This window comes from Panthera tigris, chromosome C1 (assembly GCF_018350195.1).
Source record: "Panthera tigris isolate Pti1 chromosome C1, P.tigris_Pti1_mat1.1, whole genome shotgun sequence".
In the NCBI taxonomy this organism is placed as follows: Eukaryota; Metazoa; Chordata; class Mammalia; order Carnivora; family Felidae; genus Panthera; species Panthera tigris.
Window position 1 is genome coordinate 218841907 of NC_056667.1, and position 121896 is coordinate 218963802.

At 62.8% G+C, this 121896-nt stretch overlaps 2 protein-coding genes across 8 annotated transcripts; both read right to left on the reverse strand.

Annotated features, from left to right (window-relative positions):
- Positions 1 to 16106: 16106 nt before the first annotated feature.
- LOC107179926 (aquaporin-12B-like) lies at positions 16107 to 20098 on the reverse strand. 2 transcript variants are annotated; one of them, XM_042997826.1, is made up of 4 exons: positions 19976 to 20098; positions 19492 to 19939; positions 17789 to 17905; positions 16107 to 16494 (listed from the first exon to the last, which is right to left on the reverse strand). In XM_042997826.1, exons 1-4 carry the CDS (start codon positions 20096 to 20098, stop codon positions 16289 to 16291), a joined length of 894 nt encoding a protein of 297 aa, XP_042853760.1. In that variant the 3' UTR covers positions 16107 to 16288. The 2 variants fall into 2 exon arrangements, with proteins under 2 accessions (XP_042853760.1, XP_042853759.1); XM_042997825.1 differs by having other exon boundaries at positions 19492 to 20098.
- A 6239-nt stretch (positions 20099 to 26337) lies between these two features.
- Positions 26338 to 121355, reverse strand: KIF1A (kinesin family member 1A). Of its 6 annotated transcripts, XM_042995912.1 has the most exons (49): positions 121276 to 121355; positions 96345 to 96511; positions 87414 to 87490; positions 86597 to 86776; positions 85755 to 85820; positions 85097 to 85275; positions 83945 to 84056; positions 82606 to 82683; positions 81839 to 81904; positions 81298 to 81315; positions 77941 to 78016; positions 76359 to 76437; positions 75855 to 75997; positions 73838 to 73971; positions 72419 to 72498; positions 72047 to 72122; positions 69990 to 70069; positions 69637 to 69743; positions 68823 to 68906; positions 67752 to 67932; positions 67562 to 67634; positions 67296 to 67389; positions 66150 to 66298; positions 65722 to 65900; positions 63957 to 64094; positions 63054 to 63323; positions 56578 to 56696; positions 54397 to 54482; positions 53453 to 53591; positions 53105 to 53276; positions 52880 to 52970; positions 51369 to 51487; positions 50290 to 50345; positions 50021 to 50129; positions 49762 to 49828; positions 49577 to 49661; positions 47147 to 47252; positions 44724 to 44750; positions 34541 to 34655; positions 33442 to 33575; positions 32399 to 32460; positions 31927 to 32072; positions 31455 to 31655; positions 30940 to 31017; positions 30270 to 30394; positions 29334 to 29486; positions 28583 to 28775; positions 27628 to 27746; positions 26338 to 27275 (listed from the first exon to the last, which is right to left on the reverse strand). In XM_042995912.1, the coding sequence occupies exons 2-49, from the start codon at positions 96448 to 96450 to the stop codon at positions 27233 to 27235; spliced, it is 5370 nt and encodes a 1789-aa protein (XP_042851846.1). In that variant the 5' UTR covers positions 96451 to 96511; positions 121276 to 121355; the 3' UTR covers positions 26338 to 27232. The 6 variants fall into 6 exon arrangements, with proteins under 6 accessions (XP_042851846.1, XP_042851841.1, XP_042851842.1 ...); XM_042995907.1 differs by lacking the exon at positions 63054 to 63323; XM_042995908.1 differs by lacking the exons at positions 44724 to 44750; positions 63054 to 63323.
- Positions 121356 to 121896: the final 541 nt, after the last annotated feature.

Below are 121896 nucleotides of genomic sequence, written 5' to 3' on the forward strand. Positions count from 1 at the left end.
TGCCTGGCGCTCAGTTGGCATCGCAGTGTTGGCTTTCGCTTAGGGAATTCCACGCCCTCCCAGACAAGGTCCACTTGGGTAGTGAGGTGCCCGCCCCTGCCATTTCCCGGCGAGAAGCAAAACTGAAACCCAGGGTGCCCGCCCTCTGCCCGATTCCCGCCCAGCACACACCCGGGAGCGCCGCGGCCGCTGTTAACCTGAAAACTACAACTGCAGTTATTTTACCAGCCAGAAATGGTTACTTTGGGAAGAGCAGAGAATTGCAACCCAGGACCAGCGAGCTACAGCAAAACCATAGGCAAGTCCAGAAAACCAGCTGCACCCACCGCCCCCCCAGGCAGATCTTTTCTAAGGAAAGGGACTGTTATAAACCAAAAGCCCATTGGAGTAAACTAGGAGCTGGTAGTGGCTTCTTATTGGCTGGGCTGTCTTTGGCTGTGACTGCCTCTCATTGGCTGGGCTGTTGCCAGGGGAGGAGAAAACCTTCCTTCCTCCTGCGGGCAGAGTAAAGTGGTGGCCAGCCACCTGCAAGGTCCCTCTCTTCCTCTGGTGAGAGAAAAACTCTCTCAAGCGCTGCTATATGAGGGAAGCCATTTTAGATTTCTTTCTAAGGCAGCATGAATCTATATTAACTTTATATTTAAACCAAAAGCCCGATTTATGGCCCACCCACTGTGCATATCTTACACACCTGCTTTGTAAATGAGTAGCTTAAAGGAAAACCATCTTGTCCTGCACGTATGGATCGATGCTGCTACTCCTTTGCATTAATTATACTCATGGCATTAATACTCATGATCCTGCCTACGCGCTAATCTATCATCTTTTTGAACTTTAACAAGAATATACCTCTGACATATTGATTTGTGGCTCTTTATGCAAAAGGTATAGAACCCTGTAAAAACTGTTCACTCTCTGAAGCACTTTCTTCCCTGAGAAGTTCGTGTTTCCTGGGCAGCTGTCTTAATCTGGGTTTGAACAAAATCCTCTATTTTCCTCTTATATTAGTGTTCTTTCTGGTCAGCTTGCCTAGTCACCGGCTGGGTCTGCAATTGACAAACAGTGCTGGGCAGGAGAGCTCCCCCTGCTGGCCTCCAGACTCCACGCTAAACAAGGTTTCCTTCTACTTCCACACCCATCCCACCTCTTCCCATTTTTACCCCACAGCAGCTCCCTCCTTATTCCTTCCCCCGCCCCCCAGCCTCTGGAACCTGCCTACCACTGCCCTGTTGGGCTCTGCCCAGGAGTCCAGGGTGCTGGGGCCCTCAGACACACTGAGCTTGCACAGGATGGCCCATGGTCCAGCAGTTAAGAATATGGTCCTTGAGGGTCACCTGCGTGGATCAGTCAGTTAAACGTCTGACTTCAGCTCAGGTCATGATCTCCCGGTTTGTGGGTTCGAGCCCTGCATCGGGCTCTGTGCCGACAGCTTGGAGCCTGGAGCCTGCTTCGGATTCTGTGTCTCCTTCTCTCTCTGCCCCTCCCCTGCTCACGCTGTCTCTCTCTCAAAAATAAACGTTAAAAAAAAAAAAAAAAAGAATGTGGTCCTTGACCCTGGCTGCATGAGTGCAAATGCAGGGGGCATGCTTACCGGCCTGCTGCCCCTCTACCTCGGTGCTCTCCCATGTGGCCTGAGGACCCTCGGATCCAGGGGGGTCCCCCCTAACATTCGTGAGGTCCAGGACATGACTACCGGTGGAGACCCACATGCTAGTCTAAATATTTAAAGCTTACGTCTGTGCCTTTGGAGCCTGACCTTAGCTCCCACCTCCAGTGCCCCCACCCCACCCCTGGCTGTAGGTCACAGGGCCGAGGAGCTGCCCTCTCTCCGGCCCGGACCTGGGAACCTGAGCCATAGCACCATCTGTGGGACCAGGGCAGGACTCCTGGGGTGACTCCGGAGCGAGGGATAATGGAAGGCCTGCACGGCATTCCCTCAGCCACTGCAGAACCTCTAGGACCGCCCCAAACAGCTAGCAAGTGAGCAGACGGTGCTCTGAGAAACAGCCCCGGCCCTTGCTGGGACGCCCTGTGGGTCCGGCCACTGCAGGCTTTGGTCCCACTGTTTGTGCCATCGGGGTCAGTCCAAGAGGCTGGCCAGCTGGTCACCATCTCTCTGCCAAGATACTGGGGTGGCCCTGCCTCAGACTTGGGGAAGCGTGGTCTGGCCTGGAGAGCCCCGGCGATGGCGCCGGCTTTGGGCTAGAAATGAGAGGCCGAATATGAGGGCGGGACGGCCACCCGTGACACGCAGTCAGGATTGCTTTGGTAACACATCCACCTGTATCAAGGCCGCACCCAGAGACCAGGAAGATGCCATCAACATCCTGCGTCGGTTTATCGCTTTCTGCAGTGAGGGCAGGGGGCCGCATCTCCAGAAAACGCGGGGCGAACAGAGGCCTCGCGTTTGCAGGAGCTGAGGACTCGTTATAGGATTTGGGCCTGTGGGAGTGACTGGACATCAAGAAGTGGTCCTCCACGGGGCCGGGCGGGTGATACTGGGTCACGTTTGCAGGGGCCAGATATGTCTTTCTGTCTTGTTTTCATCCCAGAGACCCTCCTCGAATGCCGACCTTCTGTGGGACCACCCACGGTGGCTGGGGACCACGACGGCTCAGCAGTGAAGCGGCTGCAGGGGAGAGCAGAGGTCTGTGACGTCACAGCTGCCCTTTGTCGGAATCTGCTTTTGCGGGAGGCCGCCCGGAGGCGGCATCCTCAGCGGGCCCAGAGCAGCCACGGCAGAGCCCTTGAACCAGAGAGCCGCCCTGCAGGCAGCCGTCAGAAATGAAGCGCCCCTTCGTCCCGGCGTGGGCCGCAAAGCTGGTCCCGACCGGCCGTCAGCATGCTTGTCTGCAAAGGCTCGGAGAATTGATATTTTCAGTCTGCTGTGGGGCTCGCCAGCGGTGCCCGCGGGGGAGAGCAGCACACGACGCCGTGCGGGCAAGGCAAGCGGGCAAGGTCACGTTCCAACAAAACTTTATTTACGAAAAGAGGCAGCAGGCTGCTTTCAGCTGGTTAGCCCGCCCCCGGTGTGCGTGCCCACAGCCAGGGCGGTGGGCGTGGGCAGAGACGTGGGCGGCTTCGTCTGTCGCCCGTGCACCGGCCGTTCTCCTTGATCTGTGCGCCGTGGGCTCTGCTGTAGCCCGGACCCCCCTGGGCTCACGAAGAAAAGGCAGGGGCTCCGCGTTTGCTCAGGCAGCCCTGGAACAGAAGAAGCCCGCGGGGCTCAGGTGCCCGGGAGCAGTGGCCCCCTGTATGGCAGCACTGTGGGGCACGGAGCCACGGGTCCCAGGGGCATCGAGAGGCCGCCCGCTGGTGCCTGAGGGCGGCAGGTGTCCGGGGCCGGCGGGGGGGACAGTTTGCAGGTCCTGGTCTCAGGTGCCAGTGGTCTCTTATGTGCCGCGCAGTCCCTCCTCTCTCCCACCACAGGGAATATTGTAGCCGAGAGCCCACCCGAGTTTCCTTTCCCGATGGGCTGGGTTTGTTGACAGAGTTAGAAGCAGCTCAGTAGGAGTCTTTGATTCATTTAAGGTCCAGTCCGGTTTTCCAAAATTGAAGGTTGAGATAAAAAATTGAGGGAAATTTCAGTGTCAAAGGTGACCTTGGGGGTGGAAATCTACCTTCGGAAGTATTTAAAGGAACAGCTGCTACGTGTGGGTCCGCGGGTTCCAAGCGCCATCACGGGGAAGGATGGGTCACGAAGCAGCGGGAAAGACCAGCGTCCAGCTACAGGAAGGTAAGCTGGTCTGCCGTCCCAGGGAGCCGCCCCGGAGGGGGCAGCAGGGGTTGATGGGATGAACTGGGAGGTGGTGAGGGTTCTGTGACCTCTCTGCTTTGGGGGTCGTGGTCTCACACATATTACAGCTACTCCGACCGGGGGAGGAGCTAATGGCTAAGGGCTTGTGAGACCACGGCAGCTGGGAGTTCAGATCTGAGGGTCTGAGTGACACAGAAGCTCTCGGCAGTGGGACCTTACCGTGTCGTTCGTGGCTTAGGAGGTTAGTCTGGCCATACGGCTGTAAGGTGAGACGGGCAGGCAGGCGGAGCCCGGCGGATGTCCCAAGGTGCCCGAAGCAGCCGGACACGGGTAGAGTGCGGCCCCAGCGCTGCCGGCTTCCAGCTCTGGATTTCAGGCCCAGCACGAGGCGCCTGTGCCCCCATCCCCTGGCGACACCCTGGCGCACTTTGGTCATGTGTGGGGCAGGAGAAAAGGAGGAAGCAGGTGCGGGGAGGTGGGGGCAAATGAGTGGCAGCGGGAATAGGACGACCAGAAAGAGCCAGCAGGGACCTCCCCCCAGGTCCGGTGCCGTGGCCTCGGCAGGTGTTGGGAGCGTCCTCCGTGGCCAGATTTCATGGCCTTTTCCAGTGCCTTTTGTTCCTTGAACACCCGGGCAGCAGCCCACACAGCACACAGGTGGGGGTCCCCGCCTCGCAGCGTCTCCCGGGACGGGCACCTCCCGTCACATGACCGATTGCGGTGGGCCTCCTTCCAGGGGACCCGACTGCACAGGAATTCAGCCTGCTGGGCAGAAACCGGCAGGTGAGTCCAGGTTTCCAAGGGAAATGAAGACTGAGCCTGAACATAGTCCCCGTCGAGGGCAGGAGGGGCCTCCGCTGGCCCCTGAGTGGGCTGCCGAGACTCGGTTGAGCTCGGCAGCTGCTCGAGCCCCGAAGTGGCAGGGTGACCACTGGACTCGGGGAGCAAGTCCCCCCGGGTTTGTTCTGGGAGCAGAGGATCCAAGCAAGGCCTTCTCCGCTTCTGGTCACAAGGCCCACTGAGGGCGGCCACAGGCAGAGCACCACGCATCACAGGCCCGGACGAGTCTGGTTCTGATCAGCCCAACGGGTTCAGCAGAGGGGGCCCTGTGGTTCCTGGAGGGGCCAGAGTCATTCCCTGTCACGCGCAGGCTCGAGGCGGGCCTCCGTGTGACATTGCGACCAGGGAGGAGATCGGAGACCCGTCCCCCTCAGGCCCGTCCAGCTCAGCCGACTGGGGCTCTAGCTGGACCACCTCAGTGACCCACATGGGTGGTTCCTGGGCACCGTCCAGGGCTGGACACAGCTCCGCGCCCTCTGCGTGGACAAGCCCGCTCACCGCTTCCGTGGGCCGTGGGTTCCAGGTGGACGAAGTCCCCAAAACCCCCACGCGCACCTCATTCAGGGGCAGCCGTCCGCGTAGAGCTGGGAAGGAGGCCCACCATCCCTCCAGGTGGTGTGGACGTTTGTCCCTGGCAGTGACGTGCTCTGACAGCGCTTTGAGGATTGAAGGACAGCTGGACGCCCACGGCCGGGTCCCACAGCAGCTGTCCCCAGCCTGACCACAGGGTGGTGGGGAGCTGAGGCCAGCACGATGGCCCAAGGCCAACCGTGCTTGTGTCCCCAGGCCCCACCCTGCCGAGTTCCAAACTGACCACGTTCTGTTCCAACTGTCACTGGGGGTGGCCAGGCCATGGCTGAGGTCAGAGGGGGCCGGGGAGGGGGCGAAAGTGCCATTTGACCTCTTAGGTCTTTTCCAAACCAAACACCAGACCTGAGAGCAGGGAAGGGGGTCGGGGATTCCTGGAAAATCCTTGTCACCTTCATAATCTGCCTGGGGCAGGCCCGGCTAAAGGGTGGCAGGTCTGACCTGTGACCTCTGCTCAGGGTCACCTGGGACACTTGCCCTGGTGAGGTTCGGGCTGTCTCCCTGAAGGAGGCCCGGGGCGGTTGGCTGCGGGAGATCGAGCCCCACCCCGTGCCCTCGGGGTCACTGCTGGGCTCAGGTCCCCATCGGATGTGCCCATGGGCCCATCTCGTCTGTGGGAACCCCCAAAGTGAGCTCTGGGGAGCCGGGTCCTGAGACGCTGACCGGGGTCAGAGTGGGGCAGGGGGACCCTGGGTGAGGACGGGCTGCCCGTGGAGGAAAACTCACACGCGAGCAGGAGATCCTTGTCGGGACCTGGTTCCCGGGGCGGAGGTGGGGAGGCAGCCGCGTCCACAGGGCCGGCCTCCCGGAGCCGACACGCTCACACCGTGAGTGTTGAAGGAAACCACGACCTGTCGTCACGGTGTTCCCCAAACTTTTTTAACTTAAATTTAGTGAGTTGAACCTATTGGTCTCCTAACTAGAGCGAATCCATCTGTCCGTCCACACCCAAGTTCCTGTTCGGGGCCCTGAGAGCCGGCCGCACCCACACCCCGTCCTCCGGTCCAGGACCCGGGAAGGGACAGGGCGCTCGGAAATTCTCTGCCACGGAAGCTCCGCGTACACATCGCTGTCCCAGGGATGTCAGTCCTGTCCAGCGTCAACCTGAGCGATGGTCCCCCAACCGCAGCAGTGACACCAAACGGGAGGAAATTGCTTTCTGCGAGAGAGCCCAAATATCGCAGTTTCTGGATCAATAGAAGAGACGTGTTGAATAGAGTGACAGGAACGTTCGATTCGCTCCGTCTAGAAATCACATGAGATGGGAGCCATTTACTAATAAGATTCACATGTGTGGAACGAACACATAAAACACTACCCTGAAATTATAATCTTACCAGTTCTCCACTTGAGGTGTTGGGTAATCACTTGATAATAACTATGAAAACAAAAGAGAAAAAATTGCATTTATTTTAGAAGACCAAATCTGGCCGTGTCTGGGTTATTGCATTCGTTAGCAACAACGAAATACTGTAATGACACTTCCCACAGAGAGAATAACACTGAAGCACTTGTAAGAATTGTCTAAGCCACCTGAAGCTGTAGAACATCGTCTGAGAATTATAATCTGAGAGGTTCCCACGTGAGCCATGAATGACCACTTAACAGCAGTAAAACCGAAAGAGAAAATCAAAACTATTTCAGCAAAAAGAAAAGCGTCTTCCTGTAGCCCTGCATCCTCAGAAGCAGGCTCACTGGAGGGTGGGGGCGATTCGGAGGGACTCCCTTCGGGGACCCCTTGGCGTGGGAGCCCCGTGCGCCGATTCCAGAACCTCCTGGAAGCAGGCCGGGAAGATCAGGGAGTGCAAGGTGGTTGCACTATAAGGTGAAGGTTTGGATGAAAACTGGAAAGTGTCCGTGAGGGATTCGCATCTCACATCCGCTGTACCTGACCGCGTTGTGGGGACAGACGCTGTGCTGGCCGAGGGGCTGCTTCCCCACCTGCTGCAGTCAGCCAGAAGGCATGTCAACGCCCCCTTCAGCCGGCATTGAAATGGGGGCCAGTAAGTTGGCCCAAGCCCGAAGAGGCTAATATTTCGAAAGAGGATGGGACACCTGGTGGGAGAAAGGGATGGCCACCGGACGGATGTGCCGTCAGAAGCTGGAGTGCGGGAGGACAGGTGCTCCCTGTGCTATAGCTCTGTGTGGAGCACAGACAGACTATGGCAAAGGCCAGTGAGTGCCCCCCCGGGGCGACCACCGGGATACTGGACCCGAAAATACCCAATTCGCGGGCTGTTTGGTTTTGACTGACATCGCTTATGGCCAAATGACCTGATCCTGAAACCCTAAATACTCGTAGCGCCCTGAGTGATGCCCGAGAAATCCTGCAGTGGGAGTTCAGTGACCAGAAGAGGCCTGGGACAGGGGGACATTTTATTATGTATTTTGCAGGTGCACGTGCCACTATGGGGGTGCAAAGAGGTACTCACGTCTGTGAGCAGGGAGCCCCCCGAGGAGCTGCCAGGTTCCACCGCCGCGTGCACAGTCCCCGACGTGCAGCTCTCGGCTGGCCCACAGAGGGCTGCCTGGCTTGTTGCTGGCTCGTTCCAAGGGGAACGGGCCGCGTCCTAGGCCACCGCTCTGATCAAAGGCGGCACAAGTGAATCCGTCAGGGAACTGAACCGCGTGCCGTCGGCCCCTCTGTTGGGTTTTTACTGATGTACGGGTGGTGGCCGACGGGCTGGCTGTGTGATCGGGTGGACGGGAGATGGAAACCCAGTCTGGGACAGAGATGGCCCCGTGCAAACCCCTGTGCATATTTAAGGGGTGTGTTTGAGCAGGACGTGTTGATTTCACAGGAAGAACTCCCTTCCGGGGTCAGAAGTGACCGGGATTGGCAGGTGAGTGTCTCAGCGCAGCTGCCTGTCGAGGCCACCGCGTCCGCGAGATGGGTTGAAGGGGGGCACGTGGAGCCGGGCCGGGTCTGCCCATGCCCCTTCCGGCACCCTGGAGCCAGGCGTGCCCACACGAGCTGCTCTGTCCGCAGGAAGAGCGGGTCCGCACTCAGCTGTGGGGCAGGCTCCCCGGCGGTGGCTCCGGAAGTGGGCGCGCAGCCGACGAGCTGGACCGACGCCCGGTGGCCCCAGGGGGCCCGGTGGGTCCTGACCGAGTGGGCGCCGACTCTGGACAGGGCTTTACTTACCTGGTGCCCTGGGGGCGCAGTGCTCAGAGCGCCGGGGGACAGGAGCAGAGGGCGTCACCCCCACCGGGACCGTGGAGTTCACCGCTTCAGGCCAAAGAGCATACTCCTATCTTCCGAGTGGCGGTTTGACAGAGGCCTGGGACGGGCGGCTGAGACCCGGGTGGCGTGCATTGTGCGAGCGCACACCAGGCCCCCCAGGCCGGAGGGACGCTCCGGTTCTCTGGCAGATCGGGAGAAGGAGGCAGAGAAGCGCACACGCGTCCTTCCGCAGGGGGTGGACTCTCGTGTCCCTGGAGGCCTGGTGCGCACGCGCTGGCCTGGTTTTCTTGCCCGGAAGTGTGTATCTGACACCGCGTAGCCGCGCCTCCTTCACCAGGGCCGGTGTTGGCGTGCTGGGTCTCCCCCCGTCCTCTTACCCTCCACCTGCCCGTGTGGTTACAGTTGATCTGAGTTTCTTAAAGACCGTGTGGATTAGAGCCAGGTTTTTATAGCCATTCTGCCAAGATCTTTCCATTGTGTATTTGATCCACTCACATTTTCTGTAGGTGTTGATGTTATAGGGCTTAATCCTGCCGCATAAAAAACTGTATTGTTCGTTCTCTCTGGTTTTTGTCTTTTTTTTCTCCCCACAGAATTTGTTTTTTAGAGTAGTTTTAGATTTATAGAAAGATCGAGAAGTGCAAATACTCCCCATATACTCCGCATCTACGATCTCCTTTGGCTAACGCCTCACCTCAGTACAGTCTGTTTGTTACAACCCACGAACCCATGTCAATTGTGTTCATTCATATAGTTTAGGTTTCTCTGATGTATGTTTCAGTTTGTATGTGTTTCTCTTCGTTTTGCTTTAAGTTTGTTGGTTTATTGGAGTGAAAGAGAGAAAGCACGAGCAGGGGAAGGGCAGAGAGAGAGAGAGAGAGAGAGAGAGAGAGAGAATCCCAAGCAGGCTCTGAGCTGCCAGGGCAGAGCCTGACACAGAACTTGATCCCATAAACCATGAGATCGTGACCTGAGCTGAAATCCAGGGTCAGATGCTCAACCGACTGAGCCCCCCCGACCCCAGTATGTGGCTTTTGTCTAATGTACTTTCTCCGTTGCAGTGCACCAGGCCAGAGATGACACTGTGTTTGATTGTCACGACTCCTCGGTACTCTTGGCTGGACGGCCTCTCAGACTTCCCTTGTTTTTGATGACCTTGATCATTTTGAGGAGGACTGGCCAGACATTTCGTAGGATGTCCCTCTATTAGAATTTACCTGACGTTTTTCCCTGTTAGATTGTGGGATTATGGGTTTGGGGAGGAAGACCAAGAGGTCAAGGCCATTCTCATCACGCCCTACCGAGCACGCATACTGTCGATGTGACACGTCACAGCTGATGTTGACCTTGGCCACCTGCTTCAGGGGGTGGGTGTCAGGCTTCTCTACCCCAATCTTTTCCGTTTCCATCCTGCCGTCTTCGGAAGGAAGTCGTTATGAGCAACCCACCCTGCGGGAGTGAGGAGATAGGATCCCTCCTGGAGAGCAGAGTATCCATGTCAAATAATAAAATATCTGGAATTCTCCTACACAGGAGTTGTCTCCTTCTACCTCATTGATTCGCCGGGCTCAGCGCATCGGGTCCCACCCAATAATTTATGTATAATTTATGTATATCGGCATGGATTCATGGGCACTTGCTTTATAGTTTGGGTCAGTAATTCAATATTATTATTATTTTTTGCTCAGATGGTCTTGGTGATGGGGGGGGCTCTTTGAGTTGGCCTCTGTATCCCTTTGACATGCTCCCATCCATGTGGGTGTTTGGGGGGCGCTCTCTAACTTCCTGGTGCTACCAGGCGCTCTGGGCTCACTCGGGCATGTCCTGTCCCCGTTCCAGATTCAGCCACGTCTCCACAGAGCCCTGGTCCCATCACTCTACCCGCTATAGCGGGCCCTGAGTAGAGCCCCCACCCCGCAGCTTGCCCCTGGCTGGGGGGGCTCCCCCAATAGAAGCAGGGCCCCCCAGGGCCTTCCTCTGCTGCCCACTGGACCCTCCGGTCCACCCCAAATCTCTTTCCTGTGGCCCTGCCTCCCTAGAGGGTCCAAGGCAGAGGCGGGCACCACGTGATCAGAGTCAACGGGCAGTTGGTGCGCACAGGGGCTGTGAGGGCTCAGCCAGGGACGGAGGAAAGACCCCTCAGCACGTTAGTGGCCTTTTCCCTAAGTGGCCGGCACAGGGACAGGAGCAGGTGCCCAGGCTGCTTCGTTAGAGCCAGTGCCTGCCAGGGGCCAGAGGAGCCCGGGGGCACAGGCCCTGAGGGACTCACCCACATAGGCCAGCTGCTAGGGGGCCTTCCGGGCCCCTGCCCTGAACGTGCACATTTAAGTGAGCACGTCCACACACACAGACACAAACACGCAGAAACACATACATGTTCCATTATGCACTCAAGGCGATTTCCTGCAGTGGCCACAGGTGGGGTGGGACACGGGGGCCCCTTCGGGTGAGCCAGCCCGGGCTGGGTGAGAAAACGTTTCACTTAGGAGAGCGTGGTCGGGCGAGGGGCCCCGGGGGATGGTGGGACAGGGACCCGATGCGCTGAGCCCCGCGAAGCGGCTGGCTCTGTGCTGGTCCTGCTGCGGAGGGCCTGGAGTCTCCGCACATGCCTCCAATTTGCAGAAGAGGAAATGAGTCAGCAGGGTGTAGCCAGTGCTCCCCGTGGGCTGACCACACTCAGCTCCCCGGAGTGGCCGTTGGCATTTCTTTTAGTCAAAACGATTGCTATCACCGAAGCTTCACACGAGCAGGCAGGGTCTCCCCTGGGCCTGCCGGACGCACGGCCCAGAAACGCTCGTCCGTGTTGCCGATATTCGCCGGGGTCAGCCATGTGCCTGTGACCTCTTCTTGCTTTTCCACCTCACAGCCTGGGCTGCCGACTTCATGAGCCGGAGGGGCTGCGGGCCTCTGACCGGCACCCCGAGCACTCTTATCCCCCGGGAGGCTAGCCCTGGCCCAGGAGGCACTTGCTCTCCAAATCTCTCTCCACTCACCCACCGTTCCACCGTTCAGGATTCACTCCTTTGACTAGATCGCAGTCTCTCCACTGGCTCTAGAAAAGGTTACACTTTCAGGCACTGACACCGGACAGGTGTGGGCCCTGCTGGGAAGGACAGTCTGCTCAGGTGAAGCGGATACGAGGCTCCAGGCTTGGTGCCCGGGCTGAATCTAACCCCCTCGAGTGGGCAACTTCCTTGCCACCTGCATGGCTGGCATAACAGGTGAGTGGGCTCTGTCCCTCTGAGAACCCGGGTTATTTCGGCCACGAGCAGTGACGCCCAGAAGCGCCGAACCCCTGCAGAGCCAGCCCCAAGGCCAGGTGCACCGAGAGTCAAGTGCCAGTGCGCCCGCCCCACGGGGCCATCAAGCCACACGACAAGGGCGGACAGACCCTCCCCTGCTGCTCTTCACTGCACGCGCACACCAGCCTCCTGGACCCCCGCCGGAGCTCATCTTTGCGGCCCGCCCAGGGCGCACCCAGCAGGGTCCCCCTGGAGGCGGAGCCCCGTGGCACCGGTGGCATGGCAGAGGTGGAGTGGGGGGGTCCTTACCCCCGGAGCAGGGTCCCCATGGCCCCTGCCTTCCCTGCTCTCCATCGTGTGCCCTCAGCGCTAACCTAGAAGATGAGTGAGGCCGGCCAGCCCGCGGGCACACGCCAGGACCCCCCCCTCCTCCAGCTAACAGCTTCCAGAGGCGGGAAGGGGCTGGGGCTCCTGCCCGTGTAGAAGGCAGACGACCCTGGACCACGGCCCCCGGGCACGGGCAGTTCCTTCTGGCAGGTGGCCAGCGCCGGTCTGGGGAGGCAGGGGCCGGAAGAGAGCCCCAGGCCCGGGGGACTCCCACACTCCCGAGGCCTGGTCCTCACCCGTGGGCGAGGAAAGGTCTCAGAGGCAGGGGACTCGGCGGGCACTCAGCACGAGGTGCCAGCTCTGCGGGACACCCTCTAGGTGTGACCCTTGGGTACTATGGTGCCCCCAGGCGAGAGCTGGATGCCTGGCTGTCCCCCTGAGCAGGTCCGGGGTAGCCCTTCCTCCCCGCACCCCGCCTCCCCCCCCCCCCCACACACACCCGGTGCCCTGCGGGCCCAGCCCAGAGCTGCACACACGGCTTGGGGCAGCAGCCGCCTGGGGGCCTGTGTGAAAGTCCCAGCCCTGCAGGGTCCGTGGGAGAGAGTGCAGGCTCTGGGGGGCTGGGGCCCGGACGGTGACCCAGCTGGGGCCAGGAGGAGCTGAGGGCCACCTGGGCCGTGGTTTGTCCCCTTGAAGGATGTGATGGATGCTCGGGAGCCCGCTCAGCCCAGCTGACGGGGACCGGCTTCCACCAGAGGGAGGCGGTCTGTCCCTTCCCTCGACAGCCCAGGCCTGTTCCCGGCCCTGCACTGCGGGAGGCGGGGTCAGGGTGTAGTGTCCTGTCCTAAGGCTCCGGAGTGATGGCCGGGCCCGGAGCAGGGTTTCGTCTGAATTCAGGGGCCCCGTCTTGGGGCCAGGCTCCTGTGGCTCAGCAGGAGCTGTCTGCCCTGCAAGCTCTCGGAGGCCTGGCTTTGTGCAGAGAAGCTGTGGTTTTTTTGGTTTTTTGTGTTTTTTTTTTTTACCACTGTGGGGAGGAACACTGGTACCTGATACGATTTGCGGTCCTCTTATGGGCGCGAGCCTGTCGCTGTGCACTGCGGTCCATTTCTCTTCACGGTTTGCTTTTTTCCCCTGTTTTTTGAAAATAAAAAAAAAAATTTAATGTTCATTTAATTTTTTTAGAGAGACACAGAGACAGAGTGCCAGCAGGGGAGGGGCAGAGAGAGAGGGAGACACAGAATCCCAAGCAGGCTCCAGGTTCCCAGCTGTCCCAGCCCGACACGGGGCTCGAACTCACGAACCTCGAGATCGTGAGCGACTGAGCCGCCCGGGCACCGCTAAAACTATTTTTTTAAAGAGTTCTTTGCACATTAGTCTTCACCCTTCGTGACAAAGGTTGCCAACTCTTTTTCCCTGGTTTGCTATTTGTTATAGGTATCGATGCTCTTTATTGCTTCTGGATTTTCCGTCATGGTTAGAGAGATCTCCCCTGCTCCCAAGTGTAGAAAGAACGTCACCCCCGCTTTCACGTGTTTACAGTTAGGTCTCTGACGGCTTCGAGTCCCTTCTGGGACTTCACTCCGGTGCGAGGCACAGAGTCAACCCTCCCCCACACGGCCCGGGCACCACTTACCGCGATGTCTGCTTTCTACCCAGTGACGCCGGGGCCGCGCCCGTCAGATACTGAGTGTCCTTTGTACTTGGGCCTGGTTGTGGCCAGTCATCTTTGTCCACTCGCCCGGAGCACGTGCTGTGACTGCGGAGGGTTTGAGCTGTGTTTGGTGACCCGACCACAGTGCCACCGCCCGCGCGTGTCTCCTGCAGCGTTTGCTTGGCTTTCTTGCTGGCTGTTTTCATACTGATCTGGGAATCTGGCATCCAGCCTCAAAGCACTTTGGCGTTATTATTTGTTATTTTTATCACTATTATATATTTACGATTCTATATTATGTAATTTTATGCTAATGACTTTATTATTATTATTGTATCATCAACACGTATGTGTTAACTTGGGGGGAACTGACATCCTTAGGATGTTGGGATATCGTTTCTAAGAGCAAGGAATGACTTTCCATGTTTTCCAGTCTTTCGGGAATTTAAAAAATTTTCACCGGAACCAGGATTTACGCATTCCTTGTTAGATTTATTTCTAAGCTCTTTATAGCTCTGCTGTTACTCATATTTTTCTTCTCATTGTTTGCTATGTGAAGCCTGTTGGATGCCTTTTTTTTTAAATTTTTTAAATGTTTATTTATTTTTGAGAGAGAGAGAGAGAGAGTGTGCATGAGCGGGGGAGGGGCAGAGAGAGGGAGACACAGAATCCGAAGCAGGCTCCAAACTCTGAGCCGTCAGCACAGAGCCCGATGCGGGGCTCGAGCTCGCGAACCGTGAGACCACGACCTGTGCCGAAGTCGGACGCTCAACCGACTGAGCCTCCCGGGCGGCCCTGGTGCCTGTTAATGTTACATTCCGCCACCGTCCTGAGGCTCTCAGTGCGTGTGATTGGCTTTGTGGTGTCTATTTCTTCCAGCGTCACCGTCACGCTGCAGATAGGAACTGGTTTTCCCCTGACTGTTCCCTCCTGTCCGGTTTCATCCGCTCGTATCTTAGCAGGAGCCGCGACTCCTCACTGTCTTTCTGACCCGGCCAGACGTGGTCTGTTCCCACCGAGCGGGGCGTCGGGGTGTGGGCGCGCCCTGTGCGCACGTCGGCGTGTACGCATGATTGAGAAATGACCCACCGCTTCCTAATGCGCTAGCATCTTTTAGAACAGGAAACAGATGTTATGTTTTCTCAGAGGCCTTTTAAGTGTCGGTGGAGATAATCGTATGATTTTATTCCTAGATTGATTAACAAGGGGGGGTTATATTAAACAGTGGCCCAGTATGGAACCATTTTGCATTCTTCGTGTTAAACTCATCAACTTTTTGTGGTAATTTTTAAGTTGCCTCCCATGTTAGTAATCAGTTCATCAGAGCTTCGTATGGAAATTATGAAAATTGTGTTCTTTCCATCAAGTGCAGTGTTCCTTAAATTTAAGTTACGCTTTTCTAAGCATGTGGGTGTTGCTTTATGACGTTGAAGTTTTCCAAAACAAAGACCCTAAACTCCTCAGGGAATTCTGATAATTTGCTGATATTATTTATTGCAATGTGCACAGGTTTGCTTTTCCTGTACGAACTCACTGGTTACATTTACTACAAGAGTGGGGCGCCTGGGTGGTTCAATCGATTGAGTGCCCTACTCTTGAGCTCATCTCAGGTCTTGATCTCAGGGTTGTGAGTTCAAGCCCCGCATTGGACTCCTTGCCGGATGTGGAGCCTACTTTAAAAAAAAAAATTCACTAAGTGAGCACCAGAAGCTTCTGTCCTGGAAGTATTTGTGCAGAGGCCACGTTCTATGGGGACAGACGTGCCAGCCAGCCTCTAACCTTGGGCCCCCCGAGGACCCTCTCCTCCTTCCTGGGGCTACAACCTCTGCTATCACCTCCAGCCCCCCGGCCCACAAAGACTCCCTTCAAAGGGAGCTGGATGGCCCCCCATCCTGGCACCAACCCTGTGTGCACATGGTCCTCCTTCTGGAAGCTTCCGTGTAGCCCCATCAAGCCTTCCAGAAGGCACACAGGGCTGGCCTCAGAGACCTGGGCCTGCTCACCCCCCCCTCCCCCCGGAGCAGCCCCTCCGAGGAGGGGAGAGGGAGCCGGGGCCCAGAGGGAGCAGCCTCACTGCCAGGCCAGGTGGAGAGCGGATGAAAAAGGGGCGAAGGGGCAGCCACGGGAAGTGGGGGGGGGGGGGCGGAATTCTCCTTTCACTCCTGCCCGGCCACGAGGACCCGGGGGCGTGCCGCCCTGAGGGTCGGATGCTGGCGGATGGTGGGACCCGGACCCTGTGTCCAGCCCGCTCCCCTGCAGCCTCAGGCTCCGGCCGCCTTCCCCCACGTGGCCAGCAGGTGTCAGGGCGAGGAGGCTGCTCGGGCCTCCCGGGCGGTGGGCTCTGGGCAGCCAGGCACCACCTGTGGAATCTCTACCCCAGCGTCTTCTCAGGACCCCGTGACCCACCCTGGACCTCTTGCCTTTCCTCCTCGGTCTTCCCTTTGATCCTAATTCTGTAAAGAGGCAAGAGACGCCCCGTGGGAAGATGGGGGTGACACAGACCAGCCTCCATGGCGTATGCCCTTCCTTGCCTGCCCTTCCAGAAGCCTCTGTCAGGCCAGGGAGACGGGCAGGTCTTAGGAATGGTTTATTGACGAAAGGTTTGTGGGGAGAAAGGGCTGCGGGTCCGGTCCCCCCTCGGCTCAGGGAGGCCCCAGAGTCCAGCCAGAGCCCCGGCCCTCCCCCCAGACCGTGCTGGCTCAGCGGGAGCCCGGCAGCGGCTGCCCCGCCCCACCCCGCCCAGGCTCCCGGCTTCTGCACCCCTCTGCAGGCGTCTGGGTGTCTCTAGGCCCCGGGGCCGGCTTCCCTCTAGGAGTTCGGTACTTGTTCTTCTGGCTGTACAACAGGTTCCTCTGGAACAGGCGAGGAAGGCGGCCATGATACAGCAGGACGGCCAGGACCATCCCTGCAAGAAACCAGGCGTCAGACCACAGGGCCCAGTCGGCTCGCTGCAGCAGGAGGCAGCCCGGGTGCTCACGCCGGGACCGTCAGTGCGACGGGGGCCCCACAGGCCTGGACCTGGGGGAGCCTGCGCACCTCCGTCAGGGAGCCAGCGCCCGGACCCTGGTCTGGCCCTTCCCACGCCTCCCTCCCCTCCCCGCCCCCTGCGCCTACCCCTGGGAGACGCGCATGACCCATCAGGAGCCGGGCCCACTTCTCGGCCAGGCTCCGGGGACCTGGGCCTGGTGTCGCCGGCACAAATGTCGTGGGCCGCGTGCACGGCCTCTTTCTTCCCAGGGCTGCCTCCCAAGTGACCTGTCATCCCCGTGCATGGCTGTGTTGGGCGTGTCGGCAAGAGTGGAGGTGACAGCGAGGGAGGAGACGGGTGTGGGTGGGGCCGGGGCTGGGAAGTGCAGGGTGTGCTGAGGGCAGGGCCCGGCCCCTGGTTCCCAGGTTCTTCCCGGAACCTGTGGAGCCGAGAATCCTAAATTCTCACGCGGCCGCTAGGGTCACTGGGAAGGTAAGTGGGCCACAGCGGGACAGGAGAGCACATTTTCTTCAAGTGTACGTGAATCTTGTAAGGACTTACACAGGGAAGCCCCCTTGAGCCCGAGGGCTGTTCTCAGGTGCACAAGGCCCGTCCCCCGGGAGGCGGCGGGGGAGGAAGTCACAGGGAGGGCGGAGAGTTAGTGCCCTGACTGAAAACCCGGAAGTGGCTCTGCGAGCCCCCCCCCCCCAGCCCGTTATGTAGAGAAGGGGGAGGGGATAAGGAGACCCTCGCTGCCTCTGGAGGGGGGCGGGGATGCGGGCAGGGACTGCTCCTCTTCCCGGCACCCGAGGCCGCGGTCAAGTGGAAAGTGAAGTCAGAAATAGGAACGATGGGATTCCTCATGGCTCCTCTAGCTGCCTGGGAGCCCCGGGGAGGCCGAGGCCGTGCTCCCCGAGAACACGCCCACCGCGTAGACAGAGAGAAGGGGAGGAAGCTTCCACAGCTCCACCGGACCCCGCTCACCCGCCGGACAAGGTGTGGAGAGTGCGGCGAGGCCGAGGGGCCAAGGCCAGGTGCTGGAGAAGTGGCCCCTGCCTGAGCCCCGGGCTCAGGGTCTGTGAGGGCGCCCTGCAGGCGTGGGTGCGTCCCTCCTGCCCGCCCAGCACCCACGTCCACCACAAATGCTTTGCGTGGCAATCCCCAAGCCACTGTCCAGGCCTGGCCTTGCCTGCTGCCCACGGAGCCTCCCAGGTGACCCCTCTGCCCTTACCTGTCAGAGGACCCAGCCAGTACACCTGCATGTACTCCAGCAGGGTGTGGTCCGAGCAGTGGAAGGTGGCCCAGGTGGCCAGGGCCGGGTTGAAGAAGGCGGACGTGAAGGGCCCAGCTGTGGGAGGAGGCACAGACCGTCCGCGTGGGGCCCTGCCTGCGGCCGCCTCTCCGGCCAGGAGAGGAGCCACCCCGGAAATCCCCACCGTGGTTCCCGGCACACAGGCTGGGGCTCAGCCTATCCTCGCCCCGCTGTACTGATGGGGACGTGGGCGGGAGGGCTACTCGGCCAAAGCCAAAGGTCCCCGGATCAGGGAGCAGCTGGGACAAGAGTCCGTCCGCAAACCTCCCCCACCCTACCCACCGCTCATCTCCCCGAGCTCTTTTCTCCTCTGTCCACCTGGGGGCACTTGTCCTTGAGAGAAAGGGAGACAGAGGCAGAGAGATGGAGAGAGAGACAGAGACGGTGAGACAGGGAGACAGGCAGAGACAGACAGAGACAGATGGTGGAGAAGGGTTGAGCCCAGTGAAGAAACAAGAGAAAGGGGAAGGGGCAGGGCAGATGAGGAGGGGCTGGAGAAAAAGCCAGCGTCCTTCAACCCCGGCCACGTCCACCGCTGCCAAAGAGCTCCGGCCTCGTCCGGGCAGACCAGAGTGGGAAGCACTCTGCAGACCAGGATCTCCGGGAGGCGCCCTGGGTGGCGGCAGGGCTGACACAGGAGCTCCCGGCATCTCCCCAGGCGGGACCCCAGGCAGTCCGGACGCACAGCCCTGCTCCCGGCGAGTCTCTGCTCACCCGTGCCTCAGTTTCCCCGCCTGTGCGCGGGCTCTCGCGGCGCCTTCCCGGGCACGTGACGTCTGTTCTGTACCAGACCCTGGACGGCATCTCGGAAAGTCAGCCCTCTGGTTCTGTCCCTACCGGGCCCCGCCCGCCCCCGAAAGCAGACTTGGGGGAGCTGGGCCCTCAGGCCCTTTCAGGTGTAGCCGTAGCGCCCTGAGCAGGAGTGAGCCGCCGGCCACATGACCTGCACCCCACCCCCACAGCTCTGTTCCCCTGCCCGGGACAGCTGCCCTGGGAGGTCAGCAGTCCGGACATCCCACAGCTGACCTCAGCTCTCTGCTTGCACCACTGGTGGGAAGGGTGGCTGCGTGGGGGCCGGGAGAGGGGGGCGGTGCCAGGGAGCTTGGTCAGGAGGCCCGGGCCCGAGGCGCGGCCGAGGACGGGACGGGGGAGGTGCTGCCCTCCCTGGAGACATCTGGGGCCAAGTGGGAGGGGGAGGGGGCTGGGGCAGACACGGCGGGACCTGGTGCTCTTGGACGGGGCAGCAGAGGACGCGCAGGGGCCTCCAGAGCGGGGCCCGGCCTGGGCCCTGAAGAGACCGCACTGGCTGCCCCCCCACCGCCCCAACCTGTCCCGGGAGCCGGCCTCCTGAGATGGCCAGGAGCAGCTGGGATGCGGAAGATCCAGCCAGAACGACGGTCCCGACGGGGGCCCAGGTCCACCCTGCCGCACCGGGTCCTGTCCAGCCGGCCGCCGTGCCGCCGCTGGGTTCCCGGGAAAGGGCGGTCGGCAGCTTCCGTGGGCCGGCGGCCCCCCTTGGCTGGCGGCCTCGCCCCCGGGTGTCCGCAGGTGCGGGTGGGCGGGGCGGCCACGCGGGTGCAGAGGCTCTGACGTGGCCCAGGGGAGAGGCAGCCCCGTCTCACCTGTGTGGGTCATGACGGTGGCCAGCAGGGCCACGGCCGGCACCCGGTAGGCGGGCAGGCTGTTCCGGAGGCGGAGGAGGGTCAGGTGCAAGAAGAAGGCGCCGGCGCCTTCCACGAGCGCGCCGTGGGACACGGGCGTGCGCAGGGGGGAGCTGCAGTGCGGGTCCAGGAGGTTCTGGAGGACGTGCAGGTCACAGAGCTCCCAGGCCCAGTACAGCCGGGTCAGGGCACAGGCCGCCCGCACACCCAGCCCCTGGGCCGCCAGCTTCAGCAGCGTGCGGGGCGCGGAGGCCTCGGCCAGGAGGAAGTCCTGCAGGGACACGGTGGGGTTGGCCGCGGCGCCGTCGCAGGTCGCCCCGTGAACCAGGAGGAGCAGGGTGAGCAGGGTGAGCAGCAGGTCGGGGCCGAAGCCCCCCGCCCAGGGGCCGAGCTCCGCCAACATCCGCATCTCCAGACAGCAGGCCCCCAGCTGGGCCGCGCCCACCGCCTCCCGGGCGAAGCTGGCGTAGGCGCCCGCCGGGAGCAGGGCCTTGCACGCCCTCCTGGCCGCCTGGCAGAGGACGAAGGTGGCGAAGAAGAAGGAGAGGGACACGTTCAGACCGGCCATCGGCCTGGGGGCCCCTAGAGGAGCAGGCCGAGCGGGGGACCCGAGCTGACGTGTCAGGGCTGCCGCGCCCTGAGCCCTGAGCCCCGAGGATGGGGCCGCTGTGGGAGAGTCCACCTGGGCGGGCTGTCCCTGCGAACGCCACACCTGTGCCCTCACCCCCTCACCCCCGCCAACCCCCCCCCCCCACCTGCTGCCGGCCCGGGAGCAGAACCACAGCGGACGCCCATAGGTCAGGCGTCCTCCCTGGGGCCTGAGGCACGCCTGGCCCCCTGCCCCCACTCGGCCAGCCGCGGGTGCTGGACGCAGCTTCAAAGCCTCCGTCGGAGCTCCGTGACTCACGGCCCGGGCCCTTGGCTCCGTGGGCACGGCCTGGCAGCTCCCTGCCCCTGTGCTGCGTCCCACCTGGGTGAGGGGCCTTGGCTCTGCCTGCACTGTGGGTCCCCTGGCCCCAGGTCCCCCTGCGAAGGCAGCTGCGTGCCGGGCCAGGTGTCCCCACACAAGCGAGGGAGGGAGCCGTGGGCGCTCCGGCCTGGCCGCTCCGGACTCCTCAGGAAGCTGACCCTGCAGAAGTCTGCCCGGCCCACCATGCGCTTTGCTTTTCCTGCCTAGCAGCATAGACTCATAAAGATGCATTTCCAAGAAAGCCTGGCTGGCTGAGACGTTCAGGTGCTTCCTTCCGGACCCAAGATCACAATGACCTTGGAAGACTAGACCCGTTCCCCCTCGGTAAGCAGAGACTGCCTGTGAACGGCCCTCCTGGGGACAGGCTGTGGGGCCTGGCTCTCAAGCCCAGAGCAACCGGGGACTTTGGGACACTGGCCAGGCTTCAGAGACACGAGCTCGGAGGTCGTAGTCTCAGGGGCTTGAGGTCACCGACACGTCACAGTGACTGTAGTATGCCATCGACCTTGGGGAAGAGCAGACATTAAGCAGTTGCGTTGGGTCACTGACGGCGGCTGGATTCAGCGGCCAACCCCTGGTGGAGGGGTCATTCCAGGCAGAAGGAGATGGCCTGGCACAGTGCAGAGGCCGCTGGATGGGGAGCTCGCCGGGGGAGGGGTCTGCCAGGCTGGGGAGGGGCCTCTGGCCCTGAGCTCCTCCCTCAGGACTGGGAGGGGAGGGGGACAGAGGCTGGGAGGGGCGTGGCACTGGGGAGGGAGGAGCTTCGGGGGAAGGCCCAGGTCAAGGTCTCCTGGACATACCAGGCCCAAGGCAGTGGGCACAGTGGGGCGGGGAGATCAGCGGGGCGGGTGGGCCAGTGGGAGATGGGCACCTCGTCCCCTTACCCCATGTCCCAACCCCCGTGCCCCGCAGATGGACAGACAGAGCCATGGAGATGGGCTCTGAGCACAGCAGGTGGGCTTTCCGCAACGCAAAGGCCCCACCGTCCAGACACCGCTGGGGGTACGGGTGACGCCTCTGCCCCTCCTACCCTCACCCTGTGCCCACCTGGGGGTCCCCAAGGCCTGCAGCAGCACCCGACCCCTCTCTCTCACAAGCCTTCCCTATCCTGCTTCCCCCCTGCCCCTCAAGAGAAGGCCGGCCACCCACTTCCTTCCAAGGAGTTCAGCTGAGCAAGACTACTGGAGAAAGGGCTGGGTATGACGTCACCAGGAGGGGGCCCCTGAGAGCGCCTGACTCCCGGGGGACCGTGACTAAAGTCCTGGACGTGTCCCAAATGGCCCTGTCACCTGCAGCACTGCAGGGTTGCTCAGCAGGGCCCAGCTCTGGACCGCGGCCCCCTCTGGAGCAGGTGCACACATTCACAAGGGGGCCCAGCGGTAGCTCCGCCTCCTTGAGAGCCAGGCTTCCTGCGGGGGTGGGAGGGGGGCTCACCTCTGGCCCAGCCTCCGCCCCCCTGACCCTCCTTTTGTTTGTGTGGCTCCAGTCCAAGGGCTCCCCCCGCCCCCTGGCAGCCTCCCTTTGCGTGGACGCAGGGGAGACTGACAGCTAGGAGGGGGGTCCAGAGCATGGGCGACAGATGCCGCCTTTCCTCCGGTTGTCCCAGTAGAGGATTTTGAGGTCCAGAACTTTCCTGGAGGTGGGGAAGGGGCCTGGGCCCCAGGGGGCAGGGGTGAGGTTAACCCCACAGGAGCTCTGCCTGCTGCTCCCCCTGGAAGGCAGACAACCGTCCAGACCCCAGCCCCAGGAAGGGGTGTGGGGGGCAAGGGGCCTGTTCTTTCCTTTAAGGTCCCGCCCTGTCGGAGGAGCGGGGAACCGGTGGAGCCCTGGAGTCCGTGAGCGGAGAAGCCAGGGCTCCCTCAGCGATCACGCAGACGCCCTTCCACCCTCCAACCCCCTGCTCCAACTGGGGTGGGGGTGGGCCTGGCCCAGTCAGAACTCACAGAAAGTGGTTTCAGACCCAGGAAGCACATCACCGAGAGCACAAGCCTGGCTAATGCTCAGTGGCTATTCATGCTGAGCGATCAGCGTGAGTTCAATCTTTATTTTTGCCTAAGTTTAACTTTTATTTACTTATTTATTTATATTTGTTTTTGAGAGACAGGGAGAGAGAAAAAGCGCGTACACGCATGCTCGCACAAGCACGCACAGGGGAGGGACGGAGAGAGACAGAGAGGGAGAGAGAGAGAAAATCCCAAGCGGGCCCTGCTCTGTCAGCACAGAGCCCGACATGGGGCTCGATCCCAGGAACCGTGAGATCATATGATCATGTGAGCCGAGATGCTTAACCGCCTGAGCCACCCGGGCGCCCCATCATTTTAACGTTTAGATAAAACTTAAATAGAGCAAAGCACACGGTCTCGGGGCCAACTTGCACGCCGTGGGGGCAGAGGGATAAAGCCAGGGGACGGGCGGCCATCACAGGTGCTCACTCCTCCGTTGTCACCGCGTTCTCTAGGACGACGGCGCGCGACTGCAGCGGTGGCCACACTGCTGAGCCTGGCGGCCTCCCGAGGGGGGTGTCGGGGGAGCTCGGACCCTGTTGTGTCCGAGTCTGCTTCCTTTCAACTGCTGCTGACAGAGGACGTCCTGTCTCGCTCCCGGTCCTGAGGGTTCCCACTCCCACTCTGCCCTTAAGGATGGTGTTAGCCGTGGGCTGCTGAGAGACGTGCCTTGTCAGGCTGAGGACGTGATCGTCCACGTAAAGGCTCAGTTAGCAACGGACGTTAAATTTGGTCAAATGCTTTTTCTGTGTCTGTAGCGATTTTTCTCATTTTCTGATTTTCCTGATTTTCAACCAGATTTTTGTTGGCTTAACATGGTGAATCACACTGATGGGTTTTTGAGCCAACCCCACATTCCCGAGGTTCGCCCCACCCGATCACGAGGGATTATCCTTCTAGTTAGTAGATTCGGTTTGGCAAAACGTTACCGAAGATACTCGTTTTCTGTGTCGCTGAAGGACACTGGTTTGCATTTCATTTTCTTGCAATATCGTCGTGTGGTTTTGGTACCGGGTGAAGCTGACCGTACAGAAAAGCTGAGGCTGCCTGGGCACGTAGCTTACGCAGCCAGGTGCGGCCGGGTGCCGAGGGAAGCAGGTGGGTGCTCCCGTGACCATCGCCCCTCACACCCCTCCAGGCTCTCTTCCCCCCTGCCTCACCGGTGTGGGAAGTGGGTGCTCTCTGGACAGTGCTGGACCTCTGACCCCAGGGGCCATTCTTGGTCGCATCGAACAGACTTAACACACAAGGCCACAGTGGACACCCGCGGGTCTGATGTTGCATAAGGAGCCACATTTATTTCTTAATTGGACAGATTCTTAAGTGCACACACACAGTACAGGAGCCTAGAGCCTAACACTCAGGTTTAGGACGTCAGGGAACTCGAGTCGTTACGTCAGGATGGTGGTTACAGTGCAGGGGCCAGGGTGTGCCACACAACCACATATGTACAAGCTACGGGGGGACGCGGGGGACGGCCAGCTGCGGGAAGCACCGGCCTGGAAGAAGCCATAGACTCTGTTGATCCCTGGGGGCACTTCCCTGGTCCCCGGGGTAAAAGGAGGGCGCCTTCCGGGGTCCCGCACCGGAGGGGGCGGACGGAGGACCAGCACTGCGATCCGCTGACGCCCGAACCACTGGCGACATTCAGGAACTCTCCCCGAGTGCTTCGCCACGCCCGCCCGGCAGGTGCGGAGGGGGAACCGGGACGGAGGGGGAGGCTGCCTCCTTGCAACCACCCGGGGCGTGTGTGTGCGTGTGTGTGATCGGTGACCGAAACGTTGGCATCTTAGGAGTGATTACTCGGAACACGGAAGCCTTGGAACTTGGGAACGTGTCAACACCCCTGGGCACCAGCTGGGTCACACTGGAGCCTGGAGCCCAGCGCCCCCTTCCTGGGACCACAGCGGATCAGCGGGAGGACTCCCCCTCTCCCTGGAGGAGACAGAGAGCTTCTCTGGGTGAGGACGGCTATCCCTCAAAGCAAAACGAGTGCCATCAGGTGTTAAAAAAAAAAACTCCCAGAGAGATGGCTTTCTGGATCTTTCTTCCCTCCCCACTTGGTGAGAAATCACAGCCACAGCCAGGCCTGACCTTCCTCTGGGAAACAGCAGCCTCCCTCATCACAGATGTGAAGACTGGCCCAGTTTGCTAAGTGCCGTCCCCTCTGACGTGACACGTTGGGTAGCTTCTGGCAGGACAGACAAGGGACCAGGTGTTCTGACTCGGATCTCTCTCCCCACCAACTCCGAGGGTCTGGCAGGGGACAGGGGGTCCACGTGGCCCACACCTGGCTCGCGGGCACGGGCACCAGGGCCAGAATCAAACGGTCCTGGGGGCACCTCCATGGCTGTGGAGGCTCCCGCGTATGGGGCGCGTCCCCCTTCCCTCAGCCCCACGAGGCAGGTGCTCTGCAGGCTGGCTGGCCTCAGACCCCTGCGCCCCGGGTGCGGGGGCCTCGGAGCCTCCCCAGGCCGCGGCTCCAGGCTGGCTGACCTGGGTGGCCTGCGGCCCGGGCCCTGCACCTCCAGTCTCCCCGCGGGAAGGGGGGCTGTCGGGAACCAACTCATCTAGGAACCACGTCCTCCTTCCCTGGTCCCCTCCCTGCCCTCAAGGCCATCACAGGAGCCAGAATAAATGCTTGCTCTGGACTGTGCCATACCCCTGCCCTCTGCGTCTCGGCCCGGGAGCGTCCGGTCTCCGGACGTTTGCTCTCTGTCCAGGATGCGAGGCCTCCTCTGGGGGTCCCCAAAGAAGGCCGCTGGGTCCCCGCGTCCCACAGATGTGGTCTCCTCGGACGCGTTTTCTGCCGATGGAGCGATGCCATCAGTGGTGCCTTCCGAGCACCGGGACGAGGGGAGCAGCGGGTGGAAGTGACCGCTGATGCACTGCCCAGACCAGCCACGGGAAAGGCGCGCTCACAGCCTCCAAGCGGCCCGGCGCGGCCGGCGGAGCCAGACGCGGCTGCCAGACGGCGCTCAGATGGGGGAGCCCGTCCGCCTGGTCCCACGTCTGGGGCGAAGCTCAAGTTATCGGGGGGATAACTTTCCCAAAGGGAAGCCTCCAACCGAAACCTGGTCGCTTAGTGTGGGAGCCACGCCCGCGCACCCCTAGAGGAAAGAGGCCGCGCACACCTCGGGCCTCAGGGCGCGGAACCCGTACAATATCCACAGGCCTCGTCAGTGCCGCTTGGGGACAGCCAGGCTGAGGGGGCCCCAGACCACTGGCCGGGGTGCGACAAGGTGATCTGAACCAAGTGGGAAAGTGGGGGGTCACTGGGGTGCCCTGCAGGGTCTGGCGAAGGCAACGGAAGGCACCAGAGAACGGCATGGACGCCCAGGTTCCGAGCGGAACCTGCTCGTGGCGGGACAGGGGTTTATGGATCGGTTGCTGTTTTGACCGGAGTTAGAAAGAGGCCACGTGCGGCTGCGGGCAAGGGAACAGGTCACCGAAGACCCCCCAGGCCCCGGGGTTTCTCTGATGTGTCTGTGGCCCGGGTGTGGTGCCTGGCCAGACTCCCAGCCCGGGGCAGGCTCTTGCCCCGGCGGCCGGGCCTGGGCCGTGCAGTCCCTGGGGGCACGAATCGGACACTGCAGCAACACAAGGGCAGCGCCCTCAGGTGCAGGAGAGGGGAGCCTCCTTGGTGACGGGGGCCCCATTGCTGGCTGCCCTCCCCTGACCCCGTGGAATCTTCTCACTGGGACTCACAGACACTCCTCTCTCGGGGCAAAGAGGGGAAGCCACACACCTTCTTCCCGGGAACCATCTGGAGCTTGAGAAGCTGCACCCCCAGCCCCCCACCGCCCGGACCCCCCCCCGCCCCCGCCACCTGCACCCTGCCGGCCTGGACACACCACCCCTGCTGTCCCTGCCGGGAGAGCCCCACAGCCCAGGGGCCCATCTGCCTGGTCCCCCTCATGCCCGCACGCTCCTGGGGAGAAGCTGCCGGCACTGCCCGCGGGGTCGCGTCTCAGAGGCTGCTGTCCGGGTGAGACGCAGATTCTACCTCCGGCTGGGAGGGTGCACGCCACCCCCCTCGCGGCCTGGACCTCGGGCGCCGGGTCCCCTGATGCTCACACACACACACACACACACACACACACGCACCCCGGGTGGAAGGCCTCCCCCATGAGCTTGAGCTCGGTCCTGGGTGGACGCGCCCCCGTGGTGCCAACCAGGTGGTGCCCCGGCCTGTGCAGACGCCTCTTCACCGTGGTCTTCCCTATGAGGCTTGGGGATGAGAGAGGGAACAAGCAGGGGACGGGGTCCATCCGAATCCTACGGGTCTATGTGAAGGCATTAGAAATAAATACTTATAAATAGAACACAGTCTTATAGTTAATTTCTGAGTGGCCTGTTTCGGTGTCACTAAACTAATGTATATTAATTATAAGTCTGTCTATGCTTAAAAAAATATCAGAACGGCAGCGACGCCCCTGACTTGTGCCCTCCGGCCTCTCTGGCACCTCCCAGCCGCTCCCACCCGGGGACCGCTCCGAAAGAAGACAGAACGTGGCCTCTGCTCGGGGCAGGATAGGTCTTGCGGTGCAGGCGCCCGGGCCAGAGGTGGCGCTCTGTGGGGCCCCGCGCAGCGTCCCCAACAGGAGACCGGCTGGCTGGCTGGCTGGCTGGTGGGGGCAGGCTGGGCGCGTGTGACATGACGGATGGTGACGAGGACTGGGGGCGGGGCTGGCCTGCTGGCTGTCGTGGGGGCGCGGGGGGCTCCGGCTCAGACCCTCATCTGGGCAGACCGCCGTCTGGACAGCTTGGACCTGCGGGAGGTGGAGACAAGCGGGGGTCGGGATGCTGGCCTCTCGGCGGCGGACGCCCCCCCTCCTTCCCTGCTCACTCGGAGACCCGGGCTCAGGAGTCGCCCACCTGCCTTCTGCAAGTCAGCGGTGCAGGAGGGGCGGGGGTCCCACTGCCAGGGCTCGCTGTGCCCAGGCCTGACCGTGAGTTGTGTTTGCAACCGCGTGAGGGCCTGCCCCCAGGAGCGAGTACGTTTTGAACATCTCAGGGGCTCACACGCTTTACCAGCAGCAACGACACAAATTAGGCATTAACGTCCTCAAGAACGCGCCCGGGGGCGGTGCCCTCCCACCACCTGCAGGGGGAGCCGCGTACCGTATGGTCCCGGCCAGGAGGGGGTTGAATGCGTACAGCCAGTCGTGCATGTCCTTGTCGCTGTTGGCCTGCAGCAGGATGCCGCGGTGCTCCGTGCACACGGCAAACGTGTTGGGTGTCTGCAAAGGCAGGGCTGCCGTGAGACGGCGCGAGGCCTCCGCCAGGCTGGCACGCGGTGGTCACCGTGGGGCATGGGTGGGGGCAGGGGAGGGGCGCCACCGGGACATCCCAGGGGCGAGGGGGCAGGAAAGAAAAACCCGCAGGAGACAGCCGCAGCGCACACGGCCCGGTCTGACCCACACGGGGGCGGCCCCCTCGCGGAAGGCTCTGCGGTGGGGACACCCTGTGTCTTTTCCTGCCCCAGGTCTCCCTTGTGGCCTGCTCTGCGTGGTCCCCTGGGATGCATCTACCCCTCCCGGGCCGAGGTTCCTTCCCCCGCGATTCTGGCTCCGCTGCCGTGCCGGCCTCTCCTGCTGAGCCTGAGCCCTGGGTGGGGCAGGCGTGGGCGGCACGCCGAGTTCGTGCCCACCCCCCACCACAGGGCATCAGAAATCGGCCAGCGGGTGCTGTAGGGGTCTGGCAAAGCCAGGGTCACTGCTGGCTCGGAGAGGGGCAGGGCAAAGCCAGGGGACAGGAAGGCCGTGTTCCCAGGCCCCCGACATGGCCGGCCCCGTGGGGCTCAGAGCCCCCGACCCAGGGTGTCCCTGGGGAATGGGTCAGTGCTCGCCCCATCTGTGGACCACAGCCATGGCTGGCCGTCACCAGGACTAGGTGCCCCGTGGGAGGGCCGAAGGGGGACCCTGTGAGAGACAGGACGTGGGGACCTCGGTCTGGCAGCGAGTAGGAAACGGGCCTACGGGGGACGGGGCCCGGCTCCCACGTCCCGCAGCCCTGCCGGGGGTTCGCCGGGCCTTGGCCAACCCGGGACCCGCCCATCCCATTTCCAAGGCTGTACCTTGAGCATGGCCTGCTGGTCCTCGCTGTACTCCACCTGGGCGGTGGACAGGTTGAGCACGAACCTCTCCACAGAGTCCTTGTCACTGTTGTACATGTAGGCATACGGCCGCCGTACCACCACGAAGCGCTTGGCCCAGCCGGCCGTGTGCGGCTCCAGGAAGTGTAGGTAGCCCTTCTTGGAGACGATGGGGCTGCAGGAGGGACGCCTGCTGGCTCATGTGCTCCTGGCGGTCAGTGGGGGTCTCACGGTGGGGCCCACCACCCTCCACCAGGCCCGTGGCGGTACCGGCCGGGGCTCAGGGGCTATGGGGTACCCGGTAGAACCCCAGCTTGGGAGGTCAGAGACCAGAACCACCAACCTATTTCTGGGCCTCAGTTTCTCCAGCTGTGAAAAGGAGAAACTTTAAAAAAAAAGCTGCAGCCGCCTTCGCTGTCACATGGGGTTCCGTGACCACAACCCGTGGAGGGTGGCCTTCTTGGGCCACAAGGGCCAGGCAGGCATCTGGCACAGAGGCCAAACTGATAACTCGCAGATGCATTAAACCATCTTTCCGCAGAGGTGCCCGCGAGGTCCCCGGCCCCCTCCTGCCCTTTTGCTGTCTGCTCCTTCTCTGCTCCTGCCCCAGGTCAGGGGTGGCCTGCCTGCCTGCCTCCCTAGTGTGGCGCTGTCCCCGGGCCTGGGTCAGGGACAGAGCTGGCCGGGTGGTTTTAGAAGAGCCCCGGTTTGGGGCAGGGCACCCCGCACACACCTGACCCGGATCTCCTGGATGTCAGGAACCAGCAGGCGCGGGGGCTCTTTGTCTGCCTCCACGGCCCGAGCAGGGGATGGAAGCTTCTTCGAATCTGCCTCGGGCACAGGCTCAGGTTCTGGGCTGGCCGGCCGGGAGCAGGGCTGCGGGGTCCTGGGGAAGCAAAGCGAAGCCTCTGCACCCCTGCAGGGAGAGTCCCCGCTGGGCCGGGGAGCCACGTGGGACCGGGCTTCCTCCCACACCCAGCCGGCCCCATGGGCACCTCCCAGGGTCTGCCCGGCCACAGCCACAGCTGGAGCTCGGGGAGGGTCCGGCGTGGCCGCCAGACCCACCGCCCTTCTCCTGGCACTTTCTGCTCCCCGCCCCTGTGAGAGCGGACCCCTGTCTCTTCAGCTCCCCGGCTGAGCCCAGGCCCGTCTCAGATGAGGCCCAGAGGGCTGGATGCCTTTTTATTTTAAGAAGAAAACGTGGATGCCTTGAGGGATTTGAAGTCTAAGGGACCGGGCGTAAGAGGTGCTGGTAAAGCTGAGCAGACACCAGCCATCAGCACGACGGCAGGCCCGTGGGTCTCCAAGCTACTTCACTGCCGGTTTTCCTACTGACTATTATACCAGCACTTGCCCCCGAAAAGGGTTTGGCTTTTGTGCCGGTTTGACCCGTTCCCGGTTTTCGTCCCCAGTGCATTTTAAATCTACCCTTCAGCAGAAACTGGCCTCGGAAAAGTAACACAACCGGAGATGGGCGGGGCCCGCGCCAGCCAGGGCAGGGCGCGGGGCAGATCCCTTCCAGCTGGCCCTGCGCTAGACGCCTGTGGCCGTCCCTCGTGCCCGGCCACGCGCGCGCCACGTTCCCTGCACTGTGCGCCTGAGTCACGGCCGAGGTCATCGGTCGGTTCTCGGCCCTGGAAGCTGCTCCCGGAGCCTGGAGCTCACTCACCTCAGATCAGCTGCTCCGTACCGCCCCTCCACCAGAGAGGGGCAGGTGGAGGAGGGTGTGAGCGTGGCTGCCCCCAGAGGGGACGTGGATGGGTCCCGAAGCAGGGTGACAGACATCTCGGAGAGCTGTGGAGGACAGTGGGCCTTCGGCGTGGGGCTCGCGGAGTGGGGACGCCCCTGCGGTGGCTAATTCCTATGCCCCTGCTCACCTTTTACCTCCATTTGGGGCACCCCCCATTCCAACTGCAGGCCAGACCCTCTTCCCAGCCCCCCTCGACCTGCCCCTGGCCCCTTCACGCCCCTACACACGTCAAAGGTGGCGACCGGCGATGGGCCAGAGACTGAGCAGAGACCGCGCACGGCAGGCCCCGGATCGAGGGGGGTGGGGCAGCACGGGGACCACGCTGGCTCTGGGGACCGGGATCCGGCCCCTGGTAGAGGAAGGATGGCCACGGGGACGGGGCCTGACCAGCCCAGGACAGAGGCAGCTGGGTGAGGGCCAGGCCGGGAGGCCCCTGTGCTCCACAGACCCCAGGCACAGGGAGACGGGGCCCTTGGCTACGACAGTATGCTTCTGGGAAAACCCCTGTCTCCTTCTCCGGGCACGACTGTGAGTTCCTCTTGGTGACAACAGCCCCGTGATGACCTGGGGGTGGCCCCTCTCTGCCCACCTTGCTCTCACTGGCGCTGACGCACACGTGGCCGTGGGCGTACTCTCGGTTGAACGTGTGCGTGAGGAGGCGTAAGCACTGCAAGAGGAGCAAATGCCCGGGGTCAGGAGGCCCCCGGACCCGGCGCCGCCCCAGGCGCGGCCCCTGACGTGGGTGACCGTCCGGGGGCCCAGGCACCTCCACCCTCCGAGGTGACGGCTGAGCCGGGGAGGCCCCTCAGAGCAGGCTGGGGGCCGAGGGCAAAGACGGGGGGTGGGCAGCGCTGCCCGCCGTCAGCCAAGCGGCAGAAAGAGCCAGCTCCGGGCCGAGGGGGTAGGCTCCCGCCGGTCAGCGTAGGCATTCAGGGAAGCAGGTCACTGCTCGGGGGAGGCTGACACATTCCAGTGTGGGCGGCCGAGGGGTAGGCGAGGGGACTCCCGGGACCCCTCGTTCTCCCCGCCCCTGCTCCGACGGGACGGGGCGGAGTCACCCCCGGGGGGGGGGGGCCGGGGTCACAGCAGCGCCGCCTGAGCCACCTTGACGGCCAGCTCCCGCTGTCTCTCGTTGGGAGCCTCCAGGGGGGCCGGCCGGCCCTCGGCCGAGAGCGGGGACGAGGGGCCGGACGGGCCGTGGGAGCCGGAGTCCTCGCTGCAGGCGGGGGACGGCGCCTCGGGGCCGGGCCGCTGCGTGGTCTCCAGCTTCTCCCGCAGCAGCAGGTAGTGCCTGGTCTTCTCCACCTGCGCGAGAGCCGGAGCGCAGCTCAGCCCCGGGGGCGACCGGGCCCACAGCGCCCGCCGTTTCCCTGGGGCGCGGCCGGCACTCGGCCTCGAGCCCCAGCCCCGCAGCCGCCCTTCGAAGCAGCCAGCGCGCTGCCCTCCCCTCCCCCCGCAGGTGCGCGGCTGCCCTGGGGTCGGCGGGGGGTGGAACTGACGGACACCCGAGCCCCCCCCCCCACGCCGCCCGTGCGCCCTGCGGCCCGCAGTCCGCGCCCGGCGAGCACGAGCGCACCTCCTGCAGGAGACTCAGCTTCTCCAGCTCCCACTGGTGGTCCAGGATGAGGCTGTCGCTCCGGGGCCTCCAGCCCGCCAGGTTCTCCTCGCCGCGGACGTAGGCCACGGACGTATCGAGCACGCGCCTCCGCCGCCGCTGCATCCCTGGAAAGGGGGTGCCGGTCTGGCCACATCCGCGCCCTGGCGCCAGGCCTCGGGCCCCCCCGTGGGGACTTGTCCACGGAGGGAGGCCGGCCCCCCGGGAAAGCCTCGGCCACAGGAAGTCATCCGGCACGGCGGCCGCCGGGCCCGCCCCCCGCGCGGCCTCTCCCCTCACGGTCCTCCGGCCTCTCAGAACAACTCCCGAAGCGCAAAGGTGAGCACGTGAGTCTCGAAAGTGAGGGCCCCCCAAAACGGCGGCTTAGCTGAGGGACCCCGGGGAACCCTGACTCCTAACCAAGCGCCCCCCCCCCCCCCCACCAGGCGCCTACCTGGGCTGCCGGCATCGGCCACATGGCACAGGCTGAGCTCGTACACGCCTGTCACGCGGTTGCTGCGGGGAGAGGGGAGGCGGGTGGGCACCGGGCATGGCCAGGGCCGATCAAATGCGAAGCTGGCACCGGTCCTGCTGCGAGCCCATGCTGGGTGGCCCTGCGCGGGGCCGCGGGGGCCCTGAGCTGCAGCCACGTGTGGGCGGTCCCCTTCCCAGACCCCTCCGGGCCCCCTCTTGCCAGGGACCGCGATTTCGCCAAGTGCGCGCCACGAACCTTTGCACAGGGGGGAGCCAGGCTCGCAGGCGGTATCCCGTGCTCACTAGGTGACCCTGCGTGGCCGGGTTACAGCCAGCCCAAGGCCACTAAGTCCTGAGCCCCAGACTCTGTCCTCCTGGCTGTGCCCAGGTGTCCCGCACACTGGGGTCCATGAGACAGCGTGGGGAGCCTCACCGAAGGTGAGCACAGGTGGCCTGGTGGTCTCTCCTCACTGCCGTGACACTCTCGTTCACCACCCCTCCCCGCCCCAGGAATGCAGGGACAGGTCAGAGAGCAAGAAGGGAGGGCCGGGCCTGGGCCTGACACTCTCCTCCCTCGGGCACTGCCAGCCTCCAATGGCAAGAGGCCCTGTCCAGAATGCCCTCTCTCCAGTCGCAGCCCCCAGGCCTGATGGCACGGCCCTGAGGTCCTACGGGGAAGCGGGCCCAGGACCACCCACAGGAGGGCCGAAGGGCAAACCCCCCAGGCCTTCTCCCGCATGCCTGTGGGCAGACTCGGGCTCTCTCACGCCCCTCAATGTGCCATCTGTGTCCCATGGCCTCCACTGACCCCAACATCAGGGGCAGGTGAGAGGCTCTGAATGCAGGGGACTGGCTGGGACAGTGGCCACTCTGCCTTCTGGTCTGGGCCCGCCTGAAGCCGGCGTGTCACTCGAGCCTCTGCCAGACACGCCAGCCGCTCCCCGTGCAGAGTCTGGTCTGTCCTCACTGGGGCCAGAGTGCCGGACAGCAGACCCCTGGGCCACCCCCCGAGGGCAGGCTCACCTCTCCGAGGCCCGCAGGCTCCCGCTGCCAAACAGGTTGCGGATGGAGCGCGAGGCGGGCAGCTTGGCATCCCGAGAGTAGAAGACCATGCAGAAGTCCTTGGTGATGACGGCTGGCTGGGTGCAGTTCTCCATCTGCAGTGGGGGGCAGGGGGGCTCAGGCGCAGGAGCACCCCGCGGCACCCGGGCCCCAGGCCCCCTTCTAACCTCCCGGGGCGCACAAGCCACTGACTGACAGCCCCAGACCTTCGTGGGTCTCTGCCCTGGCCCCCCACCCAGGTGCGAGCTCCCTGCCCCCCCCCCCCCCAGGAGACCGCCGGGAGAGAGCCAGGGCCCCGCCTCCCTGGGCCGCAGAGGGCTGGCGTGGGTGCCGGGGACCCCGAAGGTCCCAGACACAGGCCTCACCCTGTCAGGCCCCCGCCACCTTGCCACGGGATGGGGCAACACGCTCCCAAAAACACCTGTGAAGAGCAAACCAGATCCTGGCTTCCCACCCACATTTTAACTCTAGATGACTTCCCGGGGCCCTGACACGCCGTTTCTCACACCGCTGCTTCTCTTGTTTTCCTGCAGCTCAACAGCAGGTGCCGGCAGGGCCGCTGTGGGCCGGGACTCACGGCGGCAGGGCCCAGCCAGTGCTTCCCCAGCAAACCGCCACCCCGAGAGGCAGTCGGGACGCTCCCTTCCCACAGCCGGAGCAATCGGGCTGGGAGGGGAGGTGGGGTGCCACCGTGCCACCAGCCGCCACCCTCCGGGCTGCTGGGTCCTCGCTGTTGCACCCAGCTGGCAACGCCCATGCTCCGGGCCACCCGCTGTGCTTGGCAGGGAAGGCACAGCGCAAGACCCCGGGGACGGGGTTGGGCAGGCTCTTGGTTCAGGCTGCCCGGAACATGGACGCAGGCCTCCCGCAACCCCGAGGTCAAAGCCTCACTGAACGTAGTGCCGGGAGGGGGAACGGCGCCATTAGGAGTACGTGGATTGAATAAGAACTTGACAAGTCCTCTGTCCGGGGCTACCCAGGGCCCCCACTGCCCCTTGGCAAGCATCTCAGACTTGGGGGGCAGCGATTTGGGGGTGCACCCTTGGCACAGATTTCTCACCTCAATGTAAGCCGAGAGGGTCATGTAGATTTTCTCTCGGTACGGGGTGACCCGGTTCAGCAGCAGAGAGTTGTGCATGGAGCTGTCCCACGCGGCCTCAAACTGGTAAAAGGTCCTGGAAGGAAGCAGAGACAAGGTCAAATGTGGCAGCACACGGGCCGCGCTTGTGGGCTGGGGACATGCAGACGGACAGACACAGACAGAGAGACCTATGGGCCACCGGTCAGGAAGCCCGGGCGGCGGGTGGAGGAGAACAGTAGGTTCCTCCTTACTGGGGACCGGGCTGGGTGGGGGACTCCCCTGCGGATGGACGGACGGACGGGGCAGCCGCAGCGCAGACGCTGAGGCGGGGGCAGAGGGGGCAGGGAAGGGAGGGCAGGAGGCAAGCGGGCTGGGACACAGCAACAAAGGGAAAGAGGGAGGGAGAGGAGGGGAGGTGGGGGCAGACAGGGGTGAGAGACGCGGAGAGGGCAGAAGGGGGCCGCCCCTTCCTGCCCCGTCTGAGTAAGGAGGTCCCGACCTGCCCAGGTTTGCCAAAACCTTGTGTGGCCCATCTCCTCCCTTGGGGGAGGACACTTGGAGTGGAAGCGGGGTGGCCCGGGGCAGATGGCCTCGCCCCCGCCCCCCCGCGGCCAGGCTCCTCTCGGTTTAGCACGGAGCAGGTGGTGGGCCCTGCTCCCTGTCCCCATCTCGAACCCAGAAAGACTGTGAGCAGAGCCGGAGGCCCGTGGCCCCTCTGAGGGCAGCCTAAGCCGCCCCTGGGAGGCGGGACATCACACCCTTCAGCGGCCTCCGCTCCGGGGCAGGGTTTCCTATTACAGGATAGCTCCTGTTTTCAACCACCCGGCAGAGCTCCTAAACTCTTGTCCGAGGCCCGGTGGGCATTCGAGGATCCTATCTGAGGTGGTAAATTTGCCTCAGTCCACAGTGTGGCCGCTCAGCCCCCAGCCTTGCCCCGTTTCCATCCAAGCATCCTCAAAGACACAGACCGCGGGCAGCGGCTCACGCCCTGGCCCCACCGGGCCCCCCCCACCCCCACCCCACGAGGAGCCGGCCCGGCCCAGGGGCGCGGAGGGCGGCCAGGAGGAGCGAGGCCACGCCGAGGCGCGGACGGGCTCCCCGTGACACGCTCAGGGGCGCGGGGCGAAGCAGTGGGACGGGGCAGGGCCGCTGTCACACACACGTCACCGAGGACAAAGACCCAGGGGAAGGGACGTGAGGACAGCGGGGTGACCGGAGAACTGGCAGAGAGCGCAGGGGAGACGTCGCAGGAGAAAGGGGACTGAAAAGCGGAAGAGGGACGGACCAAGCCAGCGCGGAAGAGAAAAGAGAGCTGTACCTAGTGTCATTTCCGAACGAAACGCTAAAGGTGGAGGCAGCCAGGACACACACGTACACACAGAAGAGATGGACAAGTCAGAACGAGCACGGTCACACGGCCGGGTACAAGCTAACCGACAGCGAGCGGGCGTGTGTGCTGTCCCGCCGGCCGCCGAAGCGCCTCACGGGGCGGCGGGCGGGGCCCTCTCCGACCCCGGCCCCCCGCGTCTGCGCTGAGAGCTTTGGGTCCACCCCAGCAGGACCAGGCGGGTACCCGTGGACCCGTGACCCAGACCTAAAGGGACACCCTCGGTCCCGGGGGCCCCCAGACGCCGCAGGCCCGCAGGCACGGCCGGTGGTCCACGGCAGCCTGGCCCAAACGCCCTCCGGACCACCGGGCTCCGAATGCTCCCGCACAGCCGCTCGACCCCGGGCCTTCGCCAGACATCTCTGTACCCTGCTTCCTGGACGGACCACCGGCAGGCACTGGGGCCCCATGGAGACGTGCTGCGGGCTGAACGAGCCAGTACAAGGTGCCGAGGGCGGGGCCCGGGGGTCATCATCCTTAGTCCTCGCCTCCTAGAGGCCCCGATGACACACCGGGGACGGCTAGCCTGGGGCCCCCGCCCAAGTAGGCCAGCCAGCCCCAAACCCTCCAGCTGGGCCCACGGCCTCAGCTCGGTGCGGTCCCCTCTGTCCACCCGCCTCAAAAGTCGCTAAAGAACACCGCCGGCTTCCGTTCCGCTGCAAGCGCTCCGGCCGTGTGGACCCAGCCTGCCCCCACCGCTGGCCCGAGATCGGGGACCAGCACGGTTCTACACCAGCGTGCACTCTCTGTGTGCCCCTCCCAGGGCAGGCTCCTACTCGGGCATCAGGAGCTGGGTCCCCGCCTCGTCTGGAGCCCCTCAGCCTCGGGCGGGACACTCCAGAGGAGCCAGAGCCAGCCCGGTCTGGCCAGCCAGAGACCCAGGGCTCAGCCAGGGGCCTCGGCCCAGGACCAGGTGGGCCGTTCCAGAACTGGCTGGAGCCGCACGGAGAGACGGCACACCTCCCACAAGGCTCACCGAGGCCCCTTGGAGGTGCTCTTGGCCGGGAGGCCCTCCGTCAGGCTTTCGCCCCGATGAGACTCCAGTGACCAAGAATCTCTCCGAAAACCTGAACCTGTGGGTCTCACGTATGAGGTGACGGGGGGTGGGGACCCTCTTGGGCCCACGTCCACAGCCTAGGATGGCACCTTTCACCGCACCGCTCCCCAGGTGCCAAGATGGCCGGGGTCTGACCTGGCATAGCCAAGCTGCTGCCCATAGCTGGCTCCAAACCACTGGTCAGCCCCCAGCCAGCCGTGGGTGCCAGACCCCGGAGCCCCAGGCAGGAAGGGTCCCCAACAACACTCCCGAGCCCCTGAAGCCTCTGCAGAGGGAGGTCCCGCCCAGATGACGGCAGGTGTGCTTGGGGTGCAGAGGGCGGTGGCCCCCCCCCCCCGATGTGGGACCTAGACAGCCACGTAGGACACCAAGCCTGCAGGACGCAGCATGGGAACCGCTGATTGGTGCCCCCTTGATCAGGAAGCAGGAAACTAAGACCCAGAGAGCCAGAGAGGGAGCCGTAGTGAGCCAGGATGCCATGGGAGGCCGTGGGTACCATACCGGACCCCCACTTGTGAACAGGCGCAGGGCTCTGGAGATCTCTCTGGGCATCAGGTCACCCCCAGAAGAGAGCCCCATTCCCCACAGCACCCCTCACACTGCCCCACCCGACACCCAGCCAGTCCCTCAGACACAACTCCTCGGGGAACCGTGCGGCCCGGACGTGGGGTCCCCGGACCCGAAGCGGCAGCACCACTCGGGACGCCGCGCTGTTAGCAGTGCGGATTCTCAGGCCCCACCCCCAACCCCCTGACCCACTGAGGCAGAAACACTGGGATGCGGCCACCTCGCGAGTGGAGCACCCGAGCCCACTCCGGCGCCTCCCCTTGGGCTTGGCCCACCCCACCAGCCCGCGGGCCCTCGGGATCCAGCCCATCTGGGGAAACAGGCCAGAGCACGTGTCCCTCCTCCAGTGAGGTCCCACCCACGGCCCCGGTCCTCAGCCCTTCTCCGGGCCACCCTTGTGTAGGAAGAGCAGCGGGCAGGGCAAGGCTTGTCCCACGGCAGAGCCCTAGGGGTTCCCACGGGGCCCTCCCTCTGGAAGGAAAACGCCGCCCTGCACGGATCCTTCTGCAGCCGACTGCGGGGCTCGGGATCAAGGCGCCCCCTCCTCTGAGACATCCCTGGTCCAGTCCAGCAGCCTCCGGCCATATCTCAACACAGAGCCGCTCACGCCGGGTGGGGCGGGGTCCCAGGCTGGGAGGTCTCTCGGCCGGCTCTCCTCTAGCCACGCACGAGGGTGGGGCCGCAGGGGCCCAGAAACGGGACCACCCCCAATTCAGTGATGGGACGTGGAGCTTGATGCTCAAACAAAGGAGGACCCATGTGGGGAAAACCAAAAAGTCACTTAAAAAGTTTGTCGACAGAGAAAACGTCATACGCTCTCCAATGTTTTGTCCGTGTCGACTCTTGCTCAGAAAGTTTCAGCGGCTACACCGGCCAGGACAGGGGCAGGCGTCTCATGTCCCCTCGGATGCCCTGCCTAACCCAACGGGCTGTGCGCCCGCGCGCGTCCCCGCGGGGCTCAGGTGGGGCCGGGCTGCCAGGGTAGGGTAATCGGGAGGTCGGGGCTCCCAGCACACAGGGCCTGGGCATTCCCGATGGGACTCTCGCATGCCGGCTGCACGTGGCCTGTTTAGACAACTGTGTTGTGACTTGCACCTGGCGCCTGTGACCAGTGTCTCAGCTGTGGTAGGTTAGTGGGCAGGCCAGCTGGGCATCCTGATGCGAACGGGTTTGTTGAGAATCTGAAAATCAAACCCCGTGCTCAAAGTTTCAACAAGAAACTCATAACGCTCTAGGAAGTACGTTTCTAGAAGAGAATTACTCTCAAGAGTGGCCCTGGGGAAGGCGAACTGACAGGCAGACTTCCAGGACGGAGCCCCCTGGACTGCAGCCGGGACAGCCCTCGTGTCCAGTGAGGAGGGTGACCCCAGCACGGTCACACAGCTGGGAGCAGGGCAATGGGCTCGAACCCCAGCCTTGGGGATCCTGCTGCACCTGATGCGACACATGGAGGGCTCAGCGGCCTCCCCCACCGTGCCGTGCGAGAGTCCTTGGACCAGAAGGAAAAGGAGAAATGAGACGATTGAGGGACTGAGGGGACGAGGAAGTGGGGAGGTGAGGGGGTGAGGGGGTGAAGGGATGAAAGGATGAAGGCAGGGGTGAGGGGGTGAAGGGGTGAGGGGATAAGAGGTGAGGGGTGAGGAGATAGGAGAGTGAGGGGCGAGGAAGGGAAGGGATGAAGGGGTGAGAGGATAAATGGTGAGGGGTGAGGGAGTAAGGGATGAGGCAATGAGAGGGTGAAGGGTGAGGAGGTGAGGGAATAAGAGGGTAAGGAGTGAGGAGGTAAGGAGATGAAGGAGTGAGAGGATAAGAGGGTGAGGGGCGAGGAGATAAGTGCTGAGGGGTGAGGGGATGATGGGAGAGGGGTAAGAGTGTAGGAGGTGAGGAGGTGAGGGAATAAGTGGTTGGGGGTGAGGGGTGAAGGGTGGGGGGAGAGGAGGTGAGGGGATGAGGGGTGAGGGGACGAGAGGTGAGGGGTGAGGGGGTGAGGGGGTGAGGGGTAAGTGGTCGGGGGTGAGGGGTGAGGGGTGAGGGGACGAGAGGTGAGGGGTGAGGGGATGACAGGTGAGAGATAAGTGGTCGGGCTGAGGGGTGAGGGGGTGAGTGGATGAGGGGATGAGGGGTGAGGGTAAGTGGTCAGGGTGAGGGGGTGAGGGGATGAGGGGTGAGGGGTAAGTGGCTGGGGGTGAGGGGTGAAGGGTGAGTGTAAGTGGTGAGGGGTGAGGGGACGAGAGGTGAGGGGTAAGTGGTTGGGGGTGACGGGTGAGGAGTGAGGGGATGAGGGGTGAGGGATAAGTGGTCAGGGGTGAGGGGTAAGGGGATGAGAGGTGAGGGGTGAGGGGTTGAGGGGTGAGGGGTAAGTGGTTGGGGGTGACGGGTGAGTAGTGAAGGGATGAGGGGTGAGGGATAAGTGGTCAGGGGTGAAGGGTGAGGGGACGAGAGGATGAGGGGTGAGGGATAAGTGGTCAGGGGTGGGGGGTGAGGGGTGAGGGGATGAGAGGTGAGGGGTGAGGGGATGACGGGTGAGGGATAAGTGGTCAGGGGTGGGGGGTGGGGGGTGAGGGGTGAGTGGGTGAGGGGATGAGAGGTGAGGGGTGAGGGGATGACAGGTGAGAGATAAGTGGTCGGGCTGAGGGGTGAGGGGTGAGGGGGTGAGTGGATGAGGGGATGAGGGGTGAAGGTAAGTGGTCAGGGTGAGGGGTGAGGGGATGAGGGGTGAGGGGTAAGTGGCTGGGGGTGAGGGGTGAAGGGTGAGTGTAAGTGGTGAGGGGTGAGGGGACGAGAGGTGAGGGGTGAGGGGATGAGAGGTGAGGGGTAAGTGGTTGGGGGTGACGGGTGAGGAGTGAGGGGATGAGGGGTGAGGGATAAGTGGTCAGGGGTGAAGGGTGAGGGGACGAGAGGATGAGGGGTGAGGGATAAGTGGTCAGGGGTGGGGGGTGAGGGGGTGAGGGGATGAGAGGTGAGGGGTGAGAGGATGACGGGTGAGGGATAAGTGGTCAGGGGTGGGGGGTGGGGGGTGAGGGGTGAGGGGATGAGAGGTGAGGGGTGAGGGGATGACGGGTGAGGGATAAGTGGTCAGGGGTGGGGGTGAGGGGTGAGGGGGTGAGGGGATGAGAGGTGAGGGGTGAGGGGATGACGGGTGAGGGATAAGTGGTCAGGGGTGGGGGTGAGGGGTGAGGGGGTGAGGGGATGAGAGGTGAGGGGTGACGGGATGACAGGTGAGAGATAAGTGGTTGGGTTGTGGGGTGAGGGGGTGAGTGGATGAGGGGATGAAGGGTGAGTGTAAGTGGTCAGGGGTGAGGGGTGAGGGGATGAGGGTGAGGGGTGAGGGGTAAGCGGTCGGGGGTGCGGGGTCGGGGGTGAGGGGATGAGGGCATGACAGGTGAGAGATAAGTGGTCGGGGTGAGGGGTGAGGGGATGAGGGTGAGGGGTGAGGGGATAAGGGGTGAGGGGTAAGTGGTTGGGGGTGACGGGTTAGGAGTGAGGGGATGAGGGGTGAGGGATAAGTGGTTGCAGGCGAGGGGTGAGGGGATGAGGGGTGAGTTTAAGTGGTCGGGGTGAGGGGTGTGGGGGTGAGGGGATGAGGGGATGAAGGTGAGGGTAAGTGGCCAGGGGTGAGGGGTGAGGGGATGAGAGGTGAGGGGATGAGAGGTGAGGGATAAGTGGTTGGGTTGTGGGGTGAGGGGGTGAGTGGATGAAGGGTGAGTGTAACTGGTCAGGGTCAGGGGTGAGGGGATGAGGGTGAGGGGTGAGGGGATGAGGGGTGAGTATAAGTGGTCGGGGTGTGGGGTGATGGGGTGAGTGGATAAGGGGATGAAGGGTGATGTAAGTGGTCAGGGGTGAGGGGTGAGGGAATGAGGGTGAGGGGTGAGGGGATGAGGGGTGAGTATAAGTGGTCGGGGTGTGGGGTGATGGGGTGAGTGGATGAGGGGATGAAGGGTGATGTAAGTGGTCAGGGGTGAGGGGTGAGGGGATGACAGGTGAGGGGTGAGGGGATGAGGGGTGAGGGATAAGTGGTCGGGGGTGGGGGGTGAGTGGGTGAGGGGATGAGGGGATGACGGGTGAGGGTAAGTGGTCAGGGGTGAGGGGTGAGGGGATGAGGGTGAGGGTTAAGGGGATGAGGGGTGAGGGATAAGTGGTTGGGTTGTGGGGTGAGGGGGTGAGTGGATGAAGGGTGAGTGTAACTGGTCAGGGTCAGGGGTGAGGGGATGAGGGTGAGGGGTGAGGGGATGAGGGGTGAGTATAAGTGGTCGGGGTGTGGGGTGATGGGGTGAGTGGATGAGGGGATGAAGGGTGATGTAAGTGGTCAGGGGTGAGGGGTGAGGGGATGACAGGTGAGGGGTGAGGGGATGAGGGGTGAGGGATTAGTGGTCGGGGGTGGGGGGTGAGTGGGTGAGGGGATGAGGGGATGACGGGTGAGGGTAAGTGGTCAGGGGTGAGGGGTGAGGGGATGAGGGTGAGGGTTAAGGGGATGAGGGGTGAGGGGTAAGCGGTCGGGGGTGAGGGGTGAGGGGATGAGGGTGAGGGTTGAGGGGATGAGGAGTGAGGGATAAGTGGTTGGGGGTGGGGGTGAGGGGATGAGAGGTGAGGGGTGAGGGGATGAGGGGTGAGAGATAAGTGGTCAGGGGTGAGGGGATGAGAGGTGAGGGGTGAGGGAATAAGGGGTGAGGGGTAAGTGGTTGGGGTGACGGGTTAGGAGTGAGGGGATGAGGGGTGAGGGATAAGTGGTTGCAGGCGAGGGGTGAGGGGATGAGGGGTGAGTTTAAGTGGTCGGGGTGAGGGGTGTGGGGGTGAGGGGATGAGGGGATGAAGGTGAGGGTAAGTGGCCAGGGGTGAGGGGTGAGGGGATGAGAGGTGAGGGGTGAGGGGATGAGAGGTGAGGGATAAGTGGTTGGGTTGTGGGGTGAGGGGGTGAGTGGATGAAGGGTGAGTGTAACTGGTCAGGGTCAGGGGTGAGGGGATGAGGGTGAGGGGTGAGGGGATGAGGGGTGAGTATAAGTGGTCGGGGTGTGGGGTGATGGGGTGAGTGGATGAGGGGATGAAGGGTGATGTAAGTGGTCAGGGGTGAGGGGTGAGGGGATGAGGGTGAGGGGTGAGGGGTGGTCAGGGGTGAGGGGTGAGGCCGTGTGTGTCTCGGCCATTCAGGCAGCGGCGAAATTATCCCCTTTCTAAGGGGAAGGAGACAAGGTTCCCGAAGGCTCTGCCACCTGTCCACACTCACTGGGCCAGAGGAGGGCACTGCCAGGCTGTCCGCACTCGTGGGACAAGACCCTCCCTCCGCCACCTCCCACGGTCCCGCCAGTCCCCGGTCCCGCCGCCACGGTGGCTCCCTGCCCCGTAGAGCCGGGCCCTGTGGGGAAGCGCAAGCCCGAGTCTTGGGGCTCTGACCCCCATTTCGCTCTCAGTGCCCTAGGCCTCCTCTTACTGGCCAAGCCCACTGGGGCCAGTGAGCCCTCTTCTGGAACTGGGGGGACGGTGCTCCCCGCTCAGGTGCAGGGGTGAGGGCCTCATGACGTTGGGGGGCTGGCAAAGAAAGCCCTGCCAGAAAGGAAAACTGGTTCCCTTTCCTGGTGCCACACCTCCCCCTGGCCACAGGGCATTGTCTCCCCCTAGAACCTTCCGGGAGGTCTGTGTCTGGGGGGCGGGTTGAGGACCGGCAAGCGCCCCTCTATCCCCCTGCGCTGGCTGTGGCAGCTCAAACGTGGACAAAACAGTCACGCCCCCTCGAGCCCTCACACCGACCCGCCTGGAGGTCTCCACTCGTCGAGGAAACAGCCCTTAACTTGGGTCCCTCCCAGGGGATGAACCCGAGCCAGGGGCTCCCAGCCCAGAGCCTTCTGAGAGCAGCGACACGGCCTTAACCAGCCCGGCTCCCCGCCCGACCTCCTCCAGCGCATGGCCCGGAGAGACGGGTCCCTTCCGGCCGGCACGGCCGTGCCCCCTTTTCTGGGGCAGCCACTGCCACCCTAGTTCTCCCCTGACAGGGTCCCCAGAGGGCCCGCAGCAGGCTCTGGAAAAGATGGGTTCACCCAACAGGTGTGATGTTCGAGTGCGTCCCGAGGGTCACACCGGCGGGACCACAGCCTGCCGCCCTCCCTGGGGCCTAGGCTCCAAGTGCCCGGGTCACACTCACAGTGACCCTCACGGCCATGACTCAGTCCTGCCGTGCCCCCTGCCCCACCCTGGGGCTCTTTCCAGAAGAGGAGCAGGCACCACCCCTACCCGGCTCAAGCTACCATGCAGCCTCAAGGCTCAAACGTTTGCCGGAAGCCTTCCAACCGCTCACTTCGCCTTTCAAAACGGCTGTCCTGCGAGACCACCAGCACGGAGCTCTGACCACAATCCACAGGACCCAGAGGGAGACGACCTTGACCCTCTGCCCAGAACAGACTTGGGTCTCAGGGACGGTCCTGATTAGGAACCCTGAGGCTGTCCGTGCCCAGGGCCTCACTGACCCTTGCACCCGGTGGGCACTGGCAGGGGTCCCGCTCAACTCAGAGAGGGCATCCCCTGCCCGGGAACCCCTGCCTCCGGGGGGTTTGGACCTGGGGCCACCCGGGTGAGTCCCGAGACCTACTGGGCCCCTCCCAACTTCACCGCCCACCTACTTGCAAACAGGGTGTGTGGTGGCCAGCCTGGCCGGGCAACCGCCCAGCAGCGGAGGGTATGGTGCAGAGGTCCCTTGCAGGGCCGGTACCCGTCTGCCCTCCCGTCCCGGGCCCAGCGCCGGCCCCTCCTCCCCCTTTTCTCTTTCACCTTGCAGGGAGTGGGGCTGGTGTGGCCAGCCTGCATGCGGGGGGCACCGGCTCCTGCTCCGGCAGGGGTGGGTCAGTGCGGGGCGGGCAAGGCTCAGGGGCGGGAGGAGCAGGAGGCCAGCCAGTGTCTACGGAGGGGCGGGCGGGAAACTACGGATGCAGCCAAAATCAAGAGTACGGGAAGGAGCTCAGCCAAGAGGGAGGGAGGGGGTGGGAAGAGGAAGCAACAGAGAAAATCAAAAAAGTATTCCGAGGAAAGAAAACGAAAGAAAACGGAGAAACAGGAGGGAAAGGGGAGCGAGTGTAGAAGGGATCAAAAAGCCGAAATTAAAAGTCAGGGCTGTGGGTCTGGGGAAGGAGAGAGGCTGGAATAAAACCAAGGGGCACAAATGATACCTAGGCATGTCCGAATCAAGAAACTGCCTGCAAAACACAAACAATCAGAGGTTAGTGAGGGCGGCGGGGCAGGGCGGCGGGACAGCGGGCAGCGGGGCAGCAGGGCAGCGGCAGCGAGGGGAGGGGCAGCGGGGAGAGCAGCCGTCTGCGGCAACAGGCCCACTCTGAGCAAAGCGTGGGGCCTTGCAGCGGAGGAGGCCGAGGTCGTGGCAAAGCATGAGGACAGCCCGAGCCCCTCGGCCCAAGCCAGGCCTGGGGTCTCTGAGCCCCAGCGTCTCCAGGGGGAGCAGGGCGCACCCAAGCGGCCCATCACGGGGCTCTGAGGGCATCAGCCAGGGTTGGGGAAGAGGAAGATTCTCGGGAAGGGGCCCTCTGGCTTGGCCAGCGGAGCCTCGGGACGGCACCCGCCTTGGGCCGCCAGGTGAGGAGGGTCCCCAGGACTTTGCTGGGGGCAAAGCTGGGGGGTCAGAGCAGTCCTGGGGCTATACTGGCGTGGGCAGGAGCCAAGCCTGAGGCCCAAGCAGCTCTGGCAAGGTCTATGGGCCTGCCCCGTGGACGGGCCTTCCTCTACCCTTGGACCAGGGCCTTGACCTAAGACACAGGGCCAGTGGACCCCAGAGCTGCCCCGAGGCCAGCCTCACTTGCCACAGCTCCCAGGAAGCGGAACCAAAGCCCCATCAGTGACGGGTCCTCGGGCCTCTAGGGACAGGGGTGGACCTATTTAGCTACAGCCCTGCTGACCCGAGGTCCAGCCAGGAGCCACAGCCTCCTAAGCTACCCCGGGACGTAGCCCAGAGCCAAGGGCCCCTCGGCCAGGCTGGCGGGACGATGGAAAGACCCAGAAACACGGTCCTCAGTGTAGAGAGACCGCGCAGGGAGGGAGGCCCAGAGGGAACGTACCCACCCCCACTCGCTTGTTTTTGCCCCCACTCCATTTCTGCCCCCAAAATCTAGAAGTTGCCTGGGCAAAGGAAGGGTCAGAGGCCAGGGGGATGCTGAGGTCACTCAGCATGGCAGACAGACCCCTCCCCAATGGCACAGGCGGTCCCGGGGCCACCCTCCCCTCTGGGGTCCCGGTCCCCACATCCCTGCAGGCAGCCCCGTGTGGCTGGGGATCAGGCCTCCTCTGACGCATTCTCACGGCCTCAGAGGGGCCCCCCAGCCTGCACATCATGAGAACCCCCTCGGCACTCTGCATCCCACTCCTCCCTCCCCTGGATGTTGAGGGCAGCGGAGTTTCTTCTGGGAGGCTCCTGGGCAGGGCTAGAACGAGTCACAGCTGCCCCTCTGGGGGTCTCGGACTCCTGGCCCCCCAACTGCCCACACTGAGGGTGCTTCCCTTACAACCCACTCCTTGGGGCGTCCATGATGAACCCAGGCTCCATCTGGACCCAGGAGTCAGGACAGGACGACTCCCTTGGGTCTTTTTACGTTTACGGACCCCAGCCTTCGTTGCAAGTGTGGGGTCCCCTGTCCCCTCCGAGCACGCCCAGCCCTCAAAGAAGTTTTTCCTGCAGACGCTGTCGCAGGAACCCGTGAGGACACCCGGAGTGTGAACTCCAAGGGTCAACTCTCAGCTTCTGCTTCTGGGCCAGGTCTAGCCCTCCGCAGCAGCCATCCAGCACTCTGGAACACCTCATCCTTCCCCCAAGTCCCTAGAAAGCAGCATCTCAGACACAGCCAAGCCCACGTCCCCACCAACAGGGCAGCTCTCGGCAGTTAGGAGCTGCCCTCCCCCCGCCCCCCGCCCCGTCAGTCCTCAGATACCACCCCTCACCTCCCGCCCCCTCGCCTCCGGCAAGCCTCAACAAGGCTGGCTTGTCGGGGGCTGCTAAGGGTGTCCCTGGGGGCTTGCATACCCCGACCATTGTCCCAGATGTGGCGGGGCTGGGGCTGCCCGGGCTGCAGAGTCTTGGCCATTAACCACAAGCTCGGAAAGGAATAGCCCAGCGACAAGGAGCGCGTGCCAAATGGTGCCTGGCGGATCCAGGACCCCCAGCCCGAGGGACCCCGGCCAGAGCCCCGGACTCACCCACAGCAGTGTGGTCGGGGAGATTCAGGACCGCCTGTCTGCGCACCACCCCGTGTTGCCCCCCCAAAACTCCTGAGGAGAGAACCCAGCTCATCAACCCCCGAGTCCCGCTGCCCCTCCACCAGGTCACCGAATGGACAGGCCGGACGAATGTGAGAGCCAGTGATGGGACAATGTGTAGACAAACACACCAAAGGACCTGGAGGCCACGAGCCTGCCCGTCCCGCACCTGTTCTGGAGGTGTCGGAAAGGAAGGCCCAAAAGTTTCGGGGCTGGACACGTACCTGACCCTACAAAGCCAGGTCGGCTGAGGGCACGCCCTGGGTCTCGACCTGGACCCTGTCTCCAGGGAGCTGGGAACAGAACCCATTGTCACCCCAAGGGGACTCACCGGTCGTCCTGGGCCGGGTGGATGTAGCCGGAGGAGAGGATGTTGAGAGACAAGATGTTGGGGTCGATCAGGGACTCGTCAGTTTCTGGTGTGTTTCGAATCCGACCTACGGGAAAGGCCATGGGCTCAGTCACCTCTCAGGACAACGGAAGGGGGTGCTGGGTCCCTGCCTGGGCGGGGGCTCCGGAACCGTGACACCGCATCAGGGAGCGGGTTCCCCACGTGCCCACAAGAGCGCCGGACAGGGAGCCCATGGCAAGGTCTGCTACCAGGCGGGCGTGAGCGCCCTTGGCTCACTCCACCGTCGTTCCTCCCGTAATTGGAGTTTTTCAGCTCAGACACTCTCAAGGTCTGTCTCTCTTGCACCCAACTGATAGATTCCAAACACTCGGCCTAGAATGTACAGGCTCTCGTTGGAAAAGAAAATCTTAGCAAGATAAGGAGAGATTTTCCCTTCAAGAAAGAAAGAAAGAGAAAGAGAGAAAGAGAGAAAGAGAGGAAGGAAGGAAGGAAGGAAGGAAGGAAGGAAGGAAGGAAGGGAAGAAGGAAGGAAGGAAGGAAGGGAGGGAGGGACGGAGGGACGGAGGGAGGACACTATCTGGGCCACAGATCTCTCCCTGCAGGGCACATTTCCAACAGAAGCCTCTAAGCCGCCCACACTGGGGTGGTGGTCCTATCCACTGCGAGTCAGGAATCCCGCTGGCGACCCCGTTAGTAATTTCCTGCCCTGGTAGCATTAGCTTGAATACTCTGATTCTTCAGGGGACACACACGCACTACATTTTCTCCTTAAGCCCTGTGTGCCGCCCCCCACACAGAGGTGAGGCAGAGCCCGGGACCCGGCCAGGATTCTGTGTCTGTACACGGGGCAGCTGCTGGCCCCACTTCCTGGAACCTTCTTGCAACTGTTGGGCTCTGGGAGAAGGCAGGTGTGGGCTCCCCGAGAAGTGCTCTCCAGCATGTGTCCCCGTGGCTGGAGGCGGAGTGCCCCACGGCTCGGCTGCCGGAAGAAAGCTCGCCACAGTGCCAGCCTCATCCCTGCTCGGCCCCTGGAGCGCGTGCTTCCGCAGAGGTTCTCTGCCCCTTCGAGCCTGGCCAGGTGCTCCGCCTGCGAGAGCGACGCCCCGGAGCCCATTCGCTCCCAGCCCGCTCGCTGGTCCGTGTGGTTTATGAAGCCCAGAGAGGCACAGCCCAAACACCCCAACGTGGAGCGGGGGCCTTGGCGTTCACACCAGCATCTCCCCAAATCCTTTCACCAGCTCCCCTTCTCTGCCCACACACGGGACACACACTCCTGCCTGCATCCGGTCCACGTGCTGGCCGGGTGTCTGCTAACTCTTTAAGTCGATTCACTGTCCACGCCGGCCCTAAACGACATCTGAGATGAGGATTGGCTCGCCTGCTCCAGCCTTTCACCGTGTGAGTGAAAAAAGATACGAGATGTCTAAAACGAAAGCATCTGTCCTGGGCCCCCAGAACCTCCTTGTCCACAGCTCTGCGCTTTTGGGCATAGCACGATGGGTCTCACGGTCATGTCCCCGCTCCTGCACCCTCGGAACCCCCTCTCCAAGCCCCAGGGACGGCACCCTGCAGCTGCTGCCCTTCTGGCCACAGAAATGCCCAGGATGGGGTTTCCAGAGGGATCCATCAGTCCAGGAAGGGCAGGAGCGGACAGGTGTCCGTGTCCTTGAATGAAAACTGGAAAAAGTCTATAGCTCAGCCAAGAAATTCTTCTAGTAGACCAAAGAATTCACAGCGTGAAGTCGTGGAAGAAAACCGTCTAAGAGCCGTGGTGACCGCCAGGAGTTGAACTGTGTCCTCCCCCCAAAACGGCTGTGTTGAAGTCCTAACCTGCAGGACCTCAGAACGTGACTTTACTTGGTGACAGGGTCTCGGCAGGTATAATCAGTTGAGATGGGGTCACAATGGAGGAAGCAGGCCTGAATGTAGCTTCTTCTATAGGAAGAGGCCACGTCAAGTTGAAGCATTAAAGCCGGCGGGTCCCCAAGCCGAAGAGGGACAGACATTCCCCACAAACCTCCAGGAAGGGCTCTCCCCTACGGGCTTCAGAGGGGGCATGGCCACCTGCTGACACCCTCAGACTCAGGCCCCCAGGTCTACGGGAGGATCATTTTCTGCTGTTTAAGCTGCCAGTCTGTGGTGCTGTGTCACGGCAGCCCTGGTGAGCTGACACAGTGATTGCATAGAAATTTGGAATCATCACCCTAGTCCGAGCTTTCCTTTCCTAGGCTCTTCAGAGAGGCACAGAGAGGTTAAGCGACTTAGCCAGAGTCACACGGCATCAGGGGCAGAGCTGTGGTTAGCAGTCAGCCGCCTGGCCGGGACGGTGGGGGGCGGAGAGGGTGGGGCCCCGTTGCTCCCAGCGGCCCAGCCCCAGCCCCCAAGGCAGCCCCCACCCGTCTCACTCACCCACGACAAGCTCTCGGACTTCCTTCCAGCGGATGTGGCTGCCCGTCTCGTGTAGCAGTGTCACGGTTATCCGTCTCTGGATACCCTGCCAGGCACCAGGAGAGAGGACACGGTCAGATGGTCTGGGGGTCACATGGGGCGGGGCAGGGGACACGAGGCGGGCAGGGCCGGGGAGCGCTCCGCACCTGGTGGAGCAGGAAGGTCCCCATGCACGGCATCCCGCCGCGGTGGTCCACCACCGCGGGAATGTAACTAGAAGAGAGAGATTAGTGAGGCAAGGCCCCGCCCCGCAGACACACGCGGCCCCCGCCCGAGGAGCCGAAGGGCCACGGCAGGGAAAGCAGCCCCGCCTTCTGGCGGAGGTGAGGCGGTCCGGCCCGGAGCCCAGAGTGCCCCCGTGCACCACCCGGAGCCCTGCCGACCCCGGCAGGCGCTGGGACTCACTCGCCGTTGGCCTCCAGCTCACAGATCTCGAAGTAGACCAGCACGTCGTACTTGCAGTGACAGGGCCCCGGGCAGGGCCGCGCGAGGGTGCTGAGCTTGGTGGCAGGCACTGGGGGAGGACGGGAGAGAGATGGGCAGCCGCTGATGGGAGACCTGACCTGCCGCGTCCTGGGGGCACGCTCAGGAAGGAGGCCCGGGGCGGGGAACGCGTCCAGGGCAGCGTGGGCACCTCCCTCCCGCGGGGGTGGACTCAGGAGGGCTCCGTCTACCTGGCTTGGACAGCGGCATGACCCTCGGGAAATGGCGGCGTGAGGGCCTCAGGGGGCTGTGGAGGAAGAAGAGCCTCTGTGAGGCGGCTGCAGGTGGCGTCTCTGGGACCCTCCAGCTGGAGAGGGAGCCAAGGGCAGGAGGCTGGCAGAGGGCAGTCATGGCACGGTCCGCTCCAAGCCTCCGCCTGCCCCCCTGCCTCCCAGGGCCTAGGAAAGGCCCCGGGCTCAGGCCCTCCAGCAGCCTGGATGGGGAAGGAGGGCCCCTGGGGACCCCAGACCTTGCCTGGGTGGCCTCACGAGTCCAGGAGAACGGGGCGAGAACGCTGGTTCTCTGTCCAGGGGCCTCCAGGACAGAGCCTCCCCTGGCCCTCCCGAGGACAGACGAGGCTCCTGGGGCCAACCCCCCCGGAACCAGTACCTCTCATGGCTTTTCTCTTCCTCCACCACCCGGGACGCCCCACTTAGCTCCGGGTCCCCCAGGACAGCTGAGAGGGGGGCGGAGGTGGCCAGAGGCTCCCACACCACAGAAGCCACGTGCCGTTCTCCCTGCGCCCAGGTGGGGGGTGGGGACCACAGAAGGGACACCCTGGCCTACCCTCAGAGTCCCCCAGAGGTCACGTGGAATGAGGGAGACGGAAAGATGTTCCCTCACTCAGTCTGGGGGCCAAGGACTCGGGGGAAGGGACAGCTGGGCGGTGGAGTGGTGAGCAGGCAGTAGGAGCCGTCTCCCCGTGGGCCACCCGGGCCGTCCTCCCGCCCAGCGCCCGCTTCCCTGGCCCGGGGACATGGCCCATACCCGCAGGGGTCTGGGCCCAGACGGCAGTACTCTTTAAGAAACTTGCCGACATCCCGGAGGGATGTCTCTGACTTGCTCTGGGTCCCGCTGACCTTGGGTAACCAGCCGCCCCATCATCAGGGATAATGGGCATCTAAGGCCCATGGGTCCTGTAGCCACCCGACCAGGCCTGTCTGGGGCAAGGCCGGCTTCGCTGGCTGGGAGGTGGAGAGGGCCCACGCCCCGGGGGGCTGGATGAGGTCTGGGAAGGGGGCCGCTAGCCCCCCAACCCAGGGCTGCTGACCTGAGCACGTCCTTGCAGAGCGGGGGGAACGGGTGCTGCTGGTAATGGCCGAAGACCTCGAACACGATGGGCTGGCTCTTGATGTACTCGATGAAGGACTTGGTCACCTCCACTGCGATCTGGCGGATGAGGAGAGCAGGCAGGAGGCCGCAGCCACGCCACAGTCAAGAGAGGGAAGGAAGGTTGCAGAGGTAAGCGCTCAGCCTCTGTGGAGGACCAGACTGGACACCGCGGCTGGGCCCGACCTCTGCCCACGAAGGGGTGACACTCCTCACCTGGTCCTTCCTGCCCCGCCTCCCCTCCCATCACACCCCTGAAGGCCGGACCCCCGAGAGTGCCCTTTCAGAACACCGGGCTGGCAAGGGGACGAAGGTCTGTGGCCTGGCCTGAGCCTTCCTGGGCCCTCACCCACTCCCTGAGAGTTATGGGCTGAATTGTGCCCCCCTCCCCCAATTCCTATGTTGTAGCTTGAATGCCCAGGACCTGTGGCTGGACCTAGACTCTTCAGAGAGATAATCCCAAGTTAGAATGAGGGCATTAGGGCGGCCCTAATCCGGTATGGCTGTTCTCATGAAAAGGGGAAATGAGGACACGAAGGCAGGCACAGAGGGAGGACTGTGTGAGAACACAGAGAGAAGACCGCATCTATCTGCCCAGGAGAGGCCCGGCACGGAGTCCCCCTCACGGTCACTGAAGGAACGACCCGACCCACACTTGCATCTCGGGCTTCCAGCCTCCAAGGCTGAGAGGCAGTAACTTGGTTGTCAAGGCCGCCAGGGCGCGGGCTTTGCTCCGGAGCCCAGGAACGGAGGCTGCACACCCTCACCCCTGGCCCGGCCTCCCTGGCTGAGAACCCACTAGCTCCCTGCTGCCTGAGCGTCAGCACGGGCCGGTCCGTGGGGCCCTTCTGAGTGCGGGGCCTGTGACTGCTTGGGCCACACAGCCCGCACCCACAGGCCGCACCGCTCAGGGTCAAATCCACACTCCTCGGCAGGCACCCAAGGCCTTGCCCCCCGGCGGCATTCATCGTGGCCAAGTGGAGCGCATCTCCCCCCCCACCCGGCTGGCTGGCTGGCCACATTCTCCTGCCTCACGGAGCCACTCCAGTCCGAGTCCCGCTCTTCCCGCAGCCAAGCTTGGGACGTGCCCCACCTGCGGCTTCCCTGACCTCTCCGATGTCCTCTGTGTGCCCTGCCTCTCTTCTTCCCCGGCAGAAGGCCGGCGCCACGTGGGGCACCCCGGACGCCCCGTGCTCCTATCTGCCCCCTGGGTTGCCCCTACCCCCAGGTAGCAGCCCACCGAGGCCCCGACTGTCCAGCAGCAGCCTCCACGGCCCTGCCTGGCACCAGAGGCCCCGTGCCCTCACACCCGGGCACCGCCAGCTCACGGCTGGGGCTCAGGACAGGGAGACGGTATGACGGAGAGTGACCACAGCTCGGCTCAGCTCCGGGGAGGCCCCGCAAAGCCAGAGACCCGGGAGGGGGGCGGAGGCGGGGGCGCTCAGGACGTACGTTCTGGACGTGGTAGAAGCCCAGCGGGGGGCCCCTCCCCGTGTTCTTGAGGGGCTCCGTGGAGAAGGCCTCGTCGTGGCGATGGATGAAGCTGCAGAGTTAGAGGAGACGCTCGGCTGGGTGCAGGAGACGGGACGGGGGACCCGTCCCCGGGGACTGGCGGGGGTCACCGGGGTGCTAGGCGCCCGCCCTGGTCCCCAGCCAGCAGGGGGTGCCGGGGCTCACTTGAACTGGCAGAAGATGTCCGCGTATTCGGCAGAGATGCTGGACGCCTGCAGGACTGTCACACGGAAGGTGAAGGTGCTGCCCAAGCGCAGGTGGTCCAGGGCGGCGTCCAGGGGCCCGTCCAGGGCGGCTTTCTCAGGGCTGTCTAGGAGGAGGCCTTCTGGAGGCACGGCTGCAGGGGGCCGAGGGCAGAGCAACGTGGCAGCACCCCAGAGGCCGAGAGCCCGGCGTCAGGCGGGGAGCCCACGCGGTGTCCTCTCGTGGAAAGGTCTCACAGCCTCCCCGGCCACGGCGGGGCGGGGGCCGTGTCCCAGTGCCCCGGGCCCCGGGGCGGGTGTGGCAACCTACCTGAGCAGGTGTTGTTGTTGACCTCATCAGCCGAGGGCCCTGCCTCCGCACCCTGGCCCTGACCTTCCACGATGCGCAGCTCCTCCTGCGAGGTCCCGGAGCGGGACATCCCCACCACGGGGCAGGACTCGGACTGGAACTGCGTGGGTTGGGGGCCAGAGTCAGGGGGAGCCGGCTCCAGGTGAGGCCACTCTAGCCCACTGAGGGCCCCGGAGTCAGGTCAGGGCCTTTGTGGACCCGCGTTGCAGACCCGCCCCCGCCCAGACGGGCGCCCACCTCCCTCGGCCTCTCCTAGGCTGCCGTGGCCTGTGTTGGCTGCAGTGGGAAAACGGGGGAGCAGTTCAGGCGGGGTGACGGGTGGCCAGGTGGGGGAAAGAGCCAAAGAAGGAGAGGGAAGGAGCCTCCTGGCCTGTGAGCTAAGCCCGGTCTGGGGCCCTGAGCAGGACCCTCCCCCTCCTCCACCCTCTGGCCTGAGAGTAGAAAGGGGAGCCCAGGTGGAAAGCACTTTCCTCTGAGGGAGGACCGGGCCGGGGGCAGCCCGGCACCTGATGTCGAGACAGTGAGGAGGGGCCCTCTGGCTCTCAGTGGGATATTGGCGGAGAGCAAAGATACTGGTGGAAACAGCATCCAGGAGAGCAAGCCCGAGGAGGGGACAAGGGGGGTGGAGTGGAGGCATCTCGGTGTCTGGGGGTGCACACCTGCTCTGTGTCCCGGCCCGCAGCTGAGGCCCAGGCAGGGAAAGCAGATACAGACCCCGGAGAGGCCGTGGCGAGGGCAGAGAGAGACCCAGTGGGTCAGGGCAAGTCAGACAGTGGGAGACAGGGGGACATGCCACGAGGCCTGGGGCTTGGAAGGAGAGGAAGGAACACAGGAGGCCCCGGGGCCCGCTGCACAGCTGCCCCCGGCGTTCGTGCTGGGCAGCCGGGCCAAACCCTTCACGGCACCTTTTCGAAATGCTGGTCATCAAAGGAGATTTTGGCGGTTCCTGACTGTCGGACACCAGAGCCGTAATCGGGGGCCTCTTCATCAGCTGAAATGGGGACAGAGCAGACGGTCGGGGCCCGGCTCGTCCCCCAGGGGGAAGTGGCAGGGCCAGGCGGAGTCGCCAGGTGGGGGGAAGGCACAGGAGCCGGAACAGACTCTGGCCCACACGGGGGGATCCCCAGTGCCACCCACCGCGGCCCCAGAACAAGGAGGACGCGTCCCAGGCACGCCGGTCGCCCGCCTGTGCTGTCCTAGGACCCAGGCGGGGACACATCCTCAGCACAGCCTCCTCTGATGGGGCCACAGCTCCGTGTTTTCAGAACCAGCCTTATGACCACTGCCCGTCTCCCTGAGTCCTGGCCACCCCCGCCCTCCCCCAGACTCGGCTGCACCAGTAGAGCCGTACGGGGCAAGACCCCTCCGTGGGGTCCTCCTGATTTTGACTCCACCGTCATCCACCCAGACCCCAGGCAGCCCCCGCTCAGCTCCCACGCCTGCTCCCCACACGCCCCCCACTTGCCGTCCTTCATGGCGTCCTGTGCTTTCCCACTGTTTCCCAAGGGACACCCCCAGACCTGGCTTCCGTCAGCCTCCCCAACCCCAAATCCAGCCACCCCCCTGGGAGGCCTCTCAGACAATCCAGGGGCTCTGACCTCCTCTTCTGGGGCCCCCAGGGGGGCGGGGCAAAACCCTGCTGTGCTCTCTACCCCAGCTGCCTGAGGGCCCGGGGCCGGCCCCTCCACTCGGTGCTGAGGGGTCCTGCAAGCTGACACTTGCAGGACAGGTGTGACGTGTGACCACCGGAGCTTTTCCAAGTGGCTCCTTCTCCATTGTAGCCACTAGACAGGGAATGTCAGGTGTGGCCCAAATACACACAGCGTTCGCCTATAAAGCAGGCCACTCTGTGGGACCGGCTGCATCGGGGCTCAGGCTGGTCACAAAGGGCCAAGATCTCAGGGGGACAGAGCCCCTCCAAGATGACAGGGACAGGGTCCCCCTTGAGGAATGGCTGTGGCACTAGACGTCCCTAGAATCCCCGTTCTCTGTCCTTTCCCCCATTCGGGGTCCCCGGGGGATCTTGGCACCACAGTGACATGACTGGGAAGCGCTGTAAAGAGTATCTGGAAATTACAGGCTAGTGAGAATTTGACAAAAGAATCCTAAAGGTGTAACCAAAACCGCCTGGAGCGGCTTCAAGTGGGGTGGGGTGACTCGAGACCCTTTCAGCGGCTGGAGCATTCTGGAGCAGCCCAGCCCCACCTAGTCTGGGAGTTGCTCGGCATTTCTGCATGTTTTCTGCTTCATTATCTCCCCAGGCTGCCCAGGCAGTGGGAGGAGACAGAAGGAGGCCACGGTGGAGGGGCTGGGGGCCCGAGGGCAGAGAAGGGAGCAACGGCCATTAGAGCACGAACACTAGGCCCTCTCTGGCCTGCAGCTTTCTGGTGGCTAAGCATGCCCACATCTGTGTTCTGGAACAATCTTTCGACACTCCTATTGGGTAGGGAGCTTCAAACGGGATGCCATTTACAGGGAAGCAAACCCAGACTCAAAGGCATTCTGTGGCTCTCCTGTCCCGGGACCCCGGCCGGGGGTGAGGGGAGGGCTCAGCGGCAAGAGGGTGTCCACCTCTGCAGGCCCACAGTGCGGGGGGGGGGGGGGGGTGTGCACACCCTCTGGGGAGAAAGGCCAGCTCCAGGGAGGCCACGGGGCCCACAAGCGGGGCACACCGGGGAGTCTCGAGAGAGGCTCTGAGGGCTGCCGTGGCCCCGGTCCGGGCTGCAGTCTGCACGCCTGTGCTGGGCTCAGAGACGGCCGGGGAGCGGCCGCTCCGCACCAGGCTGGGGTCTGAAGCCGGTCGGTCTCTGGGTCCACCTGGGGCTGTCTAATGGGAGGGAGGAGGGCCCCCGAACCGGAGCGGGTTCGGACAGCCCTGGGCTCGGCCCGCACAGTCTCCTAGGACCCCGGCCGACCTGACCCGGGAGCGTCTGGAAGGCCGGAGCGCAGAGCTGGGCGGCAGAGGCTTCTCCTGGAACCAGCAGCCCGTGTGCCGGCCGGGAGCCGGAGACACAGAGGCGGCCGGTGGCGCTCCGGCCACTGCGCGGTGCCCACGGGGCCCTCCGCCCGGGCCGCCCCACACGCACCTGAAGTGGCCTGGACGGCCACGCGGAGGAAGCCCTTCACCTCTCCCTTCTCGCTGACGACGGCCACGCGGTGCACCAGGGGCACGGGGTACAGCAGGTTGCTCAGGTACACGAAGGCCCTGGGGGAAGCAGAGGCCAGAGGTCAGGGCCTTTCCAGCGTGCGCGCGGAGCGGCGCTGGCGGCAGCACGGCCCGGGCTCACGACACAACACTGCAAAGCAGAGCGAGGCGCAAGGCAGCCAGGGCAGCGAGCAGGCGGGAAGGACACAGGGCTGTGCTGGGCGGGGGCTGGGGGGGGGGGGTCCACGGGCCGCGGAGGACACAGGAGGAGGAGGGCGTGCGCAGGGCGGGCAGAGAGGAAGCGCGGAGCGGGGCTGGCACGGGGCGGAGCCCGCGGGGCCATACCCGCTATCAGAGCTGAGGAGGGAGGTTTCAGCCTGCTTCAAGGAGGAGGAGGACCTGGGGACCCGGCCACGCCGAGCTAGGACCTCACACTGGCACTGATGCCCGGCATCCCCCTGCCTCCCGCCTCTTTCCCAGTGACCCCTGACCTCGGGGCCCCACAGAGGGCTCCTAAGGTGGAACACAGCTCTCGGTTCCTTCTCGGACCCTTCGGGGAACACGGCGGGTGGGAGCGCACAGTGGCAGACAGGGCAGCACCCCCGGCCCACAGGGCACCGCCACCCCCAGGGCGCCCAGAGCCCTTCACATCCCGAGCGGCTCTGTTGCGCACCCAGCGAGTGGCAGGCCAGGCCGGCGAGGGGCCACGTCACCCAGGTGTCCAGCGAATTCCCGGAGCTGGCCAATGCGCAGAGGTCGCACGGGCCGCCCGGACAGAGAGGACTCTGGGAGACCCGTGCCACGCAGCTAGGTGTGCAGGCTGACGCGGAGCAAAATTCCTCCCTGGTCGGGGGCACCCGTCCCAAGGGGACACCTGACACAGGGAAGGCGGCCCACGTGGCCCATCTGGTGAGAACCCGCAGCTCCGCTCACACATCGGCGCAGGACCTGCCTCCCGCCCAGCCCTCCCCTTCCCTCCCGGCATGACCGGCATTGGGCCCAGCTCGGAGGTGCAGATTTCGATAGCCCCGGGCTTCCAGGGGGATCTTGGGGCAGTGGGGGATCCCAGGGAAGGGGGAGAGCTTGGGCGAGGATGGGCAGGAGGTGTGGGGGAGTCCCAGGGCTTCAGCCGGGCAGAACACAGTGGGGACAGAAGTGAGAGCAATAGGGGAAGTGGGGGAGGGAGGGAGGGGAGGGAAGGTCACAGTCTGAAGGCCATGTGGGTGCTGGCACCCAGATGCACGGCCCAGGGCTGAGCTGGGAGGAGGAGGAGGGGGAGGAGTGGGAGGAGAACGAGGAGGAGGACAGGGAGGAGGAGGGGGAGGAGGAGGAGAACGAGGAGGAGGACGAGGAGGGGGAGGAGGAGGAGGAGGAGAGGTGTCACCACATCCCCGACCCCTCTTAGCTTGCTTAGAGATCAGACACCACCCAGGCTGAGCCCCTTGGTCTCGCCCCATGCCTCATTTCCTGGAGGAGCCCCTGTGACCACAGACGTGGGGAAGGGCTGTGCCCCAGGGGCCTGATTCCAGACCCCGGAGCCCCTCTCTCGTGTGGGCTCCAGATCTTGTCCCCCCCACTCCTGCCGGACCTCTGTCTACAGAAGGTTAGAAACCTGAGCAGCGTCCTGGCTCTGCTCTCAAATGCGTCAGCTCTCCCTCAAACTAGAGGTCCTCTGCGGAGGACCTGTCACCCAGCTGCTTCCCCCTCGGCCCCCACAGCAGCCAGACGGGGCCTGGGGTTCTGACCAGACTCCCGCGCACCCTCGGTGCCAGCCAAGCTCCTGCCTCACCGCTAGCCCTACCGCCCAGCCACCCCCTCGGTCCCGGGGCAACCCCGGTGCTCTCCGCTCCCTCCACAAGTGAGGCCTGTCCTCCTCTCTGTTCCCAGCCCCCATGTCACGTATCTCCTCAGAGCCATCTGTCCCAACCTGCAGGGGGGGGCGGTCTCTGCCAAGTGTCTCTTGCTCCCTGGGCACCCCCCAGGCCAAGACAGGCACCAGCCGGAGGAAAGGGCACACTGCCTTCCGGGGCCCGGATGTCCCCCTGGGGCAGGGGAAGCCCCTGATGGCTTTGTGGAGCCCTTCTGTTCGTCAGCAGGGTGCCCTCTCTGAGAATGCCCCAGGGGATGGCTGTCCCAGGGGAACTCATCACTGAAAAGCATTTGTGTTGAGGACGGTGCAGGTAGGTCTGCCTGACTGCGACAGGGGCGGGGGCTCTCCTGCCCCTGGCCACCCAGCAAGACTAGGCACGGAGGCTGTCGGCAAAAGCCAGCCATGGCCCTGGTCACAAAAGGAAACCGAGACTCAGAGAGCAGAAGCCCCTTGCTTCTGACAGGGTCTGGCCAGGGCTGGCTGGTGAGCCTCTCCCAGCACCAACTTCCAGACAGGGACAGTGCTGGGCTGCCCTCCCTGGGCCCCCGGAATCCTGGCCAAGGGCCTTTGCTTGAATTTGAGGGTGTGTGAAGGGGGCGGCCACGAAAGAAAGCGAAGCCTTGAGGTCCAGAAGGGGAAGCAGAGGGAGCCCAGAACTCAGGCTGCGGGAACATGTCCCGACCCTGCTCTGCCCCCTTGACTGGGCCCCCGTCTGGCCAGCCCACCACTCTGGACACAGCTAAGGGGACCAAGCAGGACAGCCCCCAGCTGCAGGGCCCTCAAGTCAGCCCCCACCCCATCTCCCAGCGCAGGGCCCACTGCAGAAAGCCCCGTGCTGGGAGGCAGAGAGGAGGCCCCCAGGGGCCCTGGGCACAGACGCAGGGGCCACGGCCTGCCCGCCCCCATCGATACTTGCCAAGGAACCAACGGGAGGGCCCTCAGAAGCAGAGGAGCACCTCCCACCGCAGGCCTGTGAGGGCACAGTGCCTGGCAGCAGGGTCCTCAGCCACTATAGCCTCCGGGAAGGAGAGCTGAAGGCTGTTCCCACCCAGGCCACTTCAAAGCCAGGAGTGCCTTCCTAGGAGGCTCTGGGGACCATTCCACGGGGGCTGGCTCTGGGCTCCGGGGCCACCCAGAATGCCACTCACAGCACCCCAGAGGTGAGCTCTCAGGGTCTGTGCCCACCCGCTTCCTGACTCTCCTCCCCTGTCCCTAACAAAGGCCAGGACAGAGGGAGACCGAGGCAGAGGGCAGGGCCGGGCCCAGGTCAGGGCAGGCATGCCCAGTCCTGGCTCTGTCCTTAGGGCCTCATGGCACAAAGCCCCTCACCGTCTTCAGGGTGGACGCTTTCTGCCATGTTGCCAATCCACGGGCTCAAGAACCTGTAGCATCGTGCAGATTTGAGGTTTCCCACGCACCGGCTGGGGCTCGGCCTCTCGTGTGCCCGAGGCCACAATCACCCCGTTGGTGGGTGGAAAAGTCGTGAAGCCATCCTGGGAGCCCGTGCCTCTGAGCTCACGAGGGGCCGGCACTGACACAGCGGTGCCTCCACGGCCCCGGGCAGCGCGTGTGTCCTCCTCACCCACGACGCGTCTCAGTTCAAGCACCTGCACCTTCCTCGCCTTAGAGCTGTCGGTACCCATCTCCCAGACCCAAAACTGAGGCACGAAGACAGAGGCAGAAGTGCCTCGGGCTGGGATCTAAGGCCCCAGCTGGGGTTTAAACCCACAGGCTGGCTCCTAGCCCTACTAGCTAGACACCATCGTCCCGCTCACCAGCTCGATCGGCTAATTAAGTAGATCAACTTAGGATTTCCTGTCGGGGGCGAAAAAACATCCAAACACCCGTGGCATCAAAAACTGCCATTTCCAACTTCAAACCATTAGACAAATGCAGCCTCAATGTGCTCCCCGGAGGCGGGGCTGCCCGGGGTGGGGGCCTCGAGGTGCCCCCTGGTTGGAGGTGCAGGACCACACAATGAAATCGGCCGCGGGGGTCCACGGACCCCTCTGCCCCTCTCTGAGCTTCGTAACCCAGCAGTGCCTAAAGCACATGCACACAGTCCCCTGGGGCACCCAGCTGGGACGCTCCCAGAAGGCAAAAGAGCGCACGGTGCCGGCCGCTGGGCCCTCTCTCCTTCCTGCCGCCCCTAATCCCCGAGACCTAACCTTGACACGGTGATGGGCACGTTCGGCCAGAAGGGACCCCTGGGGCCCAGCAGCCACCACCTAGCCACCTTCCAAGCCAAGGCTGGAAGAGCCCACGGCCCAGGCAGAGCCCACCCTGGCCGACAGAACCCCGGACGTGAGGGAATAGGGCCCTGGTACAGACGCCGGCCTCCCCTCCACAGCCCTACACGTGCCAGACGGCCCGACATCAGCGTCCGACAGCAAAGGGGCCAGAACAGCCTCAGCACCGCCCGGCGGGCCCCGCCAGCCACGGTGCGCCGGCTGCACAGAGGGGCTCACGGCTCAGGCGGTCCCGCCTCACGCCGCCCCTGCCACCCGTCCCCGGGCCCTCCATCCCTGGCTGCCAGCCCCTCGCCCTCCTCTCTGGGGCTCCCTGCCCATCCAGCTACTGAAAGCGACGTTCCGGGCAGGGAGCATTCTTGGGGGAGGGGGGAACCAGAGCCCCCGGAGCCACTTTCGCTGCCTGGGTCAGCCCGTCCCACCTCCCTCCTTCACCTCGCACCCCAGACCACCAGAGGGAGAGGCCACTGGGGGGCTAACCCTGGCCGTGGGTGAGGAGCCCCCCAGGCTGGGGGGGGGCCCGTCCACAGGGGTGAGGGCACCTTGAAGCAGGCTGAAACCCGCCCGGAGAGAGAGGAGACGGCAGAGCGGCAGAGCCAGGGCTGAGGGGAGGAGGCAGGGCTAAAACCACGAGGTTGGTGAGGTGCAGAGACGCATGCTGGGGCCAGGAAAGCCTTTCCAAAGGGAGACAAGAGTGGGTGCCCCAATTCTGCTTAAGCTTTGGAGAGAGAGAGCCAGCAGCTACCAGAAGGATAAAAGGAAACCAAAGATGGGGTCCTTCTCAGGGCCTGGGCCTGCACAGCTGCTGCGCGGGAGAAGCCAATTCTTGCCAAACCAAAAAGATCGGGACATTTCCAGATGAAGCCCTACACAGACCGCCCGCCGTAGGGGGGACTGGCCTCTCGCTGACGACTTGGTTTGATTTGGTTGTTTGGTAACATCTCAGATCCACAGAAGGGGGAAAGTGTTGGAAGGACCCAGCTCTTTCTGGCTGAGACTGCAGAGCTCACACCCCGTTTCTCCCGGTGCCCTCGCTCCCCTGCGCCCTGAGCCCACGCCTACCTGACGCCGGAGCCGCCCAGGGCTTTCTAGAGGCCTGCGTGGAGCCGGCCCCGGGGCTACACCCCACTCTCAGCGGAGCGGGAGGCCCAGACCCAGGGCATCTCGGAGGGCGAGAGCCCACGTGTTTATGGAGCAGGCCAGCACGCCACACCCACGGAAAGCTAGTCGAAGGGCTCCACGACATGCGCCCGTGGGGAGCTGCTTCCTTCCAGGAGAAGCTGGTGGGCCTTCAGTCCGGCATCTGTGCCCAAGGGCTGCTAGTGTGAACCCGTTATCTGGGGGCCAGCCTCGGCCTTCAGCTTCCAGTACTGGGGCTCCGAGGTCAAAACCTGCAGAAACTCCCATTGGCCTAGCCCACGAAAGCCGTCTCCGACTCAGAAAAGGCTGCTGTTGAAACCCTCTTGTGCTTTTTCTATACGTAAAATCAAAATGAGCTGAATGCCTTACTACAGCAGCTAAGTTTCTAGATCTTTCCTTCATCTGTTTTGCCTCCATTCCATGGCAGTAAAAAACACGAATGGCAGCTGCATTTGCCCAATCTGCCTGTGGGGTCTGGGCTTCCCCGGGGCCTCCGCTCCACCTCCTGACCTCGGCCTCCCTCTTCCATCCAGAAAGTGTAACAAGCCCTCTCTGCCGAGGGCACTTCCTCGAGGGCACAGGGCCACGTGTGCCCTCTCTCGCCGTGACAGCCGGGAGGTCAGGAGGAGCGAACCGTCCTTACTCTCAGATGGAGAGGGGCTCGGGGAGAGGCAAGGTCCACCTGGGCCCCGGCTTCAGAGGCAGACCCTCCCCTGCCAGCTCTTCCTCCCCCCCCCACCCCACCCCCCTCCAGGCTGGCCTCCTTCTCCCAGCGGGGAGCTATTGGTCAGTAGCAGGTCAACAGCACGAGGAGGCGGAGGGAAGTGAGGCCGCTGCAGCCAGTGGTGGGTGCACAGACGCAAACCCCCACTCTCCCAAATGCCCCCCAGCAGCCCCGCTCGGGGACTCCTCCCGGGTTCCAGGGCCTGTCTGTAGACACAGCTCCACCACACAGCGCCGGACGGCCGTGCTCCGGGAGCACCACCTCTTCTGACACTGGGGCCCGACTCTCCCTGCTGGGCACACTCACATCCTCTCGCTCCCTCACACCCTCTGCTCGGGGGTCACGCCCTGACGGCGGTCAAATTGTGCCCGCAGCAGTGCTCCTGCGCAAAAGAGCTGGTTCCTTCCCAGCATGCCGTCCTCGACCTCACCAACCTTCCTACTAAACTGAACAGGGGGGGCCGGTCGTAAAACGGGTCCCGGCCGTCGCACAGCGCGTGCTCCGGAAAGACGTCGTCCTGCAGATCCTCCTCCTCCTCCTCCTCCTCCTCCTCCTCCTCCTCCTCCCCCACGCTCTGCTCCTCGGCAGGCTCGGTGGCGTCGGAGTCGGGGCTCGAGAAGGTGGGGGAGGGGGTGAGAGCAGCCATGCGCTCGCTCATGCATGTGTTGAGAAGAGGGTAGCTGTTGCAGCCAGAGATGACTGAACTGAGGTTAGTGCGACAAGACAGAGAGAAGTTAACACCAGCTACTCGCGGGGACGGACAGGGCGGGGGTGGGGGCTTCTGTTTAAAACCAAAACCAAACACGCAGACCATCAGGAATGCTGCTTTAAAAGACACGAGAACCAAAAGTGCATCCCGTCCCCAGGCTTGGAAAGAAACCACACGTGTGCTCAGGGGAAGGTCACTGAAAGTTCTGGAAAGTAGCCACTGGCGTGAGCCTCGCCAGGTGTGGCTGAGGTCGTGTGAGGACCAGGTCACTCAGCCTGACCAAGCCACACATTCACACGCGGGGACACGTGCAACCCGGTGGCCACAGCCCCGCAGCAGGTGTAGGTGGTGATACTGAGACTCCCTCCCCTCCCCGGTCCCCAAATTATAGGGCCCACTGGTCTGTGGACAGGAGTGGCTGGGGCGGGGTGCCTCGGACCCAGGAAGGACGAGGTCAGGGACGTCAAGGTGGGAAAGGGCCTCTCGATGGCTCCCTCCTCATGTCAGGGCCGGGGCCCAGCCAGGGCGCTCGGCCTTAGGAGGACGCCCACTCCCTGCCCCCACCACCTTCTCTCTCTCTCTCTCTCTCTCTCTCTCTCTCAGCCCAGGGAGGGAAGGAGGCGCCCACCTGCCCACCAGCCGGAACCAGGGAAAGCGGTCGTAGAAGGGGTCTCCGCCAGTCACCACGTTGTCACAGTCCTCGATGACACTGGAGGGCACCTCCGCGGCCCGGTCGTACATCTCCCGCATCAGGTCCAGGCGCTGCCTGCAGGGGAACAGGGATCACTGTGGGCCTGGGCGAGCGGCCGGCACGGCACATCTCTGCTGCTGGGGACAGCAGGCTCCACCCGGCTCCGGCCGCAGCTCAGCGTCATCCGGGGTTCAGCCTGGTTTGCTGACAGGCCCTGCACGGTCCTCGCAATCTGTCAACCGTGAGCAAGGAGACCTCCAGGCGAGCACGTGCTAAATACTCTCGATGCTGGCCCAGGGACACCATGTGATCTATGCAGGCAGGATGGGCCGGGAACTGGAGGGGAAACGGAGAGGGCTCCGGCCAGAGCCACGGCGGGGACGCTCGGGGTGGGGGATCCCGTCACAGAGCCCTGAAATCTCAAGGGAACGGACGGCAAATCGGTGACGGGATACAGAAACATGACATATTTCAAAAAGTATTATCCCCAGGAAAACCAACAAGTTGTGGAAGAATGGGAACGAGATCGTTTCCCGGTAGGGCTCAGCGGCGATAGGAACGCGCTCGTCCCCGCCACAGCGTGGCCCCGGGGAGGGCGGGGGCCCTGAGCGTGAGCATCTACTCGCATGAATCTTACGAGAGCGCGTGTACCTGTGTGCGCGCGCGTGCGTGCCAGCGTGTGAGTGAGCGTGTGAGCGAGCCATGCGAGAAAGGAGGTGTGCGGGCGTCTGTGAGTGTGTGAGGGTGTGTGCGGGAGTGTCTGGGTAGGACTGTGTATTTTTACAGCTTTCCTTCTCTGTATTTTAGGGTGTCGGGACATCTGTGGGGCCTTGCTGGCTGGGCCGGCCGGTTCCTGCAGACAGTGGATAAGTCCTGGGTGAGCCCACCTCTCACAAGGAAACCGAAACCACCTCCCACCCCCGCCACCCACCTGTCTGACTCACGCCAAGCCAGCACCCCCTGCCTGAAATCACCCTGGAGCCAGGGACTCGGCAGCCAGGGGCAGGCTCTGTGCGCCAAAGCCCTCCGGAGAAACCCAAACCGGACGGTCCCAGCGGTTGGCCCTGCCCTGCCCAGGGCGTGGAGACCCGCACGGAGGCCGCGGACTCGCTTGCTCTGCTCCTGTCTCCCTCCTGATGGCCTGCGCTCCCTCCCGCCCACCCTGGCTCGGCCTACGTGCAGGGGCCTCACGTCTGGGGCACCTCGAGCAGCGCTTGTTCGACTTCCCTTGGACGGCATCGCCTGCACCTCACTCAGTCCCCTTTCTCAGGTAAGAGCCACACGTGGGGACGAGCACGTGGGGAGGGTGCGGGCGGAGCTGGAGGAAAGACGCCTCTCGCAGGGACGGCTTCGCCCCCAGCCCAGCCCCCTCAGGCCCTCCCCCGGACCCTCGTCCATCCGTCTTCCCCTGGGATCCCTACAGCCCCAGGGCGGAGAGGCTTGCAGCTGCCGAGCTCTTCTGAGGACACGGCCTCCGCCCGCCCGCCTTCCTGCAGCACCGTCAACCTCATCCGCCCCTTCCTCCGTGGAAGCGCGGTACACTTGACCGCTGCATCCGTAGGAGGAGAACGCCGATTCTACGCTAACGTTTTTGCCTTCTGACTGTAAAAGCAACTCCAGCAGGAGGGAAGCGCAGGGACGCAGGAGCACCGCGAACCCGCACCCACCCCTGCCGCCCCCCCTCCCGGCCTGCCCACCACACCTGAGCTTCTCCAGCGTCCAGTAGTGGGTGGCCCCGTTCTTCTGGTCCTGGACCTCCACGGCCACGATGGTGCGCGGGAAGGGGCGCGTCTCCCGCTCTTTGGCAGCCTCTGGGGGCAGCAGGTCCGGCGGCAGTGGGGAGTACAGCGTGTCCGTGAGGAGGACAAACTGGAACTGGACCTGTGGCGGCAGGAGGCGGCCGCCCGTCAGCCCCCGGGGGTGTGCGAGCCGGGCCCCACCTCCGGGCTGCACGCCCCACAGGGTTCACCGGAGCCTTCCAGCCGGCAGCCGGAGGGGAAGCTGTACTTGCACCCCGGCTGCTCCCGGAGCAGGGAGGGCGCGCATTGGCCTGGGTCCGTCCCCGGGCCTCCCTCGCTCTGCCCACGGCTGTACGGGGCCCGGGTTGTGGGCGGCGGGGTGGGGGCCCACCTTCTTCTTGAGCTCCACGCTGATGGCATTGGCCTCTTTGAGGAAGATGGCGTTGCCCCACAGCAGGTCCCGCAGAGACGTGAACTGGTACCACTTCCACTTCCGGAAGGCCCACAGCGCCAGCTCACACTCCCTCTCCGTCCACTGGACTGCGGGGACAGGCACGTGCGGTCGTCACGGAAATGCCACCTTACCCCACTCTGGCCCGGGGCCCCCACTTCTGCACTAACTGTCGCGGGCTCTTGGAGAGAAGGAAAGCCACAGAAGGATCTGCCCCGGGGGCGGCCTGAAGGCTCCATGTGCCCCAGAGGGGCTGACCAGAACCGGACATTCTGAGAGTCAGAGAAGCCCGGCGGGGCTGGGGGCAGGGGGAGGGAGCAGCATTGGGGCCACGTGCTCACAGGACAGGCAAGAGAGCACAGTGACCTCCCACCCTGTCCCAGCTCACACACCTTTGTCTACTGTGTCCCCAAGAGAAAGGGAGCAGGGACACCAGGCGGGGCCTGTCCAGGCTCCCAGGCTCCGCCCCTCTCATCCAGGGCTCCTGCCCCGAGGGAAGATGACTCCAGGCAACGGGAGGCCAAGGTCACATCTACGCAAAGGTGCTGACCAGAGGGGTCAAGCTGGACGCGCGTCCTGTGCCTGACTCCACCCCATGTGCCCTGCCTGCGGGCCGCCCTCGTGCCCCACAGCAGCGTGAGGTCCTCCCCCCGTCACAGGGGGGGCTGCCCAAGCTGATGCTTGGGAAGGGGGTCCTGAGGTGAGGAGCGGTGACCTAGTCTTGGGAAAGAGCACCAGCCTGTGCAGGCAGGACACACGGCAGGGCGGACGAGCAGACACCGCACCCCGCCCGCACCGTGCTCCCCACCACCTGGGCCATTCCTGCCATAACCTGCGTGCGCGAGCACAGGCCTGTGTAAACAACTGCACGAGCACACGCCTGCACTTTCCCGCTGCAGCGCAGCCTCCCCCAAATCCTGCCTCCGTGGGTGCTTCCCGGGGACAAGGAGGCCTCGCTCCCTGAGGGGCGGGCCGGGGACCCCGAGGGCAAAGGCGCCGACCAGGCGCCTGGGGGGCTCCTCGTGCCCGAGACTCCGCCCGGCCCCGGCCCAGGCGCTGCCCCCCCCCCCGCCCCGAGCCTCTCACCCTCGTCCTCCGGCTCCTCGTCCTCCTCGTTCGCTTCAGAGAAGCACCTGGAGCCCATCTGCTTCTGCAGGGCCTCCAGCTTGCTCTCGTAGTCCTGGCCACGGAGGGAGGAGTGTGGGCCCACGTGGAGGCCGGGCCCCTTCACGCCCCGCCACCGGGGCCTGACCCCTTCAGGCTCCCCCCCCCCCCGCCCCCGGCACGGCCCCTTCATGCACCCCCCTCCCGGCCCCCCGCCCAGGCCGGGCCCGGTGGGCGGCCGCCCTCACCAGCCTCTGCTGCTCCAACAGGTAGGTGGCCTCCTCTCGCTCACGGCGGTACTGGTCCTCCAGCTCCTGGAGCCTGCGGGAGGGGGAGCGGGCGCGGGTGAGCGGGGGAGCGGGCGCGGCGTGGGGGGGGAAGGGGATGGAGCGCGGCAGGGGAAGAGGGGGCGCGGTGACCCGCAACCTCGGGCCTCACCTCTGCTCCATCTCCTGCTTCATGTCGATGCCCTGCTTCTCCAGCAGCTCGCGCTGCGCGAAGGCCCAGTCCACGGGCTCAGCGGGCGTCTCTGCGCAGGGCGTGCGCTCGCGCTCCTGCCGTGCCTGCTCAGGGTGGTTGAACCGGAACACGTGGCTCTTCCCCATGATGATGCGGTTTCCTGGGGGACAGAAGCGAGGCCGGCCATCAGGGGGTAGCCTGTGGCCTTGGGGGTGGCCTCAAGGGGTCAGGGCAGGAAGACGGGAAAAGTGGAGCACGGGCAGGTCCGCCAGGCTGGCCCGCCCCAGGGAGGTCCACCAGGAGCCACCCAGGTCTGCTCCGGACCAGCCAGCCACCTACCCCGTGGCCGGGACCTGACTCTCTCCCCAGACCCACCCCCTCACTCCCCCCCCAACATACAGCAGCCAGGGATGTTTGCAAAACAGTCCTGGGGCTTTCTCCGACGTGCGGTCCTGTGCACAGCCCACACATGTCACCCCCAGGCCAGCCTGGTCTCCTGCCCCCAGGCCCTGGCCCTGGCCACTCCTCCACACCAGTGGGCTGTGTGTGCCCCTACCTTCACCCTGCAGGATGCTGAAGCACGGGCTCACGGGCCCTTCCCCTCAGTACCCGCCTCGATGGAAGCAGGGCAGGGGCCAGGGCCCCCCGTCTGTATGTGCCCAGGGCCAGGGTCCCCCGGTCTGCAGGACCCTCCAGGCAGACACGTCCACCAGGGCTGTAGCACCCACCGTCTTGGACAGTCCTGCCTACAAGGGCTCTTTGGACAGCCTAGTTTCCTTCCGACTTAGGGCCCACGGAGCAGGCTCAGCTCCTCCCACACCAGCCCCTGTCTGCTGGTGAGTCCTCCCTAAAGCCTCCCTCAGCTCCTCCCCCGCCACCTTGGCCAGCCACCCTCATTTAGTCACCCTCACTTGTCCTCCCTGCCCTGGGGTCCAGGTACCAGGAAGGAGACACCGAGCTGAGGCCTATCCTCCTGAGTGTGTGGACCCCAGGCCTAGTCCCGAAACTGCAGGGGAGAAAGAGACACCTGTCTCCAGGCCCTAGCCATACCTGACCGCAGGATGCTGGGCTCCGTGACTTTCTTGCCATTGACATATGTGTCTGCCCCCTCACAGGGTTCCAAGGTCACCACGGCTACATGACAGAGATGGGGAGGGCAGAGAGTGAGGGACTGTCATCCTGAGTGGCCATGTCCTCTGTCCGCATGCAGGGCTCGGCTCAACTGGCTACCCAGGTGTGGCCCGCATCAGGCCTCTCTCATCCCTGCTAGCTGCAAAGCCTGATGGCCGCCAGACAATACATCGTGGGGGCTCTGGAGAAGCCAGAGGAGGGCTGCACCTCATACAACAGATGAGGGTGATGCCCGATGGGGAGGTGCCTTTGTCCCAGAGAACGAGATGGGCACGGACGGGAAACAGTGGCTAGTGTGTCCCCAGGGGTCCCAGGGGTCCCAGAGCCCCCTAGAGCTTTGTGCCCATCCCAAAGAGGAGGGCAGGCTTTGGAGACAGAATTCTGTCCCCAACGCTGCTCAAGGCCATTGCCCTGAGGTGACTGGCAGGCAAGCTGGGGACACGGACAGATGGCCGCGCGCACAGCCAACAGGAGAGTGCGGTGTAAAAATAGTCCTCCAGCCCGGATGGAGGTTCATTCCTCACGGCTCCCCATTCTCCTGCCCACGGAGACCCCCAGACCACTCGTGGCGTGGGGAGGGAGCTCCCGCGTCCACAGCCAAGCCCTCAGAACACCGTTGTAATGGAAGGGCTTTGCCGGGACGGACTAAGGAGCGAGGGCTGACCCACAGCCCCGCTCAGGCCTGACGGTCAGTGGCGCCAGGGCAGAGGTGGGGACTGAAGGGCAGAGGTACCTTCGCTGCCGCCCCGGGAGTCGCTCCGGAAGACACAGTGCTCCTCCTTGATGAAGTGCCCACTCAGGACAATGTCCTGCCGCCTCTCCGCATCCTCCCGGCCCACCCTGGGGAGGGGCGGGGGACCATCAGCACTGGCAGGACCCAGCTCACCCATGCCGCCACCCGCTGGCCTGCCCGCGCATCCCCACAGGGATGCCCCAAGCGCCGCCCCGCCTGGGAGAGCCACGTAGCCCAGGGTGGCCTTCGGCACTGTCTCCAGCAGCCGGCACGGGGGACAGCAATGCTGCAGCACATACCCAGGCTTGGCGGCCTCTCTGCCAGGGAGCCTGCCCCGCCCTGACGACCCCCACCTGGTGATCCCGTCCTTGATGTAGTACAGGAGGCACTCGGACATCAGCGGGTCCTCGTTCAGGTTGACGAGATGTGGTGTCTGGGGGGAAAGGAGGGTCACCTCTCCTGGGGAGGCGCCAGGGCCCAGCACTGACGCGCACCCGACCTGTCTCTCCTCAGGTGCCGGACCGCCACCAGCCTAGGCCTGGCCTCCCGGGGACGCGGTGTCCTCCCGGCCTGGCTCCCGTGAGGAGCCCAGGGAGCTCAGAACCAGGCAGTAGGCGCTTAGGGGAGCTGGGAACCTGGGGGTTCTGAGGGCTGTGGCGGGCCCTCGGATGTGCAGGGCGCGGGCCGGGTCCTGCAGGGCCCATGGCACCAGGCTCTGGGTCTGTGGCTTTACCCTACAAGGGGGCTACAGGTCCTCAATCCAGCTGAAGTGCCCAGAAGCTGAGGTCCCAGTGGATCTGAGAGTCCAGAAGGATTAGGACACTGGCCAGGGAGGGATCTGGCCTGGGGGCTTGGAGCACAGCTTGTAAAGGAAGTCCCTGCTGAGCCACCCAGCTCGGACCTGCTCTCCTGTCCACGGGCCTACCAAAGGTGACCAGCACCCGCCAGCTGCCCTGCCCTCAGCAGCCTGCCTCCCTCCCAGGGGACTGGGGCCCTAGACATGCTTCCTGAGCTCAGGAACGCCACCCCTGACTGTGTCCCAGGCCAGGGTCCTGCAACATGGTGGAGGCTGGGACAGCTTCCTCGGTTTCCCGCTTGGCACCTTGGAACAAACCGCCTCCACTTTAAGCTATAAATCCCACGATGCACCACCAACGCTCCTGTGCGGGGCTGTGAAGTCCTGGTCATCAGACACTGGGGACAGCGGTCCCCAACCGCCCCCTCTCCCAAGCAAGGGGAACGGTGCTCGCCCTGCAGGGCTGAGTAGGGGGGTCCAGCTGGGACGGGCACTTCCCCAGAGCCCCAGGAATGCTGCCCTTCTCAGAAGGAGGCATCCTCGGTGGTCCCTAGGGCCATCCTCCCACTCCTGGGCAGTGCCCAGATCCGGGGCCACCAACCAAAGCCACCAGGGTGCCAAGGTAATCCCTCTGCCACCAACCAAAGGCCTCCAGGGTGCCAAGTGTCCCAAGAGCACCTGCTCCCACAGCCCCGGGGTACACCCCACCCTCCGGGAAGGGGCAAGTTTCCCCAGGAAAACTCAAGGCCTCTCCAGAAGGCACATGAAGCAGGGTGTGACCTGCTTCTCAGCCTGCCCCGAGTCCTTGCAAGCACTGCCCACCCCCGCCTCTGAGCCTCAGCACTGCTGCCCCCCCCAGCCTGGAGCACACGAAGGCGGAAGAAGCCCGAGGAGCCTGTCCCTGTCCCCAAGGAGCGGACACCTGGCCGATGCACGCGTCACACCGGGGTCCACACATCTCTTCCCACAGGGTCCCCGACGGCACCGTGGGGGCTCCATGTGTGTCTGCCTTTGGGCATTGGTGGCACAGAGCACCCGCCGTCCCAGACAGAGCCAGGGTGAGGGGCCAGCCACACGAAGATGCTCCCAGGAAGGCGGGCAGGACCTTCCTCACTAACAAAGTATCGAGGGCAGGGCCCAGAGAGTCCGGAGCTGTGGTCAGAACACACGGCCACCACCTCCTTGGAGGCTCCCCGGCTTAGAACGTAGCTCCTGAGGGCTCGAGGCTCTGGCATTCTTTGGGGTGGGTGGGGGGCCTGGTCCTAGAATTATCAGAGACAACTTCTCCCCAAACGCTCATGCTGTGCCCCACCTGAGCTACTGAGGAGGACAGTGCTCTGGAGGCCCCCCTAGTGACGGGGCCGGGTCCTGTGAGCGAGCTGGGCCCGGGCGGGAGAAGACTTGAGTGCCAGCTGGGATAGCCAGACCTGACTTTGGCTGAGCTCCAAGAGGGTGTCTCCCACACCGGGGAGGTGTGGCTGTGGGCGAGCGTGGCCCCCGGTGCCTGGACCTGTCCCCTCTCCTCCCGGAGGAGCTGACACCTCACAAAGGGCTGTGGGCCACCCGGCCCTGTCCCAGTCAGGGCTGCACCCCAGAGCTAGAAAGAGCACCTACCTTTTTTGGAGAAAACACACCCAATGTGCCACCGTCCTCCCTCATGGCCACGCCCATCTCGGCCAGCAGTGCTTCCCTGTGGGGACAGCGTCTGGGTCAGCTCGAGCCTCGAGGCCGCAGGACCTGCCTGGCCCCCAACCGACCAGTCGGCCGTGGGCTCTGGCCACACGGCCCAAAGGCGGAGCCCGGGTGGCGTCCCATCCGGTCAGAGAGTTGAGGTGTCCAGTTGGAGGGACTGGTCTCCTGATCAGGGATCAGGTCAGTGGGGCCATTGGTGACGGGGCAAGAGTCACCGGGTGAGAGGGCATGGCCACCCCCAGGAGCGGGGGCCCGGGCTGGAGCGCTGGAGTCCTCGGTTTCCCCGCCACCCACCTCTCCATCCGGATGGCTTCCGTCCGCCGCAGCTTCTCCTCCCAGGTCTCGTTGAGCTCGGCTATGATCTTCTCCGTCTCCTGGGCAGCGGAAAAGAGCAGTGAGGTGAGGGATCTGTGCCAGGAGCGGAGGCCAGGCGGAAGGGCACCGAGACCCCAATCCCCAGTCTGGTCAGGCGGCACAATGCCTGAAAGGTCAGGGTGAAGGGCTGAGGAGCTAACGTGTCCAAGGACACAAGTCTCTCCTGTGGACACAGCCAGACAGTAGAGGAAACGGCAAAATAAACCTGGAGGGAGAGAAACGCACACATACGAGGACACTGAGAGACACATGGGGACCCTGTGAGACACGCAGGACACTGAGAGACAAGCAGGGATGCTGAGAGACACGTGGGGACACTGAGAGATATGCGGGGACCCTGAGAGATACCTGGGACATGGGGAAGTACACGGGGACCCTGAGAGACACATGGGGACCCTGGGAGACACATGGGGACCCTGGGAGACACATGGGGACACTGAGAGACACGTGGGGACCCTGGGAGACACGTGGGGACCCTGGGAGACACGTGGGGACACTGGGAGACACGTGGGGACACTGAGAGACACGTGGGGACCCTGGGAGACACGTGGGGACCCTGGGAGACACGTGGGGACACTGAGAGACACGTGGGGACCCTGGGAGACACGCGGGGACACTGAGAGACACAGGGGGACCCTGGGAGACACGCGGGGGCACTGGGAGACACACGGGGACTCTGGGAGACACACGGGGATACTGGGAGACACATGGGGACACTCAGAGACATGTGGGACCCTGGGAGACAGGTGGGGACACTCAGAGACATGCAGGGACACTGAGAGACACATGCGGACACTGAGAAACTGGTTCCGAGGCACAGGTGACCCTCAGCCGCTGCCGGGACAGGGGACGAGCACTTCCGACATCCGCACCAGCTCCCGGTTACCTTCCCAGCTGCCCCCCCGGTGGGCAGCCTGCCCCACCCGTGCCCCACGCCAGCCACGGTCCAGCCTCCGTGCTTCTGTCTCCGAGGCCTGGACCCCCCAGCCCCACGCAGCCCGGCACCCCAGTCATCCGCTGACGGAACGCCAATAAACGAAAAGGTAGCCTGCCCGCCGCTGGGCCGCTGCGGGCCAGGGGAACACTCCGAGCAGGTGTGAGCACAGAACCCCCAGGACCCGTGCCTGCCCTGCTCAGCAGGCGGGGACCCCTCGGTGCTGGGCGCCTGTGGGGGCACCGGGGGTGAGGCCCAGACCCTGCACCCATCCGTGCGGCCGCTCCGCTTGTAAGCCGGCCCACCCCGCGCCGTAAGCACGGCCGGGCCAGCGGGAGAGGTCCCGGGCCCGCCCCCGTGCCCCCCCACCCCGGAGGTGGCGTCCCCGCCGGCCGAGCCCTCACCTTCAGCCTTTCGATGGCCTCCTCGCTGCCTGGGGCGAACAGCATGCGCTCGTGCAGGCTGGACACGGAGGCGGCGCGGCTGGACAGGGCCGAGAGCGAGGACGAGGGGCTCATGCCCACCAGGGTGTTTGTCACTGTGGAGAGATTGTCAGGGGCTGGACTCAACTCCGCCCCGCCACGGTTACGGTTATTGTTCTCAAGGTCGGACACGTCTATGGGAGGAAGGGAAGGAGAGGGCGGGCAGACAGACGGGAGGGAGAGAAAAGAGAGACCAAGTTGGGAAAAAGCAAGAGGCAGGTGAAGAGAGGCAGGAAACAGACGCGGCCGGCGGGTGCAGCCTGGGGCCCAGCGCCGCACAAGCACATGCAAGGCTGCCCACCACCTCCCCGCCAGGGCGCAGCCCCCCGAGCCCGCCCACCACCCCGGCACCCGCTGGAGCGCCTCTACCCTCCGCACCTGCCCGGCCCCGAGGCCCGTCTGCTTTCCCTGCGCCTGCTCCCAGGCCGCCCGGCAGCCTCTGTCCGGGAGCGGCCTCCCCGCACCCCCACCCCATCTACCACCCTGTGCTGTCGCTGCCCTGCGGCCTTCCTACGCCCGGGGCCCCGACACCCGTCCTCATCCTCTCTGCCGTGGGCGCCCACCCCTGGCACCCGTCACCCGCCTGGTCGGCCATGCACCCCCCAGCTGCGGGGACTGCGCTGTGCTAACTGTCCAGCCCCACCGGGCACAGGAATCTGCCCTGAGAACACCCTGGAGGAGAGGTGAACTGGGAACCCCCTAAGGAGCACGTTACTCCTGCACCCCGAAGAGCCTGCTCTGGGACCAGGGTCTCCTGGCACTGGGGTGCCCAGAGAGCCCGAGGCTTGGGATTTGAGCTAGGCCACCCCTGGTATGGGAGATGCCCAGAGCCCTCCTGGCAGAAGCAGACACACAGCAGAGCAGCGGCAAACATAGGACAGCACGGGGCGCTGGGGCAACCGAGGGCACCCTGCGGCCCCTGGGTCGGGGAGGCACCAAACCACATGTCCATGCCGCAGGGAGCCAGGCCCAAGGCCAGAAGGGCACACGGGCGCTTCCAGGGGAAGGTGTGTGCGGTGTGGTCTGGGGGAGGCCGGAGCTGGGAGCCAGGGGACAGGCCCCGGGCTTCGGCGGGCCCTCCAGCTCTCCCGGCCCTCCGGTGCTAGCTAACATTCCGAGCTTGCCAGGCCTCTGGCACTGCAGGGCGCTCGGACAGGCCGAGTTCAGTCACTTCCGGCCTGGCAGGGCCTCGACTGCACCAGGCCTCCCTGTGGCCTCAGTTTCCCACACAGACATGGGACTGAACCCGGAACACAGGCTCACAAGGCAGCATGGCCTGCATCCACCTAGAGGGTGTCTGCGAACAAGACGGCTGTTGTCCCCAGCCCCTGAAAGAGGGGAAGGCAGAGGAGGGCTGGGCGGGCCCCTCCCCGCCATGCTGCCCTACACCCCGCCGTGCTGCCCTACGCCCCGCCGAGCAGGGACAGAAGCGGGGATGCGGAGAGCAGTGAGGGGGATACACACATTTGGGTCCTCCGGGCACAGTGTTGGCTATGGGGAGGGGAGGCATGGGGGAGGAGGAGAGACAGAGAAACAGAAGAACAGGTTTGTCTCCAGAGGGTCTGAGGCACGCCGGTCGCAGGCCGGGCATCCGACAGGGTGGCGGGGGTCTTCGGGGGACGCACGGAGACCGCTGCAACCCCCCGCGCCCATGGCATGCCCATGTGGCTTCCGGGAAAAACGTCCGTGGCCTGCCTGGGCCAGCTCCAAACCCAAACCATGCAGTCCACCCGGGTCGAGGACAGAAACCCCAGCCTCCCGCCAGGGGGGGGGCCTCGCACGGGGACTCAGAGCAGGGCTAGGATTCCGGTGGCAAGGCCACAAAGGCCGCCTGACCGGTCCCGGCCGGGCTGCAGCCAGCGAGCGGGTGGCCGTCCCAAGGAGGGAGGCCACTCTGGCCCGGCTGCCCTGCCCAGGACAGGCGGGCACAGACACTCACTGTCGGTGATGTCCCCGAGGCCCTGGGCGTACAGCAGGTCCCGCAGCCGGGTCACCTCGTCCTTCAGCTCACGGATCAGCTTGTTGTTGGGGTCCTCGTTGATGACGGCGTTACAGCGTATCTGTTTGGCCCGGTCGGCGTACCTGGACGGCCAAGGGAACTGTGGGCTGTGCCCGTGCCGGGCAAGCCCGAGGGCACCCGGAGCCCTGCCCGGGGCAGAGCCGCGGTGGGGAGGGCCTCAGTAGCGGGGACCCAGGGGCTGCGACACAGGGCAGGGGCTCATGCCGCTTGGAGTCAGTGGGGCCACTGGCCAGAGACCCACAGGGGGCATCACCTAACCCTGCCCCCTTTCGGGGGAACTGAGTCCCCAGGAGGAGCAGGGACAGGGTGGTATCTTCTCCCCGTGGCGGGGCCTTCGCGTCGGGGCCTGTGGTCCCGGGGACGAGCAAGCAAGTCCAATTGCCGGGGTGGGGGGGACGGGGCCCACCTCCCTGGAGAACACACCTCAGCGTGCTCAGAGTCTCGTCGTAGTTGATGTCTGCAGGGCTCAGGGCCGCCACCATCGCCGTCCTGGAGTTCCCGCCTGCGGGAAGAAGGCCAGGTCGCGGGGGTCCTCCCCCCACCCTCCTGCCCCTCCCCGCCTGCATGTACAGCTGGGGAGGCCAAGGCTCAGAGAGGTAAACTGTGTCACGGGCCAACCGTGGGAACGGGGGGTCTGACTTCATCACCGCAGCGGGTACCTCGGTCATTTTTCTCCTGCAGAGTGCTTTGCTCGAATTTGGGTTTATTTCACAACCACCAGTCTTCCCTCCCCACACTGAAGAGAGGAGCATTTCCTCTCACGGTCAGGATAATTTCTTGAGAAAGTCAACGTTCATTTCAATTCAACTCCAGCTGCAATGATTTCTTTCACTTCTATCTTCCTCATTTGGAATATTTTTCTCGGTATTTAAGGTCAGATTCCCAGCCCGGGGCAGCGCGGAGCCCGGCATCAGGTAACACACTGCGCGAGGAAATGGATGTTCGACTTCAGTTCAGACGCCGAAGGATCACTCGCAGGCTCTGAGCGGAGCGGGGGCTGGGCCGTCGGCGCGGTCGGGTCAGCGGCCCGGGCAGCCCTTGGGACGGCTGCCTGTCCGTGCTCAGGGTTGGGACCGATGGCCTCTCCTTTGTGACCTCAGGGACGTGTGTCCCGGGAGTCATGTGCCCAGGGTGTGGCCCCCACACAAACTGTGAGGCGACAGCCTAAAGGGCTCGGGCGCCTGGCTGGGCTGTGGGGGGCTCCCCCTGTCCCGACCCTGGGGCCGGCCCCCGCCCTGTGGCAAAGGCCTCCTTCCTGGCCTCGGGTGAAGAAACGCATTCCCGGCACATACCATCCGCTCTCGGTGGGGTTCACCTGCCTCCCGGAGCGCCCAGGTGGCGCCCATCGCTAGTCTGAGCTGAGGAACAGCCAGACTGCTTCCGGGGTGCAGGGTCAGCCACCCGGGGCCCCCACACCACAGCCGTGGAGCTGAGGAAGGCTGTCGATCCCAGCTGCCTACGTTCATCGGGTCAGCCCGTGACTCAGTTTACCTTCCTGGGTGTCGGCCTCCCGAGCCGTAAACATAGCCAGGGAGGACCCCCACGGTTGTTTTCGGGTGCGAAGGGATGGGGACTGGGAACGTTTCAGTCTCCATCTCCCCGTCTGTCTCTCGGTGGCTCAGAACTCAGGGAGAAGGCGTGACGTGTGGCACCTGCCAAAAGCCCGGCAAGCAAGCAGGGCTCCCCAGAATCGCGGAGTCCCCGCGAGGGCGGGGGGTGGGGAGACGTGGTCCGGGTGTCACAGGCCTAAAGCGGGAGCAGCGGCACGGGCGTGTGTCCGGTGGCCCCGCGGGCCATGCTGCGTCCCCGCACTCGCTTTCCTCAGCCCTTCGCTGGCCACCAGCCCGGGCCCTCCGGAAGGATCCCCCAGGTCTGCCTCAACCTCAGCCCAGAAAGGGTGAGGGGCCTCCCGGTGGTTGGACGCCCCTCCCCAGGAGGGAGGGCAGGACGGCGGCCCAGGGTGGGAGTCGGAACCCGGGGGATAGGTGACCCCGAGAGTCCTCACCTAGGTTTTCCCGGAGCAGCCAGGTCAGCACGGAATCTCTGTAGGGAATGAAATCGGTCTTCTTCTTTTTCTTGTTCTGTGGGGGAGGAACATTCGAGGTGAAGCCTGAGCCCTCCAGAGGGGAAGGGAGCTGGAAGGGCAAAGCACGGGGTCTGCGGGTGGGTCCCCCAAACCGAAGGCTGGTATGGAAGGCGGGGCCGGGCCGGTTCTCAAGGCCTCTCCCCACCGGAACCCCAGGGTGCTGCCCCCGGGCGCCTGCGCTCAGGGCTGGGAGCAGACTTGCCGGCACATCCCTCGGGTTCCTCCCTCGTCTGTGCCGTCGCGCGTCTGGGCCACGCAGCCCGACACGGCCGCGTGTCCCGCCTCTGCTCCGTCAGAAGGGCCGGTCCGAGCCCACCGCCCCCTCCTCGGGCCCCACCGTCAGTCCCGCTGACTAAACAGCAAAGGCCCCGCTGCCTTACGTGACAACGCGGGCCTCCGCCCACGCCCGTCGCTCACGTGTCTCCCTCACTGAACTCACCTTCCCCCCCCTGCCCTGCAGTCCAGGGCACAGGCCCCTCCTTCGGTAGCCGCTCCTGCCCCCGCCCCCCCCGGCCCCAGGACGAAGCGTCCTCCACGCCCTCGCCTACTCCCGTGCCTCGTTCTTCCTCCATTACGGCAGATAGAGGACATTCGGAACCCGGACTCCGGCCACGCGACGGCCGCTGGGCACCGCGCCCCGTGGACACTGCTTACGGACTGACCGAGGGAGACCGCTGACCGCTCCCCGGGGACGCCGCCGATGGAACGAGGGAGTCCACTGACCGAGGGCACCCAGTCACTTCCCACCGTCTCCTCGTTCATGCACACAGTTGCTTGAAAGTATTTGTTGAGCCCCTGCAGAGGCCACCGGACACGGCCCTGTCCCCCAGAGCCCTCCCGGGAGACGCGCACAGGCGCCACCGCGGGGCCTGTGCCTTTTCTCTAGACACAGGCTCCTCCGTCGCTGTTCTTCAGGCTGGTTTCCAAGAGGCGCCCCCCTGGATCTCAGAGGGCTCCTGGGGCGCCGGGGCGGCTCGGTCGGTTAAGCGTCCGACTTCGGCTCGGGTCGCCATCTCACGGCTCCTGAGTTCGAGCCCCGCGTCGGGCTCCGGGCCGACAGCTCGGAGCCTGGAGCTGCTCCGGACTCTGTGTCTCCCTCGCTCTCTGCGCCTCCCCCGCTCAAGCCCTGTGTCTCTTTCCCTCAAAACTAAATAAACATGAAAACATCGTTTTTAGCCGTGAAAGCTCTAGGGGCGCGCGATCGGGGCCTGCGGAAAGGCCGCGCTGGCTCCCCACGCGGTCCGCCCGCACCGTTGCGCCGCCCGCACCCTCGGTCTCTCTCTCCGTTCCTCGCGCGTTCGTCGCACCACCGGCCTCCCCCGGTCTCCCGCGAAGCGCCGCTCTTCACGCTCCCCTCGCACGCGTCCGCACGCCCTCACACGCCGCTCCCCAGAATTCCTCACGCGGCCGGCCCCCCGCACACGTCCTCACGCGCCTCCGCACGCTTCGGCGTGCCGTTCCCGCGCGGCGCTTTGTGGGCCCCGGGAGTGTTCCTCGCGCCCGCTCTCGTGGTTCCCGGCGCTTTCTTCACACGCTCCGTCCCAGTTCCTCGCTCTGCCACACGTTCTGTCTCGCAGGCCTTCCCGGCGCCCCCAGGTCCCCGCAGGGACCCTGGCGCAGTTCCCTCTCACGCGCTTCTCCACCGAGGCCTCCCGCTCCCCTCCTAGGCCACCGGTTTTCCCCGCGCTTCCCGCGCGGCTCCTCACACGGTTCCTCGCGCTTCCCCACGGCTTCCCACACGGTTCCCCGGAGCTCCTCGCGCCTCGGGCCGTCGCCCGCCCGCGGTCGCACGGCCGCCCACGCTGCCCGCGCGGCTCTTGCCCGGCCCCTCACGGTTCTTTCGCGGCGTCTCACGCATCACTCCCCGCTTGACACGCTTCCTCATGCGCGCTCCCTGGACAACTCCCCGCACGGACCCTCGGAGGCCGCTCGCGCGGTGCCTCTCACAGACCGCCGTTCCTCGCGCAGCCCTCCACGCGGCCCCTCAGGGATCCCTCACGCCGTCCCCACGCTGTGTCACACCAGGTCCCGCAGCGGCTCACGCGGTCCACGTACCGTCTCTCACAATTCCCCACATGTACTCGCAGGCGGTTCCCACAGGTCTCCCGACACGGCATGTCCGACTCCCAGCACAATTCCTCCCGCGGTTCCTCCCGCGGTTCCTCACACGGTTCCTCCCGCGGTTCCTCACGGTTCCTCCCGCGGTTCCTCATGCGGTTCCTCAGTTCCTCCCGCGATCTTCACGTGGTTCCTCAGTTTCCACACAGTTCCTCAGTTTCCTCGCACAGATATCCGTCCACGTCGCTCCCACGCCGTTCTACACAGCTCTTCACACAGTCCACACGTTTGCTCGTCGTTCTGCGTGCGGCTTCACACGCGTTCTCCCACCGTTACAGTCACACGTTCCCACGCGATTTCAATTCCCTCCGGCCCCTGCCACGGTCCGTCACACGGTTGGTTCCATAGTGCCGCGCTCGTTTCTCACCCTCCCTCACACGGTGTCGCACAGCTGCCACCCAGTTCCTCCCGATTCCCTCGGAAGTGCCGTCCTCGCCCCACCCACCTCACGCACTTCCCCTCGCGGCTCCTCGCGCGGGCCACCCTTCCGCACACGCTTCCCTTATAGTTCCCCACACAGTCGTGCGCACGGTTCCCCACAAACATTCACACCGCTTCCGCGCCTAGTTCCCCTCAGCTCCTCGCTTAGTGCCTCCCGCGTTTCCTCACGGTCCCTCCCACGTGTCCTCGCGCAGTTCCCCCCACACGGTTCGTCGCACGCCGCCTCTCACTCCCTCACACGGTTCCTCGTGCTTCCTCACGTCTCCTCACGCACAACTCCTACACAAGCCACCACTTTCCCGCTCCAGCACCTCACACCGGGCTCTCCGGCTCCGGGGCCGGCTCCCCCCCGCTCCTCATGTCTCAGCCTTACAACTACGCGTAAAGCTTCCTCGGCCACCCCGACTAAAGGCCACCTCACTCGCGCGTCCCTCTCACAGCCCATCTTTTTCCTTTACGAGACGTACACCGACTCGTAATTATTTTTTTTCCGCGTCCACGTCTCTACGCCTCCGTCCCCCATTGTGCCGTGGCCCCGGCGCAGCGCCCGGCTCAGCGCCGGCTCGACGTGTCTGCCCGTGGGGTGCGCAAATGAAGGAGCGCTCTCACGACCGAGACCTTCACAGGAGGACCGGAGCTGAAGGAGCTCCTTGCTTCCAGCCCCCACCCTGCCCCGGAGGAAGAGTCCTCCCCCTGGAACCGAAGAAAGCGGCTTACCTTGTTGGGCCCAGAGTCCTGGAAAAGAAAAGACAGAGTCTGAGGACCTGGGGCGAGCCTGGGGACACGAGGTGTGTGGGGAGGAGACCGCTGGCAGGCTCCAGAGAACAAAGGAGCAGGAGAGGCCTGAGCACGTGCCAGGGGTCCGTCCCTCCTCACCTGGCCCCTGCTGGCCACCCGGGTCCCGACGGGCCAAACGACAGCGCCACCTCTCGGGTTCCTTCACCCCTAACAACCTCAGGAGGGCAGGGCCTCGTGAGATTCGTCCTTCTCTGAACAAAGGCCGGGGTGTCTCGAGTGGCCAATACCGGTAGGGAAACTGAGGTTCCAGGGAGTAACAGGGATCACTACCCCATCTGCAGCCTAGCGACACACACCCCTCACACCTTCGGGCTTTCCCTTGAACCTCCGGCTCCTTGCCACAGACAGGGCCCGGGGCAGGTATGACAGGCCCCCGGCATCCTCCACAGAAGGCAGGACAGGGCGCCACCTCCGCAATCCGTGCCATCAGCCTAGTTCCAGAAACCCAAAGCTGGCTCACCATTTCCGCCAGAGCAGAGATGACCTTCCCCAGCGTGGTCAAGGACTTGTTGATGTTGGCTCCCTCCTGTGTGCAGAGAGGACAGGAAGCCTCATGAACCTCGTGCTCCAGCGTGATCCCATGGGGCCTGACCCGCGTGACGTTGGTCTGAGGCCACCAAGCCCTGACCGTTAATCCCGGGGCTCCTTGGAGCACGGGAGGCTCTGGCGAGAAGCTGCTCAGAGGCCCACCCTGGCCAAGGGGGTGCGGCGTGCCCAGCGTTTGTCCTAGTCCCCCAGGGAGTCCTTAGAACACCTCACACGAGCCCCGCTGGTACAATTTCCAGGGCCCCCTCCCGTCCCCCAGGTAGCGGCGGGCGCCAAAGGGAGGCTGAAAATGAAAAGTCTCCTCCCCGACACCAAGGACCGCTTTGACCAGAGACTGTCCGCCTCGCAGCCTGGGTTCTGGCGGGAAAGCGCACACACGGGTGGCCGGGGTCCTGTGAGGGCCCGCACGGGGCCCAGCCTTCCCGCCAGGGCCTCCGTCCTCGTTAACCACTAAGCCAGCGTGCTGGGCGCGGCCCCCTGGCTCCCGGCCTCCTCCCACGCCCTCGCCCTCGCCCCCTGCCCTCCCTGCCCGGGCTCGCCCCGGGTGGCGGTGCTCCCCAAGAGGGGCCCTCCCGCCCGGCCCGCCCTGGAGCAGGCCAGGCTTGGAAGACGGGACCTGCCGGACGAGCGAGGCGTGGAGGGGCCCGCCGCCGTCCACAGGCATGGTGGCCTGGCCCCTACCTTGAGCCGCGTGCCCTTGGCTCCCGTGGAGTCGGCCCGCTCACTCCCCGCCAGGTCCACCAGGCTGATTTTGCTCACCTGAAACGGCACGTGTCGAATGCGGGAGACGCTCGAGGCCGCTAGGGGGCGCCCTGCCCCCTCCGAGGCCTGAGGCGCACGCTTGAGGGGCCGTGGCCAAGCCCTGCCTCGGGGGTCCGCCGGTCTCAGACCCCGCGGTTTCCCTCTATTCGCAGCGCACCGGAGGCTCTGCCTGGGGTTCAAAGCCCACCTCCCCAAGAGGCTGCACGCCCCTCACCCCTAACACTCGCGATGCTGCGGAGACGCCGCCCTCGGTGTGCGGGGCTCTCCACGTGCTCGCACGGAACCCCCACAGAGCTCCCCAGATGTGTCCTGCCCCCCTTTTCCACAGATGGGCTCATCACCCGCGGTGGGATCCGAACCCGGCTCTGGCTCCGTTCTCTCTGCCCACCCAGACCCTGCCGGGCCATCTCTGGGAGGATGGCACCAGGCTGAGAGGACCCTGGCGCGATCGGCGACGAAGTGTGGCAAACTTCCCCGGGACTTGCGGACCCTGGGGGGCTGCCCGCTGCCCGAGAGAGCACTGCCCACCAGGCGGCGGCCGAGGCGCCCCGGGGAGGAGGCCTGGACAGTGGGTCAGGGGAGGCGACACAGAGAAAACCTGACCCCAAGGGACAGGGCCACCGATGGGCAGGAAGAGGCTCTGAGCCTGCCCTGCGGCCCCTTCCGGGGCATGGAGACCACGTGTCCAGATAAAGGTCCCAGGGGACCGTGCTCCTACCCGGGTTCCCTGAGGACGCCAAGGCGCGTGGGAAAGGCATCCGGAGCCAGGGGCGGTGGGCGGGGTGGTGCTCAGACCACAGCCTCTCCTTTGTGCTTGTGGATGCCGGGGCCCCCCGCTCTCCTGCCAGTCGGCCGGGGCCCACGGTCACCGTCGTGACAGGCACTCACTCCACCCACGGCCCTCTGCTTCCAAGGGCCACCGGTGTCCTCAGCGGTGCGGCCGTGGGGACACCCTTCCTCAGCCCCCACGGTCTCCACCAAACCCACCCGGCAGGAGGCAGACCCCGGATCCACGGCCCCTCCACCGTCAGTCCCTTCTACGCCCAGACGGTGCCAAATACCGAGACGAGGTGGCCCCGCAGGCCGGCCAACTTCTCGGAGGCCCACGCTAAGCAGGGGGTGGTGAGGGCCTGGCGCCCAGGGTGAGGACGCTGTCCGAGCCTCGCAGGCCGGTGGTTCCCTGGCCTCCTCGTCCCGCCTGATGGGACTGACCCGCGCCCCCGCCCAAACGGCCCGCCTCTGCCAAGGCCACGCTCACCTTCTCTGTGGTGATGTTGGTCTCCGCGTCGTGGCGCTTCTGGGTGAAGATGATGTTGAAGACAGCGTGGGAGCGGCTGCTGGTCTCATTCATGTTTGTGGCCGCCACGGTCCTGGGGGAACGGAAGCCACACGTGGTTACCTGTCATCCTATGGTCGGGCAGGAGAGTCGCCGACGGTGCTAGCCGGCTGGACCAGGTCACGGGGCATCGGCTCTCCCAGGGCTCCCGGGGCTGCCCTACCCAGCCTGGTGGTGACTGCGTGTCCCGTCACAGTGCGAACAGGGCCCACGCCCTCCCGGCCACCAGCTCCAGCCTGGTACTCGGGCGCCGTGACAGGGGTCAGCAGAGCCCAGGAGCACTCACGAAACAGGAAGGGGGCCCTGTCGGGCCAAGATGTGGAAAGGCCCCGCCCAGGAGGGAAAGGAGGCGCCCACCTTCTGTCCCTTCGGTCCCCGTCTGGACAGGGCCGGCAGCAGGCCCCTGGGGGCAGAGCCCAAGGCAACGCGAGGGGAGCTGCAGGGCTGGTCCCAGGGCTGCCGACCTGCCGGGACCTCAGGACGTGTCCCTGGTGGGGATTTGCTGTCTGACAGCCCACAGAAGGGACAGGCCTCACCAGAACCCTGCTCCTGCGGGGCTCTGACCCACGTGAGGTCGTTCACCGTGGGGGTGTCCCTGGGCGGCAGAGAAGGCAACCGTTTCCATGAGCAGCCGGGCAGACCCCCCCGGGGCAGTGCCGCCAGTGCCGTGGCCAGCAGTGCCTTATGGCTGACCCTGCCCCCAGGCCTCTACCTACGCCCCCTGCAGAGCGGGCAGAACCGGGCCTCACAGCCTCCTGACCACTGGGCCCAACGGGGCAGCTGCCCACAGGGAAGGACCCCAGGGAGACTCACAGATGATGCCAGTCTCCCCCAGGAGGAGCAGCCCCTGTGGAGGTGACAGGGTGGGGGTCTGGAGGCCCCTCCCAGGCTGGCCCTTCAATGGCCTCAGGCCCACGGGGTCCACCCTCCACAGGGGTGCTGGACAGACCCCACGGGGAAACCGACGGGTGCCCCAGGAGCAGACCTTCCTCAGGGAGACTCACAATGGCGGTGGGGGGGGGGGGGCGGCGTTTAGGGTAGAGAACTGGGGGAGGGCGAGCCCCCGGCGTGCACCTGGCCTTGTTCCCTGAGTCCATGAGGTCCTGGATGTCATTGTAGGAGGTGACGGCCAGCTTGGAGAGGTCCTCCACATACGGCCCCATCAGCGGGTGCTCGCGCACGCGCAGGTTGCCCTTGTTCTTGGGATTCAGGAGGTCACGGACGCGTTCACAATAAATCTCCATGTAGCTGACCTGCAGGGCGGAGATGTACCATCAGGGCCCCCCAAGGTGGGGGCGCAGGGCCGTTACCAGGGACTCTTGGGATAGGGGTGTGGGGGCCACCTGCTGGCAGGGGGAGGCATGTGCGAGTGCAGGGGTCAGGTGAGTGCAGTGAGTGCACAGGGAAGTCGGCCCACCTCCTGCTGGTCCCCCCCACCTGCGCTCATCCTGGGGCTCGTCCGACGTGGACACACCGCGGCCATGGCAGAGCCAGGTCCCGCGGCTCTGAGACATCTGTCCCTGCCCCTGGTCCGGAGCAACTACTTAGTGAGACTTGCTGAGCAGAGGACCGCCCCTCGCTCCCGTGCCCGGTGTGGGGGTCACATGCACGAGGGGGGAACGAGCCAACGGCACAGACCAGCGGTGGGGACTTGCTTTAAAGCAGAAAAGCACCGCTGTCCACGCCCGAGCCCCCCGCTGTGCTGGAAGAATGGACGCTCGGGGAGCCCTACCTCCACGGAGTAGGACATGTTGTCATTGGTCGTGTCGTTGATGCGGGAGAACAGGTCTTCACAGAGCTATAGGGCCGAGAACACACCGTTAGGTTATGGGGACAATGGGACTGTTCCTGGAGCCCTGCCCCCGGGGTGCTGTGGGCAGCCTGAGCCCAGGCCAGACGCCGCTGTCTGGGCCCCTCTTGCTAATAACAGTCCACCTCAAAGGCACTGAAAAGGCCTGCAGCCAAAGAGCGGCTGTCTTCTGCTTAAGTCATGGAGTCCCCACGGACCATCTGTGATCCCTTCCTACGCTCTTCGTGCCGTCCTTGTCTCCACCGGGTGGGCTGGGGTCCCCCGTGTTACAGGCTACCCGGTGTTCTCTCCTGCCCTGACCAGGTCAAGCGCTGACCAGCTCAGATCCAGAAGCCTGCCCGGGGTCCCAGCAGCTCAGGGCCCCTGAGTCATCCATGTCTCAGCCTGCAGTTAACCAAAGGCCACCCCTTGTCCCCGGCGTCTCTCCCTGTCCGCCGCCAGCCTCCGCAGCTCCCGGGGGAAGGGTCAGCGTGACAATGACTCTCCCGACTGCCCTGTCTTACGGATGTGACCCGGGGGGCACGGCCAGGGCTCTGCCCCTCAGCACCCCCCACCGCAGGGCCTGGGGCTCCAGCCTCTTCAGAGCAGGTCCGCCCCACGCCGCCCCTCCTGCCCTGCCCTCCCGCCTCGCAGTGTCCCCCCCCTCCTGGCCCCCTTCTCTCCGAGGCTGCTCCCCTGGGGCGCCCTGCCCGGCCCTTCCCCGCTGGGCTCCTGCAGCCCTGCCCGCGCTGCCCTCCCCCGGCCTCCCGCCCCAGCCCGCGTGCCTGCGGGATGATGCCCTGCTGGTCCTTCTCCTGCTTGCCCATCATGGTGTAGGACTTGCCGGCCCCGGTCTGCCCGTAGGCGAAGATGCACACGTTGTAGCCCTCGAAGGCGTGCTGCAGCATCTCCTCGCCGATGTCCCGGTACACCTGCTTCTGTGACGCGTACTTGATGTCCTCCGGCTGCAAGACAACAGGGAGCGAGGCTGTAGGAGGCCGGGTGCGCCCGAGGCTCAGCCCGCTGCGTTCTCCGAGCACCCGCCTCGCAGCCCGAGGCCTCCCCCTGGGGAGGGACGCCCGCCCCGCGCCCCGGCGCTCAGACGCCCCGGAGAGGGGACCTAATCCTGCCTGGCGGGGCGCAGCTTCCTGAGGGAGGGGTTGGGAGGGGCTGGCGGGGCGGAAGGGCGTCTCAGCAGAGGGAACTGCCTGTGTGAAGGCTCCGAGGCAGGAGCATGGGACATAAGGCTCAAAATCAAGGCTGGGTTGGCAGCCTTGGGAATGAGGAGCGGCGGGGCTGGAGGCCCTGGGAGCCCACAGATCGGTTACGGCGGCCGGATGCTCTCCCAACAGAGGATTATTTAGGCAGGTCCGGGGCGTTACCATAACCATGCCTGTCACTGCTCGGGGTGACCTTTCAAGCACACGGGGACTTGAGGAGGTAGGCCCCTCCCCCCCGGGCAGGTGCCGCTGGCCCCTTCCCCTGTCCCACCCTCATGTCCCAGGTCAGGAGCTCAGAGAGGTTAAGGGACTGGTTAAGGCCCACACAGCAAGCATCCACACGACTGCGGCCCACCCCCCTGGATCCCAGCCCTGGGCTTACCGAGGTGTGTGACCAGTAGGAATAGTCGAAGCTGAAGCTTTTGGGTGTCTCCTTGGGCTGTTTGGGGTTAATGATGGCTGCGGAGGGGGCGGGGGGGAACAGGCGTGGCAGTTAATGCTGTGCCGGGGGAGAGACGACCAGGATGTGGTCCATACCCACCAGAGAGGTACCCAGGGCAGGGAGGTGGGGTCCTCGGTGGCCTCTGGCCCCAGACAAGCCCCCCCCCCCAGTGGGATGGGGCCAGGGCTCCGATTCCAGGCAGACAAGCCACGTCTGCCCCCTTCCTCTGTCGGGTGGAGCCTGCAGCCCACCCCCACTGCTCGGTCCAGCCTCCCTCGCCGCCCACCCCTCTGGGTCTTACACATCCGCTCCGCGTACACGTGCCCTGGAAGCAGCCAGAAGGCCGGGCAGGCTGGGCAGCCCGGCACGGTCGTGCTCTGCTTCCTCCGGGCCCTGTCGTTCCCGTGTGGCTCCCGTGTGCTGTGTGCGGCCCTGGCTGTCCCCGCTGGGGCACCCCATCACAGCCTCCACCGCCTGCTCCTCCCGGCCTGTGCCTGCAGGCTCCCTCCAGGCTCGCGCTCACGGGCCCCCGGGTGCCGTCCTGTGCGCGCCCCGCCCCCGCAGCGGGCTGCACCCCGGGCTGACCAGAGGCAGCCCTGGGAACGAGGCCACGAATGCGTGCTGGTGCCGTCACACACCAGCCGGTGCCTGCCACGCGTCCCAGCGGCCCCCGACCCAAGCCTGCTCTGCCCCCGTTGCCCCAGGCCTGCAAGAGGTGACTGCTCTGTGGCCAGGCAGGAGGGACTGAGGCCTCCACCCCCATTGAGCCACCCCGCCCGCTGCCTACCGGAGCACCATCTGAACCTTTGAGGTCTGCGTTGACCTTGACGGAGGACTCTGGGGCCGGGGGTCTGTGCGGGCAGGCCCCCGGGGCCACTTGCTCTGGCTGACGGGCCTGCTCCCAGCACGGGCATCCCCTGAAGCCCTGTCCCCAGGGCTGACTTGGCTTTGGGACCCAGACCCCAGGTTTGAGGAGTTCTGGGAGATAACCAGCACCTTGGGGAAGTTAGCAGGAAGGAGCAGGTGACCGACCACCCCAGCGCTGTCCTCGGGGCCTCGAGGGGGTCACATCCCTGCTGCCTCCAGGAGCAAGGCCAAGGAGAGCAGGCTGTCCTGCTGTCCACTCCTGCTGGGACCTGGGGACACAGCCACCGGAACCCCGAGCACAGATAATGCCAGTGCCGTGGAAACAACAATCACGCCACCCCCCCCAGGCAAAGTCCGGGCTAGGCCTCCCATGGCTCACGCGGCAGGGGCCCGGTCCCCTCTGCTCCTCCCCTCCCTGCCTTGCAGGCCTGGCCCCCCTACCCTGCTCCCGAAACAGGCCCTGATCCCTATCCCGGGTCCTTGGACAGGCCCGCTCCCCAACCCTGCTCCCTGGGCAGACCCCGGCCCACCTGGCACACCGTCCCCGCCGCCCACCCCCTGCGTGCCCAGACACAGCCGATTTCGCCGGAGAAACAGCTTCCTTTGCCAGGGTCTCGAGTTTCTCCTTGTCTGGGATTGAGGAGGGAGGAGGGAGGGGGGTCCTCGGGGGCTCGCCGAGCCGGGGACGGGCTCCCACCAAGCCTGGGGGGGCTGGGGCCCCTCCAACGAGCACACAGTCCCGGGAGAGCCGCCCGGGGTGCACGCCTGCAAGGGAAAGACATGTGGGGGGGGGGCAGCTGGAACGGGGAAGGGACGGCCGGGAGGAAGCGGCGGAACGGAAGCCGTTCGTCTCCGTCTCAATGTCCCTGCGACCTCAGGCCCCGCGAGCCAGCGTGCGCTGCTTGGGCCCCTTCCAGGCAAACACTGAAGACTTTTGCGAGCCTGCTGTCAGACCGTTGCAGCTCGAAACTAGCCGAGGGGAGAGTATTTATACCACGTGAGTCAGGCGACAGGTGTGTGTGGGAGAGTGTGAGCGTGTAAGCGTGCGAGCGTGTAAGCGCGTGGGGGGGGTGTGCAAGTGTGCGTGTGTGAGCGCGTGTGAGACGGCGTGTGAGAGTGTAGTGAGAGTGTGTGTGAGCGTGAGAGCGCATGTGCACAAGCGAGCTGGCTTACCAGCAGCCCACTGCCTCAAACGTGCAGGATTTAGGAGGCGGCCACCCTCATGGAGCGGGACCTCGGCGGGGCCTCGGGGAACAGTGAGTCCCACACCCGGCCGCTGGCATTCCTCGCGCACGGCACAGCCCCCTCCTCACCTTCTCCCGACAGACAAGGAGGCTCCGTGGCCATCTGATCTGGTTCACAGCCCCTATGCCCTGGCCAGCCCTGCTGCACCCCGGCCAGCCCCCCTGCACCCCGGCCAGCCCCCTGCACCCCAGCCAACCCCCTGCACCCTGGCCAGCCCCCTGCACCCGGCCAGCCCTGCTGCCCCCGGCCAGCCCCCTGCACCCCGGTCAACCCTGCTGCCCCCGGCCAGCCCCCTGCACCCGGCCAGCCCTGCTGCCCCCGGCCAGCCCCCTGCACCCCGGTCAACCCTGCTGCACCCGGCCAGCCCTACTGCACCCGGCCAGCCCCCCTGCACCCCGGCCAACCCCCTGCACCCCGGCCAGCCCCCTGCACCCGGCCAGCCTTGCTGCCCCAGCCAGCCCCCTGCACCCCGGCCAACCCCCTGCACCCCGGCCAGCCCCCTGCACCCGGCCAGCCCTGCTGCCCCAGCCAGCCCCCTGCACCCCGGCCAACCCCCTGCACCCCGGCCAGCCCCCTGCACCCGGCCAGCCCTGCTGCCCCAGCCAGCCCCCTGCACCCCGGTCAACCCTGCTGCACCCGGCCAGCCCTACTGCACCCGGCCAGCCCCCCTGCACCCCGGCCAACCCCCTGCACCCCGGCCAGCCCCCTGCACCCGGCCAGCCTTGCTGCCCCAGCCAGCCCCCTGCACCCCGGCCAACCCCCTGCACCCTGGCCAGCCCCCTGCACCCGGCCAGCCCTGCTGCCCCAGCCAGCCCCCTGCACCCCGGCCAACCCCCTGCACCCCGGCCAGCCCCCTGCACCCGGCCAGCCTTGCTGCCCCAGCCAGCCCCCTGCACCCCGGCCAACCCCCTGCACCCTGGCCAGCCCCCTGCACCCGGCAAGCCCTGCTGCCCCAGCCAGCCCCCTGCACCCCAGCCAACCCCCTGCACCCCGGCCAGCCCCCTACACCCGGCCAGCCCTGCTGCCCCAGCCAGCCCCCTGCACCCCGGCCAACCCCCTGCACCCCGGCCAGCCCCCTGCACCCGGACAGCCCTGCTGCCCCAGCCAGCCCCCTGCACCCCGGCCAACCCTGCTGCACCCGGCCAGCCCCCTGCACCCGGACAGCCCTGCTGCCCCAGCCAGCCCCCTGCACCCCGGCCAACCCCCTGCACCCCAGCCAGCCCCCTGCACCCGGCCAGCCCTGCTGCCCCAGCCAGCCCCCTGCACCCCGGCCAACCCCCTGCACCCTGGCCAGCCCTGCTGCCCCAGCCAGCCCCCTGCACCCCGGCCAACCCTGCTGCACCCGGCCAGCCCTACTGCACCCCAGCCAACTCCCTGCACCCCGGCCAGCCCTGCTGCCCCAGCCAGCCCCCTGCACCCCGGCCAACCCCCTGCACCCCGGCCAGCCCTGCTGCACCCCGGCCAACCCTGCTGCACCCGGCCAGCCCTGCTGCACTCGGCCATCCCCCTGTACCCTGGACAACCCCCTGCATCCCAGCCAGCCCCCTGCACCTTGGCTAGCCCCTCTGCACCCCATCACTGTGCCCTCTTGATTCTGCAAGGCACAGCCCTCATCCACGTGTGCAAGGTCCGCCTCCCTGCTGGAACATCACCCCTGAGGGTGGTAAGAGCCTCTGTCCTGCCCCCCTAGGGCTCCGTGGGGAGAGTACTTGTTACTTGTTCCATGTAAATCGGCCAGCAGGTAGGTGAGTGTGTATGTGCGTGTGTGACAGAGAGAGAGAGAGAGAGAGAAAGAGAGAGAGAGAGGACACATGCCTGGAAGCTCGTGCCCAGCACACGCTTGCTGACAACATGAAGGGGCCCCCTGTCCACTTTCCTGCATGGCCACACGTGATGACAGGCCCTCACAGAGCCTCGGTTTCCCCCTCTGTGCCTCGGAAACGGTCCTCATCCCCGTGAGGACAGCAAACAAGGTCACCACTGTGACCCTGTGAGCGGAACGGCCGTGGTGACCCTATCGGGTGGCAGACATCCCGGGGAGAAGGCAGCTGTCCCAGGGCTCCTCCCTGACACCGCATCGGCCGTTCCTCCCATGAACAGGCCTGCAGCAGCACCACTGCCTCCTCAGCCACTGCCGAGTTCCCTTTGGTGGCCTTCTGTTCCCAGTTTCACTCTATTTGGAGCCAAGAACATTCTAGAACAGTGATGGCAAATAGGGGCTGACTTAGATGAATTAGGTGTTTGCAACACCTGGGTCTGTGCACAGGGCTGCTGGTTGACAAAGGCCTTTGGGAGAAAGACCACTATGAGCAGAGGAGAAGGGTCCGGAATATTCCAGCGGACCATCCAGAATGGCAGTGCATTGCCTGATGCCCACCAGGACCAGCTCGCCAGCATCCAGGAGGAGGGCTGGAGGCAGGAAGGTCGGGCTGGGTGTGGGCCTGTGGGGCCTGGCAGGGCTGGGGGCAGGCCCTGGATGATCAGCCCTGCCATGGCCTCCTACTCCAGAGGCAGTGTCCTGGGTGAACAGCGTCCTCCCCAAATTCACATCTACCTGGAACCCCAGAAAGTGACCTTTGGAAAAAAGGTCTTGGCAGGTGTAATTAGTTAGGATGAGATCATGCAGATTAGGGTGGGCCGTACATTCAGTGACCGGGGTCCTTATAAGAAGGGAAAGCACAGACAGACAAGCAGACACGTAGGGAAAAGGCCACGTGAGGACGGAGGCAAGCCCAGGCCCGCTGGCAGCCCCCACAGGCAGGAGACAGGCCAGGAACGGATGCTCGCAGAGCCTCAGAGGAAGCCAGCCCCATGGACAGCCTGATCTCACACTTCTGGTTTCTGGGAAAATAATTTCCATCCCAGCTTATTTTTCCTGGGAAAATGAATTTTCCCACTGGTGCAGAGGGTCCAGGAATGAAGGCCAGTCTGAAATGGACACAAGAGACGCTGAGATCCAGGCCCAGCCTCGCTTCGGGGCCCCAGGGGTACGGGGCAGGGGTGGGGGGGCTCCCAATCCTGAGGGTTCCTCTGTATAGCCGGGACTCAGAGAGAAGGGAGCAAACCCTTCCAGAAGTTTCAGTCTGTTCTTACGTAAAGCGGGGATGTGGGGGTACTCACAGGACCTCTGTACCCCTGAGTAACCTACACCAGACCTGCCACGTAGGCACAGAAGCATACACTGCGTACGATTTGGTTGGCTCACAAAATTACTAGTTTTGGAATGTTCCAGTGAACGGTATTGTTCATCCAGGCAGTGAGTATGGGACGACAAATTAAGTTCACCTCTAAATGCTTCTAATCTGCGCCTCACGATGGAGGTTCAAGGGGTACATTTAGGGACATGGCATCTCCTGTGCACACCTAGTCTTGAGGTTCAAGAAATATGTCACATCCCTGACACTCACGGCCTGGCACTGGATGCCGTTGGGCAAATCCACTTACGGAGCCCACCCGGTGTATCACTGGGGAGAGTGGCTCCCCGCTCAACACTTCTCTGCTGGCCCTCGAGGCCTCGCACAGCCTTACCCGGCGGAGCATCGTCCCCACCCTTTCTCGTAGGCCCCACAGACACTGGCAAGGTGGCCGCCCAAACCCCGCCTCCGTGGGTGTCCACCCACCTGCGCAGCTCTGCCCCGGGGCGGCCAGGAATAAAGCCCGTCCTGCCCTCTGACCCCGCTCCTCAGACACGCTCTTCTGTGCTAAGGGCTGGAGGGCACTCTCCTTGCCTCTGGGTTTCCTCAGCCTTCACCCCCGCTTCTGACCTGGCTTCTAGCACTTTCTATCAGTACCATCACTGCTTTGTTTTCTCTGAAAATGAAAATAGCTTCCAGGGGCGCCTGGGTGGCTCAGTCGGTTAAGCATCCGACTTCGGCTCAGGGCATGATCTCGCAGTCCGTGAGTTCGAGCCCCGCGTCGGGCTCTGTGCCGACAGCTCGGAGCCTGGAGCCTGCTTCAGATTCTGTGTCTCCCTCTCTCTCTGACCCTCCCCCGTTCATGCTGTCTCTCCCTGTCTCAAAAATAAATAAATGTTAAAAAAAAAAATAGAAAATAGCTTCCAAAGCAAGTGTCCTGATTATCCATTCTTCTGACATTCCTCTCCCTCCCTGTCTGTCTCTTCATCTCTGTCTCTCTCTCTGTCTCTCAGGCCAGAGGTAGGTCAGAGTTTTCACCCCCCACGACCCATCATCTCCTCCAGCCATTTGCTTCCGTGACACCCATCCCATCCTGTCCTAGACCACTCCCAAGTTCCAGGGGAGACAGGGGTCCGACTCTGATGTTTTGTTCTTTCTGTTTATTCTGCAGGTTCTTACAGGGTTTGGTTGCCTGTGAACCAAGACCCTCAGCTACTGTCTAAGGTGGTGGCTGTGCTGGTCAGGCCTGGCCCAGGTGTGAGCAGGGACCCCCATAGTCATTCCCGCAGTCCTGGGTCATCCAACACTGACATGACAGACCCTGTCAGCTCCTTGGGCCGGTGTCCACTGCCCACCCAGGGCCAGAGCCCCTACCAGAGGTCGCAGTTCCCACCAGGGGTCACCGTTCTCACCCAAGAGGGCACCTTCCCACCCCGGGTCACAGTTCCCACCAGGGGCCACGGCTCTCACCCAAGAGATCACAGTTCCCACCCAAGAGGTCACCTTCCCACCCTGGGTCACGGTTCCCACCAGGGGTCACGGTTCTCACCAGGGGTCACAGGTCCCACCAGGGGTCACGGTTCCCACCAGGGGTCACGGTTCCCACCAGGGGTCGTGGTTCCCACCCAGGGGTCCCAGTTCTTGTACAGCTCTTGGCTTCCCACCTCTAAGGTGAGAGTCACCCCCCTGAGCACCTTCTCTGGCCGCGAGGAAAGCAGGCCCCTGGACCGACCCTCAGCTCACGCTGGGGAGACGCCGGACAGGCAGCCAGCCTCTGGGGACGATGACTCAGAGATGCATTCTCTAGGTCAGGGGGTCCCGGCGACCGGCCCCCGCTGCCTGTGGTGCCCCCTGCCCCCCGGGCATCAGCGCCCTCCGCATTTCCACGTTCTCTCCCCACGTGTCCCAGACCACTTCCCCAGTAAACCCTTCCAAATCCTCCCGTCAGGGTCTGGTTCCAGGGACCGAGCGGAGGCGACTCGGTTCCCGAAAACCGCGACAAAACCCGGGGGCCTCCACAACCTGCCCACACGGACGAAGGGACATAGGGCACCACCTCCCGGCCCCTCCCCCTCCCATAGAGCCTAAAGGGGCCCAGAACATTCCCAGAGACTCCCCAGTCCTCACGCCCTCCACACGCCCTGAGTGCCCCTCCCCTCGGCCAGCCCCTCCCTCCAACCTGGTGGCTAACAGGCGGGGTAGGGTTACGTGGGGGTGCAGGGCACCCGAGGACGGGCGAGGCCTCCATCCATCCCACGACCTGAGGACGAGGTGCGGAGTGAGCAGCTGGCGTCGAGCACACAGGACAGCTTGCACCCCCGGAGCCCGCGGGTGACAGCTGCAGTAGCCGCTTGAGGGACCCCGGGGGCAAAGCGCCTGGCTGAGCCCTGAATTCTCATCGTACGTCAGCGGTTGTGGGGACAGGCTATCAATCAGCGGGAGATATCAGCCAAACACGGCTGCAGTTTCCACGGGACCCTAGACAAGCCCCGCTAACCCACGGGTGGGAAGCAAGGGGTGGGGGGCCTTCCGGGCGGCTGGAGGTGGGGGGGTCTGGCAATGCTCTGCTCAGGCTGTGAGACCTCCGGGCTACGCGCCGTGCTTTGCCTGCATGCGTCTGCACGCGTGCTGCCACTCAACACGAAAGTTCAAAGCAAAAGAGCAAAGGACAGGCTCAGAGAGAGTGCTCCCCGGACTCGGAGTGAGTGCTCCCCGGACTCGGAGTGAGTGCTCCCCTGGGCTTGGAGTGAGTGCTCCCCTGGACTCCAGCAGCCTGCGTGTGCCCTAAAGAAACCCTTCGGGGCACATCTGAGTGTGAAACCATCATCTTATCTCTTACTGTCCACGTGTTGACTGCAGGCCTCCTACTTCTCAGGCAGTTTTGAGGCGACTCACAGTCACAAGGCCAAAGGACAGACAGAAATAAAAGAACGTGTCAATGGAGGGCAGCTGAAACAAGGTGAGAAACCAGTAACCTCGCGTACTGGGTTGGAAAGTGTGCCCCCAAATTCACGTTCACCCTGAGCCTCAGAACATGACCTTATTTGGAAACAGGGCTGTTGAAGATGTAATTAGTCGTTACCATGAGATCAGACTGGATTAGGGTGGGTCCTAAATCCAGTGATCAGCGGGGTTTTGTCTTGGTCTGGCTTTTAGTTAAAATATAGTGTGAAACCGGTTTCGGGAACAGAAATTCAGTGATTCGTCACTCACGTGGGATACCCAGTGCTCATCCCAACAAGTGTCCTCCTTAATGCCCATCCCCCGCCCACCTCCCAGGCGATCCGTGCTCTCACGTGACGGTCACCTGAAGATGCCAGCTACAGGCCCAGATGGCCAGACCAGCAGAAGCCGCCTCCTCTAGGACCTCAGAGGCAGCACGGCCCCGTCAGTGCCTTGATCTCCGACACTGGCCTTCAGAACCGGGAGAGGACACATCTCTGTCACTTTAGCCTTCCCGCCCCGCTGGTGATTTGCCACTGCTGCCCCCAGGGAGCCAACACACCAGGTGGACAAGGAGGGAGGTGGGGGCCAGGGCGGCTGCTGTGTCTGGGGGGGGAGGCCCAGGACCCTTGGCCCTGAGCGCCCAGCAGCCGACGACAACGCCGTCACGACCCATACTCACTGGTGGTGCTTCCAGACATCTGGATGATGCACTTGGAGTCTCGGCTCATCTCCCTGGAATTGAAGGGGCGGACACGCACCGCCACCTTCACCGAGGCCCCGGCCATCTCTCCGGCCTTTGTTGGTCACCCTCAGCAGCGCTGGGAGCCCTGGCGAGGGCGGAGACACCTTGGGAGAAAGGGAGACACGGATTAGAAGCGATATCCAAAAGGCAGAACAGTATTTCCAGTTGGGGACTGGACCTTCTCCCTTCCGAAATCCCCCTAAGTGATCCCTGCGTGTGGTGCCACACCACAGGGGCCAGGAACCGGAGAGGGCGGCCACAGACGCGAAACACCACACATTTTAGACAAGAAAGCAGACAGGATGAGTGGAGCCTGGCTTAGCGAGCCTGGGAAGTCCAGAGCCCAACAAGAAATAAGCCAATTCACACCACGGGACCTGGAAAGACTCTAGGTACCTCCGAAGGCTCGCGTCTGGGTGGGATCAAAGGCGGGTATTTGTGGAAAATCAACATTAAACCTGTTATGGGTTGACTTACATCCCGTCAAAATTCCTGCGTTGAAGTCCTAAACCCCAGGACCTCAGAACGTGACCTTATCTGGAGACGGGGCCCTTGCAGATGTTACTGGTTAAGATGAGGTCACACTGGAGTCGGATGAGCCCCCCACCCAATACAGAGTCCTTCTAAAAAGACACAGAGACACAAGGAGAGTGCCATGTGGAGACAAAGGCAGAGATCGGGGCGATGCCTCCACAAGCTAAGGAACGGCAAAGGTGACAGCAAACGCCAGGAGCCAGAAAGCCCGGAACAGTCTCCCTGACGGCCTCAGTAGGAACCAGCCCTGTTCACACCTGATCTCGGGTTTCCGGCCTCCGGACCGGGAGACAATATGTCTCTGTTCTCTGAGCCACCAGTCTGTGGAACTTTGTTACAGCAGCTCGGGCAGGCCGGTGAGGACCCCTAGCCCCCCACCCTCCCCCTGCGGACATCCAGGACCCTGCCTTCCACCACCACCGGGCAGGAGGTCAGAGGCCCTGCCCAGCCCGGGGCGCCCGAGGGCCGGACGAGGGCAGGTACGGAGCGCCCACTGCAGAGGGGCTGAACGAAGGCCACGGAAATGCCGGGCGGCGGGAACCCCGTGCAGGGCTCTCGTCTGGGGAAAGCAGCCAGGACCATACCCTCTAGCAAGAAACAGAGGCTAAAACAACCAGACAATGAACACAACAGCAAGAGACAGTGCAGGGAACAGAAGGAAAGTATTTTCTTAATGCCTTGTAATTAATGTTCTCAGAAAGGAAAGCTACCAGGTCCACGAGTGAGGGGAGGACACTATTCGTAAGAGGACCATTTAACGAATAAGACAGTTCTTAGAAATGAAAACAGAAACTTTAAAAGTTGGAATTACCAATTTTCCATGAAAGGGGACGGACAGAATTTGAGGGTCAGTGAAAAGCAGCCACTGAAGAGATAATTCAAGCAAACCTCCCCGGACTGCCGGTGCCGTCTCCGAATTCAAAGGGCCTACCCTCCCTGCCGGCCATAAATTGTCACACACCAGGCAAATCGTGAAATTTCAGAACTTCAGGGTTAAAGGGAAGATTCCATAAGCTTCCAGAGGCACAACAGACCACAGAGGATGGAGAATCAGAGCGGTATCTGTATCTCCTCGGCCACATGGTGATGAAGAGACGCTTCCAAACTGCCGAGGAGAGGCGTCCTGCCACCTCCAGTTCTAAACGCAGCCGAACCGCCAGTCGAGCTCGAGGAGAACGAAGACCCGGAAGACTGTGGAAGATGCCGGGATCTGTGCTCCGGCAAGTGCGGGGGTGAACAGGCAACGTGAGGAAGACGCGGGTCCAGGCCCAGGGGATGGCGCAGGGGGTCCCAGGAGGACACTGGGGCTGCCTCAGGGGGACACCCCTGATGGGAGGGGACATCAGTGACGCCAGCGGGAGGGAGGCTAGGTCCGAGGCCAGGGAGAAGTGGCCGTCAGAGTGTCACAGGGTTTGACGAGAGCAGAGGAGGCACGTGCGGAGCAGAGAAGGGTCCTTACTGGCCCTACCGCTGCAAACACAAAGTTCTAACTCAGGAACCGCACAGGAAATGCGGCAGGAAGACGGGGACGGAGTTGTCGGGCCAGGGGGTCTCTGCTGGAGTGATGCTACGGGACAGCTGAACCTCCAGAGTAGCTAAACCCAGGGGCGCCTGGGGGGCTCTGTCGGTTAAGCCCCTGACTTCAGCTCAGGTCGTGATCTCACGGTTTTGGGGTTCGCGCACCGCGTCGGGCTCTGTGCTGACAGCGCAGAGACTGCTTGGGATTCTTTCTCTCTCCTTCTCTCTCTGTCCCTCCCACACTCACACACTCTCTCGCGCTCAAAATAAATCAACATTAAAGGCAAAAAAACAGATTAGCTAAATCCAGAAACCAAAGAAGTGGCCACCTGAGCGGACTTGAGAGACGGGGGAGCACACACCAGAGCCGGGAGCGGGGGGGGGGGGGGCAAGCAGGGCCGTCCCTCTGTCCCTCTGTCCCTCCCGAGGAGCCTCAGCCCCGCTGCCTCGGGTGCCACGTCCACATGTGCTTGGTGAGAAGTTTAGGAACCAACCAAAGGACGACAAGCAAGAGTGACATGGTTGCTGGAGCCCCGGCACCACCAGGCCTGCTCTGTGACAACCTCGGCGAGTGCGAGGCCGCCCTTCACGTCCCTTGGGAGGTCAGCCTCACGCTCACGCCAAGGAAGCGGCTCCCCGAGGATGCAGGCCCGGGCTGGGCTCCCGCCAGCTGGACACGACAGTGTCTGGGCGCTGGAAGCCCACAGGCCAGGGGCGGGCGAACAGTCTTTGCGGCAAGACCCGGGCGAGACGGGACAGGAGGAAGGAGGCCGAGGACGGGGCCGCAGGGGGAGCAGGCCTGTGCTTGTTGGGGGGCACATGACACCTGATCGTCCCCTGCGGGAGGCGGCCCCTGCGCATCCCCCTGCCCACCCTGCGTGCCCAGACTGAGGCTCCTGGAGGGAGCCCCGGAAGCGGGGCGGGCGCGGGTGGGCAGGACTCACGGCGGAGCACGGGCCGCCAGCCCTCCCTCCAGGCCTCGATGCCAGCGAGGCGCCGGTGAGCTTCCTCCAGACATCGGACTGTGCTCGACTCCCCGCATGCCAAGGTCAGGGCAGGGGGGCAGAGAAAGAAGCCGCCTGGGGGACCCCGGGGAGGTCGGGGGCGGGGTGGGGGGAGGCACACACAGGGGTGCGGGGACTGGCACAAGGGGACGATCCCATGATGCCGGGGCACACAGAGCCCCAAACCCCACCCGGTGGGGGGGAAGGGGTGAATATTCACAGGAATCACAAAGGTACAGAAAAATCTTGTTTTCCCTAAAGCCACAGCTGCCGAAGACCAGGTGACTCACCGGCAAGCCTCCCGAGGCAGAGACAGGGACCTGTGGAGACACATGCATCCCCTCACGGCCAGTGGGCCCAGGGAAGCTTCCAGGGGGTCCCGGGAACAGAACCACCTTCAAGCATCTGTTTCCACAGAAAATGCTGCCAACCGGGTCTCTGAGGTGCTGTCTCTTGAGCGCCCCCAGCCACGGTCTCCCAGCCACAGTCCCCCAGCCCCGGATGCCAGGACAAGGCAGGGCCCGAATGAAGAGGGTCGGGCAGCCACAGGCAGCACCAGACATAGAGCCCCGGTGCCCTCAGACTCTCGCTCCTGAGCCCTGGCCTCGCCCATCTGGCCAGGGACCCGGCGGCACGCGGGCAGCGGGCACAGCCGTCGTGAGACACAGATGCTCTTTGAGCGGGAGCGTGACCCTTAGGTAGTCTGGGCCTTCAAGGCATCGAGAAGGGTCGTCAAGGTGTGCTTCAAAATCGAACAGGGTTCCAGAGTCTCCTACCACACCCTACACCCTGGGGTTCTCGCTGGCAGCCCCAACCACGAGTATGGCCTCCACACTAGCAGGGAAGGAAATGATTCGCTCGAGAGCAGATCGAAAGGACGGGGCTGGCAGCCCTCGGCAACGAGACAGGGGTCTGCGTGTCGGCGTCATGGGCCACTGCGCACGGCTCGTGCCGAAGGCGCCCGGGGTATTCCCGAAGCCACATCGACGTCCGTTGATGAGGAGCAAATCACGTCATAGACAATTAGGGGCAAAGCAGGGACCGGAGGACCCGGTCCAGGTCCTGCCTTTATCTCCGCCGTGTGACTTAACCCCTGGGCCTCGGTTTACCCACCTGTGAAATGACAGGCTGAGGTGGGTGGCCCCCAAAGTGAGTCGGAGTCTCGGGTGCCGGGCCCCTGAGGAAAGCTGGCAGAAAACTCCCTGCGGAACTCTGCTGCCGCCGTGGCCACGGTGAAAGGCCGTCCCCACAGGGCGCTGCCGGGGCTGCCGGCCTGAGGCTGCGGCGGGCCACCGCAGGGGGGCTGGGGGCCCGAGGGACGGGCCCCTGGGAACACAGAGCGGGACAAGCTCGGGGCAGAGAGCCGGTGTTTACAGGAACGGCCAGAAGCGCCGGGAAACAACAGCCTCACCCGAAGAGGCGCTCGGGGCTTCAGCCGTCTGAAATGAACTCACATGTCCGTTTAGCTGCGAACCCCCCGTCACTGGAGGCATCCAAGTAGAGCAAGGGCTCGGGGACAGGTCTTCAGACTCGCCCACATTGAGGGTCCACGAAATCCGCCCTCCTGGAAGGGGCACCTCCTGCCTCACCCTCCTCACCTGCGACTCCCACCCTCAGGAGAATCTGCCCCGAAGACCCCTTTCCAGCAAGGACCCGACCCCCGCCCGTGAGGACCTCTGGGGACCCAGGACCAAGAGCAGAGGGGGCCTGTGGTGTGTCCCGGGGCCTTCGGGGGGCCTCTCGGTGCAGGTGGAGGGGAGCCCCCCGGGGGTGGGGATCGGTGCAGGTTTCAGGCGATAAACTCCCAGGCCCTCTCAGGGCCAGGGCCTCGGCCCCCCAGAACTCCCCGGAACACGGAGCGGAACCCATCCCCTCAAGCAGCCTCAGCTCTTCCACAGGGAGAGCAGGAAGCCCAGGGCAGCCGACCGCGGAGGGCCAGCAAGCGCAGGACGCGAGCGGGAGCCCAGGCGGATGGGGAGGAGCAGGGGGTCTGGGCTCGCCCCGCCACACCCCGGCGCCCCTTACAGCCGCAGCGCTTGTCCACACAGCCCGAGCGCTCCCAATAATTTCCCCTTCCTCCCTCCGCGAGTGACCACCCAGGCGGGGACTGGAGGGACGTGCCTCCCTGACAATCTGCGTCCTCATGCTGGAAAATCTCTGTGCCCTCGAAACGGGGAAAAGTCTTAGGACATTCCAGCCGGGGTGGGAAGAGCGAGACCAAGGTCACGAATTCCTGAGGAGAATGTACATTGGAACGACATTTCTAGCATTTACCAGCGTGCCTTGTGCCCTCTAAAAGGAGGCTGGGGCGCCTGGGTGGCTCAGTCAGTGAAGCGTCCGACTCCTGAGTCGGCTCAGGTCATGATCTCGAGGTTTGTGGGTTTGAGCCCCATCGGGCTCTGCGCTGACAGTGCTTGGGACTCTGTCCCCCTCTGTCTCTCAAAATAAATAAATAAACATTAAAAAAGAGGCTATATGTGTAGAGTAAGTAATGTTCAGCACCGAAATAGGAAATCATTAGGAATGAGGAAAATATTTATGAGAGCAGATGTTCAATTCAATATTGCAAAATTTTCAGCTCTCCCCAAATTTAGCTACATTATTTCAGCACGATTCCAATAAGCAAAATACTCCAACAGGATTTTCAGTGGCATTTGGCGACAGACAGTTCGAAAGACAGCTGTGGAAAATAAGGACAAAGGGCACATCCTACAGACTTGCTGTAAAGCTACAAGTTGCGAAGTCCAGTAATGACACAGGCACAGAGATCAACAGAAAAGACTAAGCCTGACCAGAGACAGACGATAAAACAGCATTTCAGGTAACGGGGTGAGGCTGGTATTGGAACGATTGGCTCCCCCATATTAAAAAATAGAGCTAAAGGGGCACCTGGGGGGCTCAGTCGGTTGAGCGTCTGACTTCCGCCCAGGTCACGATCTCACCCTTCCCGAGTTCGAGCCCCGCGCCGGGCTCTGTGCTGACAGCTGGGAGCCTGGAGCCTGCTTCAGATTCTGTGTCTCCCTCTCTCTGCCCCTCCCCCACTCATGCTCGGTCTCTCTTACTCAAAAATAAATATTTTTAAAAACTAAGAAAAAAGAGAGCAAGAACTTTGCTTTTGAAAGCATTGCAAGAACGAAGACCACGCTTATGGCTCTGGGGTAGAGACCGTGCCTCAGCACGAAGCCTGGAAAGCAGAGCAGGCAGCAGAATGGCCGTCAGCACAGCAGCGCCCCTCCCACCATGCCCAGCTAGAGAAGGTGGGTAAAATCTCACAATCTGTTGGAAGGAATCAAAGAGCTACTGAAACCATGCAGGCGAGGAGGCCAAGATTCCGGAGATGGGGGGCTGCCAGTGCAGGAGACAACATTCCAGCACTCCGCAGCACTGTCTCCTTAAATGCATTTGCATTCTGGGCACAGGGCAAGAGGCTGGGAATCTGGAGTCTTCCCAGGCAGAGGGCCGTTGCCGAGGGATGGAGAAACCCGCTGAGCTTTTGGTCAAAAGCAGCACACTTGAGAGACCAAAATCCCAGAAGAAAGAAGGAGTGGGGAACTTCACTTGGCCAGTTCAAGCCTTAAGACGTGTGCCGAACTCTGAGGGTATGAGGGGTGGAGTTTAAAATCTCAAGCAGAAAGCTTCTAAAAATCCACCAGGAGTCTTTTGCGGTCTCAGGTGTTAAGGAGACAGGGATTAGCATTCAGGATCCTCTTGGTGATCACACCACGGCCTGGTTTGAAAGCCCGGGGAAGCACACAGTCTAAAGGGAGGGCGGAACCACAGGGAGGATTAACCTTACCCAAACTGCAAGGCTTCCCTGACTCAGCTTAGTCTCTGCCTGAATCAGGGATGACCGCCTACTCTGCCCGTCTGGAAGGAATGGAGCAAACCATCCAGAGCCTCTACAGTGTTTTAACAGGCAAGGTCTGACAATACATCCAAAGTCATAGGACATGAGAAAAGACAGGACTATAGGATTCAAAACAAATTGGGGGGGGGGGGAACATATCTACACATGATCCAGATCTAGGAGTTATCAAACAAGGACTTTAAAATGACCACAACTTATATATTCAAAATAAAGAGAAAAGTACGGAGAAATTAAATGGAAAAAAAATGAAGAATTTTGCAAGAAGACTTGAAGCGATAACAAAGAATTTCTCATGGGAATTCTAGAACTGAAAACACAATAACTGACATTAAGAGGTCAAGAGATTAGACACAGCTGAAGGCAGTGTTCATGAACTGGAGGACAGGCCAGCAGAAATTACAGAATAGAGGAAAAAATGAATGGAAAATACAGAAAGTAGAGTCAGAGTAATATAGGACACAGTGAAGCAGCCTAACATGCATGTGATTGGAATCTAAAAGGAGAAGAAATAGGAGAGAATCAATACTTAAAAAGATAATGATTAATTGTCTAAAATTGCTGAAGCTGGGGTGCCTGGGTGGCTCACTCAGTTAAACAGCTGACTATTGATTTTGGCTCAGGTCATGATCTCATGGTTCATGAATTCGAGCCCCACATTGGGCTCTGTCCTGATGCCACAAAGCCAGCTTGGGACTCTCTTTCTCCATTTCTCTCTGCCTCTCCTCCCACCTCTCAAAACAAAAACTTTAAAAAATATTTTAGGGGCGCCTGGGTGGCTCAGTCGGTTAAGCATCCGACTTCGGCTCAGGTCATGATCTCGTGGTTTGTGAGTTCAAGCCCCGCGTCGGGCTCTGTGCTGACAGCTCCAAGCTTGGAGCCTGCTTCAGATTCTGTGTCTCCTCTCTCTGCCCCTCCCCAACTTGTGCTCTGTCTCTCTATGTCTCTCAAAAAATAAATAAATGTAAAAGTTAAAAAAATATTTTAAAAAATACAAATAAATTGCTGAAGCAAGGGGCGCCCCGGTGGCTCAGTCGGTTGAGCATCTAACTCTTGATTTTGGCTCAGGTCATGATCTCACAGTTTGTGAGATCAAGCCTTGAATCGGGCTCTGTGCTGACAGCATGGAGCCTGCTTAGGATTCTCTCTTTCTCTCTCTCTCTCTCTCTCTCTCTCTCTCTCTGCCCCTCCCCTACTCACACACACACACACACACACTCTCAAAATAAATAAATAAATAAATAAATAAACAGTTTAAATACATATGTATGTACATACATACACACAATTGCTGAAACAGATCAACCCATAGATTCAAGCAGCCTTGCAAAGGCCAAGCAGGATAAACACAAAGAAATCTACATGAAGGTGCATCATAATAAAACTGCTGAGTACCAACGATGAAGAATCCTAAAAACAGCCAGGAAAAAAAAAAAGAGACACATAACCTCTAAAGGGACGAAAACAAGCCTGACAACTGACTTCTCCGCACCAATGACAGAAGCCACGAGACAGGGCTCAGGCGTCAGCATTATCAGGTAAGCGGAAAAGCAACAATTTATATTAGACTCTCAAGTATACGTGTTTCAACTGCTAAGGTAATCATCAAAAGAGCAGAAAAAGAAACAATTTAGCAGCAAGAAAAAAAACAGAAAAAATGTAAATCTTTTTGTTAATCCAATAGAAGGCAACTAAGGAGGAAACATAGAAGAACAACAACAAAAGTTAGGCCAAATGGAAAATGAAGACTTAAGACTGCAGACAAAAGCCCCATTAGTATAGACTAAATTTGTATGAGGTAAACACTCCCAGTAAAATGTAATTGTCGAAACAGATCTTTAAAGACTCTATGTTGTTGCCAAGAGACACCTTAAATAAAAAGACACAGAGAGGTTGAAAATAAAACAATAAAATTTTTTGGTTTGCTTGTTCCATCAGCTACTGAGAAGGAAAAATATATATCGCACACATTCTTTTAAAGTGCATGCAACACGTACGAAAATTAGCCATATGCTAGTCATAAATCAAACTCTAACAAATTTCAATTTAAAATTAAAATCAAGGGGCCCCTGGGTGGCTCAGTTAAGCATCCTGTTAAGCGTAACTGGGTGGACGGATAAGCTTCCGACTTCGACTCAGGTCATGATCTCACGGTCCGTGAGTTCGAGCCCCGAGTCGGGCTCTGTGCCGACAGCCCGGAGCCTGGAGCCTGCTTTGGATTCTGTGTCTCCCTCTCTCTCTGCCCCTCCCCGGCTTGTGCCCTCTCTGTCTCTCTCTCTCAAATATAAATAAACATTAAGAAAATAAATAAATAAGTAAATAAACAAATAAATAAATAAAATTATACTCATAAGGTGCATAAAACGGAACAAAACAAAACAACTTACAACATCCCCCAACTGCTTGGACATGAAGCAGTACAATTCTAAATAACCCATGGGACAAACAAACAAACAAAAGTCATCAGATATGAGAAACTATTTTGAACCGAACAACAGTGAGGATACAGCATATGAAAACTGTGGGATGCGGCTGAACCACAAGCCTGGGGTGGGGGGGGGTTCACCCCGTCCCGGGGGGTGGGGGGCGCTTCACACGGTTCCCAGGCAGGTTCAGACCCCCTGCGTCCCTCAGGGAGCTGCAGGTTCGCCGGGGGGGACCTTCAGGGGAGTTTTCCTGGAGAAAGGCCCAGGTCTGTGGACCAGCAGCGGAGCCTCTGATAGGGCAGGGGGCTGGAGATTCGAGAAAAACTCTACTAGGGAGGGGGCTGGACTCGGTCACTGAATCAGTCACTGGTGAGCACTGACTAAGTCACGGCCGAAGGGTTAGAAAGATCGAAAGAGATAGAGAAGGAGCAGCGGAGAAGCCTTGGGAATCCAGCTGCCTCTTAAGCAGACTTCGGGCAGGTCCCCTTGAATCTCGCCCTCACTGCCACAGGCAGCTGGGTGCCCAGGTCCTGAGCCTTGTGGGGACACCACAGGTCGCTTCCCGGTTTCCCCTCGGCCTCCTTGGGGTCCAGCTTTCCTGAGTCTGCCGTCAGTCACCACGAGGGTTCGGCTTTTCATTTTCCAAAATGCGGTCACTGTGCCTCCTCTGGTCTTTCTTCCTGCCGGAAGAGCTTAGGTCTTTCTTGAGTTTACCTTTGCCCTTATTTTGGTGGCATTTCAAGAGGGAGAGAAGATAAATGGACGAATCTCACAAACATAACACTGAGAAAAGAGGACTCAAACACAAAAGGTACACACTTTATAATTCCACTTATGCAACTTCCAAAACAGGCAAACACCGTTCAGCAGAATAAGCACATTATTTAGCACCGCGGAACGACGGAGCGACTGAGCACGACACAACAGCCGAGAGAGAGAGAGAGAGAGAGAGAGAGAGAGCGAGCTGACGGGGACGGGGACGGAGACGGACACCTGCTGATTCCATAAACAGGTTTGGCGGCCGTATCTGACCCTTCTAGGCTGTGGTCACACTTACAGAATTTGTTTTAATTACCACATGGCTCAGGTAAATAAGTAGATAAATAAACAGACCTCCTTTTGGTTGACAAACACTGGCATGTGCGAAGACAAAAACAGTTGGCTCATCAAAGTTAGTATTTCTAGGGGCGCCCGAGTGGCTCAGTCGGCTGAGCAACAGACTCTCCCCTGCTCTCGCTCTCTCTCTGTCTAGAATAGAATAGAAAATTATAAATACATAAATGATAGATAGATAAATGAATGAATAAATAAAAGTCGTATTTCTCAACCAACAAGGAAAACAGGTGAATTTTTTCTGGGTTTCGCCTGCCGAATGGAGGCTGGAGGGCATGGCCTCAAACACACACAAAGTTGGAAATGGATCCAAATCGTGTGACATGGAAGGCTGGGGAAAAGCCACCTGTCATCAAAGGGACCCAGGGGAATTACTGTGACGCCTCTCAGCCCCCCGGGGTGGAAAAGCCAGTGTTTCCGAGACTCCGAGGTCACAGACCTGTCCTCGTGCAGGTTTGGGTCTCAGATCTGCGACCCCTGCATGATCAGTGAAACCCAGGTTTGAGAAGTGACCTCAGAGCGGGGCTCAGCCGCTACAGCACGTCACAACCACAAGAACAAATCTCCTGAGAAACAGCTTAGCCTTCGGGACGCCTGGGGCGGGGGGTGCTCAGCTGGTTAAGTGTCTTCGGCTCAGGTCATGATCTCACGGTCGGTGGGTTGAAGTCCCGCATCGGGCTCTGTGCTGACGGTGTGAAAGTCTGCTTCAGATCCTCTGTCTCTCTCTGCCCCTCCCCCACACTCACACGCAATCTCTCTCTCTCTCTCTCTCTCTCTCTCTCTCTCAAAAATAAAGACTAAAGAATAATGATGATAAATAAAAGAAACAGCTTCCTCTTCTCGGGTCCCCGGGACTCCCACAGATAAAGATCAGTCAAATGGATGCTCACAATTAAATATTACCCAAATGCCAGAGAAGCAATTCACCATGAGCAAGAGTTCCGGTGGGGGGGTGAGGGTGGGGTGGGGGGTAGAAAAGGAAACGAAAAAAGAACCAGAATTAGATCTTCATCCTGGACTATCGAAGATTACAGATACTGGAACTGTCAGCCACAGGTTATAAAATACGTGTGCCTAAAATGCTTAGAGAAATAAACAGGAATGGGAAATGATGGTGTAAAATATGGGGCAAAAACCGTGCAGAACTTTTAGAAATGAAAATGTGACCATTCAAAGTTCAAAACTTAGCAGACATATTAATCAGCAAATTAAATGAAGCTGAGCAGAGAATTAATGAACTGGAAAACATATCAGAAAAAATTACTCAGCACGGTCCCAGAGAGACAACACGATGAAAACATAAAACCAAGGTTAAGAGTCATGCTACACGAAAGAATTCATTAACTTATCATGACGGGAATTTTAACGAATCCCTCACTAACCGACAGATCAAGCAGACAGAATTAACAAAGATGTAGAAAACCTGAACGTGATAATCACGAACTGATGAGCACAGGTGCTGTCTTCCTCTGGAAAAGGAGAGAAACGGTCCCTTGTCTAACACCTATGGAACCTTTACAACATTTCACCACGTAGTAGGTCACAAAACAACTCCTAATAAATGTCAAAGACTCTGTGTCAAACGGATCGTGTAATTTGAACACAATTAAAAATCAATAAAAGATCATTAAAGACCTGTGTTTAGAAAACTTCAAAAGAGGGGCACTCAGGGGGCTCAGTCTGTTCATCGTCCAACTCCTGATTTTGTCTCAGGTCATGAGATAACATCCCACGTCTGGCTCTGTGCTAGGTGTGGAGACTGCTTGAGATTCTCTCTCCCTCCTCTTCTGCCCCTCCCCTGCTCGCACACACATCTGCATGCTCACACTCTCTCTAAAGAAAATAAAATAAAATGAAAATAACTTAAAAAAAGAAAACTGAAAAATAAACTTCGAGATAGCTAACACACAAAAGAAGAAACTTCCGGCACTTCCACATTCAGCCACGATGGAAGCTACAAGGGTACCTTTAAACTCTCCCTGTAAATAACAACTCAAAAACTGAAAAAAATGTATGAAAATAACTGTTTTCAGACATTGTACAGCAGGCAGCGCACGGCTGTGATCACGGAGAGAAGGGAAACATACAAGAGGAAACCTATAATCACTCCAAATCTGCCCAGAGGCAATTTCCAGATTTCAGGCTTAGGGAGGTAGGACCCAAGCAGCTTTCATGACTTGAGGAGATGGAGGCCAGAGTTTGGGTAGTTTGAAGCGGCTGGACGTCGTGGAGCAGAGTTCTGGAAAGGAAATAGCTGCTAGGTAGCAGAGGTTCCCTCGAGTCTTTGTAGAGAACTAGTCTGTCCCCATGTAGTCCAGGCAAAGAAGACACAGGTTCCCAAAGCTGACATAAAAGAAGGTATCTGTGCATCGACCAGCCAGAAGAGAGTCCTCTCGATCCCTCCCTCCCAGACATTCAGTAGAGACCCCAAAGAAATCATACTTCAGCAGCAGGCTTAACTATCCCTGGAGCGACATCTACTCTAGAGTAACTCTAGGAAAGCTTAAAATCAGGTCTCAAGGATCAAATTATCTCAAGTAATTTGCTGCCTGCCAAACTAAAGCCCAACATGCTTTCTAAGAAGAAAGCATAATTCAGACACTCCACGATGTAGAAATGTCTAGAATCTGATAAAAAAAAAAATATTATACATGCCAAGAAGCAGGAAACGATGATCTATAACCAGGAGAAAAACTACTCCGTGGGAACCTGAATTTTCCTATAACTATTAACGAAGTTGATTCAATAGTTGAAAAATCTACCTACCAAAAAACCAGCAGACACAGACACTTTTTACAAGTGAACCCCAGCACACATTCAAAAACCTAGGTAATTCCAATCGTAATCAAACTCTTTAAGAGAACAGAAAAATGAGAGGCAGACAGAGGAAGGGAGATTATACTCCCGACTCATTCACTGAGGCCAATATGACCTTAGCATCAAGTTAGACAAAAGAAATTTGAGAAAAGAAGACCATAGACTGACCTCACTGATGAACATAGATACAAAAGTCTGAAACATTAGCAAGAAGGCCAAGCAGCAAATAAAACGGATAACGCGGTAGGTTTACTCCAAGAATACCGGTACGATAACATATGTATGGTTTAACATAAGTACATCTATTAATAGAATTCACCACATAGCAGATTAAAGGAGAAAAAGCCAAATGAGGTACTCCATAGATGCTGAAAAAGCATTCAATAATTTTCAAAATCTGTTTATGATAAAACTCTTGGCAATACGAGAATAAAAGAAATCTTTAATCTCATGATACATATCTGCTAAAAACCTACCCAAACACCATACTTAATGCTAAAATATTAGGAACATTTCCTTTAAATTCAAAAACAAGTTTGGGACGCCCATCACACTTCTATTTCACATGGAAGTGGTGGTTCTGGCCAGAGCGACAAGACATGAAAAAGAAACAACAATGACAAAATACAGATTGGAAAGAAGAAACCCAAATTGCCATCATTTACAGACCATTTGCTTATCCACACAGAAATCAAGAGGATCCACAGACAAATTATTTGAATTGGGGAAGGTACGGTAAAATTGCTAGAAACCAACCACACTGGAATATACTAGAGGCAAAGAGTTAAAGGTGTGTGTGTGTGTGTGTGTGTGTGTGTGTGTGTGTGTCTTTTTTGAGAGAGAGAGAGAGAGCGAGAGAGAGAGAATCCCAAGTAGGCTCCATGCTTAGCGCAGAGCCCCACGTGGGGCTTGATCTCATGATCATGAGATCATGACCTGGGCTGAAATCAAGAGTTGGATGCTTAACTGGCTGAGCCACCCTAGTGGCTAAAATATATTTTTAAGGTACCTTTGAAGAATAACCCAATTCCCTGTGTCCCCCTCTCTCTGCCCCTCCCCTGCTCGCTCACTTTCTCTCTCTCTCTCTCAAAATAAATAAACGTTAAAAAATTAAAAATAAAAATTGACCCAAAGCATATAGGACCTTGATAGTAATAAATATCACAAAAGATGTGCATAACTTTTATGAGGACACTTTTAACCTTCACAAAAATTTTATAGAAAATCTAAATAAATGAAGACCTAGAACTGGTTTGTGGAAAATTTTCAATATCTTTTAAAAAACGTTTATTTTCACTCGAGTGAATCAAAAATTCACTGTAATTTCAAACGAAACCTCAAACACATTTTTTTCTGGAAGGTTGACAAATTCCTTCCAAAAATTTCTACGGAAGAGTGCGGCGCTGAAGAAACACAAGAGGGTAGATGAGGACACGCCCTCCCGGTATGAAGACTTAATATAAAGCTATGGTGGTTAAGACGGAGTGGCTGGGACCAGGTGAGTCGCCACCAGGGTAACAGAAGAGACCCAGAAACACACGCGCACAGACCCAGCCCTTCAGAGAGCGGACAAAGGGGGCTGTGCAGGTCAGCAGGGAAGGGAGGGATCCGGAAGCTGCATGGCTGACAAAACTGGCTGTGGACTGAACGTCCGTGTCCCCACGTTCCTAACCCAAACCCTACCCGACGGGACGGTATGGGGGAGGCAGTGGGAGGCGGTTAGGGTTAGAGGAGTTCGTGAGGGTGGGCCGCACGAATGGGATTAGCGCCCTTATCAAAGTCCCAAGAGAGCCTGCTTCCGCTCTGCAGCGGAGTTGGCCAACTGCAACCCAGAGCGGGCACTCGCCAGAAGCTGGCCCTGCCGGCACCCTGACCTCGGACTTCCAGCCTCAGAAGTGTGAGAAATCACTGTGGTCTGTGAGCCGCCCAGCCTGGCGTGTTCTGTCGCAGCGGCCCCGGTGGATGAAGACAACCGGCTGGCCATATGGAGAAACACAAAATTAGATTCCTTTTTTATACCAAATCCAATTCCACCCAGACTCAAGACCCGAACGTGAACAACCGTTTGGGAAGAAAACGAAGACGGGTGCTGTCTCCACGTTCTCCTTTGAGGCTTCAACCCACAGAAGACTCCAGAAGGAAAAGTCCAGACATCGAGATACCATCGTGGGTGCAGACGCTCAGGCACCCGGACATGTCTTTAGCACATCTAACTCACGCGGACTCGTGTGCAGAACATACGGACAACACACAAAGACCAGATAAACAAACAAAAAGGTCGAGAAAATAGCAACGAGATCTGAACAGGTAACTTACAGGACACGACACCCAACCACCACGGTAATCAAGAGCGTGGGCTCCAAACCACACCCCTCGGGTCCCAGCGTTAAAACATGTGGCAACACGACCTGTTGTAAGGACAGGGCGACGGGAACAGCACGGTCCTCCCGGGAACAGCTCACCGGCATGACCGGCTTAGAAACAACACGGGGAGACGCATCCAGTACAGTCGCAGACTATGGGACCGGCCGCTCTGTGACCAGACGTGTACCCCAACACCGCGGTGTCTGCAGCAGAAAAGAGAAAGAGGAGGGAAGACGGAGGGGATGGAGAGACTGGCTGTCCGCCGACCGGAGACAGGACGGGTCACACCGCGGCTGTCCAGATGGGACCGAATGAAGCAGAGACACAGTCCCTGGGAACGTCATAAACAGCAAACGTCACTCAGACAGCCCGGCGGGACACGGACGGACGCGTGAGGGGATTCGGCCCATGCAGGGCTGCACACCCACGGGGGAGGCTCGGGGTCCACGACGCAGCTCTGAGCACGCGGAGTGCGGTCTGGGTGACGGTGAGCCTTCGGGTCGGGTCAGGAGTCTGACCGTGGGTGCCGCCGAGGCCTTGATGTGGCCCTCCGGGTCTGCAAGGCGGCCCGGCCCCAGAGCCCCCTCGCGAGGGTTAGGGGGGCGGTCGCCCTCAGTGCCGGGGAACCGGGAGCGTGCTGGAAAAGCTTTACCTCTGAAGTTGAGGGTGGACACGTGGCTGTCTGTGGACACGCTCTGTATTCTTTTTTGTGAGTCCTATCACATGACAACAGTGTTTAACTTCTTTCGAGAAGTCTCGCCACGAAGGGGAGCAGGAAATCAGGGTGATGAGGCAGGGGGCGGAGCCAGCCCTTGTCACCTACGGCAGGGGGCGGGGCTGCCGGCGGGGGTGTGAAGGTGTGGGGCTGGGGGGTCACTGCCGCAGACACGCCACAAGCTGGAGAGCTGGAAGAAGGCCACGCTCCCCTCCCAGCGCCTGGTGAGGCGTCTGAGAGGACACGGGAAGGCAGAAAGTGCGCCATGGTCCCTTTAGGGGTGGAGGGTCACGTGGCTGCAGGTGCTGCAGAGGGCGGCTGGGAGGGCGTGTGCAGGGGTGATGAGCAGGCCAGCCCGGGCTCAGAGCCGGGAGAACCACGCAGGTGCAGGGAGCACGCCAGAACCCAAGAGGAGCCCGAGGAACTGTTCCAGAGGGCCCCCGAGCCACGAGGGTCTGCCCCGTGGCCTAAAGAGGGCTGCCATCAGTGTCTAAGGGTGACAAGACCTGGGCTGCATCCGTGAGAAGTGGGGCAGAGAAGACGGTCAGCAGGAGAAGAAAGAGAGGGGCCAGGCGACAGCAGTCACGCATGTGGACGAGGAAGTGACGATGGTCAGGACCGCGGGGGAGGGAGACCCAGAGCCATGGGCCAAGGCCCCCGGGTTAGGAGGGGAGTTGAAATCCGTTCACTTGGTGAAAACACGCGGAGGACCCAACCGCAGACAGGTCACTGCGGACACAGAGGATGGGGCCAGCCCCTCGAGGAGCTCACATCTGTTTCTCAGGGCCCTTGGGGTATTTCTCCAAGGAACAGGACAAAGGAACGGAGCAGGGGCGTGGGCAGCATGTGCAAGCAGAGGCCAAACTTCTGTGGAGAAACGGACGAGCAAAGGCTGCCCGAGGCCTGGGGCCGGCCCCTGCACAAATCCGCACTGGGCGCCAAGGCCTCCCTGGCCGCTGTCCCCTTGGGCATCGGTCTGTCCCCCCCAGCCCAGCGGCACACCCTGGAGCACCACAGCAACGCAGCACCTCCTCCTGAAACACTGATTTTTCCTGAAGAGTTTGAGAAAAGACAAAACTAGCTTTTCTTAGTATTACAACAGATATACATTGCAGTCCATGCCGGCCGGGCCCCTAGACCCCTCAGAAGGGTGAGGACCCCCGGGCTGCACGAGTGCCAGGCATGGCCAGGGGTCACTCTGGAGGCCCCATGGAAGAAAAGAGCACGCCAGTGAGTCACCCCAATGGTGAAGGGCAGGGGAGAGGCATCACCCATGACCTCAGGCCCTCATACCTTTGTGGGAGGGGGCGGAGCCAGACACGGCCCAGAAGGGGCTGGCACACAGCAGGGGCCTCGGGGGTTCTGGGCTCGTGGGCTCAAAGCAGCCAGTGGAGAGCAGGGGCAGGAAGTGAGGCTGGAGAAAGGGTCCTCAGTGTAAGTCTGCCTGTAGAACAGCCACATCAGTAAAACTTTCACCCCCTCCCTGCCACCCACCCTCACAGAGGGCAGTGGCTGCCAACACTCTCAGGCACACAGCTGACGTTTCTTCTCACAGACTTGGAAGGAAATGCCCGGTGAGAGTGAATGCTTCAGTGTGGATGCTGGCGCCCCACACTCCAGTATGAGGGAGCAGGGCAGCTTGGATCCAGCTCCTAGCCCTTCAGACCAAAAGCAAAGGCTGCCAGTGGAGCCTCCACAGCCCACACCGAGTGCCAGTCGGAATCCCACTCAGACCTGGGGAAACCAGTGGCAGCACGCTCTACTACCCAGTGGGCTCCCCAACACAAACAGGCCCACAAGGACTTCCATGTACAAGAGAAGAATAAAAAGTTTCAAAGGTAAAGACCAGAATAAACCAGCAGAAAACAAGAGATAAAGCACAGAATGGAAGCAAAAACAAGCAAATGAAAAAAAAAAAAAAAAACCCTCAATGAATATACTCAGAACGTTTCAAGAAAATAGTACATTTACAAAACAAGAACAGGATGCTGTGAAACAAGAACAGTTAGTGACAAGAAAGAAGGAGCTCTTAGAGATGGAAAAGGTAGGTGCTGAAATACACAATTTCAAGAAGAACTTGCAAATGAAGTCCAAAACTGCCCAGAAAATAAGACCTAAAAAAGGAGACACGATATATGAAAGAAAAGAGAACAAGACGAGAAGACAACGCATAAAGTCGAGGAAGAAAACAGGAAAAGAAAAAGGGTGGATCTTTGCTCGTAAGGAACTGGATGCAGCAGGCCATGAAGCCAATGTCGAGTGCTCTGGGCGGAATGTTTAGGGGAAACAAATGCCACCGGACAAACCATGTACCCAGTGTGAGGACAGAGCAGAGACGCAGACACACGGCCAAGAACTCATCACCATTTTCAGGAAGTCACACAGGACAGGAAGCCAAAACCAGAGTAGCTCTGGGGTCCAAGAAACAGAGCCACTGACCCAGGGGATGTGGTGAGCAACAGGCAGGCTGGCACGTGGCAGGTTACAGACAGGAGGGAGACAGCAGGGAGGGGGCTCCAGGGGGTGTGGGAGCCAGGAAAGAGGGGACCTGGCAGGACAGAGTGTGATTGAGGGCTGGGGAATAAGACACTAGTGAAGAATGTCCTGCCCAAGCATGGAGCTCATGCAGAAGAGAGGGAGGCCCTAAGTTTCCTCCTCTACTCTGGGCCTGGCCGCCATATCACTGCTTATCCTGACACCCTTCAGGCACCAGGGCCTGTGTCCGTGCTGTGGCCCAAGCATCAGGAGCAGGCAGACAGTGAGGATCAGATGACACAAAGCAGATGACAACCCCCATGCCCCAGCCCCACAGGGGCCCCTCAGATGCCTGGTCTTCATGGACCCACAGCCCGTGGGCACTGCTGGCCCAGCCCTGCCCCTCACCATCCTGGTGGAGCTGACGACAGCTGGGGAAGAACACCGATGCCCCCCTGAGCACTACTGGCTGGGCTAGACCTGAGAGGGGGGAGAGGACTCCCGACACCCCCCTAGGGCACTCCTGGGCACCAGCAGCCTCACTCTGAAGGCAGGAGAGGGGTCTGCAGGTGCAGTGGGGGCCATCCCCACCCCCTCCCCAGAGCTGCATTTCAGGAGCCTCACAGGACACCCAGAGCAGGGGGGCTCTTTCCTCAGGAAACACTGGGCCCTAAATGGGAGCTGTGAAGGCACACAGAAAATCTGCACCTGAACAGGGCGGTGGCTGCCTTCTCTGGGCACACAGGAAATGGACCACTTGGGCTAAAACAACCAGCTCAACAAGAAAATAGCATTTCCTGGACGCCTACTGTTTGTGAGGTGGGGTGGGTGGGGCACTGGGACAGAAGAGTGTGGTGGGGATATGAGGGAACAGGTAGGGGTGGTGGGTGGGATGGTGGGGGTAGAGGATTGGGTTGGGGGTTTGGGGTTGGGGTATGTATGGAGGGGAGGGGTGGGGGTGGGTGGAGTGAGGCAGTGGTGTGGGGGGTGGGGGGTGGGCCAGTGGGTGGGGCAGGGGTAGAGGGTTAGGTTGGGGGGTGGAGGGGTGGGGTGGGTGGGAGTGAGGCAGTGGGGTGAGGGGTGGGGGATGAGGCTGGGGGGTGGGGTGGGGGGTGGAGGGGTGGGGTGGGGGGTGGAGGGGTGGGGTGGGTGGGAGTGAGGCAGTGGGGTGGGGGGGCAGGCCGGTGAGTGTGGTGGGGGTAGAAGTTTAGGTTGGGGGGTGGAGGGGTGGGGTGTGTGGGAGTGAGGCAGTGGGGTGGGGGGGCAGGCTGGTGGGTGGGGTGGGTGGGAGAGAGGCAGTGGGGTGGGGGGGGCAGGCCGGTGAGTGGGGTGGTGGTAGAGGGTTGGGGTGGGGTGTGGTGGGGTGGGTAGGAGTAAGGCAGTGGGGTGAGGGGTGGGTAGTGAGGCCAGTGGGTGGGGTGGGGGTAGAGGGTTGGGGTGGGGGGTGGAGGGGTAGGGTGGGTGGGAGTGAGGCAGTGGGATGGGGGGCAGGTTGGTGGGTGGGGTGGGGGTAGAGGGTTGGGGTGTGGGGTGGAGGGGTGGGGTGGGTGGGAGTGAGGCAGTGGGGTGAGGGGTGGGGAATGAGGCCGGTGGGTGGGGTGGGGGTAGAGGGTTGGGGTGGGGGGTGGAGGGGTGTGGTGGGGGTAGAGGGGTGGGGTGGGTGTGAGTGAGGCAGTGGGGTGGGGGGGGTAGGCCGGTGGGTGGGGTGGGGGTAGAGGGTTGGGGTGGGGGTGGAGGGGTGGGGTGGGGGTGGGGAGTGAGGCCGGTGGGTGGGGTGGGGGTAGAGGGTTGGGGTGGGGGTGGAGGGGTGGGGTGGGTGGGAGTAAGGCAGTGGGGTGAGGGGTGGGGGATGAGGCCGGTGGGTGGGGTGGGGGTAGAGGGTTGGGGTGGGGGGTGGAGGGGTGTGGTGGGGGGTAGAGGGGTGGGGTGGGTGGGAGTGAGGCAGTAGGGTGGGGGGGTAGGCCGGTAGGTGGGGTGGGGGTAGAGGGTTGGGGTGGGGGTGGAGGGGTGGCGTGGGGGGGTGGGGAGTGAGGCCGGTGGGTGGGGTGGGGGTAGAGGGTTGGGGTGGGGGGTAGAGGGGTGGGGTGGGTGGGAGTGAGGCAGTGGGGTGGGGGGGTAGGCCGGTGGGTGGGGTGGGGGTAGAGGGTTGGGGTGGAGGGGTGGGGTGGGTGGGAGTGAGGCTGTGGGGTGGGGGGGTGGGGGTCAGGCCGGTGGGTGGGGTGGCGTAGAGGGGTGGCAAGGAGGGCAGGAAGTGCTAAGAGCAGCCATCTCCGGGGTCTAGGGAGCTGGGTGGACTCTCGGGGCCCCCGTGACAAGCCACAGGCCCACCAGGAGCCTTAGTGTCCAGACCTGAGAAACGGGAGGGCACCGCCCGCGTGGCTGGGGGCTTGGGGGCCCCCCGTGAGGAGAGGCCCATGAGATGTGCAACGCAGTCTGCACCCACTAAATGCCTACTTCTCTCCCCTGACCCACCACCTACAGTGGGGGCTTGCAGCTGGCTTCAAGGTGGTGGCATGTGAGGGGGTCCAGGGACCTCCCGTGGAGGCTGGGTGGAAGGCTCCAGAGAAGAGAGAGGATTAGGCAGGAACAAAGACAAGCGAGGGCTGTGTGCGTGTGTGCACATGTGCGTGTGTGAGAGGGGGTGTGTGGGGGGGGGTGAGTGTGCGAGAGTGAGACTGGAAGAGTGTGTGAGGCCGCGTGTGTAAGAGACAGTGAGAGGGTGAGGTTGGGTGTGTGTCTATGCGTGAATGTGAGTGTGCGTGTGTGAATATGTGTATGGGTGCGAGTAAGGCCGGAAGCATGAGCGTATGTGAGTGAGTGTGCGTGGGCGTGTGTTGAGACTGAGCGTGTAAGGGACTGTTGTGTGCACAAACAGCCCAAGACCAGTGTGGAGCAGGCTGAGGAGTAAGAACAGGAGGCGAGGGTCCTGGCCAGCACCCCCCACCCCCGACCCAGGGGGCCCTGGAACCCAGCAGGCGGGCAGTGCGGGGCACTCTGCACCCCTGGGCTTCTGCATGGAGGAGGGGGAGGGCGGGCAGGGCTCAGGCAGCCCGACTGCAGGACCAGGATTAGCAGATTAAATCCAGGCGGAGGGGGCTTTCGAGAAGGCGACAGCCCCTCCTCTCAGATACCCAGCCACCCAGGCGGCAGGTAAATCCTGCCCAGTGCCAGGGACAGCGCCCAGTGAGGCCTCACCAGCTAGCAAGGGGCTCCCAGGGGCTCGCATGACAAAACCAGGGTGGGAGCTGGCTGGGGCGGGGGACGTGACCACGGAGGCACACAGGAAGGGCTGCAGAGAAACCCAGACGGGTCAGAGGCTCAGCCTCAGCGGACCGTTGACTTGACCATGCCCTCCACACTTCCAGTGCCCCCGGTGCAATGGCCCCTCACTGAGTTCCTGAGGCACCTGGGGCGGGGGGGGGGGGGGGGAAGTGCCCAAAGCCAGAATCACGGTCCTGTTGGGAGTTAAACTGCAAACCTGGTAGGTCAGATGGGGCAGTGAGTCACATGCCCACACCCCCGACCCTTACGCCCTGCCTGCTACCCCAGCCCTGCTGTGGGGTGAGGCCCATCAGCTAATGGGACAGAACAGACCCACCTGCCTGGCTCTGCCCCTGAGCACCCCAGCCAAGCTGAGAGGTTTGGGGCAGGGTGTGGTCCAGCCCCAACCAGGCCCTGAGATGCTCCTGGGTCTGGGTGGGGAAAGGGAGACAGTGGATGTGGGTGGGGATCCACTCCCTTGGGCCCAAGAACCCTAAATGGGGCGGTGCTCTAGGGAGCACTCGGGAGTGGGCAGGAGGACGACCGTGCGCTCATCCTGGGGGTCACTAGCGGCTGAGTGACCACTCTCAGAGGTACGGGGTCTCGGGCATGAAGGGCATGGTTCCCAAAGCTGGTAGTCCCCCACCCCCAAGTCCCCAATCCGGTGGTCCCAGGGCCCCATCTCGCTCTCCTTCCAAAGGACATGGTCAGCCCTGGGTCTGCAGTGGTGACTGAAGGGGGTCGAGGCAGAGTGGACGGGGGCCCCTGTGTCGGGTGGTATAAATTCTAGCTTTGTTCAGTCTCCGACTGGCTGTGGCTGGCCCAGGGCAAGGCCCCAGGAGGGGCAGTCTGTGGGACACTCCAGTGTGGGAGAGGGGAAAGGGCACACAGCAGACGTTCAGCGGGCCCTCGTGGCGCCCCCACCCCACTGGGACTCTTGGGTTCGGGGAGCCCTGACTCCAAGCCCGATCCCAGTCTCTCTGTCCTGTGGACCACACCCCACAGAGGACACCCCTCCTGTCTTCAGATGCCGGCAGAAGGCGGGACAGAGCCGCTCATCCGGTCCCTATCTTGAACCCAGTGCCCTCGCAGACCTAGCATCCAGGTAGAGGCTGACCCCCCCCCCCCCACCCCCTCTGGGTCTCCCAGCCAGCGGCCTCCCTGCAGGCATCAGCCCATCTTGGGTCTCGACCCCGACCAAGAGCAGACCTGGCGCCTGGCCCTGGCCCTCGCAGCATCCCTCACCCGCCACTGCAGACGCTGCACCCCGCTGCCGGCGCCACGCCTGCCCACCCTCACCCCGCGGCCCCGGCCCAGGCGGGTGGCCAACCACACCTGCAAAATGGCCGCCGCAGGTGCGGTCCCAGCCCCCCCCCGCCCCACGCTCTGGACCCCAGAGCTGGCCTTCAAACCTGCGGCTGCCTCCTCGGGCCGAGAGGCCAGGCATCCGGGCCAGGCTGCCCCGGCAGAGCCCCTTTAGGCAGACAGACAGCAGGGCAGGGAGAGCGGGTCGGGTGTGACCGCTCCGCAGGAGCGGGCGCTCTGTCTCGCAGACCTCCCCGGGGTTGGGACCCGCCAGCCCTGCGCGGCAGGGACCTCCCCGCACCTCCTCCTCTCCGCAGCCGCAAGGTCCAATTCGATGCCCTAACGGGCCTCTGGTCCCAGCAAAGCGGGCACGCCTCGGCGGGGGCCGCCTCTTGGGGAGGGGGCCACCGGTCTCTCGGGACAAGTCCCTATTCCTGGAAACGAGGGCGCGCATCGGGTCCGCGCCGGGGCGACGTCGTGCCCGCGCCCAGCAGGCCCCATGACTTGGCATTCCCTCCCTCCCCTCCCCCCTACTCGGCCCTGCGGCCCGCTGTCCCCCCACCCCCACCCCGCCCACCCCAGCGCCCAGGGGACCGCAGACCCTCCCTCGGCCCTGGGATGCCTCCGCCGCCCCTTCTCGAGCACACGGGCTGCGCCCCTGGTTTGCGGTGGGAGGAGGGAGGGGGAGCCGCAGCCTAAACGGGGAGTCCGGGGGTCCTCGCGTCCGCGCTGGTCCCTGTCACACGAGTCGGGCGGCCCCGCAGCCCCCTCCCTGCCCGCCGCCGGGCCACACCTGTTACTGGGGCGCCGGCTGCGTAGATACAGGCCTCATCCGCTGACGGCCCCTCCCAAGCCTTTCTAGAATGGAGCCGGGGTCTCTCCCGAAGAGGATGCGGCGGGGGGAGGATGAAGGGCACCCCCCCCCCCGAGGCGCGCACGAAGCGGGCCTCCCGCCGCAGCCCCCGCCCGTCCCGCCCCGCCCCGCCTGGTAGGCTCCGGGCTCCAGCACCCCCTCCCCCACCCCGGGGACCCGGGCAGCTGCCCCGCGCCCCCGGCCGCGCGCTCTCCGCTTCGCCCCGGCCCGCCCTCCCCCGCGGTCTAGCCCGGCGGCCCCTCTCCAGGGAAGGACTAGGGCGGAAGAGACGGAGGGGGCGTCTCGAGAGGCCACCGGCGGCGCGCGCCCTCCCCTGGCGACCCCCGCCCCTCCCGGCGACGGTCCCGCCCCAGCAGGGGTCGCGGCGACGGGCCTTTCCCGAGGGTCCGGCCGGGCCGCGACTGAAGGGCGGTCACCCCTGAATTTGCCCCATTGTTCTCCTCGGGGACGGGGAGCGTCGGGGGGAGAGCAGGGGCCGCGCGCGCGGTGCCGGCGGCGACAAGGACGCGGCTCCGGGGTGGGGGGGGGGGGTGCCGCAGCGCAGGCAGGTGCGGGCAGCGGGGCGCAGGGGCGAGGCCAGGCGGGCGGCCGCCTTACCTCTCCGGCGTCACTGGCGGCGGCCCGGCATGGGCGCGGGTCCCCGAGCGCGGAGCTGCTGCCGCTCCTGGGCTGCGCTGGGCGCTGTGACGGCGGCACCGCGTGACGGGCTGCGCGCCCCCGGCCCGGCCCGCCCCGCGCCCCTCCCGCCGCGCTGGTTGGCTGCGCGCGGCGCCCGAGCCCCAGCCGCCAGCTGGTTTGTCGCGCGGGGAGAGGGACGGGCGTCGCGGCCGCCTCGGGGAGGGGGGCTGGGACCGGAGGGGGCGGGGGGCCTGGAGCCGAGCTGTGACATCACCGCCGACACGGCGGTCTGCTCGGTGGGAGACGTGGGGAACCGACCCCGGGCTCGAACGCGGCGCCCCCTCCGCCCGCGCAGTCCCCGCGCGCCACCCCCCCACCCCCCGCGGGGGTGAGTGACCGGCGGCGCCCTGCCCACCCGCACTTGCCCAGAGGCCCCCTGCCCACCCGCACTTGCCACGGATCCCGCGCCGGGCCTTCCCCCAAGTGTGACCCCTTTCTAGTGAAATCTCCGCCTGCCCCCAGCCCCCCACCCGCGAGGCTGGCAGCACGAGCGCCTGGTCGCAGAGGGACAAAGACTCGGTGGGGTCCCTGCCGCAGGGA

Coding starts and splice junctions, on each gene's coding strand:
- LOC107179926 (XM_042997825.1), bottom strand. CDS start 20,098: ATGGCCGGTCTGAACGTGTCCCTCTCCTTCTTCTTCGCCACCTTCGTC. Junction 17,906..19,491: donor CACCGTCATGACCCACACAG/GTGAGACGGGGC, acceptor CTCCTCCCACAG/CTGGGCCCTTCACGTCCGCC. Junction 16,495..17,788: donor CTGGCTGGGTCCTCTGACAG/GTAAGGGCAGAG, acceptor GGTTTCTTGCAG/GGATGGTCCTGGCCGTCCTG.
- KIF1A (XM_042995912.1), bottom strand. CDS start 96,450: ATGGCCGGGGCCTCGGTGAAGGTGGCGGTGCGTGTCCGCCCCTTCAAT. Junction 64,095..65,721: donor TGGACGCTGGAGAAGCTCAG/GTGTGGTGGGCA, acceptor GTTCCCCTGCAG/GCAGCGCCTGGACCTGATGC. Junction 31,656..31,926: donor AGCTGAGTCTCCTGCAGGAG/GTGCGCTCGTGC, acceptor GCTCTCGCGCAG/GTGGAGAAGACCAGGCACTA.